This window comes from Geotrypetes seraphini, chromosome 16, assembly GCF_902459505.1.
Source record: "Geotrypetes seraphini chromosome 16, aGeoSer1.1, whole genome shotgun sequence".
NCBI classification, from domain to species: domain Eukaryota; kingdom Metazoa; phylum Chordata; class Amphibia; order Gymnophiona; family Dermophiidae; genus Geotrypetes; species Geotrypetes seraphini.
The window spans coordinates 4975300-5088061 of NC_047099.1; the positions used below are offsets into that span (position 1 = coordinate 4975300).

A 112762-nucleotide genomic window follows, 5' to 3' on the forward strand; every position below is an offset into this window, starting at 1 on the left:
GATGTCCTCTGGGACATATTTGGGTGGGAGTCTTGGTGTCCCCTTGTGCAGCTTCCTGTGTTCCTCTCTTCTGAGACATAACCAAAAGTAGGAGGGGGAGCACACCAACACCCTCCCCGAGGTAACCTCCCTGCTCCCTTCCCCTCGGGACGTACCTGGTGGGGTGTAGCGATCCCCCAGGCAGCCCTCCCAGGCACTTTCATTGTCATCATCTGAGTCCGAGAAAGCCTGAGCCAGTTGCAGGCTGGCAGCCCCTCCTCCCTGAACCAACCTCACCTGGCCCCTGTGGAGAGAGCATAGAGTCATAACCTCCACATGCAGCGCCGAGACACAGTTTGTGCAAGTGTGAGACTCTGTATGGGACAGTGACGGGGACATAGTGCTTGCTACAATCTGATTCAGTAGTTATAGAGTCTAAGAACAAGGCACTCCCATTTAGAGGATCTTGGTGCCCCTAACCTACCTGTGTAATCAAGAGGATCAAGCAGAAGTGCCAAATCACTCTGCTGCTGTCCCAAATCAGGCCATTTATATGCCTTAAGCACAGTGTATAAATCTGATACACCCCTGGCTCCCCTGTTTTTCTGCCCAGTCATATTATAGAATATTCTTCTGCTAACAGCAGATTAAGAAGGCACCTCATCAACAACAAGCAGTGCCATGGGTTGAACACTCCCCTTGTCTGCCACATGTCCCTGCATAGTAGGAGAAGCATTGGGTACACTCATGAATTACCTGCGCAGGAGGTATGCCAGTACCTGGGCCAGATCCACGTTCTCCTCCTCATCCTCCTCCTCCCCCTGGCGGAGACCTGCACCCCGATCCTCCTGAGACTCACCTCCACTGCCCCCCGCACTGCTACTGCTGCGGGATCCCATATTCCATCTCTGAATGCAAAGCTATTGGCACTGACAATCACCAGTCTGATCCACCAGTCACTGGCAACCTGACAAGAAATTACTCATTCACAGAACTAGAGATCCATTCACTACAACAGTCACAGCCCTAGAGGGTCATGCACTTCACAATCAAACCCACTGCAATAAGCTCCAATCACTGCCCCTATTGTATTAACTGCTAATGTGCAATCAACAGTATCCCAATCAGAGCCTCAGCGATCCATCCAATGCAGTAGCCTCCAATCACAACTCTAGAGATCCATCCACCACAATTACCTCCGGGCAATCCTCAGCCACCAATCAGTACTTAGGGACCATGGATCAGCCCAACCACTCAGATCTTTAATGCCAAGAAGGTTGCAATCACATCAACCAATCAGAGTTTACAGACCTGAGCAAAAACAAACTTCTAAAGGCCAATCAGCTTTCATATATCTAATATGGTCATATACCACAGGGACAAATCAGACCTTGATCAAAAGCCAAAGCAAAAAAAAAAAAAAAAATCAACCTCAATGACCAATCAGAATCCAATGCTCTTATATAGAGAAATCTTAACTGACCAATCAACACTCAGAAGAAATCCAAACAGCTATTGACCGGTTTTCATCGACCTAGGAGGTTGACGAAGCACAAGAACCAATCAGAGTGCAAATACCGGAGAAAGTTGTCAACCACAGCAACTAATCAGAATTCAGGGAGCCCGAGAAGTTTATGATTATGCACTGACCAATCAGCATCAGAGAACGCTACCAAGTACCAACCAGAGCCGCTGGGAAATGAGACACTGCAGGAAAGCGGAGTTGCCTATAGAGCGAACACCTGGCTACACCTTAACCTGGAAAATCGACCAATCCCGGGCCGCGAACAACTGCGCGCGCGGGCGCATTGCACAAACTGGAGCCTGACACTGACTGCTTCGAAGCGCCACCCCCCTCCCCGCAACCACTACCACTTGTTTACAAGCAAGCGGCGGCTTCCTCTTCCGGCCTTTTGCGCGCCGGTCACGAGACCCCGGGTGGACGGGACTTTCCGAGCCATTTTGCCTCGCTGATTGGAGGGTGAAGATAATGACCGCGTAAAGAGGCGGTTATTGGATAGGAAGGCTGTCTGTCCACACGGATAAATAAAGAATTGACTGGAGTCCCGCCCCTGTTGCCTGGTGGAAAAAGCCCAGGCAGGGGGCGGAGGAACTTGCCATTCCGAGCATCCTCTGATTGGCCATGAACTCATTAGCATGGAAACGGTGAACTAAGCCGTTAAGCCTTGCCAGGAACTCTGACGTCATTAGTTTTAAAGGGCCAGCAACACAATTGGCCACCTTATATAACCCTGTCCTTTGACGTCATTGTGCAAAAAAACAATCCTTGTTTGTGTCTCTGCCTTTAGCACGCAGGTGGTTGAACTGCAGTAGGATGCCAGGCAAACAAGACATAATATTAACTTATTACCAAATCTAAAGCAGGGCTATTGATGCTCTTTGCTTATTGACCGCCACTGACATAAATCATTCATAGCAAACTGGTAGAAATAATGGGTAGAGCAGATGCATGGAGCCATGAAATTGGGTTAATGATGAATTTATCCTACAATTGAACCGCCAGAATTAGAACATTATTTACTGTAAATTTATTCATATTAACTTCTGTTGTACATTGCCAAATAGGAGCGCCTTCACATCCCATCTCATGGTGCTCACTGAATCCTGTGCCCTCGGATCTCATTTCACATTTTGTTCTCTTAAAACGGCCTTCCACCTCATCCCATGGAGCTCATAAAATCACCATGCCCTCACGCAAAACCTTCCCATGGACCACCCTCCCACCCCATCTCATGACACTCACAAAGCACTGCAACCTCAGATCTCATTTCCACTCTCTCATCCCACCTATCCCATGGCATTCACAGTAGAGATTTGCACAGGAACGGGGATCAAAGGAATCCTACAGGTCCTGTGGGAACTCCCCCAGCTCCATGGGACACCTTCAGGGATCCCCAAAGGGCCACAGAACTCCCACAGGGGTCCCCCCAGGTCAGCGGGACTCCCATGGTGATCCCCCAGGTCCACGGGGATCCCCCACGGTCCATGGGACTCCCATGGGGATGGACGCTGTCCTGATTGGCCATCAAGCTTCAGCTCTTTCTCGCAGATTGGTGGATGTGCGGAGCTCACCCAGTAAAGAGCCTTGGCGTGAGACCTCCCTTCAAGAATCTCATTGGCTCAAGCCTGCCGCCACTCACTGCGGCTGTGCAAAGGAGCACAGGAGAGACTGGGCAGCATAACTGTGCCGCTCCGGAGCCAGACTACCCTGTATTAAACTGCTTCAGCCCAGCAGGCACCAACATTAAATATGCAACTAAAAAAAAATAAGCGGAAGGGGAGAGAATTGCTGCACCGGGCATCTTCTTTCTGTTCATCAAATTCTGCCTTAAATCTACTTATTTTGAATAGCATTTTGTTGATATGCCAACCCCACCCGACTGGAGAGAAGGAGTATTGGTTTTATGCCTGTTCTGTCAGAAGTAACTGCTGCTTTTTATGAGGGATTACTCGCGGAGATGGAGGGGATTCCTCTTGGGGCCGGGTGGGGGATGGAGGAGATTCTGGCGGGGCCGGATGGGGACGAGCAGGTTTCTGGCAGAGACGGATGGGATTTCTGTCCCCGCGCAACTCTAATTCACAGCCTTACTGCATCCTGCCACTTCATCACTCAGCACGCTGAGTCATAATGTCATTTTTCAAAAAAGCATGGGATGATCTCTAATTAGAAAATGAATGGTATAAACTGAAGAACAAAAAGCTGGTACCGGGCAGACTTACATGGTCTGTGTCCTGCATAAGGCAGTTCAATTTTAGATGGGCTGGGTAGGGCTTTGACAGGAACTCCAGTAATTTGGAACATGAGGATAGTGCTGGGCAGACTTTTACGGTTCATATCCCGCAAATGATGAGATGGTTTTAATAGGCAGGAGTGAGCTTCAATGGCCATTGTTCAAGCCTATCATCCCATACCATCCTGTTTTATAAACAGATCGTGAGTGTTTATTGTTCGAGTAGATCATTAAGATCAGAAAACATTATGTTGGTGGATGTAGTTGTACAAGAACATCCACTTTCTGTTTTGCAAGGTTGAGAATGTTGAATAATCTGTTGGGTCAACTGCGGATGTGTGCAGACTCAACTTTTTGTGGCAGCGTTTTTATGAGAGTAGAACTGTTATGTACCACATAATAAGGGAAGGACTGATGTAATACAGAAGCAGCTTTGATGTCTATGTGTTAGTCATGTATGGAGAAGAAAGAAGGTGAGGGATAGAGAAAGTAGGGTTACCAGGTTTTTCCTGAAGGAAAATCTGGACCTGTGGCCACGCCTCAAGGCCCGCCCCAGTTCGGCCTGTGTCACGCCCCATCCTGCCCTCAGCCCCACCCCCTTAACCTGTTTGTGCGTCGGTACAGCATCCGCGCATGAGCAGATGTGATGCGATGACGTTGCACGCATGTGACATGACGTTGCATGTGTGCGCATGACATCACCGCGTTCACGGATGCCGTCCCGATGTTGGAAGCTTTACAAAACCCGGACAAAGTGCCGGGGTTTGAAAAGCCGTTCGCACCCCTGGGCATGTTCTCAAAAGGAGAGAAAGTAAATGGTGAAGAAAGCTGGGCAAGAGAGAGATGAGGATGGGGACACATCTCGTCTGGATTACTGGAATGTGCTTCTCGCAGGTCTTCAATCTGTTCAAAACGCTGCTGCGCGCCTCATATTCCGCCGTGGTCATTATACCACATTACTCTTCTCCTCTGGCTCCCTGTCCGTTCTCCGCATACAATTCATACTCCTCTTATTGACATTCAAGTGTACTCGCTCTGCAGCTCCTCAGTATCTTTCCTCTCTTATTACTCCTTATACTCCCACCACCACCACCAAAACTGTTCAGCAGACAAGTCCCTCCTGTCGATACCCTTCTCCTTTACTGCCAACTCCTGTCTCCATCCTTTCTACCTTGCCTAGAACAACCTGCCTGGCTTATTACATCAGGTTCTGTCTCTGGCTGTGTTCAAATCCTGACCCTACCAACATATCTGTCTATTATCCACTCAGTAGTCCCCTACCACCTCTCCAGCCCCCTCTAATTCCCTTCATGAACACTATGTTCTGACTCCCCCTTTGTCCTGTGTGTGCATCATAATTAGATTGTAAGCTCTTCTGAGAAGGGACCATCTCTTGGCATATACAAAGTGCAGCGCTGCATGCGCCTGGTAACGCCATAGAAATAATAAATTGTTGAAGCAGAGGAGAGAAAAGTTGGAAGTGAGGAAAGATGCAGGTGAGAGGTATGATGAAAACAGGGGGGGAGAGAGAAGGAGGAGATGAGGGGTAAGTGAAGCTGAGATGACAAGGCAGGTGAGGATGAGAGAAGCTGAGGGGAGGTAAGGAAAACTTGGGGGAGTACGAAGGGCAATCAGAAGAATAGAAAAACAAGTCTAAAGGGAGTTTACTGAGAAGAGAAGGTAAAGAGTAAAGTTCAGATTATCTTGATTCCATGAAATACTAAAGTTCAACCAAAGGCAATAACTAGAGATAAAGTCACTGCTGGGGAGAGAGGACCAGGCAGGGAAAAAGTAGGTGCAAAAATTGTAGATATAAAAAGACGTACCGAGGGAAGAGAGAGAGAGAGATTAGGAGGAGAACTGGGCGGGCTTGGGAGCGGGTCTGGATTTTCCAACTGGAAAATCTGGCAAACCTAGTAGAGAGTGATACAGTAACGGGAAAACATTGACATTTTAGCCTGGTATTATTGTGGCAAAAGAGACCGAGGGCACCCTCTGCAAGCCTACCTTTTATGTCCCCAGTGGTCTAGTCCACTTGTTAATACCAGCTATCTTATGAATATGGGTAACTCACTCTTAAGTCATCAATCTTTCAATTCACTCAAGTGGCTTCAGGAGCAGGAAAGAGGCCAACTCTTTCCTGCCCCTGATAGAATAGCCTGCTGCTGCCTTTCCGACTCTGAAGATCCTCAAAATAGACTTCATAGGGCAGCCCAAGAATTGCCCTGGGTGACATTTCTAGTGTTCTGTATTACTTCACAGTATGCCTGTTACTGGATTTTGGATCTGGTTTTAGATTACGCCTCGCTCAGTAATAGCTTAAGGCAAGTCTCATTCAGGTACAGTAGGGCTTACAATTTAAGTTTTGTACCTGATTCAATGGATGGTTGAGTGACTGGTCCAAGATTTTAAGGAGCAGCGAGCAGAGCTGAAGCCTGGTGGCCATTTGGCAACCTACCAGAAACACTAAGGGGCTCATAAAAGAAACTGAAATACATCTAAAAACCCACCCAAGTCGGCACTTGGATGATCTAAAAGACAAATCCAGGGATTTTTTAGGCCTCTGAATCCCACTGTGCACCCAGAGACGTAAAAGGCATTTTTGGAGGACTGGTTAGGGCGGAATGTGGGCGAACCTAGATTTAGTCGTCCTGCAGGGATAATAGAAGGTTTGACGAGACTGCCTAGACAGAACTTATTCATTGTGACTTAGATGAAGTAAAGATAGGTGTAAGTGCCCAAAAGGTATCCAAAGTGATCAGATAACCACTGCAGGGACAAAGTAAAGGCCCCCCACAATCCCCCACATGACTTTGTGACTTGCAATCACAACGCTGCTGGAAAGTTGATAAAGTCAATTCTGGCGGTTGGAACATTTAGAATTGACTTTATCAACTTTACAGCAGCGTTGTGATTGCAAGTCACAAAGTCATATAATATTACCATGAATAGCACTCAGAAACTCTTTTGAACATGTACCACTCGGGTCTCCTGAAGCAGGGATCGAAACGGGGCCACGTTGGGACCCCACAAACCCTGTTTATGAGCTAAGTGAAAGCTTTATCATCTTAAAAGTGCAGTGACGTTTGCATGATTGATATAAGAAGAGAGAGAAGATATCATTGGGTTTTTTTGAATATTTGAAAGACTTTAATACCAGATTAAAGCAAATATCACAGCCTTTGAGTGTGTGATCAAAAACTGGAAGGTAAACTCTTACCAAAGGGAGGTTTTTCAACCTTCCCTTCAGAGTTTCACATCTCTGAGCATTTTATACATACTTTTTTGATCACCCTCTATAGGCTGGTTACATTTAAGAGGTCAGTTGTGCTCTATATTAATTATATACATCCATCTTTAGCATTAACTTTTAACATTCAACTTTCTTCCATTTTTCCGCTTTCTTCTCAAAATCTATCTACTTTTCCATGTCTTCCCTTCCCATCTATCCATAAGAAGCATTTCTTCTTATCTCTTCTCTGCCACCGTACTTCCGATTGCAAATTTTGGGGGAGGCCATGACCCCTGTGCCCCCACCTTTTCAACACCTATGCATATAGATATATATAGGCTTGTAATGTTTATTTGCAATGCCTTAGGCTCATAAAATTACATAAAATCATGTTTCTGCTTTTAGCGTGGAGACATGGGGAAGAAACATTTGGCCTTTATCTGCCATCATGTTTCTATCAAGAGGGTCTAGGATAGGCACGTGGGATCTCTCAGAGAGAGAAAGAGATAATGGTTACTGTGGATGGGCAGACTAGATGGGCCATTTGGCCTTTATCTGCCGTCATGTTTCTATCTCATACATTTAATTGTAATAATTAAATTGTAATGTAATTGCATCATATCACCACTAGAGGGTATTACACAGCGATATAGGAACTGTTGAGGGGAGAGTGAAGGTCATTTGGGTGGAGAGCAGGGGCAATAGCCAAAGATATAGGAACTGCTGGGGAGGGGGCAGGAGAGGAAAAGCAGGGCAAAAAACCCCAGAGATACAGGAAATGCAGAGGAGAGGGGCAGGAGGGGAAAAGCACAGAGAAACAGGAAATGTTGATGGGAGAGAGGGGCAATAAATAGAGATACAGAAACTGTTGAGGGAGGCAATCAAAGGTGATGGTTCTGGGGCAGTTTCAGGGCGCTGGGTAGGTTTTGCAGTTATTAGTCTTGCTGGACAGGCTGGTTTGGCAAGTGAATTCCAGTTCGCTCTCCCTCACTTCCTCCACATATCCTGCTTTGAGTTTGTTAGTCCTGTTTAGAGCAGTTGCAAATAGAGGACGTGTCAGAGTACACATGCAGCCTTCTGACCTTTAGCCTGGTAGCCTGAGGAATGCGTCTGCCAGGGACAGGGTGGGTGGGGGAGGTGTGCCTCCACGTCACTGAACAAATGGGCCGCCTGGCCTGCATGGTGCTCTGCCTTACTGCTGCCGCTCAGCTGCACTTCTGTGTGGGAGGTTCCTCCTGGCTGTTTGTGTGTTTCAGTCCTCTTTCCTTATTTGCAGTTACCCTACAATCTCACACCCCCTTCATTCCTGGTGCCTCTCTTCCTGGACAGTTAACCAGTAACTCAGAGGTGTGGCAAGGCCATAGACTGGCTCCCTGCCTGCTGGGTCTCAGTAGTCACAGTCTGTGGAGCCTGGAGCTCCGCTGAGTGAGAAGAAATGGCGTAATAACCCCCTCCAAAAAAGCAAACTTCCACTCCATCCAGCAGGCGTTCGCCAAAGGTAATTTTATTCAGAATAAAAACACAAAAACCATATTCTACATGACATGAAAAATTGCAAAATAAGAAAGTCACAAAAGCAAAAAAAGGTCCAACCTAATCTGCAGAAAAACCAACCAGGAACAAACAAAACAAAACTGCAGACTGTGTACAAGATACAGGCAAATTTTATTGTGACAAGAATAAAAATGTATAAAACCCTTTTACCAATCAAGGGACCCGACACGGTCCGTGTTTCGGACAAACCTTCGTCAGGGGTCCATGGTAAGAAAGGGGGGCTAAAATATGCCACAAAAAATGGAGAATAACAACAAAATGCCTGTGTATCAAGTTCGCCGAGGATCGCCAAAAGCAGTAAAGCGAACTTGATACACAGGCATTTTGTTGTTATTCTCCATTTTTTTGTGGCATATTTTAGCCCCCCTTTCTTACCATGGACCCCTGACGAAGGTTTGTCCGAAACACGGACCGTGTCGGGTCCCTTGATTGGTAAAAGGGTTTTATATATTTTTATTCTTTCACAATAAAATTTGCCTGTATCTTGTACACAGTCTGCAGTTTTGTTTTGCAAAATAAAAAAGTCAGCAGAAAAAGTCATTTTTCAAAATCTTTGCATTTTTCTGGTAGGAACCCAGTAACTAGGGTTACTATATGGCTCCAGAAAAAGGAGGATGGATTGAGACATCTGGGTTTTACTTCCTTTCAGTTGAAGTAAAATCTGTCTTCCTTACTTCCATTAATTTAATGGAAGTAAAACCCGGATGTCTCAATCCGTCCTCCTTTTTCGGAAGCCATATGGTAACCCTACCAGTAGCGTGCTTTAAAAAAGCCCTCATGCCACTGCTGCAAGCTGTGACTCTCCTTGGTGAGTACCGCCACAGAAACCTCTCCCTTCTGGACGCAGTCTGAGCCCTGGTCAATGGGCTTTTTGTACCAGAGAGCTTTCAGTTTGCACCAAGAATTCTTCCCCCCTTGGTCTATGTCCACCAGACCCTCCATTTGTATGTGCTTGCCCCTCTTATCAAACTATAGTATGAGGCCTCTGGCTCTTATAGCCTTTGGCCCGCCTGTCCATCCGTGCTTTATAGCCTTTGGTCCCTATGGCAAGTCTGGGGGTCTACAAATTAAAGTGCATTATTTTTCCAGCTTTCTTTATTGCAGTTCTTTGCTCTGGATGAAAAAAATTAATTAAAACCTTCTAGTATAGAAATCACAGTTGAATGCAGTATAGAAGTTCCAGTGGCAGCAGTATTACCCATATCCCCCTCCCCCCTTCATCACTTTGTAATGCTAGTCACAAAAGTTGATCTGGTGCATGAACCATTGAAATTATCTTGTATCTATCAGTACAGGGCAAGTGAGGTCAGAGGCCTGTCAGGTAGAATGGGAACCACTCCATACAGCCCACCCACCCCAAGCAACTTATACTAGGGAACTGATATCCAGATGTTGCTAAAATTGCACCATCCTGTCCCCACAGACATGCATATCTGTTTTGAGAATTACAAAGCAAAACCAACACAGGTATTTCATTGGAGTTCATCTTTGGTTTCTATGAATTAATCCCTGCCCCCACCCAATACATTTCTTAAATGATCTTTATGTAAACAGGTTTTGGTTCTCACCCCTTTCCTGCCTCTCCCTTCTGCAAGGGCATGGCAGGACTCCCTCTAAGGTCCCCTGACACTTTGTTTTTCATTCTTTTCTTTACATTTTCTTCACCCTTCTCTCCAGGGCTTCCAGTTCATGGGTCATGTCCTTTGGGAGGTCATCATTGACCTGCTCTGTAAGATAGGCCCTCACCTCCTTCACCTCCTGCTCCCAGAACTCCTTGGGCAAGGAGAAGAGCTCCTGTGTGTCCACTTTGCCCAGCCCTTCCAGGTTAAGGGCCCCTTCAGCGGGGACATAGCCTATGGGTGTCTCCCGGGCACTCTGCTCGTTATCTACACGGCGGAAGATCCAGTCCAGAACACGGGAGTTTTCACCGAAGCCCGGCCAGAGGAAGTTGCCAGAAGAATCCTTCCGGAACCAGTTGACATGGAAGATCTTGGGGAGCCGGACACCACGGCGGTCCTGCATGCTTAGCCAGTGCTCAAGGTAGTTCCCAAAATTGTAGCCAAAGAAGGGACGCATGGCGAAGGGGTCATGCATAATGACCTTCCCTGGGGAAGAGATGATTATATGAGGACAATATTCTTACCAAGTATTTAAAACATCACAAAGATCCAGTGTTTACACCCAACCCATTTGAGCAGTGGCAGTTGACATAAAAAGGCAGCTAGAGAAAGCATGGACAACAAATTAGAAATATTGACAGGTCCATTAACCATTATTTAGCCAGGAAGCCTTAGGGTCTCCACTTCTTGCTTCTGAAAGAGAACAACATGGAATGGTCTTTCCTTTCTGGGATCTGATGGACACCTCTGAAGTGGCCATCGAAAGGATGAAAAAATAGAGAGGAATGTGGCTGTAATGAACATCTTGTCATATGTGTGTGTCTCAGGAGGAGAGGGGAACACTTACCTTTGTGCTCTGCTGCAGCTGTAGCTTCTGACCTCATTGCACTGCCCACAAACACGCCATGACGCCAGTTAAAGGACTCATAGACCAAGGGCACCCCTGTGAAATAGTGAGAGAGACCCAACTGAGGACCACAAATAGGGAAGGAAATTGTGACACTCAATAACTATATCCATTGACAAAGACACAACCATCAGCTGCACTGAATGACAGGGCCAACACCCAATCACAAGGCCCACCATCACTGCTTGTTAGGAGAGAGACCTGGTGGGGCTCAAACCGGTGCACAGAAATTTCTAGGTCTGTCCCTTTTCCAAAGGAATGATCTGGCTCTCAAATAACTCTCTTGTTTATATTTGTTCACTGCCTTTCCTCATGTTTCTCACTTGGTTCACCGGGAACATAGCCCCAATCATTCTATTTCAGAACCTTCCTGGTTTGCACATAGCTATGTGATTCTGGTCCAGCCTTAGTTTTTCACCTTGCCTTGGTCCAGTATTTGTTCCTGTGTAACCAGTCCTGGAGTCTGATGTTGCCTTGTTTTGATAATTATTGCTGACCTAGATTCCTTCCTCATTCCTGCATCCTGCCTTGCTTGGACTCCTTGACTTTAGACCTTTTTCCTGCCTTTGGACTTTGCATATATCTTATGGACTTGCTTCGTTTGCTAGAGATGATGCGATAGCTTGTTTAGTAATAAACAGCTTTGCAAATGGTCTTGCTTTTTTTTTTTTTTTTTTCCCCAATTCCTGCTAGATGCTTGCATCACAGCTCTGAACCCCAAAACCTGGTCTCTGTTCTTTAGCCACTCACTTCCTGGTTGAGGTTATCACAAAGACTATCACTATAACCCAGCTGCATCGATAAACAAAGATTGACCACACCCTTTAACTAGGACCATCAATGGTGCCTAACGACAAAGACCCTCCGTACCATCAGAACTTATATAGTGACCATCACCAGCCCCTGAATCCCTAAAGACAAAGGCCCCCAACAACCAAATACAAGCAAACTGTGAAAGGACCACCCAGAGTCAAAGATTCCTACTAGCACATAAAGAAGAAATGACTAGGAGACTTGTAGGGTACAACCTTCTCCTCTTTCAAGATTCTAGAGTCCACACATTGTGCACAGTGAATTAAATAGGTGGTACCAGTACCTTTTGGACGCCGTCCTCCAAAGATAATGGCTTCAATAGGCACGCCCTCTGGTGATTCCCATGCAGAATCCATGATTGGGCACTGTCGGGCTGGGGCACAAAACCGGGAGTTGGGGTGTGCACAGGGCTCCTGGTTACCTGTAGAAAAATTAAGGGGCAAAGAATAGATGTTACACTGGGAGGCATAAAGGAGAGCATGGTCACTGAACTAAGGCAAAGAAGGGGAGGGGCAGAGGTTTGACAGAAAGAGAGAGACAAAGGAACTGCACCATACCTGACTGCCAGGGTTTCCCAAGCCAGGAGGTAACACTGACTCCTGGGGACAGAGGCTGGTCGATGCCTTCCCAGTACACCCCGCCATCGCTGGTCTCCGCCACATTGGTAAACATTGTGTTCTTTAGGCAGGTCTTCATTGCATTGGGGTTGGTCTTCATGGACGTGCCAGGAGCCACACCAAAGAAGCCATTCTCAGGATTAATGGCCCGCAGGTGGCCTAAATGAAAATGTCCGGTCAGTTTGCTCTTCTTTTCTCCCTGGACCCTACTTTTCCTTTTAGTCCCATGTTCTTAACTTTCTCTTACCCAATCCTTAGCTCTTTCTTTCTAATTCTTGTAGCATCCCAAACCTAGCTCTTCCCTTTCTTTCTCCCACAACTCTTGCTTGTCCATCTTTCCATAGTATCCCAGGCCCCTGACTCTCCTTTCCTCTTTCCTCTCCATCCCAGCTTCCCTCCTTCCTTATCCCTGATTGTCCTCATCTTCATGCCCATTTCCCCACCAACTTCTGGATCTCCACAGTCTCTCAGCCTTGGTTTTCATCTCTCTAATCCCTGGCTCTCCCGTCTCTCTGCACAGTCCTGTAGCTCCAGGCTTCCCCAAGGTCACCAACCTTCACTGTCGAACTTCATCCATGCAATATCATCTCCAACGCATTCCACCTTCCAGCCAGGCAACGAAGGGTTCATCATGGCCAGGTTCGTCTTGCCACAGGCACTGGGGAAGGCTGCAGCGATGTATTTCTTCTTTCCCTGGGGGTTAGTGATGCCCAGTATCTGTACAGTAGAGAGAAGTTAGGTGGGAGGGTGAGACCAGCAAAGTACCACCCTCATCCACTTGCCGCTTTCACTTCTGGTTTCCCCCCTTCTCCCCCAGCTTCTTTTTTGTTCTGTGACACCTGCCCGGTATGTCCTTTTCTGAGACTTTCAAAGGAGGGACTTCTATCTGGTCATTGTTATTATTCTGGGAAGTCGCATATTGGCCTGCAAAGAGCACAATTGCAGAATCCACTTTTTGACATACTGTCTCTCCTTTTTCCAATATACTCCTCCTCCTCCTCCTCCCTGTCCTTTTCTCGCTTACCTTTCTAACACACTCTCTTCCAACACACCCTGTCTCTCCTTCTCTGACCCATTCTTATAGTCTAAGATATTAAAGAATTCAGGCCTTAAAAGACATCTTACCCAAGTGACAGATTATGTAGACAAAGTGGGTAACAAGATGTTCAGAACTAATTGTATGACAAAATTTCAAAAAATTCTTCTAAATGCTGAAACCAGCTAATAGATTCTGAAAAAAATCCTTAAAACCATGAGATAAACCCCTTGTATTTCAATTACACGGTGTTCCCATCAGAGACATCATTCAAAATGGAAGGTGAGCATATCATACCATACTAGGCTATCAGATCATAAGACCTCTCAAGGGAGTTTGCAAATATCAGCGCTGGTGGGGGTTTGACCCACCTAAGATGTGTTGCCTTTCATTAACCTTTCACTGGGGTTTTGGCTTACTTTGAAGATATTGAGCCTTCCAAGGCAAACCTTGCAACAATTGCTTCTTTTTGTATTACGCTTTGTCAACATTGTTGCTGTATATGTAAGATATGGACACTCTGAATGAAATTCACAGGAGCGAAACATGAGAACTGCCTGCTAATGGGCAGGGAGCCTTGACCCTGATGAAAATTTTGAAACATGGCATGTTGATGGAGGTGCTCCCGTAATGCACTTTAAGAATAAGATAAGTTCTTATGCATCTTCTATTTATTACCGCTAAGTTTGCACAAAAAAGTGCTGCTTTTGCACTTTATATATAAGACGAAAAAGTTTAAAAAATATACAAAAAAAGGATCCATTAAGAACATAAGAATTGCCGCTGCTGGGTCAGACCAGTGGTCCATCGTGTCCAGCAGTCCGCTCCCGCGGCAGCCCTTAGGTCAAAGACCAGCACCCTAACTGAGTCTAGCCCTACCTGCGTACGTCCGTGTTCAGCAGGAACTTGTCTAACTCTGTCTTGAATCCCTGGAGGGTGTTTTCCCCTATAACAGCCTCCAGAAGAGCGTTCCAGTTTTCTACCACTCTCTGGGTGAAGAAGAATTTCCTTACGTTTGTACGGAATCTATCCCCTTTCAACTTCAGAGAGTGCCCTCTCGTTCTCCCTTCCTTGGAGAGGGTGAACAACCTGTCCTTATCTACTAAGTCTATCCCCTTCAGTACCTTGAATGTTTCGATCATGTCCCCCTTCTATGAACTCTAAATAAAGGAAAGTGAGCCCTCTGAGGATTCTATACACTTTAGAAAAATATTCAGTGGTTTATAAGATAGTACTATGAATATGTTTTGATATGCTGGGAAGATTTGGTGATTTATGTATATGTAAGATCAGCATTTAGATTGCACTTGTGGAGAAGAGAGAGAGACTAGAAGGTTGAGCAAACATGATTATGGCAATCAACTCAGGATATAGACTTGGGATGATATACAGGTCATGAGCGGTCTTATGATCTGATAGCCTAGTATGGTATGATATGCTCACCTTCCATTTTGAATGATGTCTCTGATAGGAACACCGTGTAATTGAAATATAAGGGGTTTATTTCATGGTTTGAAGAATTTTTTCACAATCTATTAGCTAGTTTCAGCATTTAGAAGAATTTTCTGAAATTTTGTCATAAAACATCTTGTTACCCACTTTTTCTAAATAGTCTTGTAGTCTAAGGCAGTGTCCAGCAAACTTTTTTTTTTTTTGTGCTCTGGCGCACTTACGGTGCAAATGTTTTTCTGTGGCACTACGACCCCGCCCTGCCCCACACAAACCTCATCTCGTTTTCCCATGTCTCTCCGAGCAGTCACAGACTTTGACGCGATGATTTTGCTTGCATGCGCACGATGTCATCACAACATCCGCGCATGCTTGGAGTCCCTCCAGACACGGTCCCGAGCTCAGGGGAAACAAGATGAGGTTGATGGGGGGGGGGGGGGGGTGGAGAGGCGCTGACGTTGGAAGTGGCTCAATCCCTGGCAGCACCACAGGAATCTCGCCGCGCCACACTACACAGTTTGCAATTCAGTGGTCTAAGGTGTGCCACCACTCTATGGTTCCCCAGAGTTCAGCAGTCCCTCAGTCTTTCCAAATTCCCCTCACCAGCATGTGCTCGGCCAGCCATCCTTCGTCCTTAGCGATCCTCGAGGCGATGCGGAGGGCAAAGCACTTCTTCCCCAGCAACGAGTTCCCACCATAGCCACTGCCAAAGGAGACGATCTCACGGCGGTCAGGAACATGAGCAATCAGCGTCTTTTCCGGGTTACACGGCCAGTTGTTCCTTAGCTCCCCTGCAGAGACAAACCATGGTCGGTGAGTCACTGTGTCTCCATGTACTCCTCCCAGCAAAAGCCAGTGGGAAGAAAGGCGGATGCTGGCCTGGGAGTGGGGGAGCAACCCCTACAGCACCAATTTAAGGACTCTCTCAAATGCTTTCTTTACACAGACGCTTTCAAAAGATAACAAATACTTAGGAACTCGCACTAAGTGTTTTAGCATGGATTTAGCGTGCGCTGAATAATAACACCTAGTGTGTACTCACCGCTAACGTGTCCAAAGGATAACATGCACGTGGTAGCGTTCAGCTCGCAATATTTAGTGCACGCTAAAAAGTATAACGCACCTTTGTAAAAGAGGGGGTGAGGTAGTCCAAACACCCTTTTTTAAATCATAGTTCAAGCATATTTAAACCAGCAATTACTTCTAGGTAATTCCTGATCCCTTCCAGTTGTTCTTTCCTTTTTTTGTCCTTTCCAATTTAAATCGTAGTTCTCCCCTCTATCCTCCCCAAAGTACGTCATGTGTAATGTCTTTTGTTTAGATGTCTCCAAAACATTTTTCTTCCACTGTTAATCGCTTAGAAATTTTTTATAAGCGTTTAAATCAAATTTTAATAAAACCTGAACCTGAAACCTGACCAAGTCCGATACTGACACTCTTTCTTACCTTTGGCAAGTCGCTCTGCTACCTGTGGGGCCGATGCAAAAAGCCATGGCACGCCTAGCTGCGGGCTTGCGCGCGTGCGTTAACAACTGAGCTTTGCACAGCGGGGTTGAGTGCCGCTGTTAACTTCCACAGAGGACAGGGCTGCACATCGTATGGTCATTAAATATCCCATGGTAGACAGAGAAGGGAACTGTGGCCTTGCCACCCGGACAATATCAGACTTTTTGGGCCAGGCCCACGGCAGTGTGGAAGGGTTAGCGGAGAGGATTTAATGCCAGGTTTTGAGATTTAACTGTCAGTGTTGTCTTCTTTTGCAGCTAGAAGTGCCTGCAAGTGTAAAATACCGATGGGGGCAAACAGAGAGACCAAAAAAGTATTTAACGCACATTGGTGCTTATCCTTCTGGGTGTAAATATCAGCTCTGTAAAATGTCCTTGTGCTAGAAACTTTTGTGAAGCTCATATTTATACACTTCCATTTTTGTTTCAACATGCACATACCAAGCTGTGCTTATTGCAAAACCTTTGTGTGCATGCAAAAAAGTCTCCATAGCTTTCTGCTATCATTTATTAGAGAATGACATGGGGACAGATTTTTCCCCGTCCCTGCAAATTTTGTCGCAGTCCCTGTCCCTGCCCAAGTTCCAAGTTTCCAAGTTTATTAGCATTTGATTGATCGCTTATTACAAGCTAAGCGATGAACAATTTATTTAAAATAAATAGAATTTTCAAAGTACAACAATAAGTTGGGTTCAGATACAAACAGACAAAACAGACTGACATGATACATAAGGAGAGAAAAAAAATGGGAGGGAATAGTTACAATATTTAATCTTTTTCATAATCTAAAAAAAGGAAAAAGAGGGGGCAGGAAAAAACATGCGGAAAGGGAGTGTGAAAATTGGATAAAAAGTAATTTTAAAAATAGAAAGTTAAATATAATGCATTTTTAAACGTTAAAAGCGTCTTTAAATAAAAAAGTTTTTAAAATGGTTTTGAATTTATTAAGATCTTTAACTTCTCTTATATATAGTGGTAAATTATTCCAGGTTTGGGGGGCCATTACAGAAAATATGTCATATCGTCTGGTGCCAATTATCTTCAAGGATGGAATCATTAATTGTCCTTGCGATGAAGAGCGGAGGGATCGTGTTGCATTGTAGGGAATAAGTAACCTATCTATGAATTGTGGTTCATGCGTAGTTAATGTTTTAAATACTAATAGGGAAATTCCTGTAAACTCTGCCTTAACCGCACAAGCCTCGGACACTTATTTGTCCCTGTCCCCGCAGGACCTCAATTTGCCCGTCCCGTCCCCGAGAGATTTGTCGCTGTCCCACTCCTGTAAGTTCTGCCTTAACCGCACAAGCCTTGAACACTTATTATTTTAAAGTGTTTGAGGCTTGTGCAGATGAGAACAGAGTTTGCAGGAATGGGGCAGGGACGGGAAAAGAACTCGCGGGGACAGGACGGGAAAATTAGTTCCCGCAGGGACGGGGGAAAATGTGTCCCTATGAATTCTCTATTATTTATATTCCGTCTTGAAACAAGGCAGATTACAACCAAACATAGGCAAATAAAGACATAACAAAACAAAGCCGATTTAGGAGCTCATAAGAACCCAGGTCCCCGAAATTGAAGTGAATGTGTTGTAATTGATGCATGTTTTGTATTTTGTCCTGACCAGCGCTGAGGAGGTATTTGGAGTGGGGATAGGGGGAGGGGGGTAGATTGATGGTATCATAACAATTCTTGATGACTATGCTATGCCATTTGTTGAATTTGTGATTTTTGGTTTTCTCTATTCTTGTATCACGATTGCTGTTTATAGAAACATAGAAAAAAGCAGCAGAAAAGGGCTATAGCCCACCAAGTCTGCTCATTCCAAGTATCCCTCCCACTTGAGTATCCCATTTTCTCTTAAAATCCGTCACGCTGCTGGCCTTTATCACCTGGAGCGGGAGTCTGATTTAACATAAAAAAAAATAACAAAACAAACATGTCAAAAAGACATCAGAACTGCCAATTGATATAAAAGGCATCAACCATCATATGTCATCTTACACAACATATGACGCTTTAACAATTTTTTAAATTTACACAAATCTTTTTGTTGCTTGATATATTCTGGCAGCCTGCTCACGGTAGAAGCTGGCGTCCGTTTCTGATCTACCTATGGCTTTCTGCACCAGCCCCTGCGTTTCAGTTCTAATCCCCGCTGTCCTTGGGTTCATTGGATGGTTATGTGGGGGCTGGGAGAGATCAGTAAGAGGCATGAGATTTGGGGTCGGTACCTTGCAGTGGCAGCGGGCGTCCCACAGAGTGCAAACACTTCACGAATGCATCATCTCCGAGGGTCTCCAGGACACGGGAACCCATTCGGGTCATGATTCTCATGCTGGCGACCACGTAGGGGGAGTCTGTCAGTTGCACCCCGATCTTGGAAAGTGGGGAGCCGATGGGACCCATGCTGTATGGAATGACATACATCGTTCGACCTGAGGAGAGAGGGAGAGGTCAGATACACACTGGAATGTGTCAGGACATAGGGTCCAAGAACAAGAGCTTAGTGTAAGGCAGCGTCCAGGTCTCCGTTCAGCACCCTTAGAACATGGATGGAACAGACTCGGGATTCCTGAGAGGCAGCCTGGCGTTTCACAGAATGCGAGCAAATCCTGCAGGAGGAAGAAGGAGAAATGGTCGGTAGTCAAAAAATGGATAAAAGAAACAGGGGTCCTTTTACTATTTTTTGACTACCGACCATTATTGCCCCATGGTTGGAGCCTATGACTTCATCATTACTCTTGGACATAAGAATTGCCGCTGTTGAGTGAGACCAGTGGTCCATCGTGTCCAGCAGTCCACTCACGCAGCGGCCCTTGGTTAAAGACCAGCACCCTAACTGAGACTATTTCTGCCTGCATACGTTCTGCGAGAGTTACATAGTAACATAGTAGATGACGGCAGATAAAGACCCGAATGGTCCATCCAGTCTGCCCAACCTGATTCAATTTAAATTTTTAAATTTTTTCTTCTTAGCTACTTAGTTCTGTAGGGATTTTTTTTTCTTCCCCTTCTTTTAGGACATAGGATGCAGCTATACGAGAAGCCCCCTAGGATCTCAGCAGCACAAGATTAAGTGGCTCCCCCACCCCTATCCTATTAACATTGTAGCTCTTTCTTTGTATTGTACACTGCTCTGCTGGTAATGTAAAGAGAGGTATATAAGATTTTTAATGAACATAAATGGGTTCATAAATCCCTCACCTTTCATGCATCCAGGAAACCTCTCCTCCACCGCCGTCTGGAAGTCCTGTGGGGACAGCCAGTTCCCCAGCTGGCACTTGGCCCCTCCTGCGGGGATAGGGATGGTCTCTCTCCGGCTCTCTGTCACAATGACGGTTTTGCTCTCCACCCTCGCTACATCTTTAGGGTCCGTCCTTGCAAGCCAGCTAGAAAAAGGAAGCGGGTTTGGGGTAAAAGGCGGAATGTGAAATGCGGATGGAGGAAGTGTTCCCCCAGTTTCATATTCCACGATGCACGGCGTCCGGGACTGTGCACAAGCCCACTCCGAGAGGATCACACGTGGAAATATCTCCTACGGACCTACACTTGGAATTATGCAGCTGAGGCATCTTAGCGCAGTGTTAGGCGCTGGTAAAATGGGGGCAGGTCCTGGATGCCTCAGAGGAGCATTGAGTCAGACATGTGAATGTAACATATGCTACGGACAAATTACTTACAGGAGTCCAGTTAATTTAAATCCCAGTGTCAAATTATCATAGAATACCAAAAACACTGGTTTTAGATTAAATTATCCATAAAATCCAATTCACATTTATATTATATGTTTTTGTGTTAAATGTATGTAAGTGCTCAGTGCCCAATCTCCTGCATTGGAGTCACAGCAAGATTAATTAGGGACCATCGCTGCTCTTATGAGTCCCTTTTCTTTTCTAGATCTTAGTTTTCCTTTATAGTTGCTAAGGGAACCAATATTGCAGTGTCCTTTATGACTGTACAGATATCGGAATTAGTGCTGTCAGATGATGTGGGCACATCGTTGTCAACAGCTCAAACTCTTGTGGCAAGAGTCCAACTGGGAGTTCAGTGGACGAAGTGTCAGAGTTGTATCCTCAGATGCGTGAATGAAGCTCGTCCGTCGATAGCAATTTGAAATCGTTGATGATGAGACTCGACTCCACGTCTCCCATACCATGTGAAGAGAGTCGAGCACCGTCATTTTTCTCATGATCTCAGCAGCTTGGGGGCTGGATTCCATGCTTGCATCAATCACCGCCAACACATATCTTAGGACGAGCGACCTGTAATGATGTTTGAAGTTGGCGATTATCCCAAGGTCCATTGGTTGGATCAAAGATGTCGTGTTTGGTGGCAGAAACACGAGTTTGATGTTGGTTAGTCTTACGTCATTGCTGTGTGCTGCAGAGTTATCACACAGCATTACAGTATGTCTCCTATGCCTTCTCATCAGATTGTCAAGCTTCTGCAACCATTCAATCCACAGTGTCACCATCATCCATGCGTTTATGTTGCTTTCATATTCAACAGGCAGGCGTTTAATGTTTTTGAAGCACCGAAGATTTTGATTCTTCCCAATCACCAGTGGCTCAAGCTTTTCACTACCGTCCATATTGCAACTGAGAAGCAATGTCAATCATTTCTTTGGAACCTTGAAGCCAACAGTTTCACTGCGATTGAAAGCCAATGTTCCATCAGGGATGGCACGCCAGTACAGGCCCATCTCATCGGCATTGAAAACATCGCATGGTTCATATCTACCAATGACTGATGGCAACACTTCCATGACCCATCTTTCTGCACCAAACTCATCAGCGTCTTGTTTTTCGCCATGCTGCTTCTTAAATTTTATGCCATTATGAACCTTTCACGTCTCCAGCCATCCGTTTGTAGCTTTGAAGTCTTCTACGTCCAGTTCTTTGGATAGCTGTGCTGCTTTCTCCATCAGCAGAGGCCCACTGATTGGAAGTTGATGACTTCTAGCTTCAGCAATGCCTGTTCAGCGTCTCTAGTCTTCCCAATTCTTTTCCGTTTCCTGGTAGGATTGCTGTTGTTTTGCCAGTCTTTCAATATGGCTTGCTTTTTTTTTTTTTGTAAATCCTAGAAATCTGGCTAGGATGAACTCTGTGATGTTTTGCAAGAGATCTGACTCTCCCGTTGTATCCTCAGATGCGTGAATGAAGCTCGCCCGACGATAGCAATTTGAAATCGTTGATGATGAGACTCAACTCTTTAACACATCAACACGTTCAGCCAATGACAATGACTTTTGATCAGCTACAGACAAAGGTTTTTCTCCACGAGACGCCATGGTGCAGTTTTGATAGTTCGAACACCTGGCCAGGCCTAGAATGCTGATCTGAAACACGTGGTTCACCGTGAGAACGTGATTGCTTTTAACCAGAGTGAACGTAACGTGAACGCATAGAGGTGGGACCTATAACATCAGTGCACATAAGCAGATTGTGTGCTTATCAGAATTGCAATTATCCGGAGTTTACGGGCCCATGGAGGTAGGCTGCGGATAACCGAAGCGTATGCACTTAGGTGGAGTCGACTGTAATATAATTTTGTGAATTGAATTTTATGAATAATTTAATCTAAAACCAGTGTTTTTGGTATTCTATAACATGTGCTACGGTCAGATGCCTAGCATCTCTGTCATGGCTCCCACTCTCTGCCTCTTTATCTCCATTTAGAAAGGTCATTTGTGACTTTTAAGATGCAATTAAAGGCATACTATTTCTCCTTGGCTTTCTGTTCTTAATGCTGTAGCCAACCTTGTTTATACTGGCATTTCTGACCTTATTCCATCTCGCGTAGCGTGGGCAGATTGAATTTAGGGGTCCTTTTACTAAGGCGCACTAAAGATTAGCGTGCCCTAATGCTAATGCATCCATAGAATATAATGGGCATTTAGTGCGCCTTAGTAAAAAGGGGGTTAATTTTTCCATCCCAAACCCATCGTTCATTCCTTCCCTCTCCCCAACCTTATGCTTTTATCGTAACCTGCCGATTCCTTCCTCTCCTCATGTTTCTAAGGTTGTTTGACTGTTTTTTGTTTGTCCCCTACCCTATTTTATTTTCACTTTTTGTTTTCTTTTTATTCTTTTTACATTTTATTGTCAACAGCTGAGATTTACCTTGGTTTTAAATTTGCGGTATATTAAATTGAACTTGGGTCACTCGCGGACATTCAGTGTTAGGTCGTGACCCCCCACAGCCCCAGCCACACGGATAGATACCCATCAGATGCTCAGCTCATGCATTTGCCAATAGCTTGAGCATTCTTGGAAAAAACTGTGCATTGGTTTTTGGCCTGGTCCTCCTACTGTTTGCCCCACCCTCTCCTTAGCCGGTTGAGTTTTCAGGATGTCCATCATGAATATACATGAGCATCAGATCTAGTTCGTGTATATTCATTGGGATATCCTAACTGCTGCAGGGTCTGGTTCTGGGTATTTGTTCCTCTCTTCTGCAGTCTGTCCTGCATGTCCTCCCTCTGGGCACCAGCAGCCCCTCACCAGTTCTCGTATTTGTTCAGCCTCTTGATAACACCCCCCTCCTCCAGCAGCGCCAGCACGCGGCCATTCTCCTCTGCAGATCCATCGCAGATGTGGATACTGTCCGGCTGGCAGAGCTTCGCGCCGCTGACCACAAAGTCTTGGACTTTCCGCGACAGTCGATCCAGGTCTCCGTTCAGCACCCGTAGAGCATGGATGGAACAGACTCGGGACTCCTGAGAGGCAGCCCAGCGTTTGACAGAATGGGAGCAGATCCTGCAGGAGGAAGAAGGAGAAACAGAACCAGGATTAGAACCTGGGCACAGGCAGAGCTGGAGATTAGACCTCCTGAGTCCCAGGCTTTGCCCTGCTGACTCTTTATGTCCTAGGGTCCACATTCATTCCAGAAATGGATGAGTGTATGATTGAAGGACATGTGTGTCTGTAGATATATAACTCAGTAACACTCCATGTTGAGTGTATGACACATGCTCCTGTGAACATGCATGTGTACCTCAGTATCTTTACATGTATGACTCAGAAACAGTCCTGTGCATACGTGTTGAGTGTGTATGATGGCATGTTTCTGTGAACATGTGTGTGTGTGTTTGTATGTCTGTGTGCATGTGAATGCACGGCTCAGCCATGTCTTCATGCAATGGTTCTCAAGCCAGTCTTCTGGACACTCCCAGTCAGGAAGGATTTTTGGCTATCCATAATAGATACACAGGAGACTTACATAAAATGAAGGTACTACATGCAAATTTATCTCATTCAAATTCATTGTGGATATCCTGAAAACCTCATTGGTTAAATGTGTCTCGGGGACTGTCCTTGTTCATTCTTGCATGGCAGTATGAACATTCATGAATCTCCTCCCTTTCGGGAACTCCCTTAGCCTCTGCCTCTTTCCTCCCCAGCATCAGCCCAGCTCTCAGCGTCCCATGAACTTTCGCCTACATGTCTGGTTGGGACCAGACGGCACAGCGTATAAACAATTCAAGGCTATGAGAATCTGTCTGTCCCCTCCAACTTTCTCCCCACCCCACACTCCTGCCTCATACCGTGACTCTCACTGAAGTGATTCACTGACATTTGCCCTCTGTCAAGACCTTGTACAGAACAGAGCAGGAAGCACATGGCATCAAGTCGTCAGAGGGGGAGAGACCCAGACCCACTGATTCCCCTGAAACTGGGCCTGTGAGCAGGAGGGTCGCTGATGACCTCACTAGGCCACCACCACCATGATGACACAAATGGCACGCTATGCACTGAAGAAATCAATCAGGTCCTGTTTCAAAAAGTCAGAGTTCACTGACTGGGGAAACCCCCAGATAGGAAAGTTGGGGAGCATGCTCACAGCACACAAGGTCAAAAACAGGACCCATTCTAGAGTGCCGCTCAATAACTCAATGTGCTGTGATGTCACCAAGCACCATTATGGTCTCAGATCACAATAGCACTAAGATGCCATTGGTCACATGATTCAGTACAAAACTGTGACTAATTGAATTCACAAACTGTGAACCCCCCCTTCCCACACACTCACACATGTATCTCACTCCATTAATAATAAATTCCCCATGCCCAGAAAGCACTTAACTCCTCTCTTCAGAATACGTAGACGTGAAAACAAGTTGTTGCCAGCTCAGGGTAGCTGGCAGGATGCAGTTATAATGCTAATAATAGCAAGAATGGTTTCTCATATTAAGAGAGAGTTGAACTTACCCCAACATCCTGCTGTAGAAGGTCGCCATTGTGTGGCCGAGACCCCTGCTTCAGAGGGGCTGGGGGTGGGAATGCAGAGCAGGCTGGAGAGAGCACAGAGAGCGTGCTGGACGGGTCTCTCTGTCCAAGGATGCAGGCAGGGGATTCCCTCTATTTAGGAGGAGCAGTGGCAGGCTGAGAGGGCAGCAGGGAGCTTTATAAAGAGGGCAGGCAGGGGAGGGGAAAAGGGCGGGCAAAAGGCACTGCCAGCTGCAGTCTCTGACCCTTCTTATTCAGCTGCCTCCTCTCCAGGCTCTGCCTTGCTCCTCCTCTCTCTGCAAGAGCCCCTGCCCCAAAGCCTTCTTCCTCATTCTGGGGTGACTGTGTCCTCCTGGCACAGGGCCAGGGAGGAGCCGTGCCGGCCCCCGGCTCTCATTGGCTGGCAGGAGACATACCCCCGGCTCTCCCCCTGTGCCTCCAGGCTCCCTTCCGCCTCTGTCTTCCTGCCTGGCTGATGTAAGAGCCAGAGGACCTTACACCGACTGAGGGAGGGACAGCCCACAGCCATAGCTTCCAGGGCAACACTGCAAGCTCTCATCAGGGAACCATCACGCACAGTGCCTCTCCTTTCTTAGGGACATCAAACAAGATTAAATTCCAGTCCACTGCAGTGGTTCTTTTGTAACACAAGGACTACATTGTGGGATGGGCTGCCTTTAGAACATGGTTAAATTCATCCTTATGAAAGATTTAAGAGGTTTTTCAAGGCTTGGCTTTTTATGAACTGTTTTAATAATAACTGTACTGTACGTTTTGTTTTCCATTGTAATTTGCTTCCAGCTCTAGGTGAGGTGAAAAATCAAATAATGTAAAGTAAACATCCTATACAGCCTCCCCCTTCCCCATCCTGCTCTCATCAGGGAAACATCTGTGAGGGATTCATGAATTACCCTCATACAAATGAGGGCAATCAGAATCATGCCCCCAACCGACTGCCAGGATCGCTCTCAAGATGGTCTGCCCATGCGCTGACCCTCTGTGCCCAGCAGAGCAGCACAAAATCTTTTTTTTAAAAAATTTTTTTCGCAAGCCCGTGGTTTTAACACACTTTAAACCCGCGGGTTAAAACCACGGGCTCGCAATGCAGGGAAGGGCAGGAGAGTCGGGGTGGTAGGAGAGATTTGGGGCGAAAGCAGGGCGGCGAGTCGGGGCGGCAGGCAGGAGAGATTCGGGGCAAGAGCAGAGCGGCCAGAGCAGCAGATCGGGGCTAAGAGGAGCAGGAGATCGGGGCAGAGAGCAGGGTTTTTACATAAGCGACTGGTCCTGAGCAATTGCTTGTTTTTGGATCGGCCTGCTTTTTGTTAGTGAATCGCAGCTTTTGCTATTTTGCATGCCGTTTATAACTAATGGGCCTGATGAGCTTGTTGCAATCCATTTACATATGATTATCGGAGTCTGCTACAAACCACGGAAAAGACCGCGATTAGCCACTTTCGGCATCGATAGCTGAAATACTTCAACGCTAAACCGGTTAAAACTGGTTTGCTGTCGATCATTAAACACATGGTGAGTTTTGAGCATATGGGCCTTTGGGCTTCCTTTTACGTTCAAAACAAATGAAAACCAGCAGATTTTAAAAAGAAATCATAACTGTCAACATGCAAAGAAAGAACTAAATAGCAATAGATGGTATGACGAAGAGTTGTCAGAATTTAAAAGATCACTTAGAAATTTAGAAAGAATATGGTATAAGACCAAACGAGAAGAAGATTGTACTTTATGGAGAAAAGAAGTGTATGATTATAAGCAAAAGATAAAGGAGAAGCAAAGACATTTTTATTCAGCTTCAACATTAGGATGAGCGCCACAGAATAATCCTCCCATTGCCGAAGAGTTAGCCCAATACTTTCGATCAAATGTAATCAACCCAAAGAACTCTTGCCAAGGATCACCTAACATTTACAACTTTGGCTGATTTAAAATGGAGCAGAGTGGGATCAATTCTAGAGTCTTTATAACAAATATGTTGACTCCTATTGCTTTCTGGATCCGGGTCCCCCTACTATTCTCAACGTATCTCCATTATCTGTTCAAAACAAAAGGTTTTGAATGGTCAAGCCACATGTTAGCTAACGGTGAGTTTCCAAGAAAGGGGGCACAGAATAATCATTCCAATTGTTAAGAATCGATTATATCAGTATTGAAATACAGACCAATCGCTTCCATTCCTCGTATCATTAAACAGAGGGATTAGTCTGTCTACAATTACAAGACTATTTAGATAAATTTTCCCTTTTGCACGATTCTCAATCTGGTTTTCGTATCCAACATAGCATGGAGACAGTGTTGGCATCTTTGCTAGATTCAAGAGCCATTATTATACAACATGATTTGAGTAGCGCCTTTGATCTAGTAGATCATAAAATATTGCTTGATTGCCTAGATGATATAGGTATCTCAGGAATGGTTTAAGGCAGGGGTGTCCAACCTTTTGTCTTCCCTGGGCCGCAATGGCCGAAAAAAATGTTTCTGGGGCCGCGCAAACGCTGCAGCAAGACAGATGAGGGAGCTGACAAGACGGTGAACACCCGGGGGCAGCAAAGGAAAACACTGCATCACTCTCGATTGGGGCTGCACAAAATACTTCACGGGGCCGCAGGTTGGACACCCCTGGTTTAAGGGATTTCTCGGATCTCAGAGATGTCCTGGAGTTCCCCAAGACTCTCCTCTTTCTCCGTCACTTTTTAATATTTACTTAGCATCGCTGGGAAAAAAAACAACCCTAAATAATTAAGGAATAAAATTATATAGCTGTTGTAATTCCTTTGTATTCTCAGGTTTCGAATGTTTGACATCAAATATTGTCAACAATTGCGATGGCCGAGGAGTGGATTCAGACAAAACCAGATTTTTTTCTGGCGTCTCCATCTAAATTCAATGAGGACAGTCTGATTTTGAAAGGAATGACCTTCCCCATCGCATCAACCATTAGGATACTGGGGGGGGGGGGGGCTCCTTTTACAAAGCCGCGCTAGAGGGTGTAACGCACACGACTTTTCATCTCGTGCTAACCCCCGCGCTGGCCAAAAAACTACCGCCTGCTCAAGAGGAGGCGGTAGCGGCTAGCGTGGCCGGCCGTTTAGCGTGTGTCGCGGCTTTGTAAAAGGAGCCCTGGGTGTCCATCTGGATAGGAATTTATTGATGATCTCACAGTCCGACAATGTTATTTTGCATTATGGAAGCTCCTTACTATCAGTCCTTACTTTAACGATACTTCATTTCGATTATTAGTTGAGTCCGCCATTCTGGGAATACTGGACTTCAAACAATTTTTTTTATCAACTCAGATTGACGCAAAACACCATAGATTTAGGGCTCCTTTAACTAAGCTGGCGATAACGATTTTAGCACGCGCTTAGTGCGGGCAGAATTGCCACACACATTAAACACTAATGCCAACACTGAGCTGGCGTTAGTTCTAGCCGCATAAATTCTGCGCACGCTAAAAACGCTATAACAGATTGAAAAAGGCAGATCACATAACTTTCTGCTATAGAGAGTTACCCTGGCTACCTTTTGAGGCCAGGGTACTGTTTATGATACAAGGTTTGAACACATCGCCCCGGTTTTGCAAGAGTTCCACTGGTTGCCCGTCAATGCAGGCATTGAATTTAAGATTCTTTGTTTAAGATTTAAGTTGCTGAACAATGCTGGTCCTACCGTGGGGCGTTCGTTGTTACATATTTATCAGCCGGCATGGCGTTTACACTCAAAGGATAAGTGAGGAAAGGAGAGACAGGGGAGATATGATTCAGACGTTCAAATACTTAAAGGGTATTAACGTAGAACAAAATCTTTTCCAGAGAAAGGAAAATGGTAAAACCAGAGGACATAATTTGAGGTTGAGGGGTGGTAGATTCAGGGGCAATGTTAGGAAATTCTACTTTACGGAGAGGGTGGTGGATGCCTGGAATGCGCTCCCGAGAGAGGTGGTGGAGAGTAAAACTGTGACTGAGTTCAAAGAAGCGTGGGATGAACACAGAAGATTTAGAATCAGAAAATAATATTAAAGATTGAACTAGGCCAGTTACTGGGCAGACTTGTACGGTCTGTGTCTATGTATGGCCGTTTGGAGGAGGATGGGCAGGGGAGGGCTTCAATGGCTGGGAGGGTGTAGATGGGCTGGAGTAAGTCTTAACAGAGATTTCGGCAGTTGGAACCCAAGCACAGTACCGGGTAAAGCTTTGGATACTCGCCCAGAAATAGCTAAGAAAAAAAAAAAAAAAAAAAATTTAAATTGAATCAGGTTGGGCAGACTGGATGGACCATTTGGGTCTTTATCTGCCGTCATCTACTATGTTACTATGATGTGCCTTCCTTGTCTGCAGTGAGGCTTTCGAGTTGTCGCAAGACGATGTTTTCTGGGCAAGGCCCTATTTTTTGGAAAAAGCTTCCTTTGGAACTTAGACAGGCCTCTTCGGTGTTATGCTTTAGGAAGGAACTTAAAACTTGTCTATGTGTGAGTACTTATAGCAGTGAGTGATTTCTCTGTCAAAATAGGGGAGGCTGGGAACTGGGATATTTTATTACATTTTATGTTGTTATACTGTTTCATATTTTTCATGTGTCTTTAGTGTAATGTTCATTTTGTTACCTGTATTTTATGATTTTGGATGTTTTATTGTAATCCGCAAAGAATTCCATTCCATTCCATTAAAATACATTTCTAGATCGCAATACCTTCCAGATCGATGCGGTTTACATCATCAAGAGAAATACAAGAGAAATATCATCTTCCTTATCTTTAATGGTTTTCGGAAATGTATATATGAAATCGAAGAGGCAAACAAAACACGCAGTTCCGAATCCCAATTGGCAGCCTGATATGCAATTTTTCGATGAAACATCCTCGTACTGGAGGGAACACAAACAATTAAGTTATCCTTAGAGGACATCTGAGGGACATGTGTGCATCTCAGGGAAGCAGCTGTGGGGGGGGGGGGGGTTCCCCTGAATTGCCCCTTGCCTCTTTCTCCAGGTGGTGTCTCACATTTTGTCAGAGGAGTGTGGGAGGGGTCTGTCCTTACGTCTCTGCCTGTTTCATGGAGCAGTTAAGGGGGTGTCTCCAGGGCAGGATTAATTCGTCGAGGGCCCCTAGGCACACAAGTACACTGGGCCCCCTGCCCCGCCCCCACCCCACCATGCGCCCAGGCGGAAACAGGAAGCTGCGTGAGAGGGAAGCTTTGAGCAAGCAGCACCGCTTGCACAATTACAGTTCCCGTTGCCTTTCTTACCCGCGTTGCTTGCTTGCTTACTTTCTGTCGATGGGGGGGGGGAGAGGGTTGCCAATCGGGTGGGGCACCGTTGCCAATCGGGGGGGGGGGGCCGCGTTGCCGATCGATGCTGGAGGGGCCCATCGCCGTTTGGAAAAAGCAATGTTGTTGCCTTCCTTCATCGGGCCCCCCTGACCATTTCGGGCCCTAGGCATTTGCCTACATGGCCTATTGGTTAATCCTGCCCTGGGTGTCTCTTTCTGAGGGATCTCTCCCTCCTGATCATCTGTCTCTTTTTTTTTTTTTAAGGCAGCAGCTGAGGGGATATCTCTCCCTGGTTTCTCAGGTAAACAGCTGAAGAGAAGGCTGTCTCTTCTGATCTCTTTCTTGGGGGTAGGGGGAGAGGTAAGAAGCCACGTCTTTCAAAGTGGGGGGGGGGGGGTGTGAAGGGGTGTAGAGAGTCACTGATGTGCCTCTCCCTTCTCTTGACTGCTGATTTCAGCTTATTCCAGTCCTGCTAATGAGGGTTTTGTAATAAACTGACAAAGCACTAGGAAATGATTAACAGTGTTGAACCAGCAGATAAACAGAGAGACAACCTACCTGAGGGTCCTTTTACTAAGGCGCGTTCACCGATTTCACGTGGACAAAAGATTAGCACGCACTTTAATGCTAATGCGTCCATAGAATATAATAGGCGCATTAGAATTTAGCGCGTGCTAATCGTTGGCACAGGCGAAATCGGTTAACACGCCTTAGTAAAAGGACCTCGTAATATTCAATAGAATATTCTTATGTCCTATGTACCTGTGAAACAACAATTTATTTAATATCACGTTCTCCCCAAAGAGTTCAGTGCGAGTTACAGGTTAAACATACATAATATACAGTTAACAGGTTACAATTTGCCATATTAAAGTACAAGTTTTTTTGATACAAGTTTTAATTCGACACATACTAGGGATCTAATAGCAATATACTGTACTAACATATGGCCAAGTTGTCGTCCCCTCATACTCCGACAGACCATCCCCAACACCCCTCATTGTGCCCCACTTCCTCCCTTATATCCTCAGCAATATCAATGATAAATAAAACACAGACACTTTATTGATGGTAATAATCAGGCCGCAGCGTTGTTTCTTGGGACAACCAAAAAGCAATGAACAATCGCTTCACCCCGAGCTACGAGACGTTGCAATTCCAAAACTCACAAGTGTAGTCCCCTGACCCTGCCATCTCAGCAAGAGCCTAGGGGGTGGCATGGATCTCCATGCCCCTATTTGCTCACTTGAGCTCATCCCCTGATGAGCCTAGGGGGTTAGGCATGGACCGCCATGCCCCCCTTTTACAGGGTCACCTGACCCGCGGCATCACCACTCAACTGAGCTGACCACCAAATACCCGCTCATTTTCTGATGAGCCAAAACCTTGTAGCTCGGGTTACCGCCACTGCAACAACACTAAACCCCCAAATCACCTGAGTGAACCCTAGCTCCAAAGGGGAGGGTGGGAGGGACCAGGATGCCACCCATAAACCCCTTCCCATCATTTCCGGCTTCCTTTTGCCAGCCAATCCTTTCCCAGCCTCCCGGCGGGAAAACACGCCCCATCCTTTCCACCTCCAACACAACTACCTCCCCTATACTCTAACAAACCGTCTCAACATGGGCGGCTACTTGGGCCATCCAGCCCATTGTTATAGTCGCCCATCGAGACAAGCTCTTGGGCTCTTTTTATACAGTCGACTCCACCTAAGTGCATGTTAATTAAGTGCACGCTTCAGTTATCCGCAGCCTACTACCAGGGTCCTGTTTTTTTTTTTTACCTTAAATAAAATGGATGTAAACTCTGGATATCTGCAATTCCAATAAGCACACAGTCTGCTTATGCGCATTGATTCCATAGGTCCAACCTCTATTCATTCACGTTACGTTCACTCCTGTTTAATGCAATTACGTTCTGACTGGGAATGGCTAGGCTTCACCCAGCAGCTTAAGCACTGGGACAGCTGGGAAAGTGAGCGCTGGGACAGTTGGGAACGTGAGCGCTGAGACAGCTGGGAAAGTGAGCGCTGAGACAGTTGGGAAAGTGAGCGCTGGGACAGCTGGGAAAGTGAGCGCTGGGACAGCTGGGAACGTGAGTGCTGGGATAGCTGGGAAAGTGAGCGCTGGGACAGTTGGAAATGTGAGCGCTGAGACAGCTGGGAAAGTGAGCGCTGGGACAGCTGGGAAAGTGAGCGCTGAGACAGCTGGGAACGTGAGCGCTGGGACAGCTGGGAAAGTGAGCGCTGAGACAGCTGGGAAAGTGAGCGCTGGGACAGCTGGGAAAGTGAGCGCTGAGACAGCTGGGAAAGTGAGCGCTGGGACAGCTGGGAAAGTGAGCGCTGAGACAGCTGGGAAAGTGAGCGCTGGGACAGCTGGGAAAGTGAGCGCTGAGACAGCTGGGAAAGTGAGCGCTGAGACAGCTGGGAAAGTGAGCGCTCCGCTTCCACTCAAGCTGTAGGGCAGAGCTTTCCTGTACTTGAGGCTCCAGCAGCCCACACGCCATATTTAAACGGAGCCGTCTTAGCTACAGCCTCCCCCTCCCCTCCCCTCTCACTCCTATTAAGCGCACACTCCGTTTAAGCGCACGTGGTGACCCGGTCCGAGGGGCGTGCACTTAAGCGGAGTCGGCTGTAGTATACAGTTTACAGCAGTGCATCGCAAACTGCGCTGGCAGATTCCAGGTGTGCTGCGAGATGCTGGCGAGGAGAAGAGGCGCCAGCTGACTGACTACAGGACGTGCCTCTCACAGCGAGAGGCACATCCTGTAGTCAGTCAGCTACGCTGCGCCTCTCCTCGCTGGCACCTCTGCTCCTTCTCACTTCTCCTTTGGCAGCAAATTCCCCCATCCCCCCCTCCCCCTCTCCCCGGCGGTGATAGGAGGCTCAGGGCTGCAGCTGGAGGTCATCCGTGCATGTGCATGACATCATCGCGTCAATGTCTGCGTGTTTCCGGGTGTCCTCCAGGCGCAGCCGCGAGATTAGTGTGCCGCAGCTTAAAAATTTTGCGACACACTGGTGTACAGGTTACAATTTGCCATAGTTCCACTACCCGCAACTATGGATGATCTGCAGGAACGCATCACTGAAGCTATAAACGCGATCACGCTGGATTTGCTTTGGAGAATCTGGTCCGAGCTCGATTATCGCATCGATGTTTTCCGAGTAACAGGTGGGGCGCACATCGAGTGTATGTAATCATCAGATACCATATGAAACTTTATGAGTTGATGAAAGCATCAAAGGTGAAAGAATATTCCAATAAATTTAAAATCAAGGTGTGTTTTTGTGGGCACCCTGTATATTCCACTTAAAATCAACCCTAAAAATATCTCTACACCCAACAATTAAACATAACTCTCTAGGTAAATTACAAGAATTCAAAATCCTTAAAAATCTCTTCAGTGAAATTTCATAAAAAGGCATCAACAAATATTTATTTATTTAAAAAATTTCTATACCGTTTAAAACTTAAAACGGTTTACGTAATGTTACCTACATAAGTTTATAAAACAAGATAGAAACAGGCCAACATATACAAACAATCCTAAGAAAATCAGATAAAGAAAAAAAAAAAAAAAAGTCCTGGAGGATGTGGATAGAAATCAAGTTATGCATTTTATTTGATCTCTTTGCTTGAGATGCAGATTTGCCATATCTTTAAAAACAAAAACAACCAACAAAACACCTCTAGATATGTACAATAATTCATACACATGTAAAACCAGAATAATAACCATTTATTTATTTAGATTTAGCTCAAGCCTTTTCAGTTGTAGCTCAAGGCGAGTTAGGTTCAGTAGATATTGCCCTGTCCATCTATGTTGAATTTTTTTTTTATAAACACAAAATCCAGGTATAATCGGGTCACCTTATGAAAGGTGCCAGCAATGAAGCATGATACAAAAGTGAAATGTATCAGATACACGGCACGCTGGCAATATTTGCAAGGCGCCTGGTCTCCTCTGTTGAACAATATTTTCTAATTTTGTGACATCCCCCACTTTATCCCAATCTGAATAATCCCCCCAACTCCCTGAGTAAACCAAGAGTTTGAAAACACTTAAGAGCATCCACATTTTCCAGGCAGACTAGGCATCCGCCCAGGCCAGCAGAATTCAGGGGGTGGCACAGCGGAACAGCGAAGCAGTTGCCAGGGTGATCCAGGGCTGTAAGCCCCTGTTTGTTGAGATCCCACACAGCTGAGTGGAATAAGGAGGCAGTGTCAATGCGGCAGCAACAAAGGGGAGATCATGATTCTGGGGTGAGAGTAGGGTTACTGTATTTGTTTAAGTAAAAAAGAGGCCTGCTCTCTTACTCACCCCCCCACCCCCCCACCAGACCCAGGACTGACCCCCCCATCTCTGCTCACTGGGATCATCCCCCCTATTTCTGTGGATCTCTACTGACCTCTTCTGGCCACTGGTGGAACAGGCCCCAATTCTCAAAGCTCCGGCAACATAGTAATAAATACCAAGTTGGGAGTGATTTTTTTTTTTTTTATCGGTCGATGCCCTGCACAAATAGCATGCAAATCATATGCATGATGTTTGTGCGGAGTATCCCGATAAAAGTGGGGAGGAACTGTGCCTGGCGCCTGCTATAAGCACAGTTCTTCTGAGCAGGCTCAGCAGTTTCCAGGCTCCCCTGTCTGTTGCCCACTACCAAAGACCTCTTCTCCCCTGACCACAATCAGCTGAGCTGGCAGGGGGAGAGAAAGCCATGATCAGTTCAGCCTCTGGCTCAGTTGATGGCGGGTCTGGTACCACCTTGGCTAATCATGGCTCCAATATTGGCTAAGCTGATTGCGGCTCCAGTGCCCACTCAGCTGATCACAACTCCCTCTTCTCCCTGCTGGCTCAGCTGATCGCGGGCAGGAGAGAAGAAACACAGCATGCTGAATATTTGCAATGTGCCTGGTCTCCTTTGTTGAACAATAGGGGGCTCATAATCGAAACTTATACACGTCTAAAATCCCGCCCAAGTCGGCACCTGGATGACCTAAAAGACAGGTTGTCCAAGTGCTGATAAACTGAAATTCTGGCCTCTGAATGCCGCTGTGCGCCCAGAGCTAAACGGGGCATTTCTGGAGGAGTGGTTAGGCTGTGGCGTGTGGGCTGACCTAGACTTAGTCGTCCTGCTAGGATAATCAAATGTTTTACGAGACTTGCTAGATGAAACTTTACATTGTCTAACTCACAACGTATAAGACAGGTATAAGTGCCAAAAAGGTATCGAAAGTGACCAGATAACCACTGCAAAGACAAGAGCCTCACACACTCCCCCAGTGATCACTGACCCCCTCACACCCCCACAAAGATCAGAATACCTGTCTCCAGAACATCAACACCTGGTATCAGAAAGCCTAGTAGAGCTGCCCAGAGGTCTCTTAAGTAGCCTGGGGGGGTTGGGGGCGTCTAGAGAACCATACCGGACCCAGACCGGCCACTCTAACCACTACATTCATGATGGAAAATGTGAGACCACCAAAATCGTAATGTACTGCCATAGATCCCTTGAAGGACTCCTCAGCTTTAGGAAAACAATAAAAACCTACCTCTTCATCTAACTCCCCTGCCCATGACCGATGGATTACAAAGAAACGTATATTGGTACTAAATCCCAATATGTCTCACGTTAGGAAAGAAACTGGTATTGAAACATCTTCCACTGTAACTATGGCAAACTTTAACCTCTGAACTCTATTTTAGGTTTATTGGTATTAGACCCCTGGAGGGGCATAATCAAAAGATACGTCTAAGTCGGTTTTGGGCCTAAGCCGCTAGTTGCCCAAAGTCGGACATGGGAAAAGGTCCATTTTCGGAAAATCATCTATGTCCAGCCGTCTGATCATCCAGACCGCTAAGTCGTCCATCTTTATACCTCATTTTCATCCAAAAATGCGTCCAAGTCAAAAACGGCTAGAAAAAGACCTTTTGGACGTGGGCGGGGTCAGCAAAGTGATGGACTGGACACCCAAACATTGCACCAGAGTAGTGGGGAACCTTACAGGACACTGCTGTGAATGTCGCAAAAAGGGTGCCACATACACATCTCACCACAACAACATTATAGGTCATGGTGAGCCCCCCCCAAACACCCCCAGAACCGACTAGACTCACCTGTCTACCACTCCGTTATGGCTGCAGGTGCCACTTATATGGTAGTACATAACAGTTTGTGGTTTTTGGGGGGGTGTACATATTTCACCATGCATGCAGTGGTTAGAGTGGCTTATGGGCCTGGGTCCTCCTCTCCATGGTTCACTAGCCCAGCCCCCCAAACCACTTAAGCCACCTCTGTGCAGCTCTACTAGGCTTTCCTATGCCAGGCTGCGGGGGGAGTGTGTAGGGGTCTGTACTTTGTCCCTACAGTGGTCATTTGCTCACTTTGGATACCTTCTTGTGACTTAGTCATACTACATGTATAACCAAAAGTTTTACAACACTGCCTGGACAGAACTTGGACGTTGTGACTTAGGCCATCTAAAACCAGGTCTAAGTCTAGGATGACCCATATCCCGCTCTCACCACTCCTCCTAAAACGCCCCTTTTGCTCTGTGCGTACTGCAGCACTGTGAAGGTCTAAGTTGTTTTTAGATATATCTAAAACCCAGTTCAATTATCGGCACTTGGACAACTTGTCTCACTGATCGTCTAAGGCCGTTTTTTAGACGTATTTCTGTTTCGATTATGAGCCCCCTAGTATGTAAAGAATTAGGACACAAGATTGTATCGTACAATTGTTCTGTAGCTGTCATCCTGTTGACTGTATTTTATGTATGTTTAACCTGTAACCCGTTCTGAGCTCCCTGGGGAAAACGGGATGGAAAATGATTTAAATAGATTCATAGTTTATTAAAATTTGATTGAACGCTAATCATAAAATTTGAAGCATTGTACATTATAAAAATGGGGAACGAGCAACAAATAATGAACATGACCCAAACAAACTTGACTTGGGAAAGGAGGTGGAATGCGAGGAATAGAGGAAGAACTACAATTTGAGGAAACATAAAAGGCTCGGTACGTACGAAAGAAGCTTAGCCATCACATAGCCCGGTGCCATGTCATAGGTTGTGTGGAAGGTACCGAGTCCATTTTTAGGCCTATAAACAGTGCTTCTAAATGTTTTTCAGCTGTACTTGATAAATAATGCTCACATACGTCACACCTGCATAAATAACTTTTGTGGACCTTTGCTCTGATATGGTATAGCGGTTCTTACGAATTAAACTTAAATTTGCTTTTCAGCTATTATCTCCCCCCAATGATAGGTGCAGATCAGAAGTAGACATTGATCCACAGAAGTTACCTTGTAAAAATTATTCTGAATCTCATGTTGTCTCAGCAATAGCAGAAAAACAGAAGAACAAATTCTCCGCAGGCCAGGCCGACTAGGTGGGCATGACAGATGAATTTCCTCTTTGCCCACTATTTTTCTCCCCCCCCCTGAAGCAGTAAGAATGGCTAGCGAGGATCCCAGGGCTCCGGCAGCTAAAGAGTGCTCTCTGGAGTCCCCTCCCCTCAACTACACGTTTCCAGCCACTGACACCAGCACTGCCCCCACCGTGCACGCTCAGCTCAACCAGCATCCTCCCCACCCGCACACATGCCCAGGAGTGCCAAATGAACATGCACGGGAGGGGGGAGTTAGCCAATGTCGGAGGCTGGAAATGTGTTGCTGACTGTCGTGGGGCCGAGACTGCTAGGGGGCGCTCCAGAAAGCACTTTTCAGCTGCCGGAGCCCGGGGATCTCTGCCAACTACATTAACTAATTAAAAAACAAATGGTATTTACAGAGGCTCTCTAATTAGAAAACAAATGGTATAAATTAAAGAACTAAGGCCGGTATTGGACAGACTTGTATGGTTTGTGTCCCATATGTGGTGATTCGGTGTAGGATGGGCTGCGGACACGAGGACGTTACTGGCCAGACTTTACGGTAGATGTCCTGCAGACAACGGGATGGTTGGATAGGCTGGAGTGAGCTTGGAACTTAGGACAATACCAAACTTTACAGTCTACGACCCAGAAGTATCAAAGAAGAGACAAATTAATCTAATCATGCATTTTTAAAATAGGTAGAACTTATGCGCAGACTGGATGGACCGTTCAGGTCTTTATCTGCCGTCATTTACTATGTTACTAAGTAACAAAGAGTGCCCCCACTGGGTGGGCCTGAAGCAAAATGACCCAGCCAGGCTCAGCCGTGGCTACACCACTGGCTCGTAAATGTCTAGAGGCATGCTAAGCTCTATACCAGCAATGGGATGAGTGCCCAGCTCAGATTAGACGGAAGTTACTGCTTATTTTAATACATTGTTGATAGCTTATTTCTTTGTAAGTATTTATGGAATGCCAGAGAGTTTCTGCTGCCTAGGAAAACAGATTAATTCATGTCGGGTAGGATGGAAGAGCAGATATTCTGTAAATTATATTATCCTGGAGGGATAGCTGCCTTTAGTGTTGTGCGTGTTTCTATATCTGTGTGCATGCAAGTGTTGCTCACTGTTGAGGATTTGGACAAGATCTCAGTTGCAGGGGGAGGGAAGGATGGGGTATCTTGTGTAACTCTATGCAATGGGGAGTATGTGTGTGGTGGAGGTGGGAGTGTTTGTTTCTTATCAGGACAGGACAGTGAGACCACAGGGGGGGTGATGTCGACAGTTTTGACAAGGCTCTGGCCTGTGGTGCTGATGAGAGAGGAGAAGGAAGCTGCTGAAAACTGACAGGAAGACTTCGAAATCACCTGCGGCTCCCTCCCTTCCTCCCCCCCCTCCCCTCGTAGTCTCTCTGTCTGTCATTGAGAGGAATGCTTCACCTGCAGCTCCCTTCCCTAGTTCTCCTGGTGGATCCTCTTTCATCCCTCTCCTCCGCCGTCTCCATCCTCTCTCCGCTAGGCCACGTTCAGCCCCAGCGCTCTCGGCATTTTGCTGAAGTCTTTGCTGATGTTCAGCTTCCCACCCCTGAGTCAATCGCCAGCGCTATGTGCCAACCTACCTTTCACAATTGCTCTGCAGGAATGGAGCAAGCTCACTCCAGCTGCTGACCAAGTCTCAGGGAACTGCTTCCCAGGGCTGCAAAACTCCTTTGAATGAGAACTTTGGCCTAAGCTGATTTCACTGTGCTTTGGGTACAAAGGGGCTTTACCTACTGGTCTGAGCCCTGCAAGGTTCAACCCACAGAATAAGTTGGCTGAGGAGGGTAAGGGAATCCCCGTCAGGGCTGTTTTGGGGTTTTAACTTGAATGTTGATTTAGGGGCCTTTTTACAAAGGTGCAGTGAAATCCGGGCTTAGGACTTTCCCGTGCACTAAGCTCAGATTTGCCACAGCATAAAAGTCGGGCATTTTCTTTTTATTCTTTGGTTCCTATTTGGGCGTGGCAGCTGCAAAAAGAGTTTGAGCACTTACTGGCTCCTATTGAAGAAGCGCTAAGGGCTCCTGCATTAACCAGTAATGCAAACGTGGCTGGTTGACGCTTCCATGCTCCTTCTCCGCCTGCGACATGTCCCCTACAAATTTCTCAAAAATAGTAAATATACGCTTACTGTGTACACTGCAAAATGCTTTGACATAAGGATTTCCATACTGGGACAGACCGAAGGTCCATCAAACCCAGAATCCTGTTTCTAACAGTGGCCAACCCAAGTCCCAAGTACCAGCTAGAAACCCAAAGAGTAGCAACATTCCAGAGCTGAGATGGTGATGTCATAATGCCTCATTCCACCAATGCTAAGAGCCAACCTCAGCAGTGATGTCACAATGGCTCAATTGTCCTAAACTTGACTCACATAAGAACTTAAGACCTGTCATACTGAAAGACTGAAGGTCCATCAAGCCCAGTATCCTGTTTCCAACAGTGGCCAACCCAGGTCCCAAGTACTTGGCAAGATCCCAAGTAGTAAAACAGATTCTATGTTGCTTATCCTAGGAATAAGCAGTGGATTTCCCCAAATCCATCTCAACAATAGCCTGTGGACTTCTCTTTTAGGAAATTATCTAAATCTTTTTTTAAACCCCGTTAAGCTAACTGATTTCACCACATTCTCTGGCAATGAATTCCAGAGTTTAATTACATGTTGTGTGAAGAAATATTTTCTCCAGTTTGTTTTAAATCTAGTACTTGGTAACTTCATCGCGTGCCCCCTAGTCCTGGTATTTTTTGAAAGAGTGAACAAGCGATTCACATCCACGCCATAGACCTCTATCATATCATCTCCAGGCTGAAGAGCCCCAGCTGCTTTAGCCTTTCCTCATAGGAAAATCATGTTTTGCAGGAGCCTGTGTTCCCTGTGCAAAGCAGGCCTTAGGGCTTAATACCCTTTAGTAAAAGAGCCCCTGCATTTTTATATACAGAAAGATACTGTATAAACATCTAAATCAGGGGTGTCCAACCTTTTGGCTTCCCTGGGCCACATTGGCCGAAAAAAATGTGCAAATGCTGCAGCAAGACAGAGGAGGGAGCTGGCAAAACGGTAAACACCCGGGGGCAGCAGAGGAAAACACTGCATCGCCCTCGACCAGGGCCGCAGGTTGGACACCCCTGATCTAAATAATAACAGGGGACAGAGTCCTACATGAGCCTGTGTGATCCTCCCCTGTGATCTAACTGTACGCATCTTATTAGACGTAGATAAAAGCAGGAACCTTTAAATAAAACAATAACTACTACTAATTATCTCTATAGCGCTACCAGACGCACGCAGCGCTGCAAACAGTCCCTGCTGGAAAGAGCTTACAACCTATACAGGCAAGACAGACAAACAGGATGTCATGGATACAGTTAAGGGGAAGGGTTAATCGACTGGCTGGGTTGGAGGGCAGAGGAGGTACAGGACAATCAAGCCATTGTGACATCACTGATGAGATTGGCTCTTATTGGTAGAAGAGCCATTATGACATCAGAAGCTCAGCTCTGCTTCCCAAAGGCAAACAGGATGTCATGGATACAGTTAAGGGGAATGGTTAATCAGCGGGCTAGGTTGGAGGGCAGAAGAGTAGGTTAAGGATTGAAAGGTATATGAAAAAAGTGGGTTTTCAGTCTGCTTTTAAACAAGAGAAGGGAATGGGCTTGACGAACAACTCAGGGCATTTATTCCAGGCATAGGGGGCAGCTAGATGAAATGGTCCCCCTCAAAGTGGGCATGTGATAAAGCTATCGAGTAAGTGTGATGAAATCTGAAACACATACCCAATAATTCTATAAACGTTAGGTGGCGATAGGCGTCCTACTGCTGTCTAACCAGTTAATTGGGACGCACATTTTTTAAAAAACCTTCTGAGGTAGGCACCTCTGGGAGCCTAGGGAGGGGCACAGGCGTGGGCGTGGTTTGGCCCGGAAGTAGCCTTAGGTGGACTTAGGCAGCTGTGTGTGTCTCCCTATCTTAGGTTGGCCTAGGTGCCTAAGGCCCCTCCTATGGGCGGGATCTTAGGCGCCTGGGCCAATCAGACTTTAGGCCCTTCCCCGGTGCATCCCACAATGCACCAGGAAGGGGCAGGCCCACCATTCAGATGAAGATGAGCCTGATGGACGGACGGAGAGAGGACCCGGCCGGCCATCGAATAAAGGTTAGATGAGGTTCTGGGGGGGTCCAGGTGGAGGTCCGAGGGGATGGGCTGGGCAGTCTGACAGAGGCGTGGGGGGTGTCCAGCAGAGGGACTGGGCATCCCTCCTGTCATGCGACAAGCGGCAGGGAGATCCCTTGCTGCGATAAGCTCAGCGGCAACCCATTTCTCCAACCGGCGTCTGTAATATGGATGTTGGTTAGAGAATTGGGGGTTTTTTTAGGTGGGCTTAGGCGCGATTCTGTAAAGGACGCTCATGTGCTCTGAGACCGAATCCGGGCCTGGTGTCAGTTGCATGCATGACTTAATTTAATAATTAGCTGCAAATTTGCTACAATTAGTGGCATTAATTAGCCATTATGAGTATAACTGACCTCTCATGGTGAAGGGCATTTATTACCCTAGGTACAAGGGAATCCTGGACTACTTAATCCTCTATGGTGCACTCCAGCTCAGTCTTTGCATTTAGCCAGGGACTAGTCACTAGTGTGTGTGAGTGAAGGTTTGCATGCATTACCTTATCTGTTTCTTGATGCATATTGAAGACTAGGTTTAAAGCAGCATTTCCTAAGCCTGTCCTTGCCCCCCCCTCCCCGGCTAGTTGAGCTTGCAGGATATCAGCAATGAATATGCATGAGGTAATCTGCATGCAGTGCACATTGTGGACATCCTACAAATCTGACAGGTTTGGGAAACCCTGGTTTAAGGGATGGGAGTACGTACATGGGGTGGTTATAGATGCATGTGAAACCTTGCATTAGAGAGAGAAAAAAAAATCATAGTTCTAAAACAAGATATTTTATTGAGATATAAATCAATATCATTCATGGCAAATGCCACTTCATCCTTTTCTCATGCATCGGCTATGTATCCATGGCATCTGTATATTTTAACGGGCTCCTGCTTCCTCCCGCTGCACAAGGTCTGGTTTTTTTGTATAGGGAGTTTCCCTCCTAGTTCCTAGATGGGGTTTTTTTTTTCTTTGTTTTGGAATGGAGGGATCTCCTTTCTACGCTAACTCTCAAGCGCAACCTCCCACCCCTTTCACCATGCCAGCAGCCTCAGGAATTTGCCGGAAAAGGCCCCGGAGGGTCTCCAGCTCTTGAGTCAGCTGCTCCACTTGCACCCGGAGTCTCTCGTTCTCCGCCATGTATTCGAGCGCCTTCTGCTGGGTTTCCAGGTTCCGCCGCTTGGCCTTGTCTCGGCTCTTCCGTACAGCGATGTTGTTGCGCTCTCTGCGCAGCCGGTACTCCAGGCTGTCCTTGCTCAGAGCCTTCTTGCCTTTCGGGTGGGGAGATGGCATGGGACTGCAGGCAGAAGCCATCACCGGGCCACTGGCCACTGCAAGAGGTCCCTGAGAAGGAGACAAACCATGAACACTTCGGAAGACGCCAAATGCCTGGGATTAAAGGGTTGCACTAAAAGCACTTTTGGATCGACAAAACTTTAGGAAAATATTGAAAACCACTTTATTTCTGGAAGCATTTAAATGATTGATTATTGGAAATTTATTGATTCAGTTTTCTATACTGTTCTCCCAGGGGAGCTCGGAATGGTTTACAGGAACTTGAGCATTTTTCCTAGTGGCCTGGGACAATGGGGGGATTAGGTGACTTGCTCAGGGTCACAAGGAGCAGCATGGGTTTGACCCCACAACCCCACAACCTACAGCTGAGGCTGTAGCTTTAATCACTACGCCACTGTAGATGTTTATGAGAAGCAATTGCTCCTTTGAAGAAATTATTGTATGTGTTTGCCTGTCTGTTTTCATACTATGACTGTAAGAACATAAGAACATAAGCAATGGCTCCGCTGGGTCAGACCTGAGGTCCATTGTGCCCAGCAGTCTGCTCACGCGGCGGCCCAACAGGTCCAGGACTTGTGCAGTAATCCGCTATCTATACCCCTCTATCCCCTTTTCCTGTATTTTGTAAGCCACCTAGGAATAAGCGGGTAAGAGATTTTTCAAATAAATGAATAAATACAAAAGAAAGATTTCATCTCAGCTCTCTTGCTTCTCGACTGGTTTACGGGAATCACCATGCCCTCACCCAGGTAGGGCTACAAGACGTCCAGATTTCCCAGATATGTCCTCCTTTTCAAGGACACGTCTGGGGGTCCAGACGGCTTTTCAAACCTGGCACTTTGTCCAGGTTTCAAAAAGCCTCCTCTAAATCGTGTCAGGCAGGGGGAAATCCGTGCAAGCATGGATGACATCACTCCTGTGCGCGTGTGATGTCACTGCGTGGCATCCACGCAAGCGCAGATTTCCTCCCGCCCGATGAGAGCAGCAGTGGGGGGGCAGGGCTGGGGCAGGATTTGGGCATAACGGGATGGGATGGGTGGAACAAGTCTAGGGGGTCCGGATTTTACTAGTAAAAATCTGGCAACCCTACACCCAGGTCCAAAGAGACTCAGCATATCTGAGTGGGAGCAGATTAACCTCAGACCTGCCCATTTTGTTGAGACTCGAGGAAGAAAGTGTTCATTCATAGAAGCCAGTTAAGGAATGTAGAGTCCGATATTCCGAAAATGCTGAGCCTTTAAATTTATGCTCTGAAATTTGTGCCCCATTTTCAGCCAGACCCAATTTAGAAGCTTAAAATTTAGACCTGCCATTGGTTTGCCTCGATTTATGAGCCTAGAATTGAAAATATATCACAGGCCGTATCGAGGTGGAAGACGATAGTTTCTTTCTTAAAAGTCCCACGGCCACAAGAGGGCATCCGCTGAAAATCAGGGGCGGGAAATTTCAGGGCGACACCAGGAAGTATTTCTTCACCGAAAGGGTGGTTGATCATTGCAATGAACTTCCACTGCAGGTGATCGAGGCCAGCAGCATGCCAGATTTTAAGAAAAAATTGGGACAGGCATGTGGGATCTCTCGGGGGGTGAAGTTGGGGGGTGGGTCATTAGAGTGGGCAGACTCGATGGGCCGAGGCCCTTTTCTGCCGTCATTTTCTATGTTTCTATGTAACTTATTTTCCCGCCCTAAATCCGTCCCTGTTGCCACCTGCTTTTTATGCTCTGAAATTTAAATTTGCTTAGTGAAATTTTGAGTAAAAACTGTGGGGATCCTTTTACTAAGGCACGCTACTAACCGATTTCACGCGCGCTTAAGATTATATTCTATAGATGCCTTAGCATATAGGGCTCCTTTTATGAAGCCGTGCTTAATAGCGTGCATTAAACCGCCGGCCGCGCTGGCCGCTACCGCCTCCTCTCGAGCAGGTGGTTGTTTTTGGCCAGCGCGTGATGAAACATCACGCGCGTTACCCCCGCTAGTGCGGCTTGATAAAAGAAGCCCTTAGTGTGCTAACCTTAGTAAAAGGACCCCCCCCTTTATTTTTTGTTCAATATTTTGACACAAATTCCCCAACCCAAGTTGACAAAAAGCATCCAATGTGGCCACACCTTTTTCGGACACTTCCTCATTCTTACGAACCAAGCACACAACATTCCACCAGGCTTCACTAACAAAGGGACATTATCTTTCCATTCTGAATAGCTAAGCCCATAAGCAGATCAAACCACTTAGTTTCTCCTTCTTCACAAGATGAGACAGCTGATCCCAGCACAGTTGTAATCTTTTCCTAAACTGAATCCCCCCAATATTTTAAATCCCAAACAAGCAAACAGCATTAAAAGTACCCACAGGACCAGCACTTACTAGACCCAGGCTCAGCCAGTTTTGCCACCCTAAAAAGCATCCATAAAGCCTTCAACCCCAGTAAATATTCAAAGAGCCCGATTTTCAAAATTAGAAGCTCGAATCCTTTAAACATTGCACCTGTAGGGCCATATTCTATAACATGTGCCGTAAGTCAGGCTCCGGAAAGCGCCTTCCGGCATTTAACTTAATTGGCTTTAACCAGTGTGCTAATTGATCGAGTCATTTAAAACCAATTATAAACCCATTATTAAAAAAAAAAAAAAATAGGCGCCTGAATCGTGCTTATAGCATGGTGGCTAGTGTAGGGTTGCCAGATTTTCCTCCTAGCTCCGCCTCCAAGCCCCCCTAGCCCCGCCCCCCCACGGCCTGCCTTGGCTGACACAGGTTTTCAAAATCCGGACAAAGTGCTGGGTTTTGAAAAGCTGTCTGGACCCCCAGGCTAGTGGTCCCTTCAGTAGGCTAGTGGTCCCTACGGTCAAAATAGGTGTGCTTAGGGATGGAGATGACCTTAGGTACCACTAGGCCCAGTTCTCAAAAAAACTTAGGCACTGGTAATGTAAGCCTTTAAAACCCTGGCCTACATTCCCGGCGCTTACAGCCGCTATTCTGGTAACAGCACCGAAGTGTAATTGAGACGTGGCCACCACTGTTTTTGTGGGGCCCGTTAACAGAATTCAGGCCATATTGTTTATTAAGCTGTATTTCTGTGCACTCAAATAGACTAATTTATCAAAAAATGCAGAAAAAAGACAGTAGCTTAGTGGAATGAGTGGGGGCGTGTGTGACACAGTGGTTAGAGCTATAGCCTCAGCACCCTGAGGTTGAGGGCTCAAATCCCACGCTGCTCCTTGTGACCCTGGGCAAGTCACTTAATCCCTCATCAGACAGATGAGGGAAAAATGCTTGAGTACCTGAATAAATTCATGTAAACCATTCTGAGCTCTCCTGGGAGAACAGTATAGAAAATTCAATCAATAAATAGTGTGAAAAGTTTCAGCTTCTGATAAGCAGAGCTGGTATTGTGACATCATAATGCCTCATTCCACCAATAAGAGCCAACCTCATCAGTGATGTCACAATGGCTTCATTGTCCTATACCTGGCTCACTTTATTACATTCTGATTTCTAGAGTGGCACAGTGGTTAACGCTACAGCCTCAGCACCCTGAGGTTGTGGATTTAAACCCACGCTGCTCCTTGTGACCCTGAGCAAGTCACTTAATCCTCCCATTGCCCCATTAGAAGGATTGTGAGCCCACCAGGACAGAGAGGGAAAAATGTCTGGTTCTCACCGATGTCTCTTTTATTGTTCTCTGCTTAGAATTGTGGATGTGAGGATTAGAAAGGCTTTTAAATAAATAAACTAACAAAAGAAAGGGTGAGGAGAGGCCTAGTGGCACAGCTGCACCCTGAGATTGCGAGTTTGTTTCCCACTGCAGTTCCTTGTGACCCTGAGCAAGTCACTTAATCCTCGGTACAAAATAAACCCCGTTGAATGTGGTTGTATAACTGCAAAAAGGTGCTATCCCAGTCCCTTCCTCCCTGGATTTTGTTCCTACTCAAGGAGAGTTAGGTTTGGGTACAGCGGGTATCTTCCTTTCCCTGGAGGTGGCACCGAAATGTAGTGGCATCAAAGTGTGTTTAGCACTAGAGAATGACTCGGGGACAAATTTGTCCCCGTCCCTGTGAGAACTCAATGTCCCCATCCCGTCCCTGTGAGTTTGGTCGCTGTGCCTGTCCCATTCCTGTAAGCTCTGCCTTAACCTCACAAGCCTCGAACGCTTATGATTTTAAAGTGTTTGAGGCTCGTGCAGATGAGGACGGAGCTTGCAGGAATGGGGCAGGGACAGGAGAAGAACTCGGTGGGACGGGGAAAAATTTGACCTCATGTCATTCTTTGTAATGGGGTTGAGGTGTGCTTAACCCTTGTAGCAGAAAGCTGGTTTGACGCACTGAAACTTAGGCGCAACAACTTAGACCAGATCAAAGGCACGCCAGGGCGTCTAGGGGCGCTTTGCAATACATGCGTCTGATGTAATTTATTAAAGTTACTAGGCAAAATGCCCATGATCTGCCCACTGGTACCTCCCATACAACTAGCATGCTAATTATACAGAACATCTCATGCATGCAGCTGCATCTATTTTATATATCACTACACACAATTGGCATCTAACCTTCATCACCCTTTATAGTCTGTTCCCAAAGCAGTGGAGGGCCAAGTGACTTGCTCAAGATCACTAGGAGCTGCGGGAAGATTTCAAACTTGTCTCCCCTGACTCTTAGCCTGCTGCTCTAACCATTAGGTTATTCCTCCATGGAGAGCTCAACTAAAATGCACCAGCAGGGCTTTGGCACGATTCCTGGCATGCCTGGCAGCCACTATCGGGGCATTGGCAAGATAGGAGCAAGGAATGTTGCTACAACAGTATTTGGGATTGCGGAATCTTGCTATTCTTTGGGATTCTGCATGGAATGTTTCTACTGTTTGGGTTTCTGCCAGAACATAAGAACATAAGCCGTGCCTCTGCTGGGTCAGACCAAGGGTCCATCACGCCCAGCAGTCCACTCACGTGGCGGCCCATCAGGTCCAGACCTGTTACGTAACCCTCTATCTATACCCTTCTATCCCCTTTTCCTTCAGAAAATTGTCTAATCCCTTCTTGAACCCCAATACCGTACTCTGTTCTATCACGCCCTCTGGAAGCTCATTCCAGGTGTCCACCACCCTTTGGGTGAAGAAGAACTTCCTAGCATTGGTTCTGAATCTGTCCCCTCTCAATTTTTCCAAATGCCCTTTCGTTCTTGTAGTTTTTGAAAGTTTGAAGAGTATGTCCCTCTCCACTTTCTCTATGCCCTTCGTGATCTTGTAAATCTCTATCATGTCCCCTCTAAGTCTCCGCTTCTTATGTTTATTAAAAAATTTGTTCTACTGCTCACCTTTGTCAGACATGTTCTTATAAAGAATCCAGACCTGGATGAAGCAGCTGATCCTCTTATGCCCATGTACATGTTCCCTCTCTTTTACTAAGGCGCTCCAGCCGATTTAGCACACGCTAAATGTTAACGTGTCCATAGAATATAATGGGCGTGTTAGCATTTAGCCTGAGTAAAAGGACCCCTTTGTGAGATGTGATTGATTTATTTATTTAAAACTTTTTTATACCATTTACATCAATTAAATTAAATAAAACTAAACCATATCATAAAATTGACATAATTAAACAATTTCTTCCCTTCAAATGTCATACAGCATAAGAATACAATAGCAAACATGCCCCCTCTTTTACGCACGCAGAGCTCGGGTTTTAGCGCCGGCGGCAACAACTCCGCCGGCTCACAGAATTCCCATGAGCATCGGAGCAGTTACCGCAGCTGCCGTTCGTAAAGAGAGGGATGGTTAAGCAGATTCTTTTCTTCAAATGCTGACTAATAAATCACAATAATGCAGTAACAAACAATTGAATGTGGCACCCTACTGCAGTTACGCTACATGCGATATGGGCTTTTTTTTACAGAGCAATTTATGGTAAATGAGCATAAATTAGAGAATGAGTGATATGAGTGAACGAGTGATATGAGTGAATGAGTGATAAATTAGAGAATGAGTGAACGAGTGATATGAGTGAATGAGTGATAAATTAGAGAATAAACATATATTTAAAAGTCTTTGGAAGATATTTCTAGGTGTGTGATGGGCTTTGATATTCAAGCCTGACAGCTGGGAGATATCCTTAAGCTAAATAAAGCAAATGGTCATCTGCTACATCTATTATGTTATCATGTTATCCCATGTGAGCACTTCCCAGGACCTTCTAAATCTCCACTGAGCTATCCTGCTGCCGATTGCTAGAGAAATGCAGAGACTATTTGGTCTGATCATTTCTCCTAATCAAATCCTCTGTCTCTGCATTTCTTCATATGGCCATTTGGGGGAGGATGGGCTGGGGAGGGCCTTAATGGCTGGGAGAGTGTAGATGGCTGGAGTGAGCTTTGACGGAGACTTCAGTAGTTGGAACCTAAGAGCGGTACCGGGCAGAGCTTTAGATTCTTGCCCAGAAATAGCTAAGAAGAAAAAAAATTTAAATTGAATCAGGTTGGGCAGACTAGATGGACCATTTGGGTCTTTATCTGCTGTCATCTACTATGTTACTATGTGACAGCAAAGTGGAGTCACTAACTCAAGCCTAACCAGCCCTCACATTCTGCCTGCGAGCAGACAGTGCACGGATGCAGCTCTCTCTCACCTTAAATATGCGTACTGGTTGCTGGGTAGGTCCCACTGCTGATTGTAAGTGCATTGCTGTCTGCCCGCACTGCGCTACTTGATACTGCAATGGGTTGAAGCCTGCCCGGCCAGTACTCCTTCCAGGATCCTGAATGCGTGGTTCCTCCTTCACGATCACAGTCCTGGGGTCATAACTGGGGCTGTAGCCACCTAACATTGCTTTCCGGTCAGTGGCATACTGGTGGGCATATCCATAGGCAGCATGGGTCTCTGATGGGAAATAGTGGAAGGTGCCCTTCAGCCGATCTTGCTTTGGAGGAAAGAGGTCAGAGAGGAGCTCCTCCCCCGAGTCAATGTAGGCCGCCAGGTCAATGGAATTTTCACTTTCACCGATCCCACCATTGCTGCCAAGGTCTCCCAAATTTGCCATGGGACGCCCGCTGTAAGCCATGTTCTGCCCTCGCCTCTCACACTCGTAGTAGTTCCCCTGTGACATTTTCCTTCATCCAAGCAGAGGTGACTCTACTAAAGAGACATGTTGAAGGAGACTCCTGTAGAAAAGGAATTGGAGGGGGTGATATAGAATCACAGTAAAGTCTACATCTGATAAGGGTTCATGCATATTGTCAATGCTACATATACACGGGAAAAAAGGGACCTCCAACATTTTTCCAAATAACCTAAAAACATCTTACCGCAGCATAAACTTCTGCCTAAAATTCAAGACACTTCTGGAGCTCCAGAGCATCAAATTTGCAAACCAGTTGAGCTCTTGATTAATGAAACCCCTAAATTCATTGAGTCAACAGCTCAGTAGTGTCAAACACTTCATAATGTGGGGGAGAGAGGGGGTAGACACTGGTGGAAGTGGGGTGGGAGGAAAGAGAGAGGTCAGAAGCTGGTGGAAATGGTATGGGTGGGGGAGAGAGTGGGGTAGATCTTGTATAGAAGTGGGAAGACAGATTCTAGATAGAGCAGGGGAGAGGGCAGTTGTTGGGAGGAATGGGGGTACAGAGAGGAGGGAGATGATAGAATGGGGGAAGTGAAAGGGGTGATGCTGGATGGAAGGAAAGGGGGAGAGAGAGGGCAGATGTTATATGGAAGGGAAGAGATACAAAGAGGATGGAAATATTGATGGAAGGGGAGAGAGGAGAGATGCATGAATGGAATGTTGCTACTCTTTGGGGTTCTGGAATCTTTTGTTACTCTTTGGGATTCTGGAATGTTGCTACTCTTTGGGTTTTGGCCAGGTATTAGTGACCTGGATTGGCCACCATGAGAACAGGCTACTGGGCTTGATGGACCATTTGTCTGACCCAGTAAGGCTGTTCTTATGTTAAGGCTGAAGTTGGACTTGTTATACTACGTAGCATTCAACAATAATGTTTCAATAATAGCAAAGGAATTTTTAAGGGGTCTCATTTTCCCCCCGGAAAATGTGTATACGATGCCTGGTAGGACTGGCCACAGATTATTCATGCCATATTAGTAACACCATAATACCACATACCTAAAACATCTTCTACAGCTCTATATAACGAAGAAATTCTCTGACTACAAAGCCTGTAAATACAATACAATTTCGTAGAGCACAGTGGGTGAGATAATCTGGTGGAAAAACTCTCTTGTCATGGAATAATCTTCTCTTGAACTGAAAATGAGGAAAGAGTTTGTTGCTGTTGAAGAAGAAACTTAAACCATAGCTGTTTGATGAAGTTTCAAGGAACGATTAGAGGTGGTTTTGTGAGCTTTTTATCTGCTGCTAAGATGGATAAAATGGGACCCTGTCTTAAAATAGCCTTAACAGTAGCACACATTGATTAATTCCCTCCTTAATACGTCTCTTATACATTTAATTGGTTTGATTATAGTTGTAATTAAAAGACGGTATTAATTTTTTTCAATTTGTAATATTGCGTAGCATGTAATTTACCCCTTACAAGGCAGGGGTAAGTTACATGCTTGGGGTGATAGTGTCCAAAGATCTAAAGGTGAAAAAACAGTGTGACAAGGCAGTGGCTGCTGCCAAAAGGATGCTGGGCTGTACAAAGAGAGGCATTGCCAGTAGAAGGAAGAAGGTGTTGATGCCCCTGTACAGGGCGTTGGTAAGGCCCCACTTGGAGTATTGTGTTCAGTTTTGGAGACCGTATCTGGCGAAGGACACAAAAAGGCTTGAGATGGTCCAGAGGAGGACGACGAAAATGATAGGAGGTTTGTGCTAAAAGACATATGAGGAGAGACTGGAAGCCCTGAATATGTATATCTTAGGGGAAAAGAGGGACAGGGGAGATACGATTCAGATGTTCAAATACTTGAAAGGTATTAATGTAGAACAAAATCTTTCTCAGAGAAAGGAAAATGGTAAAACCAGAGGACATAATTTGAGGTTGAGGGGTGGTAGATTCAGGGGCAATGTTAGGAAATTCTACTTTACGGAGAGGGTGGTGGATGCCTGGAATGCGCTCCTGGTGGAATGGTTGTGGAGAGGAAAACGGTGACAGAGTTCAAAGAAGCGTGGGATGAACACAGAGGATCTAGAATCAGAAAATAATAGTAAATATTGAAGAACTAAGGCCAGTACTGGGCAGACTTGCACGGTCTGTGTCTCTATATGGCCGTTTGGGGGAGGATGGGCTGGGGAGGGCTTCAATGGCTGGGAGGGTGTAGCTTTGACGGAGACTTCAGTAGTTGGATCCCAAGCACGGTACCGGGTAGAACTTTGGATTCTTGCCCAGAAATAGCTCAGAAGATTTAAATTGAATCCGGTTGAACAGACTGGATGGACCATTCGGGTCCTTATCTGCCGTCATCTACTATGTTACAAAACCATCGCGCCAGCCGCAGCAGTAACAGCTCCGACGCTTATAGGAATTCTATGAGCGTCGCAGCTGTTACTGTTGCGGCCAGCGCTAAAAAACGCACTACGGTTTTGTAAAAGGGGGAGGGAGGTATTTATTTGTGATATGTTGTTCAAACATTCTTTTACAGTGAAATGTTCTCTGAGACTTCTGTACTTAGATAATCGAAAGAAGGAGTGATGATGATGTGCGGATAGCTGATGTCATTTTGGTTTTATCTGTGAAGATTATGGCCCTCGTTTACTAGGGCGCCAACCGATTACGCTAAACGCTAACACAGGCACGTCAGTCGATGGACGCATTAGCGTTTAGTGCGCTCTGCTTAGGTTCTATGTGGAATAGAAATTTTAAAATAAAGAAATAAACGTACTGTTTATTGTCAATATTTTTGGGGAATTATCTGGCTTAATCTACTATCTCTTAATTTCCGAACCGCACGGTTGCTGCGGTATATAAGAAATCATGCTATGCTAAGTTAAGGTTTGCTTTCAAGATATTAGATTTTATTATTTTGCTTTTATACTAGATTACATAACCGTCACCTACTTCCTGCAGGTTAGATATAGTGCAAAGTGAAAATATTAAGAGTATGAGCACTCAACTCGTGCTACCCATATTCCCCAAACTCTGTACAAGAATGGGACACTGAATTCCCAATATCCCCAAAAGACGATGATGGTTTAGAAAAACTGGGGCGCATGCCGGTAGCATCTGAAGTGCTACAACTTACCTCTCCCAAGATCCACAAAGGCGTCTCTCCTGCTACTTTACCTCTTGCAGAATGTTGCCAAAATGGACGTCCCTAATCCACAAAGCAAACTGCAAGATGCAAAAAGCCAAAGTCCCTGCTAGTTCTAATGGAATTTGAGTTTCTAGGGTGGAAGAAAGCACTTCAGTCCAGTTGGGTAGACGGTGTTGAAGACAGTCAATGTCCCTTCACCACCCCATCGTGCCTGCTCCTTTTGACATCTGCAACAGGAGAAAAGATGGACAAATGCATCATTTAAACTAAGCCCAAGTCCCCCCACCCCTACCAATAAACCACGGTCCATTTCCACACCCCTCCATCTAACCTTCTCCCGCCCCCAACCTCTCCTCAGAACTTTTCATCACCTCAGCCACAGATTTCTTCACTTTCCCTGACAGTGACACAACTGATGCTTGTCCTTTGAGTACGACAACCTGAAATAATACACAGAAAAAGGCAAAATGACAGCAGATAAAGACCATGTGGTCTTTCTAGTCTGCCTATCCACACCATCCACTACATCTTTCTGTCCTTTGGAGGTCCTCTGCCATCCACTATATCTTCCTCGGCCTCGTAGAGATGTTGGCTGAGAGACGACTGGATTTTTAATTTTATATACCACATTTATGCTTTAGTGTCAAAGCAGTTTACATGTAACAATTAGCAATAACATTTCAAAAAACACATTCATGAAAACACTGTTGAAATAGCCAAGTCTTTAAACATTTTGTGAAAACTAAGGCAGGAAGAGGCATTTTGAAGTTCTTCAGGCAGCGTTCCAAAGCAAAGGTCTCACATATGTGAATACCTTCCTTTTCTAGTCTTTGAAAGCTTAATAATCGCAAGACCTGGAAGCCGAAGAAGACTCTTTTGGGATGAATGCAGCTGATCAGAAAGGTAGGTTGGAAGTCTCACACAAAGCAATTTATATACGAAACACATCATCTTAAAAGTGATGGCTGCAGCCACAGGCAGCCGGTGCAACACTGGTGTAATACGTTCAAATCTCTTAGTCCCAGTTATCAATCAAGCTGCTCTGTTTTCTTGTTATTTAACAAGCTTATATCCCACCTAAAACTTAAGCAGGTTACAAGAATACATACATAGAATATAAATAAAATCAATAACAGAAAATAATGGGTATATATTGAAGGAATTAAGGCCAGTACTGGACATTCAGTTGAGGATGGGCTGGGGAGGGCTTCGATGGCTGGGACGGTTTAGATGAGCTAGTGTGGGCTTTGACGGAGACTCTAGTGGATGGAACCTAAGCACACTACCGGGCAGAGCTCTGGGTTTCTGGCCCAGAAATATCTATGAAAAAAGGACCATTTGGATTAAATGATTAATTTATGGAGCATGTACGGTTGGGCAGACTGGATGCCGTCATTTACTATGTTAATAAAAGTTCAGGTGTTGGAAGTTAGATTTTCTGAGTGCAGTCAAATGAGAGTTGCAGTAGTCTAGCCTTCTAGTGCTGAAAGCATGGACTAGTTTTTCAAATTCCCTTCTGTCAGCAAAGGCTTCAGCTGTCATATCATCTAAAAATGGGAAAAAAAGCACAATTTCACAACATTACCTTTCTGAAGGAAAGAAGGGACAGATGGCCAGCAATCACATACTCCCCCACCCAGCCAGGCTTGGAGCCCATGGTGTACATCTCTGCTGGCACACCTTCGACTAACCTGGTTACCAGCTCAAGCTAGAATACGGTTTACTTTGGGTTGCCCTTTTTTCAACATTTTTGGTCCGGTCCCAAACATCTGGCTGAGCTCTTTTCATTCTCCAAATTAATCGCACCACTCAGATCAAAAGACATTTTTCTGCTCTATTTCTCCTCAGCTAAACGTTTTTTGAATTTAGGAATTCTTTACCTTTTGGTTTTAAGATCTCTAATACCTTATTCTTGATTTTGACCTTCACTTAAAACATTTTGGTTTATGTTTACTTGCTATTTTTTTGTAATTCAGGATATGCCCTTGCTTAATGCTTTGAACCGCGGGGTGGGAGGGGGAGGGGGGATTTGGCAAAATATAAGCGTGGTAAAGATTAGATTAATGTTGGGTGTCAGGCTTGGGACTTGTAAGTGCTTCCTAAGATATAGAGGGATACAAAAGAAAAAAGGTCTCCTGCCATAGACCCCCCAAGTGCGAGTAGAAAAATATGAATATATATGTCATTTTTTTTGAGAAAGAGAGCAAGAGAAGGACCAGAGACAGAGAGCTTTATAACCCTAGAGTAGCTAGACATTCAGAACACAGTGGTTGCTGAGACCCCAGACTGTTCCATATTGAGAGTCCAATATCTTTTATAAATTGCCACCTTGACTCAAGCCTCCTAACTAGTGCTGCCCGATTCACGATTCGAATTGGTTCGTTTTTGTAAAAAAAACGGACTTAGCGATTCATCCCGATTAAAGTTCATTCTTTTTTCACAGCCGGCCGCCGGACTCCGGACTCGTTCCCATCTAATGTAACTTCTGGTTTTGCAAAACCGGAAGTTACATCAGAAGAAACGAAAGGGCATGGGAGCGTCGAGGGGGAGCGAGCAGACCTCGTGCAGCAGACCAGTCGGAAACAAAGGGTATTTTTTGGCTGTCTTCGCATTTCTCCTCTCTTCCCCACAAATCCACATCCAGTCGAGTAAGTAACTGAACCGGCAGGGAGGGCTGAGAATCAGCAGGGGGGGGCAGAGAATCGGTAGGGAGTGCTCAGAATCAGCAGGGGGGGTTGAGAATCGGCAGGGGGGCTGGTGAGTCTTGGGGCTGGGGATGGAAGCTGGGAATTTTTGATATGATATTGCCTTGGTTAAATGAAATGTTTAAACTTAAAAAGCTGAATCGAATCGAATCAAAAAATCGATTCAACAGGGTGAATCGAATCGATTCAAAATATTTTTCTCTGAATTGGGCAGCACTACTCCTAACTGCTCTACCTCAAGGTTCAACAAATCAAATGCCTAAAGACACAGAAAACAAACTTACAAAATCTATATTGACAAGCGTATTGAGACCTGTAGGAACTTAAGTTGCATTATTTTGTCGCTAAGGAAGTAGCACAAATTTGCTGGTCTCTAGAAAAAGTTGCTCAAGAGCTACACCCACTTACAGCATCCGTGTTAACAAGATCTGTAGGAATGACTTGTGGGGCCTTCATTAACAAGGTTGGATTTTGATTTACTGCTCCAAGCGTTTTTGTCTTGAGATTAACATTATCAGAACTCGGGAGGCTATGGATATGAACAGGTTGTCCACGGATATTGAGTACAGAGAAGACAACCATTTGGGGAGGAGGCCCGGGGGGGGGGGTGGATGAAGGGGGCCCCTTATTTCCTCTCAGTTCTTCCCCTTCCCTCGCAGCTGTGTTTAAATCATACCTTTGCTTGTTGGGATCCCCAAGCTCCACCAGCCGAAAAGGTCCGTTGCCTCAGCCCTTTCCGAGCTGCCCGAATAGCATACAAATTGATATGTGCTTCAGCTGCAGACACCCACACGCCTGCACGTGTAAGATGGCTGGCTTCAGCAGCCAAAGACTGCCACCAGCTTCAACACTATTTAGGCAACACGGGTGGAGGCTGGGACAGCGGACCTCTTCAGCTGGTGGGGCTTGGGCATCGTCATCAGCCATTAACTTGTTGATGGAATTTTGAAGGAGGCTTGAAACCAAAGTGGGGAGAGGGGGGGCAGGCTCCCCGAGACTCATGGCTTTGCCCCTAGAGTATCACCATTTAATTTATGTATGTTTTTATTGTAACCTGCCTAGTTAACTCCTAAGTCATTAAATAGCTCCACAAAGATGCCGGAGTCAGCAACAGGTGAAATCCTCCTGGATGGTGTCAGAGACGTAACAAACTGGATAAAACAACGCAACTTCTATTGAGTGAGAGATAAAATCCAATCTGAAATGAGGCCCCATATTCTATGGCCTGTGCAAGATCCACAAACCAGTCATCCCACACTTTTTCACAGAAAGAGTAGGTGATGGAATTCAAGAATACTTGAGATAAACACAGAAAGGTTGGAATCCAATGAAAAGAAAATTGAAATGACCTCAGAACTGGACTAAGCTTTGACAGCAGCTCTAAAGGTTGAGAGGAAGGACCAATGCCAGGCCTTCTTCTATGGTCTAGGTCCCATAAATGGCAAAGACCGATCAGGGGCTTTGACAGCAACTCCCGTAGTTGGGAAGTAGGATCAGTGCGGGGCAGACTCTAATTGTCTGTGCCTCAAAATTGGCTGCGAGAAAAGAAGATAAAGTATACCAGTGGTCTGAAGCAATTATACTGGTTGGCGCTTCTATTTCGGGTGCAGCATAAAGTTATTTTTGATGTCCATCAGACTGTTTACCACGAAATGCCATGGTATTTTCGACAAGCCTAATAGATCTTTACGATCTGAAACTCAAAGACTATTAAATCCAATAGTACAGGGAAATTATATACTAAATTCGATACTAGAAAGAAGAGCGATGACATTCTGTATTGCTGGTGTCAAAATGTGGAATGCTCTGGTGGGCCAGTTGCGCCTGTGTGTAAACCAGTTTCAATTTAAGAAACAATTAAAAACTCAGTTGTTTGCTACTGTATTTCTGTGAACATAAGAATAGGCTTACTGGGTCAGACCATCAAGCCCAGTAGCCCGCCCTCACGGTGGCCAATCCAGGTCACTAGTACCTGGCCAAAGAGTAGCAACATTCCATGCTACTGATCCAGGGCAAGCAGTGGCTTCCCCCGTGTCTTTCTCAATAACAGACTTTTCCTCCAGGAACTTGTCCAAACCTTTCTTAAAACCAGCTACGCAATCCGCTCTTACCACATCCTCTGGCAACGCGTTTCAGAGCTTAACTATTCTGAGTGAATAAATATTTCCTCCTATTGGTTTTAAAAGTATTTCCTTGTAACTTCATCGAGTGTCCCCTAGTCTTTGTAATTTTTTACGGACTGAAAAATCAATCCACTTGGACCCGTTCTACTCCACTCAGGATTTTGTAGACTTCAATCCTATCTCTCCTCAGCCGTTTCTTTTCCAAACTGAAGAGCCCTAACTTTTTTTGTCTTTCCTCATACGAGAGGAGTTCCATCCCCTTTATCATCTTGGTCGTTCTTCTTTGAACCTTTTCTAGCGCCACTATATCTTTCTTGAGATAAGGAGCCCAGAATAGAATGCAAACTCCAGATGAGGTCGCACCATGGATACAGGGGCATTATAACATTCTAACCATCCCTTTTTAAATAATTCCTAGCATCCTGTTTGCTTTTTTGGCTGCCACCACACATTGAGTGGAAGGTTTCATCGTATTGGCTACGATGACACCCAGATCCTTTTCTTGGTCACTAACCCCCAAGGTGGACCCTAGCATCCGGTAACTGTGATTTGGGTTATTCTTCCCAATGTGCATCACTTTGCATTTGTCCACATTGGGAATTGTTAGCCATCATTTGAAAAGAAGAAACTGTTTAACTATACTGTACTATACTATACTTTGGGGAAAAGGCAGGAGAGATATGATAGAGACGTTTAAATACCTGTGTAATGTAAATGCACGAGTCGAGTCTCTTTCATTTGAAAGGAAACTCTGCAATGAGAGGGCATAGGATGAAGATAACAAGTGATAGGCTCCGGAGTAATCTAAGGAAATACTTTTTTTACGGAAAGGGTGGTAGATGCGTGGACGTGGAGCAGTCTCCCGGAAGAGGTGGTAGAGACAGAGACTGTGTCTGAATTCAAGAGGGCCTGGGATAGGCACGTGGGATCTCTCGGAGAGAGACAGAGATAATGCTTGCTGTGGATGGGCAGAATGGATGGGCCATTTGGCCTTCATGTTCTATGATCTATGTTTCTATGCAGATTTTAAGATTTTAGTTTGTCTCTTATTTTATGTATGTTTTTATTGATGTAAGCTGTTTAGTTTATTGTAAATAGTATTTTTTAAAAAGCCCAAAAGTTTTAAATAAATAACTAAATAATCGTGATGAGGTGGAGCCTGGCCAGAGTGCCAGATTTAACTCTGGCCTCCTTGTAAGGGAGACTGGATGGACCGAGCAGGTCTTTTATCTACTGACATTTGCTATGTTACTGCATCATGTCACATCGTAAGTGCATTAAACTCCCTGACCAACCCTGTAACCCACCGTCTGGCTTAAAAACTAAGAACTTTAACATAACATGCCCCCCCCCAAAGATCTGGGCATTTCGTAGACAATAAGTTGAAATCTACTGCCCAAAGTGTGATGGCGGTCAAAAAAGCAAATAGGATGCTAGGAATTATTTAAAAAGGGATGGCTAACAAGACTAGGAATGTTATAATGCCCCTATATTGCTCCATGGTGCGACCTCATCTGGAGTACTGCGTTCAATTCTGGTCTCCTTATCTCAAAAAAGATATAGCGGCACTAGAAAAGGTTCAAAGAAGAGCGACCAAGATGATAAAGGGGATGGAACTCCTCTCGTATGAGGAAAGACAAAAAAAGTTAGAGCTCTTCAGCTTGGAAAAGAGATGGCTGAGGGGAAATAGGATTGAAGTCTACAAAATCTTGAGTGGAGTAGAACGGGTACAAGTGGATCGATTTTTCACTCCGTCAAAAATTACAACGACTAAGGGGACACTCGATGAAGTTACAGGAAAATACTTTTAAAACCAATTGGAGAAAACTTTTTTTCACTCAGAGAATAGTTAAGCTCTGGAACGCATTGCCAGAGGATATGGTAAGAGCGGATAGCGTAGCTGGTTTTAAGAAAGGTTTGGACAAGTTCCTGGAGGAAAAGTCCATAGTCTGTTATTGAGAAAGACACAGGGAAAGCCTCTGCTTGCACTGGATTGGTAGTATGGAATGTTGCTACTCCTTGGGTTTTGGCCAGGTACTAGTGACCTGGATTGGCCACCGTGAGAATGGGTTACTGGGCTTGATGGACCATTGGTCTGACCCAATAAGGCTATTCTTAAGTTCTTATTAGCAGCCTGTGACCAAGAGAATTTGTGCCCCACAAGCTTTCCCACCTCAGCCAATCAGGTTTGAGAAACCACTATATAGAAGACAACGCTGGAAGGTTCACAGCATATCCTGAAAAAAAGCCACAACATGGTGGCTGACATGTCGGTTCAACAATTAGCTTGGCGCTGTAGTTTTAATCCTCGTGGGTCTGAGGATGGGCACAGGCAGTGGCTTAGTAAATGGGGGAGCTGGCACCCCTCCTTCTCTCCACCCCGCCTCCCCTCGCCACACACGCGCGCCCCCACTTCCTTTCCCGCCTACCTCGAGTTGTTCACCACCATGTGCTCCTCGCGACTGCGTCATCTCTCCCGCTGACGTCACTTCTGGATGCCATGCTTAGGAAACGGCATTAGAGGAAGAGCCGCCGGGGTCACGAGGAGCACATGGTGGTGAACACCTGGAGGTACGGGGGAAGGGCGGGGGAGGAGCAGGGGGTGGAGATGAGGGCTGGGGAGGGGCACCACCCCCTCTTACCCTTGCTACGCCACTGGACGCAGATGGTTCCCCTTGATGGATACCACATCCCGGCAGGTATGTCTCTTAGCAATGACCCACACCTCTCCCCCTCCCTTCCAAGGCATAATAACATTCCCATGAATGATTTGATCTTATTCTGGGCAACTGGCCCAAAAACCGTTTGCTATAGAGAATTCATGGATGAACTGCACCAGTAGAAGTGGCAGGAAGTCCTCAATAAAGCCCTCTGCAAGAGTGAACCAGAACATTTCAGTCTACACCAGTGGTCTCAAACTCAAACCCTTTGCAGGGCCACATTTTGGATTTGTAGGTACTTGGGAGGGCCTCAGAAAAAAAATGTCTTATTAAAGAAATTACAATTTTGCATGAGGTAAAACTCTTTATAGTTTGTAAATCTTTTCTTTTGGTAAGTTTTAATAATAATATTGTAATTTATAGCTAAAGAGACATATGATTAAGAAACGGTTTTATTTTACTTTTGTGATTATGATAAACATACCGAGGGCCTCAAAATAGTATGTAGGAGGCCCCTGGGCTGCAAGTTTGAGACCACTGGTCTACATCTTCTTTAGAAGAGATGCAATGTGTTTGTTTTGTTTTTTTCAGAGTGTACCTTTAAAATATAACCGTTTGGTTTTTAAACAACAAATTTCAAGACTCCTGAGTACCGAAACGCACGCAGCGTTGAGTGGATGAATGGTTTTATGTCACTGACAATAAAGACCCCGACTGGAACATCTCGACCTTCCCACTTTGTTTTCCTCATTTGCATTGATGAGAATTCATGGAGAAGCATCTGTTTAGAGGACTGAACGGGAGAAGAGAACTAGAGGTCATGCTGGAAGCGTGAGGCTGTGGAGAATGTTGGTGGAGTGCAGTCTGTGGAGGGGAGCTGTGGGAAATGGTGGAGGAGTGCTGGCTGGGGATCCCCCTCCCCAGACAGCTCCCCTCCACAGACTGTATATTACAGTTCCCCCTCATCCTGCAGGCTGCACTCCCCCCCCTCTTTAGCCAGCACTCCTCCACCATTTACCACAGCTCCCCTCCATAGACTGTATATTACAGCTCCCCCTCACCCTGCAGGCTGCACTCCCCCCCTCTCCTCCACCATTTCCCACAGTTCCCCTCCACAGACTGTATATTACAGCTCTCCCTCACCCTGCAGGCTGCACTCCCCCCCCCCTCTCTAGCCAGCACTCCTCCACCATTTCCCACAGCTCCCCTCCACAGATTGTATATTACAGTTCCCCCTCACCCTGCAGGCTGCACTTCCCCCTCCAGCCAGCACTTTTCCACCATTCCCTACAGCTTCTCCCTCCCAGCCAGCACTCCACCATTTCCTACAGCTTCCCCCAGCTGTAGGGAATGGTGGAGGAGTGCTGGCTGAAGGGGGGGGGAGTGCAGCCTGCAGGGTGAGGGGGAACTATAATATACTGTGGAAGATTACATCCCCTGCATAAAACACAAGCTCTACAACATGATTTATAAAATCAAGAGGAAACAGCTTCTACTCTTGATTTTCTGAGAAACACGAAACAAGAAGTATCCACACACCAGATACAATCATGTACTAGATATTAAACAGGAAGTAACAACAGGATATGACTAGTCGGCTTTCTGGCTTCCCTACGTCAGCTTCGGACATACAACAGCCTGTGAGAAACGAGAAGAAGCTATTGAGCCTGAGCCCTGCGGAAAAAAGACAGATGGAAGGTGGGCTGGAAAAGAGAGAGACATTGGGCCTGGATAATTCCCACGGCTGACACCTACTGTGGATATTCAATGCCGAACTGTTTCCGGGGACCAGCATTGAATATCTGAGGGGTGGGGGTTTTTATGGTCACTAGAAAGTTAACTGGCTAAGTAAGTGTTCAGCACTGGTTACGTTTTTAGCGGCAAAAGATAGGACTGCTGTTTATGCAATCTGATTTGGCCGCTAAAACTTTGCTGCCCAGTGCTAAATATTGCTGGTTGATGCATGATATAGTTTAATGTTTAGCCGATAACCAGTTATCTCGTACTGAATGTTCACATTTAACTGGTCAGCGTCATTGAGTGAGTTGTGAATACATCCACAAGAGTCCTCACCTACAGTTTTACCTTATAGATAATCATCTTTTATTACAGTTAAAACAATCAATCATGAAAAATAACAAAATATGAGCTTGTCCCATAAATATAAAATCTATAACCAAGTATTCCAGAGATTTCTGACAATCCAGAGGAAGGAGACTGTCCAGAAGACACCTACAGAGCGACAGCAGGGGGCAGAGAATCTTGGCTAAGTCCTGGAAATGGATCATTGACGTCCTGGGCCAGGTGGTTCTCTGTGAGAAGCAGAGATGGTCGTGGAGAAGCCACAGCAGGAGAGGGCTCAATTAAGCATACATGAGAATACTTCTCTAACTTCCTCACCGGAGGGCGCTGTCTCCTTACTTGTCAGATCTGGTAGATTTCAGGATGGTGTGCAGGAAAGGGGAAGGAGAGTTCCTTGCAGTGCAATTCAAAGGAGACTTTATACAGGACAAAGCCCCACTATATACATTTTATATATATATATAAAAAAAGGATGTGTCTAAGCAGGGAGGGGGAAGCAAATTTTCCCCCCACCCCCAGTGAAAGTTAAGGAGAACTTCTCCACATTCTCCGGATCCTCCGCCAGGGAGGGGTGAGTCAATACCTGTGTTCTGTAAGGCAGCAGTTTGAGCTTGACTAAAGTCACACAGACGCAGGATGGGCACACGCGTATGTCGTGTTTCCCCGCCTCCCTGACATTTCAGGTGGTGAGGAAAGAGTCCACAGTTCCACCATGGTATATTTGTGGCCTAGCTGGTGGGAAGTGAAGGGCTGGAGAATCTCTTCAGGAATGAGTGCTGTTGAAGGCCTCCTTCTCCTCCTCTTCTTCTGTCTGCTTACAGATGGAGGTAGACTCCTCTTTATCACTTCCATCCATCTGTGGATAGACCACCATACACAACTTCTGTCCCGCAAGGGTCAGGGACTCTGCAGGGGGTGCACAAAAGGTTACAGTTATAAGTGATGCCAGCACCGCATACTCCACCCCTGCCACAAAGGCGCTCTCTTGTAGACACCTATTTCATCATCAACATTTGACAGTATTGCTACAAACAATTATTCTAGCACAGGTAGGGTTACCAGATTTTCCGTTTGGAAAATCTAGACCCCCCTTAGACCCGCCCCCAGGCCAGCCCAGTTTCACCCATCTCCGCCCCCAATCCTGCCCTAGCCACGCCCCCTGCTGCTTGCTCTGGTCAGGCAGGAGGTCATGCATGTGCGCGTGATGTCATTGCGTTGCCCTCCTGCCTGACGGTGATTTCAAGGGAGGCTTTTCAAAACCCGGACAAAGTGCCCCGTGGAAATCCGGACATCTGGTAACCCTAAGCCCAGGGGTAGGCAATTCCGGTCCTCGAGAGCCGGAACCAGGTCAGGTTTTCAGGATATCCACAATCAATATGCATGAGATAGATTTGCATCTCAAGGAGGCGGTGCATGCAAATCCATCTCGTACATATTCATTGTGGATAAACTGAAAACCTGACCTGGCTCCGGCTCTCGAGGACCGGAATTGCCTACCCCAGTGCTAGCACAATTGGACTATTGCAATTCTGTCTGTGTAGGCTTGAGTAAGGGATTCAAAACACAGAAGCAAAATTAATATTTGGAAAGAGAAAATTTGATCACGTGTCTCCTCTATTGAGACAACTTCATTGGCTTCCTGTTTACTTAAGAGGACAATTCATGGAATTTTCACATCCTTGTTACCTTTGTCTTTGAATGCACAACGATCCCTTTATGCAAAAAATACAAACTCAAACTCAGTTGGAATTGTTTCCTGTTCTTTTTTATACGCTTTGACAGTAATTTGGAATGAAATTCCCTCTTGCATTAGAACTCTCTTGTCCCTCCAGACTTTCCGTAAGTCCTTGAAAACACAGCTATTTCGACGGATCTTAGAGACTTCTCTTAAGGAATACTGAAATGAATTCTCTAGATCAGGGGTGTCCAATGTCGGTCCTCGAGGGCCGCAGTCCAGTCGGGTTTTCAGGATTTCCCCAATGAATATGCATGAGATCTATTTGCATGCACTGCTTTCAATGCATATTCATTGGGGAAATCCTGAAAACCCGACTGGACTGCGGCCCTCGAGGACCGACATTGGACACCCCTGCTCTAGATGGTAGGAAGCTCTTTCCGAATGAAACTAATCTCTATCTAATCCAACTATATTCATCTTGTTTATAACTTGCTAGGTAAACCTACTCGAGCTCCCTTTTCGGGAGATGATAATGGTATATAAATTTAAGTTTTAGATTAGATGAAACTTACCAATAAATTTGTTGAAACACTGCGGCTTGTTTTGCCAGTAGACGCCTAGGAAATAAACAGGGACTCCAGTAAGCATGATGGCTATACCGATGCCACAAACCACAGGCTCCGACCAGAGGCTGAACACCAGAAGGAAGGCCCAGAAGAGGAGGTAGATCACTGGAAAAATAAGGTTCACCTGCAGAAAGCACAAATTCGGCGCTCAGAGAAAAGTACCCTGCAATAGGCATATTTAGGTGTGACTCGAGCTGCTCCTGACAGCTTAAAGTTGGATACGGAGACCAAAATCTAAGGCCCTATATGCAATAAAGAATTCAAGGTCTGTTTCAATACCCCAGTAAAACTATTATTAACTTTTAAAACCAATAGGAGGAAATCTTTTTTCACTCAGAGAATCGTTAAGCTCTGGAGCGCGTTGCCAGAGGTTGTGGTAAAAGCGGATAGCGTAGATGGTTTTAAGAAAGGTTTGGACAAATTCCTGGAGGAAAAGTCCATAGTCTGTTATTAAGACATGGGGGAAGCCTCTGCTTGCCCTGGATCGGTAGCACGGAATGCTGCTACTCTTTGGGTTTTGGCCAGGTACTGGTGACCTGGATTGGCCACTGTGAGAGCGGGCTACTAGGCTTGATGGACCGTTGTTCTGAGCTAGTAAGCCTAGTCTTATGTTCTTAAGGGGTTGGGAGAATAAACCTTCCTCCTCTCCAAAAACTACACCCTGCTCCCTCTCAGGGCATTGAAGGGAGGGGGGGGGGGAATGCATCAAAAGAACTTGAACAGATTCGTCAATGGCTCGATTCAAATAGATTGGCACTAAACATTGATACAACAAATGTCATGCTTTTTCCTTGGAAAGACAGTCATACTCTCTCCTTCCCAATTACCATTAAAGGCATTTCTTTGAAGTTGATTCATAAGATCAGGATTCTTGGGATTCTCTTTGATGATAAACTAACCTATCATGATCATGTTAGTTATGTCGTAAAATCCACTTTCTATAGGCTCTGCCAAATTCGTTCAATGGCTAAATTTTTATGCCCAAAATCTTTAAATATCCTGGTTCACTCTTTGGTCATTTCCAAAATTGATTATTGTAATGCCTTATTTAAGGGACTAGCTCAAAAAGAAATTAGACGCTTACAAATTATTCAAAATGCCTCAATCAAGCAAAAAAATTTGATCACGTGACTCCCCTACTTGAGAAGGCACATTGGCTTCCAGTTGCTCATCGAATAATGTCTGCTTACTTTCAAGTCCATAATATTTAAAACCCCAGCATTCATCCATAAAGTTTTGATTCCATCGAGAGTACTACGGTCAAATGACCAACATCTATTGGTCGTCCCTTCTCTAAAAGTTATTAATACACGGCGTCAATCTATCTTCTCGGTTATGGCTCCTCAAGCTTGGAATGCCCTTCCAATTTATTTAAGAGAAGAAAGGGTTTTGGATAAATTTAAGAGCAAACTGGAGTCTTGGAAGCTCAAATTGCACTAGGGAGACAGAATTCTTAGAGGTTATACAAGATTGTTTCATGGAGCAACTTGTCAGAGAACCGACGAGAGGAAATGCCACTCTGGATCTAATCCTAAATGGGTTAAGGGGACCTGCTAAAGAAGTAGAGGTAGTGGGACCGTTGGGAAACAGCGATCATAATGTGATCAAGTTCAAGGTTGAGGTAGGAATACCAAAAAGAAAAAGAACCATAGCGACAACTTTAAACTTCAGGAAAGGAAACTATGAAGCAATGAGGGAAATGGTAAGGAAGAAACTTAGGAACACTTAAAAAAAATGGCAAACGGTAGAACTTGCCTGGTCTTTTCTCAAGAACACGGTGAGCGAGGCGCAAAATCTATATATCCCCAGATTCAGAAAGGGGTGCAAAAAGAGTCGAATAAAGGACGCGGCGTGGATAACCAAAACAGTGAAGGAAGAAACGATAGGCAATAAGAAAAATTCATTCAGGAAATGGAAAAAGGACAAAACTGAGGGGAACTGGAAAGAGAACAGGAAATATCAAAAAGAATGTCACCGAGTGGTTCGAAAAGCCAAAAGAGAGTATGAAGAGAGGCTAGCCAGGGAAGTACAAAATTTCAAACCTTTCTTTAGATATGTTAAAGGGAAGCAACCGGCTAGGGAGGATGTGGGACCGCTGGACGACGGTGACAAGAAGGGAGTGGTGAAGGAGGAGAAAGAAGTGGCAGAAAGACTTAACGCGTTCTTTTCATCTGTATTTACAAACGAAGACACATCCAGCATTCCGGAACCTGAGCAATTCTTCAATGGAAATCAGGCAGAAAAATTAACAACCATGGAAGTGAGCCTTGAAGATGTACACAGGCAGATAGATAAATTAAAAACAGACAAATCCCCGGGTCCGGATGGAATCCATCCAAGGGTTCTGAAGGAATTAAAGGAGGAGATAGCGGAACTACTGCAGCAAATTCGCAATCTATCCCTGAAAACAGGCGTGATCCCGGAGGACTGGAAGATAGCCAATGTTACGCCCATCTTTAAAAAGGGATCAAGAGGTGACCCAGGAAATTACAGACCGGTGAGTCTGACCTCGGTACCGGGGAAAATGGCAGAAACACTGATAAAAGAAAAAATCGATGAACATTTTGAAAGAAACGAACTTCTGATAACCAGCCAACACGGTTTCTGCAAGGGAAGATCTTGCCTAATGAACTTATTGCACTTCTTCGAAGGAATTAACAAACGGATGGACAAAGGAGACCCCATAGACATCATATATGGAGAAACCTAATAAAACAATACAAGATCAAACTTAAGGAAAAACGAAGAGCTTATTACTCCAAACTAATAGGCACAGAATCCTTAGACACAAAGAAACTCTTCCAACTTGTGAAGAACCTCACCGACACTCAACCATTCCTAACCACTCAAGGAATTCACCCTCCAACGGCCACCCAACTAGCGGACCATTTCAAGAATAAGATCGCCAATATTAGAGCCTCCTTCAACAACTCACCGTCCCTCCTAGACGAGATCATAATAAACCCTACAACAGATGAAGCCATTGCAGCTGACAGGCACTGGTCCAACTTTACAAAGGTGCAATGGCTGGACATGAACAGACTCTACAGAAAATACAGTCGAGCATCATGCGACCTGAACAACTGCCCGTCATATCTACTGACAAACGCATCCCCCAAATTTAGAGCATGCCTCTTGCAATGGATCCAAACAACTCTCACGGAAGGCCAATTCCCACAGGACCTAGGGGAAATCATAATCACCCCAATACTGAAAGATCCCAAAGGACCAATAGACACCCCCTCCAACTACAGACCCATCGCCTCAATTCCATTATATGTTAAACTAATAAAAGGTCTGGTTGCCAAATACCTCACCAACTACCTTGAAGACCACAACCTACTCCACCCAACTCAATCGGGGTTCAGATCTAACCACAGCACCGAGACACTGCTAGCTTCCCTTCTAGATATAGCCAGACAGCACCTTAGCAAAGGAAGAAGGATGCTGATAATTCAACTCGACCTCTCTGCTGCATTCGACCTGGTCGACCACACCATACTTCTTCAGATATTAGAAGCAATAGGGATCTCAGGCGAAGTATACAACTGGTTTCAAGGATTCCTTAAAACAAGAACATACAGAGTAAAAACAAAGGATCTTATATTGGAGCCTTGGACCAACCCCTGCGGAGTACCCCAAGGTTCCCCACTGTCACCCATGCTCTTCAATCTTTACATTTCCTCCCTCGGTACCCTGTTAGACAAACTCAAAGTAACTTCATTCAGCTATGCAGACGATATCACCATACTCCTCCCCTTTGACACACAAGACCCCACCAAATCAGGCACCCTGGAAAAAACTCTAGAAGCAGTGGAAAAATGGATGACAGAACATAAACTGAAGCTCAACCCAGATAAAACTAAATTTCTACTGCTTGAAAAGGACAAAACCCCTTCTATAACTGAGCTAGAAATAAAAACCACCAAATATCCCCTACAACCCACTCTCAAACTCCTTGGAGTAACAGTAGACAGAGGTTGCACTCTTCAGGTGCAAATCAACAAAATCACACAAAAAGCTTTCTTCACCATGCGCAACCTTCGCAAAATCAGAAAATTCTTTGAAAAAGAACAATTCAGACTCATAGTTCAATACCTAGTCCTAAGTCTATTGGATTACTGCAATATCCTCTACCTTTCTTGTCCTACCTACCTAATAAAACCACTACAGACCGTGCAGAACACTGCCCTCAGAATGATCTATTCCCTTTGAAAATTTGACCACATCACCAACGCCTTCCTAGACTCACACTGGCTTCCAATACAAGCCCGCATCCAATTCAAACTATACTGTATGTTATTCAAAACCTTAAACGGAACGGCACCCACCCACCTAAACAACCGTCTAAACAGGAACCTCTCAACCAGACAGAGGAGAACCCAATCCCCTTTCTCCTTCCCCCCTTTTAAAGGAACTAAACGCAAAAAGATGTATGACAACTTACTTGCAACACATGCAGCTAAATTGGACCCCTCCATCACCAACCTACTGACAGCATCAACTGACCTCAAGGCTTTCCGCATAGAAATCAAGACCCTACTATTCAAGAAATTCACCCAAACGTCCTAATCCCTTCCTTTTCCCCTCTCTCCCCCTCTTAGAATCTACTCATCAAAATTGCTTTAGACCTTATGCCTTAATTGTAATTTGTATTTCTCTTCCTGGAAATGTCCAGTTATCGTTCTGATGTAATCCGCTTAGAACTGAAAGGTACAGGCGGAATATAAGCCAGTAATGTAATGTAATGTAATATATCTAGATTTCCAAAAAGCCTTTGACAAGGTGCCCCATGAACGCCTACTCCGGAAACTGAAGAACCATGGGGTGAAGGAGATGTACATAGATGGATCAGAAGCTAGTTGTCGGGTAGGAAACAGAGGGTGGGAGTGAAGGGCCACTACTCGGACTGGAGGAGGGTCACGAGTGGGGTCCCGCAGGGCTCAGTACTAGGGCCGCTGCTATTTAATGTATTCATAAATGATCTGGAAACAGGGACGAAGTGTGAGATAATAAAATTTGCGGATGACACCAAACTATTTAGTAGAGCTCGGACTAAAGAAGATTGTGAAGAACTGCAAAGGGACTTGAACAAACTAGGGGAATGGGCAACGAGATGGCAGATGAAGTTCAATGTTGAGAAATGTAAAGTATTACATGTGGGAAACAGAAACCCGAGGTACAACTATACAATGGGAGGGATGTTTTTAAATGAGAGTACCCAAGAAAGGGACCTGGGGGTGATGGTGGACCTGACAATGAAGCCGACGGCACAGTGCGCAGCGACTGCTAAGAAGGCAAATAGAATGCTAGGCATCATCAAAAAGGGTATTACAACCAGAACGAAAGAAGTTATCTTGCCATTGTATCAAGCGATGGTGCGTCCGCAGCTGGAGTACTGCGTCCAATATTGGTCGCCGTACCTTAAGAAGGATATGGCGATACTCGAGAGGGTTCAGAGGAGAGCGACGCGTCTGATAAAAGGGATGGAAAACCTTTCATACGCTGAGAGATTGGAAAAACTGGGACTCTTTTCCCTGGAGAAGAGAAGACTTAGAGGGGATATGATAGAGACTTACAAGATCATGAAGGGTATAGAGAGAGTAGAGAGGGACAGATTCTTCAAACTTTCAAATAATAAAAGAACAAGAGGACGTTCGGAAAAATTGAAAGGGGACAGATTCAAAACGAATGCTAGGAAGTTCTTCTTTACCCAGCGTGTGGTGGACACCTGGAATGCGCTTCCAGAGGGCGTAATAGGGCAGAGTACGGTACTGGGGTTCAAGAGGGAATTGGACAATTTCCTGCTGGAAAAGGGGATAGAGGGGTACAGATAGAGGATTACTGCACAGGTCCTAGACCTGTTGGGCCACCGCGTAAGCGGACTGCTGGGCACGATGGACCTCAGGTCTGACCCAGTAGAGGCATTTCTTATGTTCTTAATTGCCTATGCCTTTAATTCAGCCTTAATATTATAACGAATGTCTCTCCCTTTCCCAATGTGTTATTTACCTTAATCGTTCCTTTTTGAATTAAATTGTATTTCTTCTCTAAACTTTCCCTGTGTCTGACCTTGTATGCATTTATTGAATTTTAATATGTTTAGTAATAGCTTTGTTAGTCTTGTCTGTTTCCCTCGACTCTAATTTTTAACTGTACATCGCTTAGAATTTGGAAATTTATAATAAACTTGGAAACTTGGAACAGTGTTGGGGGCGTAATAATCATAACTACTGCTGGTGTTAACAAAAGGTTAATAAAAAGGTCAGTAAGCTCAAGCTTCTATGCTAACTTCAGGCACACTGAAGATGGCCATAAATTGCATTTTGTATTGAAACAGGTATTAATGAGCCGAAAAGTATTCCTTCCCAATGCACAGAAGGAAATTGAGGCCTATAACGCTGAAATTTGTTTTGCCAGATCAGGGACAGTGTCCAAGGTTTTCGGGAGATTGCTTGTCACCTTTTCACACTAAATTGAGGGGGGATGGGGTGGTCTCTTACACACGGAAGGAAGCCCATGCAACCGTAAGCGCAGACAGTGAGAAACAGCCGTGTGCGAGGCCAAGCAAAACACTTCCGCGCCCGTTTTTCGGTATTTCAGTGTGAATTTGTCCAACCATTTTTTTCAAAGGCTCGTATCGCAAAGCAGAGAACAGCGCCGACGCATGCGAGCGCTTCTGGCTTGATTTGGTCATGCGCCTAAGAGCCACGCTTACGTCAGACTCTTTGCCCGCATTATGCCAGGCTCGGCCCTCCCTTTGCTTTTAGGCTTGTTAGTGTCAATGAACGGTGCGTCTGATTGCTTCTGAACATCGCTTAGCTAGTTTTCTGCTGTTGCGCTATGGGATTTGGCTGTGAGCTTCGGCCCCTGCGGCTGTACTCTCTCGAAGAACGTAGGGAGAGGGGAGACATGATTGAGACGTTTAAATATATCACGGTCGTATCAAGGAGGAAGATGATATTTTCTTTCTTAAAGGACCCTCGGCAACGAGAGGGCATCCGCTAAAAATCAGGGGCGGGAAATTTCATGGCGACACCAGGAAGTATTTCTTCACCGAAAGAGTGGTTGATCATTGGAATGAACTTCCAATGCAGGTGATTGAGGCCAGCAGCATGCCAGATTTTAAGAAAAAAATGGGATGCACATGTGGGATCTCTAAGAGGGTAAATTGGGAGAGGGTAATCAGACTTGATGGGCTATGGGATATCTAAGAGGGTTAAGTTAGGGGGGTGGGTCATTAGTGGGGGAAACTTGATGGGCTTTGGCCCTTTTCTGCCATCATTTTCTATGTTTCTATGTTCAGGAGAACACCTTCAGAGTCCTTTGCTCAGCACACCCTGATACAAAGTACACTTATTTATTGCTTTCCCAGCAGGTTCTAATCGGGTTTGCTCATTAATTTACTCACTGTTAATCTACAAAACTCAGCCTCTATTTATAACTGGGGCATCCGTGTGTCGGTTTCTGCATTCATAATGGTTTTCAATCTCAGCTCTCTCTCTCCAGACCTCTCTTTCTCTATGTCTCGCTCCCTCTTTGTGTGGTCTCCATCAGTGTACGTGTGTGTGCCCGTCTCTCACTGTGCAACTTTCCTAGACTACTGAAACAAACAAAAAAAAAATCTGAGTTAATTTCATTGAACGGATGCAGAACCAGACAGAATCCCAACAGAACAGCTACATATCCGGGTCTAGAATAAACCTTCTGCCATCGTAGACCTGGATATTTCCCCTTACTACTCACCAGAATATTCAAAGGCTGGTGTCACTGCCGTAACTGCAACACAATCTCTCCCCTCTACTAGGTACTTTGTGACATAATATAAAATCTCTCCAAAACACACACCCAGGACCAATTTAGCCATCCTTTAAGAACACTAACTGCTAAGACACACACAGTAACAGCCCTACCTACCCTGAAAATATCACATCAGCCCCTAGAACATCAGTACGTCTACTGGAAAAAGCGAACATGCCAGACGGTGACATTTCCCTAGAAAGAAACATGTCATCACAATCCCTCAGCTCAGTCACACATGCAGAGCATGGACAGACCCTCGGCAAATGCAAAGTAAGGAACCACAAGTTAGAAATACCGTAGAAGCACGCAGATAAAATCTGAACTGGAAACCCCAGGAAGCCAGACTCTATATCCTTTACTCCATGTCCACTAAGTCTATATTTTAAGTCTGTATGTTATGTCAACACTGTAATTTCTGTAAACTCTGTATGTCTCACTAAAGCATGTCCTACCCATACTATGAATGCACTCTTGTAATCCGTTCTGGGTTCCTTTGGGAGGATGGGCTAAATAAATAAATAAATAAAGTTGTTATGTATTTTTTTTATTTTTTCTTGAAACTTTGAGCAATTGCTTACAGTTATTATTGTAATAAACGAATAATTCAATTAAAAAAACAAAGTTGATTATGAATTTACATGTGTAGGGTAACATTACATATATAGAGTCAAGTCCTTTCCATCTTTAAAAGGAATAAAATCTCTTGGCAGTATTACTCGATCTTTCTCGTATACTTTTACAATGATTTGGAATGGGATTCCTTCTCGTGTTGGAACTCTTCTCTCCTTCCAGATTTTCCTTAAATCTATGAAAACACCGTTATTTCAACAGTTCTTTAAAAATTGCTCTACAGAAAATGAGTTATCTTCTTTCTAAGATGTTCGGATGAGGGTCTTCATTAATAAGTTCTTTTTTCTCTAACTACTTTCACTTTGATTATCGATTTCTATATGAACCAAGTTGAGTTCCTTTTGGGAAGATGACAGGGTATATAAATCCAAGATTTGGATTAGATTAGATTAACATATGGTGAACTCAATTAACCAACAGAGCAGGTCTAGATCAGCGTACATTAGAATACATATGGTTGGAAGGGAGTGACTGGATTTATGGGAAGAGGTGAATTTTTATTGTTTCCTGGAGTTCAGAAGCACTTATCTGTGTTGATTCACCGCACAAGCATTCCACATCCTAAGTCTTTTTTTTTTTTTAAACCCTACCCGAGTCAACGTAAGAAAACCGCTTTAAAAGTCACACTTTTGATTGCACCTTGGGGCGGACTCCCAGGGGCAACTCTGGAGGTTGCACTTATATGTCTTGTCAATTCTGGGGCCATCGACCACAACAACCTTCTCTTCCACATAACAAACAAGTGTGTGATCTTTTACCTTGTACTACTAATCAGTCTCCAGTCTCTCCCTCGACGTGTCCCTACGTCTTAAGTTTTTTAAACTTAGATCAGTCCGTTCTAAATCTTTACTAGTAACAGACCTTTGGACTTTCTTTTTCTCATGGAAACGTGGTTAAAACCAGGTGAAAAAAGTTCCCTCTTTAAATATTTGCCCCCCCTGACTTAACTGCTTTGTTTGCTTTTTTTTCAATATCCAGAAACTTTAGTGATTAAAATTCAGACTAATCCCCCAATTCATATACTTCTTCTCTATTGCCAATATCTTGGGATGCTATTTTTCAAATGCTTATCAAGGCAACTCTTTCTTTTCCCAACATTATTATCTTAGGTGATTTCAATAGTCACGTTGACGATGTCTCATCTCCTAAAACATCTCAATTTCTAGTATTCATTGATTCCTTAGGGCTCCAGCAATTTGTCATTTGTCCACTCAGGAAGCAGGCCATACCTTAGACCCCGTTATGTCCTCATCTCAAACGTCTTCTTTTATATCTTGATTGAGAATTCTCCCAGTCCCACGGTTTGATCATTTTCTAATCTCTTTTCATCTCTTTTCCTTTTCCCCTACATGACCAAAATCTACTTCTCATTATGAGTCTAGGTTTTTAAATCATCTAAATCACTCAGAATATACTCCCTTTCACTGTTTTTTCTCTCCAACTTTTTTATCCTCTTCAATTGAACAGGCACAATGCTGGAATGAAAAGCCTGATAAATGGCCTAAACAAGTGGTCTCAAACTCGTGGCCCGGAGGCCACATGTGGCCCGCCAGGTACTATTTTGAGGCCCTTGGCATGTTTATCATAGTCACAAAAGTAAAATAAAACCATTTCTTGATCATATGTCTCTTTAGCTATAAATGACAATATTATTATTAAGACTTTGTCAAAAGGAAAGATTTATAAACTATAAAAAAGTTTTACCTCATGCAAAATTGTCATTTCTTTAATAAGACATTAACTATTTTTTCTGAGGCCTTCCAAGTACCTACAAATCCAAAATATGGCCCTGCAAAGGGGTTGAGTTTGAGACCACTTGCCTAAACAATATCGCCCCTATCAAGCTCCTTGTCTAGTATCATGACGGTCTTCGCCTCCTAAAGAAACAGCTAAGACATGCAGAAAGAATTTGGCGTACGTGACAAGACCCAATATCTCTCCAATCCTGTAAAACCCTTCAAGCTCATTATAATATTAAACTTCAACAAGTTAAGAGATAATATTACTCCAAAATGATTAATGATTCAGATAATCTATCCAAACATCTTTTCTCACTTATCTCCAGATTTACTTCCAAACCTCAACCACCTGACTCTTCTATGCCTTCAGCGGAATCATTAGCAAAGTATTTTTCAGATAGAATTACTTAACTCAGACCGACTTTCCCTAGTGCATCTCTCTCCACCTCTTCAGATATTTCAGTTATCATTTCCCACAATTTTACCAGTCTCTACCTGGTTATCCTTTTCCATTCCGTCTTTCATGAATCTAGCATGCGTTGAACCCTCAAGCTCTTTAGATCTGGTCCCTTCGTCTCGACTCAATCTCTCAATTCATGGTCTTCTGCCACTTGCCTTAAATTTGATTTCAAATAGTCCGTCCACTGGATCAGTACTGTCCGTTTGGATGGAAAACAGTTGTAGTTTATCCTCTTCCGAAACAAAATAAGCGTGACTTATCATTGTCCAAAAATTATAGACCTATTTATAATCTTTGTTTTCTTTCTAAAGGAACTGACTGCCTAGTTTTAGACAAAACAAATATTCTCCATCCAAAACTGTCTGGATTCCACAAAACCACAATCAAAGCATTACTTAGTGAGGTCTGTTCAATTTTTGAATCGGGAAAGGTGGCTTTCTTGATTTCCTTAGACCTTTTGATTTCATTGATCACCAACTTTTTCTTTCTTACAGTCTGCGCCTCTCCTCCTCCCCAGTGTCTCACGGCACACCTGAAATCTCAAGGGCCACGCTAACGTGCCACGACACACAGTTTGCGATATACTGGCCTACTATGAATCTACTCACAGCTCTGCATTTTTCTTTCTCTGCCTCAAACTCTGGAACAGTCTTCCACACTCTCAGAAGAACTTGACATTTTCCCCTGTTTTTAAAAAAAGCCCCGAAAACTTATTATTTTGAACTAGCTTCCCCTTAAAGCTCTTAGGGTCAGCTCTGAGGATCTTCAAGTACAAAGACCTCAGAACACGTGATGTTATGACTCTCTTTAAATTGATACGATGGAGTCTCTTTCTCCCTTTTTATTTTAGACCTTGACCCACGGAAAGGCAATGTAGCAAATCTTTTCAATAGACACAAACTTTTTACCATTATCCTGACTTGTTCAGCTAAAAATTGTCTCGAGACGGCTCCACAAAGTCCATTATGAACAATTTGCAGTTGAACAAGTCAGGATAATGGTAACATAAGAACAGCCATACTGGGTCAGACCAGCCCAGTTTCCTGTTTCCAACAGTGGCCAGCCACAAATACCTGGCAGAAACCATGCTACCAATCCCAGGGCAAGCAGCAGCCTCCCCCATGTCTGTCTCCATAGCATGCTATGGACTTTTCCTCAAGAGAATAGTTAAGCTCTGGAACGCGTTGCCAGAGGTTGCGGTAAAAGCGGATAGCGTAGATGGTTTTAAGAAAAGTTTGGACAAATTCCTGGAGGAAAAGTCCATAGTCTGTTATTAAGACATGGGGGAAGCCTCTGCTTGCCCTGGATCGGTAGCATGGAATGTTGCTCCTCTTTGGGTTTTGGCCAGGTACTAGTGAGCTGGATTGGCCACCGTAAGAACAAACTACTGGGCTACCTTTATTTTAGCTAGCTCCTCATGAACACAACCTAGTTTATTATTAGGATTTTTGGGCTCACAATCTATCTAATGTACCTGGGGCTATGAAGGATTAAGTGACTTGCCCAGGGTCACAAGGAGCAGTGCAGGATTTGAACCCACAACCCCAGGGTGCTGAGGCTGTAGCTTCAACCACCGCGCCACACACTCCAACCCTCTGAAAATCGATCAGGGTCTATTACTCCTCCATCCCTATTCACGTTTGTCTCTGCAATGAGAGGGCATAGGATGAAGTTAAGAGGCGATAGGCTTCTGAGTAATCTGAGGACACACTTTTTTACAGAAAGGGTGGTAGATGACTGGAACAGTCTCCCGGACGAGGTGATGGAAACGGAGACTGTGTCTGAATTCAAGAGGGCTCATGGGATCTCTCAGAGAGAGAAAGAGATAATGGTTACTGCGAATGGGCAGACTGGATGGGCCATTTGGCCTTTATCTGCCGTCATGTTTCTATTGGTCTGACCCAGTAAGGCTAGTCTTATGTTCCCCACTTTTTTGTCTGTTATTCTTCTCTGCTTTGCCATTTTTCCCTTTTTATCACTCTCTGTTACCTTGGAAACACACATATAGTCAGGGCCAGAATGTTTCTTGAATCTGAATGTACGTGAGCGTCAATCTGTGCATTTCCCCTCTCTTGAAGTATCTCTCTTTCCTCGGTCACCTGGTTGTATCAAGGGTCACTGAATGGCAGGGAAAATTCAGCTGCTGTCAGCCCAATAGAAGTGGAGTCAGCAACAGTTGGGCAGCAGCCGATAACAACCACAGGAGGGCAAAGATAAATGCTGACTGAGGCTATTTACATAGCCTACTGCCATTAACCAGCTCCAGGAGAGATAAGGAAGGGCTGACACTGCTTGGAGAAGGCAACCCCCCCCTGGAGAAAACAAAGGCACTTCATAAAGGGACAAGACCAAGACAAGTTTAATCTTTCCCCTCACTGCCATTTCTGGTTGTTCTTTCTCTATTTCTTCATCTTTCCTGGTTCTCCTGCTGCTAGTCTTCTTTGTCTCTTGTGTGGTGCGGTGCTTGGAGCTACAGCCCCAGCACCCTGGGGTTGTGGGTTCAAATCCCGCACTGTTCCTTGGGACCCTGGGCATGTCACTTAATCCAAATCTCCAAAACCCTTGAAAAATGTATATAACCCTTCCTATATACGGTGTTGCTTCGAATAACTTTGGCTCGCAGTTCGTTGAAAGAATACGTATTCAAAATTAATAAAACAATTTTATGAAGATTTATAAAGGAGACTCACGCCCGCTGCTAGCAAATTAGCAGTTGATAGTAAGAAACGGGATAAACATAAAATTTTTTATATGATAACAAATAAACTTGCATTATCAATCTCTAATGTCCATTTTCACCATGTGTTTTAATACATATTGTTCTGATTCCCTCTTTGGGTGATTGAAACTTATGGTGGACATATCATAAATCTACAGACGTCAATCTTTGGAACCTCTTATGATGTGTGGATCATTTCAAGTTCCCGTCTTGTGCCCACCACCTACCAATTAATATTTTTGATTTATATTTTTAATTTATGGTATTATTTGTGCAATTTATCCATTTCAGAGTATAAATGTAGTTCCTAAAAACCCTATAAATTATGTAGCAACCAGTTTTGCAATTGTTGTCATTGAAAGGCAACACTTAGCTTTAAATTTGGTGGGTCCTGCCACCATCAACGCTGATGTTTCTTGACTCCCGACGCTCTCACTTTTTACGGACGGGTCTTCTTCAGGGGAAGTTAAATGTAGGTTGCCTCTCTCAAATCGAAATGCCGTGATTTCAAACTTCTTAATCATAACCAACAGCTAAATAGTCTACCTTCCAAACTTTAGAACCGTGTGTCTCGAACTTCTTGACGAAAGGGCTATCGACTGTTTTACACGGGGTGGATGCTTTAAGGCTGTATTCTGTAATATCTTTATGCCAGCAAATTAGCATGCAAACAGAGATACCTCATTGGCGTAAAAAACCTTCCCCTCCATCCATTCCTCCAGATTCTTTTAAATTGCGAGCCAAACTTCTGGTGTTCAGGCTGCGTCAGGTTGCGACAGCTCAAAACTTTCTGCTCGTGTTCTGCCATGAAATACCAGAGCCCTGGATTCATAATGTTCATATCCCAGAAACTCTAGCACTTATCTCGCAGAACTACTGCTTCATGGTCTTCCAACTTAACACAGCCGCTATACGCAAATCTGGCCAGCCAGCGTTTCGCTGAAGCTGCATCAGGGCATTCAAGGCTGTATCCGGCTTAATCTCCCAGTGCTCCAGGTACATTAGATAGAGTGTGAGCCCGCCAGGACAGATAGGGAAAAATGCTTCCATACCTGAATAATTTCTAATCTGCATAGAATTGTAGGATATGCGGAATATAAATAAATAAATAAACTCATAAGAACCTAAGACTAGCCTTACTAGGTCAAACCAATGGTCCATCTAGCCCATCTTCATGGAGGCCAATCCAAGTCACAGGTGCCTGGCAAAAACCCAAATAGTAGCAGCATTCCTTGCTACTGTCCCATGTCTGTCTCAACAGCAGACTATGGACTTTTCCTCCAGGAACTTGTCCAAACCTTTTTTAAAACCAGCTACATTAACTGCTCTTACCACATCCTCTGGCTTAACTATTCTCTGAGTGAAAAAATATTCCCTCCTATTGGTTTTAAAAGTATTACCCTGTCTTTGGAAATCTTGATGCACTCAGGATTTTTTTTTTAGACTTTTCATAGATTTTTTTTCCCTTTACTGTATCTCTCCCTCTCTCTCTGCTCCTCTTTCTTCTCCTTGGGCTTCAGCCCTGCTCCTGATCCCTCCCCCATTCCCCACCCTGCTCTGTTTTCTTACTTTGATGGGTCGAGGGATATCTGGCTTCTTAAAGCGTAGTACAATCTGTCCAGCCACAGTCACACCGTAGAACAGGTAGTTGATGAAACCCACGTAATTGATGAGGGTATATATGTCACTCGTGACCAGCATCAGAAGAGTGGAGATGCACTGAAAAAAAAAGAGGACACGGTAAACTATGGCTACCTGGGAATATGGCATTTAGGAATGGGTGGGAGCAAATACAATGACCATGAGAGGCATGCTTCAACCAACAGAGGTCAAGAAAACAAAGATGGAGGTGGTACAGGGGATTGCTACTTTTTATGTACAGTAAAACCTTGGATTGCAAGTAACTTGGTATGCAAGTGTTTTGCAAGACAAACTAAACATTTTATTTTAACTTGATGTACAAACAAGGTCTTGCAATACGAGTACATATAGTATACACCTGTCACATCATCACAACTGAGCCGATGGTTCTCTCTCTGATGCTGCGGGAGTGTATTGACTGTTCTAAACAAGCAAAGTCTTGCAATATGAGTGCATACAGTATTTTGTTTTAAAGTTTTTGGGTTGTGGAGTTTCCGTTATTTCTTAGGGGGAAATTCGCTTTGATATACAAGTGTTTTGGATTACAAGCATGTTATCAGAATGGATTATGCTCGCAAACCAAGGTTTTACTGTATGCTTGGTAAAGGGGGAGGTGTTTGTAGGTTGGGGAGTTGGGACTTTGGTGGGGCAGGTACATTGAAGAAACCAAAGTTTGCTCGCTTGTTAATAAAGCATAGATGGACCAGCAAGAAGTTGATTGAATGAGTGAAGAGTTCATAGAGCTGGTTACGTGGATAAATAGATATTCCCTGAACAGGAGGAATGTAGAACTGAAGAGACGACTGCATTAAAGGGTGGGTGGTGGAGGGAAAAGATGGACTCACCAAAAGACAGAGTTGGACTGAAGGAAGGGTGGGCAAGAGACAGAAAGATGGCCAAGGGTTCAGGAGGAGGACAGAAAGGCTGGTTGAGAGGGACAGACCTGCAAAGTAACAGCAGTATGAGGAATCATTACTTACAGTGAAGAGCAGAGCTGGGATGGGGGTGCAACGTTTGACGTGAATCATCGCTAACACACTGGGCAACTGTCCTTCCCGAGCACCGGCAAAAAATAACCTACAAGCAACATTGGCAGGACAGCCATAGGTAAAAATGTACGCACACAGACACCCAACTACACAGGGTGCTCACAAAAACACTCTGAAAACTTGGCTCTTCTCCAAAATGCAATGACCTCTCCCTCATCGATTTACTAATTCCCTCTAAGCCCCTCTTTCTAAGCCCTTCTATTTTTCATTGTAGTTTCTTTCTATACCAATTACTGTAAACCGTGTCGAGCTCTACTTCTGTGGAGAAGATGCGGTAATCAAACTTAAGGTTTAGTTTAGTTTAAATGGTTACAAAACCAAAATTTATTGGAATATTCTTTCACCTTTGAGGCTACAGTTTCATATGCTATCTATTGATTACATACACTCGATGGGTGCCCTACCTGTTACTCGGCAAACATCAATACGATAATCGAGCTCGGACCAGATTCTCTGAAGCATATCTGGCGTGATTGCGTTTATAGCTTCAGTGATGCGTTCCTCCAGATCATCCATAGCTGTGGGTAGTGGAGGTCTTTCGTGTACCCCCAAAGGAAAAAGTCACAAACAGTAATGTCCGGTGATCTCGGGGGCCACTTGAGGAACACCTGGTCATTTTGTTGCGTTGCATTGTCTGAAGGTTGTATCCTCTGCACCAATTGCAACTTATACGGGTGAAAGTGCAAGCGATTGGGTAAGATCTTGCTCACCGTGCTTTTTGGGACTTGTATTTGCTGTCATCTTATTTATAAACATATTCCAATAAGTTCTGATTTTGTAACCATTTAAAATCATGGAGTGTTTTTATGGGCATCCTGTATACAGACATCCAATACAAAAATCTAATCACAGACCCACACACATGCACCCAACATATCCAGTGATCACGGACATAGGAGATAGCTGACCTGGAGGAAGTGAAGAGAGAGCCGTTGACTCCTCCGAAGGTGGAAAGGGCCACCGAAATGGGCATGATCCAAGACATAACACCCAGCAGCTTCTCCCCAAATGTCTAAGAGAGAGAAAAAAAAGAGAGAAACGGATGCAGAGGATCAATTTAGAAAGAGCCAGTACTTCAGTGCCTAGGTACAAATTTAGATTGTGGGCCCTCCAGAGCTGCTACTGCACAGCCATGAGCTAAAATTCAGTGTGTGGTGCAGTGGTTAGAACTACAGCCACAGCAACCTGGGGTTGTGGGTTCAAATCCCACACAGCTCCTTGTAACCCTGGGCAAGTCACTTAATCCCCCAGTGCCCCAGGTACATTAGAAGGAGTGTGAGATAAGGAAAAATGCTTGAGTACCTGACTAATTTGTAATCCGCATAGAATTGTAGGATATGCGGAATATAAATTTTAAAAAAACATTAAGGAATCATTCCTACTAAGTTACCAAAAAGAGTGCAGAAGGCAATATATTACACTCCCTTTAATAAGGTATTATGTAATCCTGTAAGGTTGGGAATTAGTTCATTCCTTGGGGAGTAATTCAGTGAAATGGGTACACTAGGAACATCTGTCACCCCCCTACTGAAGGGAGGTGACTTTCCAGAAGTTAACCAGTTCTTATGTTCTTATAAAAGGAATGGGACAACTTCCCTATGAGGGAAGGTTAAAGCGGCTAGGGTTCTTCAGCTGGAGAAGAGACGGCTCAGGGGTGATATGATAGAGGTCTATAAAATACTGAATGGAGTGGAAGGGGTGGATGTGAGTCACTTCTTTACTCTTTCCAAAAATACTAGGACTAGGGGACATGCGATGAAGCTACTAAGTAGTAGATTTAAAACAAACCAGAAAAAAATATTTCTTTACTCAATGTGTAATTAAACTCTGGATTTTTGTTGCCAGAGAATGTAGTAAAAGCAGTTAGCTTAGCAGGGTTTAAAAATGATTTGGCTCATTTTATTAAAACAAAAGTTCATAAGCTATTATTAAGATGCTTAGGGAACTCCACTGCTTACTTCTAGGGATCTGTTTTACAACTTGGGATCTAGCTAGGTATTTGGGACCTGGGTTAGCCACTGTTGAAAACAGGATACTAGACTTGATGGACCTTTGGTCTGTCCCAGTATAGCCATTCTTATGTTCTTAAAGAGAGACCCCCCCTTACCACAGCGACAGCGTTGGAGGCCAGGATCTCCTCTGGAGACATAGCTGTGATGTAGGCGATATTCGCAAACACGAACACAAAAGTGACAAGGGGAATGGAGATGAAGATAGCCCGGGGAAGATTCCTGCAGGAGAAAAGGGGGTGAACAGGATAACGAAATCATATTTTTAAAATCAAAAGCCTAAGATTTTATCCTAGAACTGAGCTTCTCGAGTCAGTCAGTGAGATTTTCAGGATATCAACAACGAATACATAAGGGATAGAAGATTGCATGGAATGGAAGTAGCGCATACAAACTCTCTCATACATATCCATTACGGATATCCTGAAAACCTGACTGACTGGGTCAAGAAGCCCTGCTCTAGGAAGTAAATCCTGCTTCCCCCCCATCCCACCCACCCCAAATAATGAAACATACTGCAGGACAGAATCATTTTTTTTATCTGATGGGGACTTAACCAGTCACAAGGACAATCTAGATCAGTGTTCTTCAACCATCGGTCCACGGTGCGATCGATGCAGCGTTATCTTCGAGCCAGCTCCCTCTTCCTAACTGATTCAGTGCACAAAGCCACGGGCATTGGCTCCTACGGGCATCCTACGTCTGAACCGGAAGCCTTCTCTCTGACGTCGCAACGTCAGAAGGAAGGCTTCCAGATGAGGCAAGGGACGTGCAATGTGCAATTAGTACTATTAGGGGGGTGGGGTGTGGGGTGGAGATTGGGTAGAGATGGGCGGGGTCTGGCCCACGACTTAGCCCAGTGTTCTTCAACCGCTGGTCCACGGACTAATGCCGGTCCATAGAATAATTTTTTTATTTCTGCCGGTCCATAGATGTAAAAAGGTTGAAAAACACTGATCTAGATGACATTCATTGACGTTACGATGCAGCCGTACACCCCTAAAAATCCTAAGTGGTTATGTCCTTGAGCGCATGCGTGTTCGATTATTGCTGTCCGCATCAAGGGACCGCCACAGGTTACAGAGGGAGGAATAAGGGTCATAGAGAATGGATATTCAAAGCACACCTGCAGAAACTGACTCCAGATACCCCCCCCCCCCAGTTTAAACAGCAACCAGTATGATATCTCTGGAATTCCCTGACGGCAATGCTAGAGTCCCCTGTTAGAGCCCAGGGGTTCAGCCGTTCCTCTGTTACCTACTTGTGAGGCTCAACGAGTTCTTCTGTAACGTAGTTCAGGAAGTTCCAGCCAGCATACGCGAAGGAGCCCTGCAGAAACGCGAGCGCAATCAGGCCGATGTCTGGCTCCTGGAAAGTCTCAAAGGCATTCTTAGGCTCCAGCCAGTAATACTCACCTACAGAGGCAGTGGGGGGGGGGGGGAGGGAGGCAGATAAACAAAATGGGGGGGGGGGAGGAGAAGGGGGAAGTGCAAGACAGACAGAGGAGGAAAAAAAAAATTAATTCTAGTTGCTTCAGTCTGGCAGCCAGGAATACCAGCAAGAGATATCACTAGCCAGTGCCACCCAGAACATGGAGGTTGCCTTACACTGACATCAATTGGAGTCACACACATGCAGACTTTTATCAAAGTATCACGGTGGGCAGTGGGAGTCATGCATCCAGTATAGCTACAAGGTCTCAAGTTTCCAGGATAAACCAGCCTCCGCCAGCCAAGTCAAGGATTTAGCATGTTCCACATTACGAGCCCAGTCAACCTCCTTCCAAAAACGTGACTCAGCAATACAAGTGCCACATGACCCAGAAAAATCCTGTCCATCAGCAAACCTGTTCTCTCTAGTCTGGAGGGACTGGGTACTGGATTTTGCTGATTTGAGAGGGAAAGGAGCCAGGGGGCTCTTCTGTACACACTGAGCTCAGCCTCCCTCTCAAGCTCTGTGTACGAGAGCAGGGTCTGGTTTTTCTGCTGGAGCATTGAGGGGTACTTCGGAGGCAGAGTTATGACCTACGGTAGGCATGTGGGATCTCTCAGAGAGAGAAAGAAACTCTTACCTTTGCAGATCTGCACTATACCCATTACGATAATGAGTGCAAGAGCTAGGAGCTTCCCAGCTGTGAAGATATCTTGAACCCTTGTTGCCCATCGCACGCTGGCACAGTTCACCCATGTGAGGAGCACTGAAAGAGATAAGAAGGCGAGACTTACATTGTCCTGGAAGTCAGAGATTTCGCCAAGATGTAAATTACACACTGTTCATTGTCCTGGGAGTGTGCCACTAGGTGGTGAGGAGGGGAAACAAGGGAATTTCCTTCACATCTAGTGGCGTGTTGTAAGGCTCCAAAGACATTGACAAAAAAGGTGGCTGAGATCCAAATAGGCTTGTGCAGCAGGATGCTTGCTGATGGGTGCACACAGTCCAAAAAATGAACAGAAGAATAGCCTTACTGGGTCAGACCAAATGGTCCATCAAGCCCAGTAGGCCGTTCTCACGGTGGCGAATCCAGGTCCCTAGTATCTGGCCAAAACCCAAGGAGTAGCAATGTTCCATGCCACCGATCCAGGGCAAACAGTGGCTTCCCCCATGTCTTTCTCAATAACAGACTATGGACTTTTCCTCCAGGAACTTGTCCAAACCTTTCTTAAAACCAGCTGCGCTATCCGCTCTTACCACATCCTCTGGCAATGCATTCCAAAGGTTAACTATCCTCTGAGTGAAAAAAAATGTTCCTCCTATTGGTTTTAAGAGTATTTTCCTGTAACTTTATCGAGTGTCCCCTAGTCTTTGTACTTTTTGACAGAGTGAAAAATCGATCCACTTGTACCTGTTCTACTCTACTCAGGATTTTGTCGACTTCAATCCTATCTCCCCTCAGCTGTCTCTTTTCCAAGCTGAAGAGCCCTAACCTTTTTAGTCTTTCCTCATACGAAAGGAGTTCCATCTCCTTTGCCATCTTGGTTGCTCTTCTTTGAACCTTTTCTAGCGCCACTATATCTTTCTTGAGATAAGGAGACCGGAATTGAGCGCAATACTCCAGATGAGGTTGCACCATGGCGCAATATAGGGGCATTATAACATTCTTAGTCTTGTTAACCATCCCTTTTTAAATAATTCCTAGCATCCAAATCTATGCAAATTCATTTCATAATGGGCAGTGCCACTTTGGAGGCCATTGATAAGGCACTGGAGACCGACAAACATTCTGTTGGGGAGGCTGTTAAAAGACAGAGATTAACGTGATGCATAAGATTTCCCTGTACATCAACACAGACTGCCGGAATACATGTTTAGATCCTCTCATCAACACCCCCCCCCCCCAGTATCTTCAATATCTTGGTTTATATGCTAACTTTAGGTGGGCTGGTGTAGTTTCAAGTTTATTTGATATATTGACTATCTTGTAGTCTAAGCGGTTTACAATTCAGTTTTAAAATATTTTTAAAAGGGTAATAAAAACAGAGACCAGAAAAAACAGCACAAGAATAAAACTTGATACGTAAGGAGGGAAGGTAATGAAATCACAATGTACAAAAACAAAGGAAGACACAAAGGGAGATAGGGGAACGAAAAAGTGGAAACTTATACACGAGAAGGAACAGATTTGATTTGAATTTGGATAGACAATCTTTCTGTCTCAGATTAGTGGGAAGGGCATTCCATAAAGCTGGAGCCACAACCGAAAATACAGTTCTATGCGTGGTGTCGTAAACGATATGGCGGACTGAAGGAATTGAAAGCAGGTTCTGTCGAGCGGATCGAAGTAATCTTAAAGTTCTGTTAGGAAGCAACAATCTATCAGTAAATGCTGGGGAAAGGTACTAATTTTGTTTTGAAAGTAAGAAGCTCAGAACCGACTCTTGTCATTAGCGGGGGAATTTCTGTACATGGCGCTGTGCGTTAGGCACTACTTCAGCGTGGAGAAGCTTACTAACAGACGCAAGGTGCAAAAACGGCAGATCCGCATGAAAACGTGCTTGTGTGCACATTTATAGATTACAGATTTATTCGTCTTGATATACCGCATCATTAAAAAAGCAATCTCCTCCTAAAACCCACAAACGTAAAACTAGCAAAAATTCCCTGATAATCCGCAACTAAAATATCCGTGTCTCCTTCATAGCAACAGATTATCACTTAACTGTTTGCATAGATCCGCACAGGAGGCCTATTGAGAGGAGGGGCACATAAATGACAGAAGATAAAGACCCGAACGGTCCATCTAGTCGGCCCATTAGTTAAACCCATTAAAAAATACATGATTAGATTAACTTGTTTCTGGGCCGTAGACTGTAAAGTCTGGTATTGTCCTAGGTTCCAAATGCTGAAGTTGCCATCCAAGGTCACTCCAGCCTATCCCACATCTACCGTAAAGCCTGGTCAGTAACATCCTCCTGTTCCATTTTGGTGGAGTTCCCATTGATGCCCACCTCAGCCCATCCTACACCAAATCACCATATATGGGACACAGCCTGTGCAAGCCTGTCCAATACCGGCCTTAGTTCTTTAATTTACATCCGTCATTTTCTAATTAGAGATCCTCTATTTTTATCCCACGCTTTTTTCAATTCCATCACCGTTTTCCTCTCCACCACTTCCCTCGGGAGGGCATTCCAGGCATCTCCCACCCTCTCCGTGGAGAAGAATTTCCTAACATTGCTCCTAAGTCTTCCTCCCCATAACCTCAAATTATGCCCTCTAGTTTGACCATTTTTTCTTCTCTGGAAAAGATTTGGTTCTAGATTAATGCCTTTCAAGAATGCTAGGAATAATCAAGAAGGGTATTACAAGCAGAACGAAAGACGTTATCCTGCCGTTGTATCGGGCGATGGTGCGCCCGCATCTGGAGTACTGCATCCAATACTGGTCGCCGTACCTAAAGAAGAATATGGCGATACTCGAGAGGGTTCAGAAGAGAGTGACATGTTTGATAAAAGGTATGGAAAATCTTTCATACGCTGAAAGATTAGAGAGACTGGGGCTTTTTTTGCTGGAGAAGCGGAGACTTAGAAGGGACATGATAGAGACTTACAAGATCACGAAGGGCATAGAGAAAGTGGAGAGGGACAGATTCTTCAAACTTTCGACAACTACAAGAACGAGAGGGCATTTAGAAAAATTGAGAGGGGACAGATTCAGAACCAATGCTAGGAAGTTCTTCTTCACCCAGAGAGTGTTGGGACCCCTGGAATGAGCTTCCAGAAGGCGTGATAGAACAGAGTACGGTATTGGGGTTCAAGAAGGGATTAGATAATTTCCTGAAGGAAAAGGGGCTAGAAGGGTATAGATAGAGGGCGACTATTCAGGTCCTGGACCTGATGGGCCGCCGCGTGAGCGGACTGCTGGGCATGATGGACCCCTGGTCTGACCCAGCGGAGGCACGTTTTATGTTCTTATAACAGCACAGTGTTATAGAATGGTGCAGATCCGTGTAGCTCCTTACGCTCAAAGTTGAGTGTGGATCCCAGCGCTAGGTACTGTCCTATAAAGAGCGCCCATCCTGGAACTCTGCCTTTTTTTTTTTTCCCAGAGCCCTGGCACTTCCCCAATTCATATTATTTTGTCTAAGATATAATTATAATATCGTAGACAAAAACAAACCAAGGGCTCCTCTTACAAAGGTGCGCTAGCGTTTTTAGTGCACGCTAGCCGAAAAACTACCACCTGCTAAAGAGGAGGCGGTAGCGGCTAGCATGTGCGGCATTTTAGCACACAGTATTCTGCACGTTAAGGCCCTTATGCGCCTTTGTAAAAGGAGCCCAAAATATAAAAATTAAAAAGCAGCACACTTTCAAATTACTGGTATATGTGATCGATGAGCTGTCCTAAAATGTAATATTACGTTACAGAAACAGTAAAATACTGACGCCTCATGGTAGCGATATTGACGAAAATGATATACACTTCTCCCTCGGTATTTGCGGGGGAAAGGGGCAGAGCCGGACCACGAATGGAGAAAAACCACAAATATCTTCTCATCCGGCTCTGACCCACCCCCACCTCCCTCCCGCCTTCCCCCCAGCATCCCGGCCATACCTGGTGGTCTAGCAAGTTTTCGGGGCAGGAGCGATCTTCCTACGCTCCTGCCCCGTGCAGATCGCCAATAGGAAATGACTGCCGTGAGTTCCCGTAGTCTCTCGGCAGCCATTTCCTATTGGCGATCTACACGGGGCAGGAGCGTAGGAACATCGCTCCTGCCCCGAAAGCCTGCTAGACCATCAGGTAAGGCTGGGATGCCAGGAGGAAGGCGCGAGAGAGATGGGAACGTTACATTACATTAGGGATTTCTATTCCGACATTACCTTGCAGTTCAAGGCACATTACAAAAGAATTATCAAGGAAGTATTACAAAAAGATCTTACTAAAAAGAGATTTGGTCATTTTCAAAGAGAGTATGAAATGAGTATGGGTATTTGTTTAGGGTAGTTGGCTTTAGTGAGAGGCGGTGTTATTTCTTGAATAGTATGGTCTTTAAATTAAGTCTCTCTCACTAGTGATTTAAATCGATTCAGGAAGCCATCTTTGTACCATGTCTCTTCCCATCTGGTTTTCATCAGGGAGATACACAACCTCACTCCATCTCGGTGAGATGATATGTTTGCTCACAGATATTGACGTCAGAGTCCAGGTCCCACGAGGCGGTGCTTAAGACTATCCAAAAAAAGCCAGCACTGTTTTTCTCTTTCTCTCTCTGTTTTCCCAGGTTGGAGAGAGAGGCTGCTCTGGGAGCCAAGCAGAGGGCGTCCAATCTTCCTGGCAGCTTCCCCGGCCTATACGAAAACAACCCCTCTCTCAGGGTGTCTGATCCGCCCTAGCAAGGACTGGAAATGCAATCCTTCACAAACAGCAACCTTAGACTGACCTACACACACAGAACTCCTAACCCTACGCAGAAAGTCATCCAGAAAAGAGATCTTTCCAAAACTAGCTTTGTACAGTGCGTGGAAAGATTAATCACAGAGTGGCAGGCACCCAAAAAACATACACACACACACTGAAATGAGCCTTATTATCAAGGAGAGACATCACACACCCACACGCACACATTCAAACCCATGAAGCATTGAAATGCAAAATGAACCTGGGGAAGAAATGTATTACCTTCTGTCACTCATTAAGTGGGTGAGTTGGGGGTGTAGGTGGGGGGGGAAACTGTGGGGTAATTTTGTGAGAGTCTAGGTTGTAAGAACCAACAGCTGGACTCAAGTTGTTTTGCCCGTTTTGCATTTTTGGGGATTTGGGTCACTGTTATTGTAAACCTTTGTATCGGTGTCTGTGTGCTTGACTTGTTCATTTGAATAAATTGTTTGAGAAAAAAAAAAAAGCGCATAGCATCAGGCAGACAGCTCAAAAACAAAAAACGTACATGGATCACGTGACAGGGCTCCTGTGGCCACCAGAGGAAAAAGGAGATGAGAAAAACAAGGACTGGTGTCTTGTAGCCTATGTTCTACCTGTCATTTCCTGTAAGAGACGGTACATAGATGAAAGCGCGCGGGACAATCGCACGCGGACAAAGGAGCTCAGACAGATGTGCGCAGGACGTTAGCACGCCAGATTAAATTTAAAGCACTCCGAAGGGGTGTGTGGGGGGAATCCCCCCGATTACTTAGAAGTGTTGGTGCTGCCGTTAGTAAAGTGTAATTTTTCCCTGTTTTAGGGAAAAATTACAATTTCCTCTCTAAGTGTGGGGGGGGAGGGGTTCTCCCCACCCCAACCCAACAGCAACGCCAACACTTCTAAGTAAACTGGGGGGGGGTATTCTTCCCCCGTACTCCCCTTCGGAGCGCTTTAAATTTAACTTTTAATCCTGCGCGCATTTGTCTGAGCTCATTTGTCCCACGCGCTTTAGTCCCGTCACCGTAAGAGATAGGGGGGTCCTTAACATTTTACCCAGGAGGACATGGCCTATATAAGGAATTCTCCTAGGACAAGCAGGATGAGTCAGCCACATATGGGTGTTGTCCCAACAGCTTCCAATTTGCAGATAAGCTCTCCAATAGCTCAGAGAGATTTTTTTTTTTTCTTTCTCTGAGCACGTGCAGTGCCCGGGCCCCACTGGGCATGCCCGAGCCCTACCCATTTCCCCCTGCTTTCCCCTAATCCCCAGTCTTTAGTTTCCGCCCGTTCCCATCGGTCAGATTATCTACAGCTCTCCATTACAACTTTTCTGCTCATCACCTTGACGATGCCTGAATTAGAGAATGACACGGGGAAAAAATCTGTCCCCGTCACTGCCCTGTCCCCGGCCCACCGTCCCCTTCACCGCCCCATCACCACCATTCCCTTCACAGCCCCATCACCGTCACTGCCATCCCCTTCACTACCCCGTCACCATCCCCGCAGCATCCATATAAGCCTTAGTACTGTAATATTTAGCTTATTCCTTTCTTATAAATCAAAGTTCTGGCTGCTGAACTAGAGAAAGAGATGTTCAGCTGGCAGGGCTTTGTTTATAAATTTTTATCAACACAACTAATATACTACTTTATCCTAAAGCAAAAAAAAAAAAAGAAAATAAATAGAATTTTTTTTCTACCTTTGTTGTCTGGTTTCTGCTTTCCACATCTTCTCATTCAATTCCTTCCATCCACTGTGTGTCTTCTCTCTGCATCTTCCATTTGCTGTTACTGTGCTTCTCCCTTCACCCCCCCCCCCAATTGGTCTAGCACCCATCTTCTTCCCTCTGCTCCCCCATAGTCTGGCATCTGTCTTCTTCCCTTCCAGCGTCTTCTCCCCACTCTGTCTTCCACATTTCCCTTCAGGGTCTGTTCCTCTCTACCCTCTTTCAATGTCTGTTCTATTCCTTTCCACCATCACCATTCCCTCCCTCCTTTACCATCTGTTCCTTTCTACCACCCTTCAGCTCCTCTCGCGTGGCCTATCTATCTACCTCCCTCCCTCTTATTTTTGTGGCACGTTACAATGTAATTTGTGCAAGCCGCTGGAGCCTGCGAGCTCGGTCCCTGTCCCATCCCCACAAACCATCTCGCTTCTGTATTCCTATTTTCCCCATTTCTAATATCTCCCCTATGTATCTGGCATTGCCCCCCCCCCCCGTGTCCATATACCATCCCCATGGCATGTCCCCTTTATGTCTCTGTCCCTATGCCCCCATGCACATAATTTCCCCTCTTTCTGTTACCTTCCTGTGTCCAGATTTCCCCTATCTTCCTCTTCCATACCAGTGTGTCTCTTCTTTTCAACCCCATCTAGCTTCTTTCCCTCTTTCTTCCCCCTCCCTGCTTCCAGCATCTGGCTCACCTGCCTGCACTCCCCTTTCTTTCCTGCTGTGGGTTTCTTTCTTTCCCTCTTCATCCCCTTGGCCCAGAATCTTTTTCCCTTTCACTCCCTCCTTCCTAGTGTGAGCCGGGAACACTCCTCCACCTCACCTTATATTCCGAGTTTGCCGGCTTTCTTTTTCGCCGAGCCGCACACTTTCAAAAAGCCGCGCACACGCGGCTGCTCAGTTGTTCAATCTTCTGCTCTGACGCAACCACGGTGCGGTGAATGGCCTTGTCCCCGCAGCGACTACTATTTTTCCCCGTTTCGGCGGGTTACCTGCGGCTACTCGCGGCTAGCCGCAGGTAACAACCACAATGTCATTCTCTAGCCTGAATCATCAAAGAAATACCTGGGATGCAGGAGAAGGATGAATGCACTGGACCCTTATGAATTGTGCGTCCACTGATTGGATCTGGAGCAAGAGGTTCCATGTTGCTTGCATTGTGCGCACATGTCTTCGTGAGCATGCAAGCTGAACCCCCCTGCTTACATTGTGCCTGCCTGTATCCGCACGCACATAAGCCGAACCAGCCTCCTGGAATTGTGCCCACCTGGTTTCGTTACTGGCTAATTGAAAGAGAAAGCAATGAGACCATAATTCTCCAAAGGAGAAAACTCTGGGTCTTGAGACTCTCTTCTTGGCTGTAGGAGCTGTTTGTCTGGGTCTCGCCTTTCGTGGTTCAGTAACAGAGGTACCCGGCCCTCCAGCTCTCAATTTCTCAAGAGCAGAGGTTCAGATCCTAACCCCTGGTCAACTGGCCAGAGGAGTTTGTTTTCCTTCTATCAGATAACTGGAAACAGACTGGGCGTGAAGGGGAAGGAGGAAAACAGGCAGAAGGGAGCAGACTAGGAAAGAGCAACAGAGAGGAAGGGACAGCAAGGAGCCGGAAAGAGGCTTCGCTATGACTGACGTACAGACACTACAACAAGTGAGATTAACAGGGGTTGTTTACATATTTAGAAAGAGACTCATCGTCTGAAAAGCAGCCTCCCCACTCCCTCGCACATATGACCTGAGAAGCCCCACACTTGTCCTGGAATACAGCAGATGCATGCAACCCACGTCTGCATCACAGGCCCCCAGATAGGGTTACCATATGACTCCAGAAAAAGGAGGGAGAATTGAGACATCCGGGTTTTATTTCCATTGCTTTCAGAGGAAATAAAGCCCAAATGTCTCAATCCGTCCTCCTTTTTCTGGAGCCATATGGTAACTCTACATAAACAAATACCAGAACATACTCTTATTTGACTATCTTTACCGCTGGAATTGTCTATAGCAGTGGTTCCCAACCCTGTCCTGGAGGAACACCAGGCCAGTCAGGTTTTCAGGATAGCCCTAATGAATATGTATGGAGCAGATGTGCATGCCTGGCACCTCAATTATATGCTGATCTCTCTCATGCATATTCATTAGGGCGATCCTGAAAATCTGACTGGCCTGGTGGTCCTCCAGGACAGGGTTGGGAACCACTGGTCTATAGCCTATGTCTGGCTTCCTCTTGTGCAAACAACCTTGGGTGAATCTCTTCACAAAGTTAGTAGACAAAACCAAATAAATAAACATAGCTCCCCACTACCAGCACTGGATCAACCTATCAGGAGAATTGGGATCTAATTAGCTACCCTTTTGCTATATGGATACAAGTGAGCTGTTTAGCCGCATTTTCAGTCCGATTCTATCCATATAAGTGGCCAAAAACTGATCTCCCAGTGCACATGTAACTCTGATTGAATATCAGCCCCGGTACTGTTAAGAACATAAGAATAGTCTTACTGGGTCAGACCAATGGTCCATCAGGCCCAGTAGCCCGTTCTCACGGTGGCCAATCCAGGTCACTAGTACCTGGCCAAAACCCAAGGAGTACAATATTCCATGCTACCGATCCAGGGCAAGCAGTGGCTTCCCCCATGTCTTTCTCAATAACAGACTACGGACTTTTCCTCCAGGAACTTGTCCAAACCTTTCTTAAAACCAGCTTACCTTTTTCCTCATTTTGTGTTGCATAGACCATCAAGAGAAACTAGAAACTTCTACTTATCCCAAAATTAATGGGTGTAGATATAAGACCTTCTTAGATAGGACCCTGGCAACAATCTTGGTTAGGTAAATGTATTCAGCAAGCTATGTTATCCTATTGTAGTTTTTGGAAATTAATTAAGACCACTTTGTTTGATAAGTTTATTACTTGGTGAGTTTTATTATTGAAATTCTATTTTACAAATATCTGTATTATTGTTTTTCGCTGATTGTCCAGCTCTATTTAGTGTAAACCACCTAGAACTTTTGGTTATGGCGGTATAAAAGAATAAAGTTATTATTTCTTCTGCCTGTTCATGCTCTTAGTCTACAGACATCAGCAGGGGTTAAACATGCGCAGACACTTTTCTGGCATCGTTTGGAAAGGGAAAAAGGAGCGCTCCAGCTTATTCCAACCCTGAAAATCTAAAGTCCAGAGACTGAAAACTGTACCCTATACTTCCCATCGCTGCTGGTACTTATAAAATCACACATACAAAGGGTTACCATATGGCTCCAGAAAAAAATAGGACGGATTGAGACATCCGAGTTTTACTTCCATTGCTTTCAATGCCGTATGGTAACCCTATAAGACGGGGCCAGAGAGGAAACCGTGTCGCTTTATTTCAACATTATTTTTCCCAGCTGACCTCTTTGTGGGATACTTCGACAGCACAACTAGAACTGGCCATGCCATGAATGGTTCCCGAAGCTAAGAAAGGGGCCTAGAGAAACCCACTTCCACTTCCTCCTCCCCAGGACGATTTCTCTATACAGGCAGTCCCTGAGTTACAGACGCTCGACTTAAGTATGACTCATACTTAAGAACACGGGTGCGGCTTCATTTGATTTCACTGAGCAGTCTTTCCAGTGGCATAAACTCTTAGACTTCTCCTGCAGCAGATTCAGGAATGATGAAGGGCCACATTAAGAACATGCTGTCCCTTAGAGGGAACATTGGTAGGGACAGTTGGCCCTTTTGTCAGCTGGGAGCAGAGGGAAGCAGTAAGAATCCTAAAATCTACACGTTCTGACTTACAAACAAATCAGACTTAAGAACAGCTTTTCAATCCAATCCTTGGTTTTATATCGACTCGGTTAACAAAAATATTCACAAAACATGGAAAGGTATTAGATAAGACCTCGTCCTCTATAATCATTAGATTAAAGTAGAGGAATCGGTCAGAAATTTCTGAAACAAATAGGTTTTCAATACTTTTCAACAGATTGATAAGTGAGAAAGAAGTCTAACTTCTGAAGGGAGCTCATTCCAAATTTTTGTGAACAAAAAGATCGGCAAAAATTGCCCATAGTTTTAATTCCCTTAGATGTAGGAAGCTTATACAGTATTCCCCCGTGAATTCATGGTTTGCGAATCGCGGACTGCTCCGATCGCCTCTTCCTGTAGTAAAGTCAGGCTACACCAATCAGAAGCTGCCTGACTTTAGTAAAGGAAGAGGCGGTCGGAACAGACCCCAAGTGATTTTCTTCACCCGCAGGCACTCCAGCTGCCCTCTCCTGCCTTTTGACAGGCAAAACACCGTCTTTGCGGTTTTTCGAAATCCACGGGGGTTCCTGGAATGGAACCCCCGCGAATTTCAGGGGAGTATTGTATTTTTGAGTTCTCCTAAAATTAGAAGGCTCACTGGAATTAAAAAAAAGACAGGAACCAAGGGCGAGAAAATCCCATGCAAAGTTTTAAATATCACACTAGCACATTTAAAAACGTAACTCGTTCTTAACCCGGGGACTGCCTCTGTACCAAGGCCTGCTGCTTTCTGTTCAGAACTTCTTCCTTTGCCTACCTACCCATCAGGACTTTCACAGGAACTGCCAGAGAGAGAGAGCTACAGAAGTGTGTGTGTGTTTGGGTTCTTTCCACAACCAGGGAAATTGACAGATGTTGAAGGATGTGCAAGTTCTCATTCAGCGAATCTCTTGTTCTTTCTGTGTGAGCCTCTGTTGCTCTGCTCTCACATATGTCACTATGGCTCTCCCTGCCTTCAGCGTCCCTCGGTCTCAATGCCACTCTCCTTGAATGTCCCTGAAGCAGATTTGGAAACCTTTCTTGGCAGGGCCATCTGTACAATCCTCCCTCTCTCCTTGACTACTTTAATTTGTTGATCTCGGTCCTATGAAACTTGGAGAACACCTTCCACCTCTCCGAGTGCGTCACACAGCGATAAGGAGTAACCCTAAAGACCAAGCAAAGGTCAGCCAGCCGGAATCTTATCAAAAGTCTTGGTGTTAACCAACTTAGTGAGGACTAGCACTAAACCCATGGGCTCATGTAAACACCAGAGGCCAGCAGGTGTCCTAGTGCCTCCCCCCCCTCTCAGTTTCAGAAGCCAGAATCTCAGTGACCCAGGAAGCCAGTTCAGGCTGCAACCCATGATTCACATGACAAACTCTGGACCAGCCGTAATCCACCAAGACTGTTGTATGCTATCACTTCTCATTTCTAGCTCACGACCACAACCACTGCACTACAGATACGGGAAACGTCCCTGCGCGCTAAAGGTTACAGTCACGACAGAATCAAAAGGAGGTTTTAGAAATGGGATTGTTGCAACATAACTTTAAATCAGGCTAACACAAGGGTAAACCTTTCAATTCATTTGCAAGGCAATAGCTACTCTCCCCTTCACCCTAAGAATTAAACTGAGCTATCATGAACCCCCCCCAACCTCACCCCTCCCACCAGGGCTGCCCAAACAGGTGGTGGAGACAGAGAAGGCGTCTGAATTCAAGAAAGCCTGGGATAGGCACGTGTAGGGTTACCAGATCTTACGTATGTAAAATCCGGACCCATAGACCCGCCCTGTTCCACCCATGCCACCCAACCTCTCACCCCCCAGCCCCGCCCCCTCAGCCTTCTCATCTTGGTCGGGAGGGCATCCGCACATGCCTGGAGACCCCTCCCGATGCGATCTGCTTTTCAAAACCTGGACAAAGTGCCGGGTTTTGAAAAGCCATCCGGACGCCCGGATATACCCTCTAAAAAGAAGGCATGTCTGGGTAAATCCAGATGGCTGGTAACCCTAGGCACGTGGGATCTCTTAGAGAGAGGAAGAGATAATGGTTACTGCGGATGGGCAGACTGGATGGGCCTTTTTCACCTTTCCATGTCCAGCTCCCTCTTTGTCTCCTTCCCCTTGGTAATCATCCTCATCCTCACTAAGATTACAATATTTCATTCATTCAATTCTCTATACCGTTCTCCTAAGGGAGCTCAGATCGGTACTCGAGCGTTTTTCCCTATAGTCGGCCATTAAAGAATTCTGTTTAAATAAATAAACCCTGACACTTCATCTGAAATCTTCATTCCCAGGGGGGGGGGGGACACTTCTCCGTCCTCAGGAGGTCTGGCTTAACCTTTGTTTTTCTTGTCTTTTCCTTGCTATCTGCACTCTCGTGATTTCCTGACTCAGCACTGAATAATCAACTAAGACAGGAATAATAAAACCAGAACGCAGCGGCTGGGATTGCACAATCCTCTTCCCCACTCTTCCCTTCGGTCTCTGTGTCTCCCACCCCCCCTTGGAAACCATAAGCTGAACTGGCTTAAACAAGTTCTGCTTTGGGCTCAGCACTCACTCTGTGGGGCTGCGATTAATTGTTCTTAGATAACGAGGGAAAAATCCAGAAAAACACCTCACCCCCTTCATTGCACCAGGACTGATGCATTCCTGCCTCAGAAGTGAAAAGTGTAGTTACTTACCTGTAACGTAGGTTCTCCGTGGACAGCAGGATACGTGGCCGACTCATCCTGCTTGTCCTAGGAGAATTGATTGTTTATAAGGACAGGGTTACCAGACGTCGGGAAAAACCCGGACATGTCCTCTTTTTAGAGGACTATCCGGGCTCCCTGACGGACTTTTCAAAACTTGGCATTTGTCCGGGTTTTGGAAAGCCCCGACGAGCTGCGGCCGCATCTTGAGGGCCTCTGAGCATGCGCAGATGATGTCAAACACATCCGCGCATGCTCCGGGCCCTCCAGACGTGGCTGGAGCTTGTCCAGAAGAGGAGGATTTGTGAGATCGGGGCTTGGGGCAGAATGGGGCAGCATGGGAAAGAGCTGGAGGCGGAACAGGACGAGGTTATGTGCCTGGGGTTTCCTGGAGAAAAGTCTGGAACATGAGGACAGAAAAACTGATCCGCAACCACTGCTCTCCCACCCTCTTGAGACAATTTTTGCAAGTTTAATGATTTTTTGATATATCGCTTATCGTAATACTAAGCAATTATACAAACTATTTAAAATCAGGATACACAACAAAAGTACATATTGACAAATACAAAGACAGAACGGACTGACATGGTACAAAAGGACTATGGGTGAACTACAGTAAGTTAAAGTAAAGGAGAGAGAACGAAAAAGGATAAAACAATGGGAGCAGAAAGGAAGTTTTGGGAGGATGATCTGAGAGTTCTAAGTGGAGTATGAGGAAGTGAAGGACGGTTCTCTGGATTTAAGTGTCTGGTATCTCTTCCTCCATCCCCCTACCAACTGTGAGGCAGTGGTATAGTCCAGCATCTATCCCTCAAGGAGTCCGAAGGTAGACCGAACCGGGATTTTGGTACCTAGTATCACCAACACCCTGGACATAGGTTGAGCTGGCCCTACAGGGTAGGAATTAAACATCCTTGGGCACAGAACACACCTGAATTTCACCCCCCAAAGTCTGATACTCAAGTGTCACAAACATTACCACAAACAAGGGGGTGAGCGTGTATTGCACTTCTCCCTCCGGATTTGCAATTTCAGCAATCACGGTTTCGATTATTTGCGATTTTTAGCTTGCTGGCTCCTCGCCAAAATTACGTCAGCTTGCGTAGAGAAATCGCTGATTCCAAGCGTTTACAGAGAAAATTGCTGATTCCCAGCACTTTTGCCTCTCCTTCAGGAACAGGCCAGGTCTCCCGCCATGTTATTTGCGGTTTCACCATATTCATGATGGTTTTTAGTAGAAAACAGCGAATAACATATGAAAAAGTTATTTGCGGGTCTGTTAATCCCCTATCACAGCGAATACGGAGGGAGAAGTGCAGAACCATTTGAATTAACAGCCCCCCCCCCCCCGCCCCCCCAGGAGCGGATTCTGCTGATCATAAATGCAGGTACTCACACAGACAGACGGCAGCAAGCAACCTGAGGCCAGCCAGGGGAGCAAAGCATGTTGGGAAGAGTGGCTGCAAGACGTAGTTAGAGAACGTGAGGGCAATGACTGCTTGGTTGGTGGGATAAATCACTAGGACAGCAATCCACAGCCTCAGAAACCTGTGAAATACAAGGAGAAAGGCCATAAGAATAGCCATACTGGGTCAGTCTGATGTCCATCCGGTCCAGTATCCAGGTCACAAGCACAGGAAAACTTGGATTGCAAGTAACTTGGTTTGCAAGTGTTTTGCAAGACAAGCAAAACATTTGATAACATTTTAACTTGATATACAAGTAATGTCTTGCAATACGAGTACATACAGTATACACGCGTCACATCATCATAACTGAGCCGATGGTTCTTCTCTCTCTGATGCTGTGGGAGTGTAGTGACTATTCTAAACGAGCAAAGTCTTGCAATACGAGTACGTATAGTATTTTGTATTAAAGTTTTTGGGTTGTGGAACGAATCGTCCAAGTTTCCATTATTTCCTCTGGGGAAATTCGCTTTGATATGAGTGTTTTGGATTACAAGCATGCTTCCGGAACTAATTATGCTCACAAACCAAGGTTTGGCTGAACCTGGAAGAGAACCAAATAGTAGCAAGATATCCATGTTACCTATGTCAGGGCAAGCAGAGGCTTCCCCCGTGCATTAAGTACCCAGCATGACTGGTTACCTTAGGAGTCTGCTGGGAGGGCAATGGGAAGGGAGACTGAATTCAATTTGTTCCAGAAATAACGTAAAAGTGTGTGGGAGAGGCATATGAAAAAAAAAAAAAAGCAACATTCTCCCATAATGTGGAGAAACCACATTCATTAAAGTCACACTGTGCAAGGCTGGCCCTGTCTAAGGAGGGCCAGACATATTGTGGAAGTGAAACACCCAAGCTCCGGGGAAGGGAAAAAAATGACAGGTTAATCTTGCCACAAGAATTTGCAGCAGAACTGTGTCACTAGGGCAATCTCACTGGGGAGTTGGATAATAGAAATAAAAAAGCATGAACTGTAGCCTTAGAAACCTGTGGCAGGCACAAGAAAGCAAGCCCCAGCGATTCGGATTTAGTTCAGACTTTTTCATTGCTTGCTAAGTACAGTGGATATCCTTCTTTCCAAGTACATAGGATCTCTAAGGGAGAGAAAAGGATATTAAATGGAAGGGCTGGGCAGACAAGGTAGGCCATATGGCCTTCGTTTTTCTAAGTGGAGGGTGGAGTGTTTTGCCCAAGGTCAAAAGAGGCCTTGCTTCCCCAGTTTTCAGCCCACAGGTCTCACCACTAAGCCACTCATCAAGTGATGCTGTAGGATGAAGGAAGGAAGGATGCTGTAGGATGCTGTAGGAAGGGTGTACACAGCAGATGATACAAACTTATTTATTTAATTCAAAAATTATATTCCACTTATACCTAAGCGGACTGCAAACCCTCCCCCACAAACATAATCGTTACTACTAATTATGTCTATAGCGCTGAAAAGGCGTACGCAGCGCTGTACAATGGACAGTCCCTGCTCAGAAGAGCTTATAATCTAATTTAGACAGGACATTACAGGGTTGGGGAGATTATGGTAGAGGAAATGATACGGTGGGTCAAGGTATCTGACAGCAGCGAGTGGGAGTTAAGAGTTGAAAGCAGTTTCCAAAAAGTGGGCCTTTAGCTTGGATTTGAACCCTGCCAGGGACGGAGCACGACGTATTGATTCAGGCAGATAAAAACACTGAAAAACAGTATAAAATACAAACAAAACAATATTCAGTTAACATTTCTAATCCGTGCGGGGAGTTGGGTGGTGCAGTGGTTAGAGCTATAGCCTTGGCACCCTGAGGTTGTGGGTTCAAACCTATACTGCTCCCTGTGACCCTGGGCAAGTCACCTAATCCCCATTGCCCCAGGTACATTAGATAGAGTGGGAAACCCACCAGGACAGTTAGGGGAAAATGCTTAAGTACCTGAATAATTTGTAATCTACATAGAATTGTAGGATTTGCACAATCTAAATTATTTAAAAAAATGAATCACTTCATTCCTTCAGTCACTGCTTCTTAACCACTTAAAATGCTTCCATAAAAGGAGAAATTTTAAATAATTTTTTTAAACTCTGAAAGTTATTATTCATTCTCAGATTATTCCAAAGCTTCACCCCTGCCATCAAAATAGCCAGAGCTCTGGTACTAGTCTACCAGAGTCCACTTCAAATGCATCAGCCTAACTTTCAAGATCCTCCACGGCATCCTTCCTCCATTAATTCCACTTTCCTGGAATTCCTCGAATCTTAGTACCTCCAGACCTACCCAAAAATCGAAACTATCCTTCCCCTCATTAAAAGGCATTTCCCACCCAGGAAAACTGGGGACTTCCCTCCTCTTCAGATTCACCGAGCTCTGGAATATCCTCACCTCCCCCCTTCGGAACCTGAGTGCTCTCCAACCCTTCCGTAAACATCTGAAAACCTGGCTTTTCTCAAAAATCTAACTCTCCCTCCTCATCTGACATCCTAGCTCTCTAACATTCTTCTTTCCTCCGATCTTCATCTAACCCTTTCCCTGGAGTTCCTTTCTCATTACAATCCCTGTAAACCGTGCCGAGCTCCATGACCATGGAGATGGCGCAGTATACAAACCTAAGGTGTAGTTTAGTTTAGTCTCCCTCACACGCAGTAACTCATCAACAGATAAACACGTCGTGCTCTCTGACCTTAAGGATCGACGGGGCTGCTGTAATATCACAGCATGTGAAAGATCCCACGGTAGCCCTCGGTGAATTGCTTGAAAAATCAATGCCAACACCTTAAACACTACTCGAGATTTAAAAGGTAGCCAATTCAATTTTCGTAGTAAAGGTGTCACACGCTTACCCCGCTAGGCCTCCAAAGATGTCCTTGACGTATGAGTAATCCCCTCCAGATTTGGGGATGGTGACTCCCAGCTCGGCGTAGCACAGAGCGCCTATAGCAGTGATCACCCCCGTCACAATCCAGACGATCAGCGCAAGGCCCACTGAGCCGGCATTCTCTAGTACACCCTTGGGCGACACGAAGATCCCGGATCCGATTATGTTACCTGGTGAAAGGGACAGGAGAGAAGATGATCAGCTGGACAGAGGTCTAATAGGCATTACATTACATTAAAATACATTTCTAGTCCGCAATACCTTCCAGATCGATGCGGTTTACATCATCAAGAGACTGTACATCACAGTGAAATACAAGAGAAATATCATCTTCTTTACTTTCCTACGAATTTTACAAAAAGAAATGTCTTTGTTGGTTTTCGGAAATGTATATATGAAATCGAAGAGGCAAACAAAATTCGCCGTTCCGAATCCCAACTGGCAGCCTGATATGCAATTGTTCGATGAAACATCCTCGTACTGGAGGGAACACAAACAATGAAGTTATCCTTAGTGGACGAACTGCCTTACAAAATGTAAATTGTTCTAGTAAATAACCAGGTGCCTGACCATGAACGGCTTTATAACAGAGCGTTCCAAATTTAAACCAGACCCTGGCCTCAAAAGGCAACTGATGGAGTTGTCTGTAGTATGGAGTAACAAGATCCGATCTTTTGTCTTGAATCCCTGGAGGGTGTTTTCTCCTATAACAGCCTCCGGAAGAGCATTCCAGTTTTCTACCACTCTCTAGGTGAAGAAGAACTTCCTTACGTTTGTACGGAATCTCTCCCCTTTTAACTTTAGAGAGTGCCCTCTCATTCTCTCTACCTTGGAGAGGGTGAACAACCTGTCCTTATCTATTAAGTCTATTCCATTCAGTATCTTGAATGTTTCGATCATGTCAAGTTTCAAGTTTCAAGTTTATTAGGATTTTTATATACCGCCTATCAAGGTTATCTAAGCGGTTTTTACAATCAGGTACTCAAGCATCTTCCCTCTCTGTCCCGGTGGGCTCACAATCTATCTAACGTACCTGGAGCTACGGAGGATTAAGTGACTTGCCCAGGGTCACAAGGAGCAGCGCGGGGTTTGAACCCACAACCCCAGGGTGCTGAGGCTGTAGATCCAACCACTGCGCCACACACTCCCCTTTCAGTCTCCTCTTTTCAAGGGAGAAGAGGCCCAGTTTCTCTAATCTCTCACTGTACAACAACTCCAGCCCCTTAACCATTTTGGTCGCTCTTCTCTGGACCCTTTCGAGTAGTACCATGTCCTACTTTACGTATCAAACCAGTCTATGTCCTGTCCGTCAATTATGTAATTACAGTATTTAGTTAATGACTTTTCTTTTTAGAACTAAATTTTGATTTTAATATTGTAATTAACATTGTAATTTTACTCTGGAAACCGATCAGATACTCACTGATGGTCAGTATATCAAATATAAAATAAACTTGGAAAGCAGTTTACTTATTCTATGCAGGAACCTTTTCTGTCCCTAGTGGGCTTCCCATCTAAGTTTTTGGGGCGGTTTTTTTGTACCTGGGCCAACAGAGGTTTAAGTGACTTGCCCAAAGTCACAAGAATGGATCCCAGTTCGCCCGGTTCTCAGGCCACTGCACTAACCATTAGGGTCCTCCTCCATTCCAGAGGAAGCAAATACTACGGGAACAAGGCAGCCTCACAGAAATGTCACTTGCATGAAACCAAAACACGCAAGTCTTCCAGGCCGGGAGAAAAGAGAAAATATCAAAGAGATCTTGTTGTGTCCCGTGAGGTTACTTTCTGGTAACTGTGCACCTCCCTCTCAGTGGCATCATTTGTTTCCTCTGGCCTGTGCTATAAATAGCTCTGCACAGCTTGGACATCCATTGATGTCAGCGTTATCCATTATTCATATCCTAGCTACAATCACCTCTCTTCTAGGAACGCAACGCGCGATAGTGACGTTAATGCATGCACACAAGTTCATATAATATACACAGCACTTCTCCGCTGCGAGAATGTCAACCTGATATGCATCTCACTCTTTAACGCAACCTCAATGTATACAGACACCTGCTATCTTCTGTGAGCCAGGGACACATTGATACATGTCCTATGTTTCCATACAGATACATAAATTCAAGTCCTTGCTTTCTCTCCAAGCGGCCGCTGAGAGATGGGCTACATCATCTTTAGGGTGATATGGTCATATCTACCGATATGCACGATATATATATGTTATATCTTTATAGGATGATACCTCTTCTAATATACGACAGCTTCTGACTGTTCTGCGCAGTGGGAATGGTCAACGCCCTGCTCTACAGGCTCAGGAAAATGCTGACGCAGCTTTGAATGCTAAGCGAGTCTTCCATTTACTTAAAGAGTTGGCACGCCTCGCTATGACCGCAACAGGCAGCTAGATCAATGATTAACAATGCCACATTTTGTTTTGCGGGTTTTTTTGTTGGGGTGGCTCCAAAGAGAGGTAGCTCATCATCTGCTATCCTTAAAGCATACAGCCAGTGGTCTGGGGATAAGGATGTCACCCCCGCTACCTGGGAAATCAATGCATATTTGCATGCAGGCCAAAACTGCATGGAATCTGAAGTGCAATGAAATCAAAAGGCGTAATTCCTTGCCAGGCCTAGAAAGGGATTCTGGGAAGGATCTGCAGTGAGTCTAAATCTGCCTTACCACATTCATCTGCACAGTGTATGCAGCTGGAGACTGGGTCTGTTGAGTTATACTGGGCAAAGGTGACAAAGCTGGATTAGTCCTCCTTTACTTGATGAAGAGGAAGGGGTTGAGGGAAGAGGACGGAGTTGGCTAAGAAACCAACAGGGCAAAGCCAGAACTGGCTCAGCTAGGGCAAATAGGCAGCTGTCTAGAACAGCACAATTTTAGGGGTGGCAATCTCTCCTAAAATCCCCTTCTGCTGTCCAGCATCTCTCCCTCGCCTATCCCTCTCACTCACCATTTGGCATCTCATCATAAGAACATAAGAACTGCCATCTCCGCATCAGACCTTCGGTCCATCAAGTCCGGCGAACCACACACGCGGAGGCCCAGCCAGGTGTACATCTCTTCTTCCACGTCTCTACCACCCCCCCCCCCCCCGCCTCCTTGGTGTACCTTCAAATTTGTGTTTTACCATCTAAATGTTATGAGTTGGGAGATACTGAATATGGGGAAGAAGGAGGGAATAAAGAAGGAGAGATGCTGATCATGGTGGGCAGGAGAGAGTGAGATGTTGCACTGTTGGGGAGGGGAGAATGTGGAGAAGCTGTACTTCTGGGGAGAAGTTACAAAGAGATGCTAAGCTACACATATGGAGGAAGAGATGCTGGACATGGAAGGGGGAGACATACTGGATCTAGTCATAGGCCAAGGGCAGGTGCAGGGGTTGGGTGTTCATCATTGGAGGGATACAGGGGAAGAGTAGTAAAGGTTCACCTAGGGGTCGGCAACCTTTTTAAAGCAAAGAGCCAATTTATCCAAAATGTTTGACCCAAGATTTACAAAGAGCCACAAGGTATAGCTTCTTTCCCCTCCAACCCCTCTCATCCCTCTCTCCCCTGCCCCTTCCTCCAACCCATAGCCAAGGTTCTCTCCTCTCTCCCTCCCAAACTCACAATCCCCCTCTGGGCCTACCACGGTATCTGATGGTCCAGCGGGGTCTTTGTGGCAGGAGCGCGGGTCTCTCACTCCTGCCTCCTCATGGCTGCCTCCTAAAATGGCTGCTGTGACCTTTTGTGGTACTGAAATGCTGCGAGCAGCTGCGAAAAGTCATGGAAGCTATTTTAGAAGGCAGCCAAGAAGAGAAATGAGCGACAGGGCCGCGCTCCTGCCACAAAGACCCCCCACTGCACCACCAGGCACCTCAGTAGGCCTGGGGGGGGGGGACATCATGGGATTGGGAGGGAGGATTAAAGGGTTGAGACCTGGAGAGCTGCAGCACATGCAAGAAGAGCCGCAGGTTGCTGACCCCCGACCAAGGGTGTGAGATACTGTTCACTGATGTTCTGGAGTCATCATGTGATTGAGTGTCTACACATCAGTTCTAATCCCAGCTCTGCCACTGATCCTACCTGCCTCAGTGAATCCAATGCTATATAATTATAACAAGGCCTCAGAGGGCCCCACACACATTTAAATGCAACCCCTCAGCGTACCCTGAAGCTACAACATGATAGCTGAAACCTCAGTTCTACCTAACCAGACACGGCAAGACCCAGACAACAGCAACAATGACCTCAGATACTGTTAGCACTACAGAGAAATTTCTTAATGATGAGGTGGAATCTGTTGTACTAAAGTGAGATGATCAACGTCATAAGAATAGCCTTACTGGGTCTGACCAATGGTCCATCAAGCCCAGTAGCCCGTTCTCATGGTGGCCAATCCAGGTCACTAGTATCTGGCCAAAATCCAAAGAGTAGCAACATTCCAGATCCAGAGCTACCGATCCAGAGCAAAAATCACCGTAGGGGTAATATACTCAACTAATTCGTTGTTGAGTGACTAAAAGTACTACTACAAGTCTTAAAGAAAGTCGTTCCATTAAGGTCAAAAATGAATTCAACCCAAATTTAATTGATTTGCATAGCTAATAGAACTCTGCTCAGAGACATGAAGGCTGAATACTTCGCCTCACCACCCAATCATCGCAGTGTTCGATGCAAATTCAAACCAGTACTCGTAATAGTTCATTATACTATTACTAGCTACTCGAGCTATAAAGGAACGACTCTTTTAAATAACTTGAAAGTATGTTGAAAATACTGAAACTTAGCTTAGACTGATCCAGAGCAAGCAGTGGCTTCCCTCATGTCTTAAGAATAGACTATGGACTTTTCCTCCACGAATTTGTCCAAACCTTTCTTAAAACCAGCTACGCTGTCCGTTTTTACTACAACCTCTGGCAACGCGTTCCAGAGCTTAACTATTCTCTGAGTAAAAAATATTTCCTCCTATTGGTTTTAAAAGTAGTTCCCTGTAACTTCATCGAGTGTCCCCTAGTCTTTGTAAGTTTTGACGGAGTGAAAAATCGATCCACTTGTACCTGTTCTACTCCCACAAAAATAAATAGTCTTGAAGAATGGGGAGGACTAACAACTAGGACAGCAAAACCTGTGGGGTCCTAACACCAATGCAGAAAGTGGAGGAGTGGCCTAGCGGTTAGAGCAGCTGTCTCACCTGAGGTTGTGAGTTCAATTCCCATTGCAGCTCCTTGTAAAAAATAAATACCTGTCTAAAATATGAGCAGGCAAATTATGGAGCAACACCGGAACCAGAGAATTGCCCTGTTACTGCCTTCTCTACTCTACACCATATAATTTTGTTCAGTAAATTATTCTTTTATTTTATAAGAACTTTGGAGATACATTTTAAAAGACTGATAAGAACCAGCTCTGGCTGTGTACAAATTCAGTTTCACAGCTGCTCCAAAGCCCGTGTAAAAGTGTGTACATTGTGCATATTCTTGTATAGTTTTGGAAATTATGTGCACACATCGGGACTCTGCCCAAAAACCCACACTTTTTCGAGTTTACACGTGCACATCTCCGCGCCATTTTTAAAATGACCACCGTATGGATTACTGTGGCTAGATATGTAAGATCAACGTTTTAGGAATCTGGATCTGAACAATCGAATGCAAGTCATTTGTGTGGAGGAGGTATAAAACAGGGGGGGGGAGAATCGTGTCATCCCACTATAGCTATTTATAGGCACTGACGGAGATGTGACATCAGATTTTCACAGCTGAGAATAACAAGCAGTGATTCTCACATCCAGCTATCAGCAAGAGATATCTCACATGGCTCAGACCACCTCTGATGTGTTCTTACCAGGCAGATGTCACACATGGCCTACCTGCTTTCTCCCCCCCCCCCCCCCAATCTGGCTGACATCACCCTATCTTCCTATCTCCGATCCCGGCCAATTCTTGTCCTCTTTTGGTGGTCCCTGACAATTCCCCTCCAGAAAAATGAGGGAGGTAAATGCGGGTTTTGCAGCATGGTAAAGGTATACATTTTCATACCTGTTATGTGTGTGTGGGGGGGGGGGGGGAGAAACAGATGCTGGGATCAGTAGCAAATGTTTAAGACTATCATCTAAAAAGATCCGAGTTAAAAAAAGAAAAGCTTAAACATATAAATCACAAATCTGATGATGTGAACGAACAGGGCAGAGCTTCACAATAACCCCAGGGGCAAATCCGTTTGCCTTTGAGATCTCAGTGCTAGAGAACAGGCACAGCCTAGGTTGTCCCAGATATGAAAAACAGGGACCAGATGTCTCCCATCGCCAAATATCCAAATGTTTAACTGAGGACAGGTCTAAGCAGGATCAGGACACATCCTGATGGCTCTGGCAGCTTATGTCTCGAGCTCCACAACACTTTCAGAGCCTCTTTATTCCCCTCCGTGTCATAGCCAGGGAATGTGTGGTACGGTGGTTAGAACTACAACCTTGGCATTCTGCAGTTGTGGGTTCAAATCCCACACTGCTCCTTGTGACCCTGGGCAAGTCACTTGATCCCCATTGCCCTAGATAAATTAGATAGAGTGGAAACCTTCTGGGCCAGTTAGGGAATAATGCTTGAGTACCTGAATAATTTGTAATCCTTGCAGAATATAATTTATAAAGAAAAAAATACAGTGTCAATGTAATGTGGATTGTTTTAAAGGACACTCTCTTTTGGCACTGTACACAGATAATTGATCACTTCTCTCTTTAATTGCAGGGCTGCATAACCCTAGAGCACTCTCAATTTTGTGACCCCTGCCCACAGATGCCAGGGTTGTACGATGCCCCCCAACTCACCTACGATGATGCCACAGCCACTGAGCAAGCCAATCTCCTTCTTCAGGGCCACTCCACCACCATCAGAAGCGGATCCAGGATCGCCTGCACCGGCTGAAGCCTCCGGGCTCTTGTCAGCCTTGCTCCTGAGCCTAGCCCCCTCTTCCATCTCTCAGTAAAGCACCGAGAACCTCTTCCCTACAAAAAAAAAGAATAATAAAAAAAAATCTTCTACAAAAAAGTGTTTCAAAGCGAGGGGAGGTTAAGGATCCCCAGAGGATCGGATGGGTACAATGCTAACAAAAAATCAGGCAAAGTGCAGGGGAAGGAGATGAGCCACAGCCCAGCCATGCCACCTGCTGCAGCTGGCACGATTTCCCAGCCTCTACCTTCTGCCTCTCTCCACTGGCTTAGCTGGACTCCCTCCTGCAAAAAGTGACCAGCAGCTGCTCCCTGCTTGCCACCACCTCCCCAGGGGGGGTGGGGGGGTCCCTTGCAAGCACTGCTTGTGGACTGTCCCCAGTCCGGGAGAGAAATCTCGCTTTGCCACCAGTCTTCAGGCATGGCTCTTTAACTCCTTCTCTGGTTCCGCCCTTCACCTCCTTCTCCTCCTCCAGCTCGACTTGGCTGCCAATCGTGAAAGGGGAGACTCGCACTTTTAAACATGGTCCTTCCTTCCAATGCATTTGGGGAGGGAGACCACCTCTACCAGCTTCACTCTCCTGAAGGCTCCTATTTCTCCCTGGTGGGCTGGTGGGTGTCACAGCAAAAGCCTGCCTATGCCACTGCATCTAGCTGTGTTTCTCCCACTTAGAAGACCCTCGTGTCCTCAAGAAGCAAAGGGATTCTGTTCTCATGACAGGATGTACAGCCAGAAAATCTAAAAGCCAAAAGTGTTTGCCAGGTTGCAGCAGTGGAGGAGATGGTGAGGGCTGCGACAGAATCTTGGACTAGCTTCATATTAGATAAAAAAAGTTAACATTTATAACAATTTACGCACTGCCTTCCAAAGTGGTAGCATCCCTGTAAATTCCTGGAGACTCTACAGGTCAAATCCCCTCCTCCTCCAGTCTGATCCCAAAGGCTCACTACTGGGCACTCCCAAACCCTCTCATCCTCCCATTTTCCTTCCTCTGGGCCTACCAGCCTCACATCACATCACACCACAGCACTACACAAGAGAATGACACCGGGACAAATTTTTCCCCATCCTTGCAGGAACTCAATTTCCCTGTCCCGTGTCCGTGAATTTTGTCGCCATCCCTGCCCCATTCCTCTAAGCTCTGCCTTAACTGCACAGACCTCAAACACAAGGTTTTAAAGTGTCTGAGGCTCGTGCAGATGAGGACGGAGCTTAGGCATTGGTGGAATGAGGCCTTATGACATCACAATCTGAGCTCTAGAATGTGGCTACTTAGGATTTGAAAGTGTCTGAGGCTCGTGCAGATGAGGACGGAGCTTAGGCATTGGTGGAATGAGGCCTTATGACATCACAATCTGAGCTCTAGAATGTTGCTACTTAGGATTTGAAAGTGTCTGAGGCTCGTGCAGATGAGGACGGAGCTTAGGCATTGGTGGAATGAGGCCTTATGACATCACAATCTGAGCTCTAGAATGTTGCTACTTAGGATTTGAAAGTGTCTGAGGCTTGTGCAGATGAGGACGGAGCTTAGGCATTGGTGGAATGAGGCCTTTTGACATCACAATCTGAGCTCTAGAATGTGGCTACTTAGGATTTTAAAGTGTTTGAGGCTTGTGCGGATGAGGACAGAGCTTGCAGGAATGGGGCAGGGACAGGAAAAGAACTTGCCGGGACGGGAAAATGAGTTCCTGCAGGGATGGGGAAAAATTTGTATCACTGTCATTCTCTACACTTCACTAAGTCTTTATTGCAGACTTATAGGCACCCTTTCACTTGGCTGTCAGCCATAGATCTTCCAAGATTGTTAACATAGTAACAGTAGATGACGGCAGATAAAGCCCCAAATGGTCCATCCAGTCTGCCCTACCTGTTCCAGTTGTCCAGGTCTTGCTGTGTCTGGGTAGGTAGAACCAGTGGCGTAGCGAGGGTGAGAGGTGCCCCTCCCCATCTGCTTTTTCCCTGCCCCCTCCTGCCATGCATGGCCCTTTCCTTCCCCCATACCTCTTTAGCAATCCCAGCACGAGCAGCAACCCCCAACCACCTGCTCGCGCCAGCATCTGCTCTTCCTCTGATGTCACTTCCTAGGTGCGGGACCAGGAAGTGACATCAGAGGAAGAGCTGGCGCAAGCACAGGTTGGGGTTGCTGCTCGCACCAGGAGTGTTAAAGTGGTACGGGGAAAGGAAAGGGCGCGCGCATGGTTGTGGGGAAGGACGGGGGTTGGAGAGGACGGCTGCCAGAGCCACCCCTCCCCATTACTATGCCACTGGGTAGAACCAACATTTCAGCCATCATGCTTTGGCTTTCTTCATGGTCTGCAGTTTGTCTTTATATATCGTGGGTCCTCTGACCTCATTGGTTGAGGTTTGAGGTGATTGAGACAGGAAAGTCCATTTGTGCTTGTCATGAATTTTGGAGGGAAAGTCCATTGGTCATAGATTTTTATTTTTTAAAGTTGGTTTGGCTGAAACTTCGGTTCTACCTACCCAGACGCGGTGAGACCCAGACAATTGCAACAATCATGACACCAACTGCGGAAGCCTAAGAGAATATAGAACTTCCAAGTTACTCAGGTCTAGGGCTAAGATTTGGGGTCAGTTCTGGAGGCATCATGGGACCTACAGCACTGATCTTGAGTAGAACCAGGAATACGAATACAGTTCAGAGCAAGGACTAGCCATAAAGTCTCACAGTTGGAAATTAATTACTTGGCAGCTTTCTAAACATCAGAGTGAAACGTTCTTCCCAGCCTTTCACACCTTGTTTCTCTTTCTCCCTATTTTCCCCAGCCTCCTTTCTCCAGCTGACAACTGACTCCAGATCCAGCCAACAGGGCTCACCCAGTCTCTTTCCTTGGATAATACAGCTGGGATAGCAAAACTACAATTCCCTACATGCACTGGGTGACTCTCCTCCTCCTTATGACCCAGAGCCAGCCTTTACAGAGCACTCCTCCTTCTTACCTACTCAATACTGGGTGGAACCTTCTCTCTGTGACCTCAACAGGGTGTCCACAAATTCTCTTTCCAATTTCAAGATTTCATTTAAAAAAACACAAATGAATAGACAAATCTGTGGAAATGATTACAAAATGAGGAGCAGCTATTGAAGGTTTTTTAATACACCTCTATACGAGCAAAGGATTGTCTTACACGATCCACGTTTTCCTCCGATATGCTTTGTCGTCCACTCTCCAATACTGTCCCTGTCTCCATAAATTTCTTGCGCCATGGATGTTTTCCATACTTAGTCCTGTAGTTTCGCCAAGTCTGCGTATCCAATTTTGTTTCAATAAACCACGATACACGTTGTGCCATTTGTTTCGGGGTTTATTCAGCAGCCTCTCTTTCATCAGTAGGGTACCTGAAATACCCAAATGCAATGTGATTACAAACTTTGATAACGACTGAGTACATAGGACAAATTTGATTAACATATCTCGTCAATTGCCTTTTTAGTAATTTTTTTGAAATTGTAAAGAGACTTTGTGGACACC

General features: G+C 45.3%; 4 protein-coding genes across 7 annotated transcripts in view; all 4 read right to left on the reverse strand.

Annotated features, from left to right (window-relative positions):
* Window positions 1–1906, reverse strand: part of DCAF11 (DDB1 and CUL4 associated factor 11) — a 21242-nt gene extending 19336 nt beyond the window's left edge. Inside the window, exons 1-2 of one of the 3 annotated variants that reach the window (XM_033924656.1) lie at window positions 736–1906; window positions 156–283 (exon numbers count right to left, since the gene is read on the reverse strand). In XM_033924656.1, coding sequence (XP_033780547.1) covers window positions 156–283; window positions 736–878 — 271 coding nt within the window. In that variant the 5' untranslated portion in view covers window positions 879–1906. The remainder of the gene's footprint in view (window positions 1–155; window positions 284–735) is intronic. The other 2 variants (XM_033924657.1, XM_033924658.1) reach the window with 2 other exon arrangements.
* Window positions 1907–10059: 8153 nt separating this feature from the next.
* On the reverse strand, window positions 10060–25841 carry PCK2 (phosphoenolpyruvate carboxykinase 2, mitochondrial). The gene is made up of 10 exons (XM_033924192.1): window positions 24677–25841; window positions 22970–23224; window positions 19671–19855; window positions 18698–18901; window positions 15562–15749; window positions 13028–13190; window positions 12414–12632; window positions 12140–12277; window positions 10984–11079; window positions 10060–10622 (listed from the first exon to the last, which is right to left on the reverse strand). The coding sequence occupies exons 1-10, from the start codon at window positions 24703–24705 to the stop codon at window positions 10168–10170; spliced, it is 1932 nt and encodes a 643-aa protein (XP_033780083.1). The 5' UTR covers window positions 24706–25841; the 3' UTR covers window positions 10060–10167.
* Window positions 25842–42389: 16548 nt separating this feature from the next.
* Window positions 42390–75650, reverse strand: CEBPE (CCAAT enhancer binding protein epsilon). The gene is made up of 4 exons (XM_033924530.1): window positions 75580–75650; window positions 53027–53265; window positions 49458–49989; window positions 42390–42892 (listed from the first exon to the last, which is right to left on the reverse strand). Exons 3-4 carry the CDS (start codon window positions 49932–49934, stop codon window positions 42560–42562), a joined length of 810 nt encoding a protein of 269 aa, XP_033780421.1. The 5' UTR covers window positions 49935–49989; window positions 53027–53265; window positions 75580–75650; the 3' UTR covers window positions 42390–42559.
* Window positions 62601–109912, reverse strand: SLC7A8 (solute carrier family 7 member 8). Of its 2 annotated transcripts, XM_033924528.1 has the most exons (12): window positions 109516–109912; window positions 109148–109324; window positions 102297–102501; window positions 99412–99563; window positions 85034–85159; window positions 84224–84377; window positions 83061–83184; window positions 81862–81965; window positions 80885–80981; window positions 79833–79982; window positions 64859–65036; window positions 62601–63514 (listed from the first exon to the last, which is right to left on the reverse strand). In XM_033924528.1, the coding sequence occupies exons 2-12, from the start codon at window positions 109293–109295 to the stop codon at window positions 63372–63374; spliced, it is 1581 nt and encodes a 526-aa protein (XP_033780419.1). In that variant the 5' UTR covers window positions 109296–109324; window positions 109516–109912; the 3' UTR covers window positions 62601–63371. The 2 variants fall into 2 exon arrangements, with proteins under 2 accessions (XP_033780419.1, XP_033780420.1); XM_033924529.1 differs by lacking the exons at window positions 84224–84377; window positions 99412–99563; window positions 102297–102501; window positions 109148–109324; window positions 109516–109912.
* Window positions 109913–112762: the final 2850 nt, after the last annotated feature.

Excerpts from the sequence above, each read along its gene's own strand:
- PCK2 (XM_033924192.1), bottom strand. The coding sequence starts at position 24,705 with ATGGCGACCTTCTACAGCAGGATGTTGGG. Across the intron at positions 18,902-19,670 it reads GTTTCCTGGATGCATGAAAG|GTCGAACGATGTATGTCATT; the intron begins GTGAGGGATTTA and ends CTCTCTCCTCAG. Across the intron at positions 15,750-18,697 it reads ACGCCCGCTGCCACTGCAAG|GGGAGCTAAGGAACAACTGG; the intron begins GTACCGACCCCA and ends TTGTCTCTGCAG.
- SLC7A8 (XM_033924528.1), bottom strand. The coding sequence starts at position 109,295 with ATGGAAGAGGGGGCTAGGCTCAGGAGCAAGGCTGACAAGAGCCCGGAG. Across the intron at positions 81,966-83,060 it reads CCTCCAACGCTGTCGCTGTG|ACATTTGGGGAGAAGCTGCT; the intron begins GTAAGGGGGGGT and ends TCTCTCTCTTAG. Across the intron at positions 79,983-80,884 it reads TCCCAGCTCTGCTCTTCACT|TGCATCTCCACTCTTCTGAT; the intron begins GTAAGTAATGAT and ends TTTTTTTTTCAG.
- CEBPE (XM_033924530.1), bottom strand. The coding sequence starts at position 49,934 with ATGTCACAGGGGAACTACTACGAGTGTGAGAGGCGAGGGCAGAACATG. Across the intron at positions 42,893-49,457 it reads AACCAGTACGCATATTTAAG|GGACCTCTTGCAGTGGCCAG; the intron begins GTGAGAGAGAGC and ends TCTCCTTCTCAG.